The 144,179-nt window shown below is 42.9% G+C and overlaps 2 protein-coding genes across 3 annotated transcripts; one reads left to right on the top strand and one right to left on the bottom strand.

Moving 5' to 3' along the window:
• Positions 1-27,383: 27,383 nt before the first annotated feature.
• Positions 27,384-56,265, bottom strand: gabra4 (gamma-aminobutyric acid type A receptor subunit alpha4). Of its 2 annotated transcripts, none has more exons than XM_036551047.1 (9): positions 55,796-56,265; positions 55,440-55,558; positions 49,853-49,920; positions 48,807-49,027; positions 48,154-48,236; positions 44,795-44,938; positions 44,190-44,342; positions 34,774-35,033; positions 27,384-28,579 (listed from the first exon to the last, which is right to left on the bottom strand). In XM_036551047.1, the coding sequence occupies exons 1-9, from the start codon at positions 55,879-55,881 to the stop codon at positions 28,046-28,048; spliced, it is 1,668 nt and encodes a 555-aa protein (XP_036406940.1). In that variant the 5' UTR covers positions 55,882-56,265; the 3' UTR covers positions 27,384-28,045. The 2 variants fall into 2 exon arrangements, with proteins under 2 accessions (XP_036406940.1, XP_036406941.1); XM_036551048.1 differs by having other exon boundaries at positions 27,384-28,576.
• A 15,587-nt stretch (positions 56,266-71,852) lies between these two features.
• Positions 71,853-123,572, top strand: LOC118793227 (gamma-aminobutyric acid receptor subunit beta-1-like). Its single transcript, XM_036551294.1, has 9 exons — positions 71,853-71,932; positions 72,042-72,133; positions 72,305-72,372; positions 93,801-94,021; positions 108,030-108,112; positions 114,776-114,910; positions 115,757-115,909; positions 119,610-119,860; positions 122,645-123,572. Exons 1-9 carry the CDS (start codon positions 71,853-71,855, stop codon positions 122,993-122,995), a joined length of 1,434 nt encoding a protein of 477 aa, XP_036407187.1. The 3' UTR covers positions 122,996-123,572.
• Positions 123,573-144,179: the final 20,607 nt, after the last annotated feature.

The following is a 144,179-nucleotide window of genomic DNA, read 5'->3' as shown; positions in this document are numbered from 1 at the left end:
CACTCTCAGCAAAGCTTCTTGGATGAATGTTTGCACCGTGGTTGTCTTTTCCGAAGAAAAGTGACACTGAAATATTTCCACACAGCATGTCATTAGTCGTAAAAGGATAGAGCTAAGCAGAGGAGAGCACCTAGGAGGGCAGAGTTAATGCTGCTCTGTGAATGACCTCAGCATTTATAATGGGCACCAGCTTAAAACACTGCTCCTTTCACTCTGTAAATTTGCACAACATGACCAACAGCCTCCCACTGGCAGCAGCACTGACTCTGTTAGGACTGTAGTCGTTAGACAAGGTGAGTGCGGAGTTAATTAGCGGCAGTCATTTGGCACTCCGAATGTTTCTTTAGGAGACCCACCGGCGTCATTCTGAGGCCTTTTTTTGTGTTTAAGGTTTGCGGAGTCTATTCAGTTATGAGTCATTTCAATAACCATATACCGATGCTTTCGGAAGGGCCCCCCAATGTGCCCCCACCTCCTGTTTTTTTTTTTTTTTTCAGCATTGAGATTTAATGCATCCCTTGCACTCAAACCGAGCAAGCTCATTTGACAGGGAGTTGATCACAAAAGCCTGCTGCTGGAAAGCCCAGGGAAAAAAAAGAAAAGAAAATGAGAATAGAGACAGAGAGAGTGCAAATGCAGAGACCCGCTAATGAGGTTGGTCTGAGCGCTGTCTCCTCAGTAGACATTCGATGAATTACCGCGCCTGTAATAAGTCGCTGCGCGGTTTCTTCTGCTGCCTGAGTAAAAGAGAATGCAGCCAAATGGAATGGAATGGCTTTCGTTTTAGTGTGAGAGGTGGAAATTTGCTTTGCCGAGTTCAGACGGTGTGGGACGATGGTTGCCAACCATATTACACTACACAGCACTAATAACCCCCCCAAAAATAACACTGTAAGCAAACGTATGAGTGAACAAAACCCTAAAAATACATTTCGTCCAAATAGGAGCACTACAAATCTTTCCTTTAGCTGCATTTCCTTTTAAGTTGACTGCGCTGGTACAGCACTATATATGAGTGTACTTCAGCAAATACTTTTTTTGTGAACAACTATTTATTGAGTTTTACCATACTCACCCCAACCCCAAATCACATGGAAAGGCCAGATAGTATGATTCCGGTGTATGCTCAGACATAATTCCATACATACCAATTGCATTATGATCGCTGTGATCGCAATGATCTCAAGACATAACCGTTTTGTCTACACACTGATGTAGATGAACAGTTGATCTTTCAAGTAGTGCTATACCTAAGAAATAAGTCTGCCTGACTAAAATATTTACCACTGGCAATGTTAGTGGGTTGATAAAGTTGGTGTTAATTTCTTCATTTTTTGTTATGAAATTAAATCAAATAATCATTACGGGTCCATTTAGTAAATATTATATTTTGTAGAGAAACTGGATGCATGGACTTTCTGATGGTTCCTTCACTTTTTACCTAAGGGTCCTGATCTTAGTCCTGAGAGCCACGTTCAAGGAGAACACATCTACATTCCAGAACTTTGGTTATCACATGATCTGGCCAGATCTTAGGGCACCTGAACTGAAAAAAAAATCACCCCTCCTCTCAGGTTTTAGGGTTCCCCCTCTGAACTAGATCCACCTCCTCTTTGGCACTGAAATGGCCAAAAATTATGCAGTTTTACTAGTCCTCTTAGGTAGTTAGTTGTATTGGAGAAAGCTGGAAAAAACTTTCGACCTGCAGCCCTCCTGGACCAGAATTGCCAACCCCACTCCCCGCCCCCCGGTCCCACACGATTACCTCCGTCACCTCTGTCACAGAAAATGAGGGTACAGAAAATTGATCCTGCTGTTGCTCGCCCTTCCACTGACCCGCTGAACTCCTCACCTCCAGAATGCGGAGGCCCGGTTCGGGGTGGGGGGGTTGTCGGGGGAGTGTCTTTGATAAAGAGGTTCCGAGGGCAACGCCCTGACATTTTCCAGCGACGATTCCGTATCCTTCGGGAGTGTGGGCGCAGAGAACAGCGTTTGGTGTGTGCGCAGCATCAAATAAAATGTCAGACCCTTCACCGGTCCCCTCAGGGAGAAAGGACAAACCACTTATGAGGGAACATGTGGCTTTATTGATACTGATAAATTATACATTGCTCTCATAATTGGAGGGGTGGGAAGGGGGCATATTTCGTGTTCTGTCTGAGTCAGAATGCGTTGCGTTGTGTATTGCCGTATTTGAGGAGTTGCCTGACGTTTTTTTTTTTTACAATACCTTGGGGCAAGTTTAGTTTTCTGAACAGTTGTAATGCATTGCTGTGCCATTCCATTCATTCGTATGAAAATAAATTGGGTACTGCAGAAGCAAGCAAAGAATTGATGGGCAACCTCCCTCAAACACAACATGCATATGTATTCAGGCAATTTTTTCAGACAGTCGTCAAGTAATTATCTCATCCTGATTCGACTGTATTTATTTCCCACAGTGATTCCACCTGCCTTTGCATTCTCGTTCTTTACATTCTCCGTCTCTCTTCAATTTCCTGCTCTGTGAGGTCAGTGGGAGGCAGTAACAAACCAACAGCCAGGGCTGACCGCCTATTATTTTTATGCTACATGAGTCCACAGACCATTTCTTTTGATTTAAACACTTATTCCGCATTCCTGTTGATGTGCCAGCATGACTAACAATGTAGCTATTCCTGCGCCAGGCATCTATCTGTCTCTCTTGTAAAGTTGAAACACATACCATAAATTCAATTCCTCCGTCCAAAAATGATTTCCCACACACCAAAACACAGAAGCGGAGCACGGCTTTCTCAGGGAAGCCACCATGACCCTCCATAAAGTAAAAAGTGAAAAGCCTTAGTAATTTCAAATGCTACATTTTTATTTTTGATTCCACTGGCACTGTGTCTGCTGTCTAAAACAGGGCTCACAAGATCTGAGTCTGAATGATATCTAATATCTACTCAGTAGCAGCAGCAGGCAATGCAAATGCATTCAGTCATGGCAGACTTCTGCCAAGCACTCCACAATAAATGTTCACCACTTGCAACCGTGAAGGCTCCTCTTTTTAACTTTTGAAAACTGCTCCCCAAACTTCAGGTCCTTCAGTTGAAGGAAGACGTGGAGTAGCCTCTGTGTTTGGGGTTTGGAAGCCACAGCAGTACAATGGAATTGTAATGTCATAGGTTAGGGGACAATGCACATTACAAGTGCTAGTCAAAATAATGACATGTAAAAGTATGTTTTTGAAGAAAGGCTCACATAATCTGGCCTTTGCAATTTATGTGCCCATGTATCTAAACATGTATCCATTACTTCTGGCCAATGCAGAAAACATAAGGGACAGTAAATGTGTTTAAAATATATGCTAAGAGGCAGCACCCTGTTGCTTAATTGACATTCACCCACACCTGGGCCTGACTGAGGCTGGTGAGCTGAACTGTAAATGAAGATATGTGAGCTAAATAAGATTTGCCCACAATGATGAATCTGAACTGTTTTAGAGAAACATCTCCCACTTTGCTAGTTATGTAATTAGATGGTTAGTTATATACGCAAGTCAAAGCTTATTTTAGTTTGTTATAATGTTATGTATTTGTAATAGGTCCTCATTTTAAAATATATTTTCCTCAGTGTCTCTGATTTTAATCCTTTTTTGTGAGGAGGACACAGACCAGCTTCTTCAAAGATCATTGCCAAAAAAGTACAGATCACTATTTTAGGTAATATCAGGCTTCTTGGGCATCACGCCCTTCAGACATGCACTACCTGCATGAAGACACAGTGAACAGTGCAGTGACCAGGAAATGCCACCAGGGGGGATTTGATACAGTGAAAAAAGTAGGCCCTGTTCTGTAGAGATGCTTCAATCTCTAGTCAACTCAACCTCTCTGAAAACCAAAAGAACACAGAACAAGGTTGTGTGTTATGTAATGACTCCTACTATTGGTGAAGTCACTGATGATTTAGTATCGTCTCTGCTCTCCACTAAACCTTTTTGTATGCACTTTTTTTTTGCTCTGGATAGGGTTAAGTATACTATAAATGTAAGTTGATATGTGAGATAACCTCTTGTGATTATGTACAAACTTAAGATACCAAATTGTAAGCACAAACACAAAGCAATCATGATTTGTCCAGCATTTACTGCCTGCCCCCCCCCCCCCCCCCCCCCATAATCATTGCAAGCAGCATTACAGCACACATGACCTAGCAGTAAACACAAAAAAAAAAATCACTGATAGGTTCTTTCATAAATGCTTTGAGGTAACTGTCATTAATGACATATAAAAACAGGGCAAATCCAAACAGCACTCCATTAATGTTAATGTTAATTTTCCTCCCTTAAATCTCCCCTGCCTTTTCTCCTCATGGTTCATTTAATTCCATAAATTTATACTGGGAATGTATCTCTCTAATAGCCAGTGATTTGTTCCTCCTGCAATAATTGCTCATCATATTGTTCACTCAAATGTTTAATTATAGATTTTGTTCACTGTGGTATTGTTGTTGCCTGATGCATTTTAAATCGTCCTGAAAAAGGGTATCTTCAAAATTGCACCAGCAGCGTGGGCAGCAATCATCATTATTGGCCCTCATCATCCTCATCATATCAATATTTGCTGCTGCACTCATTTGAGTAATTTGATTGGATCGTGACAGAATTGTCACTCCTAATTAGCAGTCGGGCAGCACATTCTATTTAATTAGCATTTTTGATTTGAATTTTTTTTCCCTATAACTTTGTTTGAACCATTTACAAGAAATATTTTGTCAATTAATGCGTCTGCTTTATTTAAATTTTTCCCTGACAACCCTCAGCTCTTTCCTACTGCATCCAATTAATGGAAAATACAATTAAATCATGATGGTAGACTTCATTTAAATGACTTTTAATGATCTTTTTTTTACTGCCAACAATCAACCTCAATCTTACAATTACAACTTTAAGTAACTTGATTGTGAAATGATTTTTTTCATCATAAAAACACACAAACTGCATTCACGTGGAGTCCAACAGCATTGAAACAATGGCAAATAGTGGGGAAAAAGGCTACTGACAAGGAGCATTGCTGGTGGCCCCACTCACCCATCGCACATGCTCTTCAGTCCCCTCCCATCTGGGAGGAGAATCAGAAGCCTCCAGGCCCGTACCTCAAGGTTGAGGGACAGCTTCATCCACCAGGCTGTTAGGAAGTTGAACTCTCTTCCCTCCCTCAGCCATCTGCTCCAACACAGAACTGAACTTTGACTCCCCCCATACTGAAGTCTGGACTATTCTCCACCCAATCCTACTCCCAACATTAATCACGCACAAACTCACACAGATCTGCACAGTCACTTTACTTATATAACAGTCTACATCAGCTGCTACAATCTGTTGCACTATGAACCACTCTGCACTTTCTTACACCATCCTGTGGAATTTATATTTATATTTTTATATTTCTAAACCTACTATGTGCCTTGATGCCCTTGCTGTAAATATTTGTAGCTTGTCCTGTCACAAATGTCACACATTTTTATTTATGTCTGTGTTGTTGAGCCATTTGTGTTTATTGTATATCTGTGAAAATTCTTGTTATTGTCTGTCAGCGTCACTGTGTTATGTATAACTGTTGTGTTGTTACCGTGTGCCTGAGAGGAATGCAATTTCAATCTCCTCCCTATGTCCTGTGCATATTGGAGAATTGACAATAAAGTTGACTTTGACTTTGACTTTGAGTAGTCCTTGTCTGTATGCTGGATAATACTGGTCAGCGCTCCAAGCTCACACGGAGGACAGCAACTTCCCCCAAACACCACAGAATAAGAGTCAACGAATGAAAATGTGGGCAAAATTGCTGCTGTGTTGGACTTGGCTTTACACACTGGATTTGTGTAAGAGAGCTGGAATACTTGACAATTAATCAGCCTGTACAGCACTGCATTGTGCTGCCTTTTGAAAAGGCATTAAGATGAGGCTAATCCCCCAGGTTCTCCCATAATCTCTGTGAGTGGCACTCCAGTCGAGCTGCTCGCGTAGCCCATTGATCATTTCTCTCTATTGCTCCCTGCCCTCGTCTTGCTGATGTACCTGATATTTTAAATTGCATCAGTGGGAGAGCAGTTGAGAAAGATCACACCCTTTATCTCTCAGGGGTTACTAGGATGTGCACAAATATATTCCAAACACAAATAGACTGCACAGTGCTGTCATAGATTACTAGAGCTCCTGACAAACACTGCCTTGTGTCTTATTTAATGTTTAATATATTGGATCACACAAAAACCTTTGAAAGGCTTCAACATTGTCCTCCTCCCACAGTACCTTACACTGATCTGTCTTTGAATTTGCAGAGTACTCAAAGGAAATGAGGTAGTCTCTCTTCGATATGTCGCCTGGAGGTAAATAGTTCTTTTCCTGTGGTCATTGTGCTTCCCCTGCACGTTGTGGATGGCAAATCTTTTGTGTCAGCTGCTCCTTAAAAAGGTAACATTCACCAAGATGAAACCACTGTCATCTTGCTTTGTACTATCACTGGTTTCCTGCACTGTAATACTCAGAGATAAGAAACAATTTCTGAGAGGATTGAGAAAAATGTATGATTTTACATATGAGTTCCACAAACTCTTACTCAAGTAAGCGTACACAACTATTAAAATATATCATCTGGCTGAGACAATGTCTAAACATAGAATTGAACCTTTTTCCTTTGGATAACTCAAAACAAAAGTCTGATTCTGTCACAATTGTGGCTCTGTTTTTAATTGTTGGTGGTTGAATGTCGCTGCACATTTGACTGATTAACAACTGCTTGCAGATGACTAGCTTTGTAGACAATTTACACTGGAAAAAGTACATGTGACCTTAATTACTAATTAAATTGCTGCAAGCAAACAGGTGTTTCATCTGCCTTGATGCCTTGATTTTTTGAGGGCTTTTTATACCAAAGACCAAAGTGAAGCATATTAAAGAACACAAATGCGATGTTTAAATGGAAGTGTTGAACCCTATTAGATAAGAAGCCTATCACTCATTTTTAAAATTGAATGTGTGTGAATCATGGATAAGAACAAATTTACCAGGCTGTACCTCCATTATACCATGTGGATAAACTTGATAAGAATATACAGTACAGATAACTTGATGATTCTCAAAATATGAACTTGTTCACCTAATTCTGAACTGTACATTACATTACATGTATTAATCAGACACTCTTATCCAGAGCGATTTCCAGCATAATAGAACATAAGTGTATCCATTCAATTTAAATGAGCAGCAGTGTCAGACCAGGCAAACAACACACCGAGACCAGTGAGTGTGAGCATAACACCATTCAAGCCCTACCACAAGCTGAAAAGGTAAGACATACCAGTTTCACTTTTTATGTTGATTTCATCTCATTGGTTTATTTTATGGCAGGGGAGAATGGCTGATTAGGATTGGCTGAAGTGTGCTTTAGGATCACCTCCATTTTTACACGCAGGCTTTTAGCCAGCTGCAAGATGGATGGGGTGTCTAATCCCTCTGTCCTGAGGGGGGCACAAGCATGCCCTGATACCCTGGGCACAGGGGTATACCTGAATTAAAGAAACATTATAAGGCTTATCAGAGCTGCTCAGGCCTGGTCATATTTCCTTCACGCCATTTATTTGATTGCATTACTGTGGTGGATTAACATCTGTATTCCCACTCACAGGAGCACCTTTACTGAATGAACTCTCAGTTTTGGAGGCATATAATCCTTGACATGCTCACAATCAGACCTTAAGGATTGCAGAGCCTACTGTTGTGAAGAATAGGCCCATTGGTTATTTGTTGTATCTGTGCCCGTGATGATGGGATCATCTTACAATACAGTTCACCTGCCCTTGGACGATCGTGCTGCACCGAGTTGAAGGATTGTCAAAAGGTGATTGAATAAGCAAAATCCTTCTATGAGCAATGAAAACCACAGATATGTATTTTTTAAATGCATTGAGGTTTGCAGAGTTTTGTGCAGTATGTCAAAGTCTTATTTCCTATTGTTAGCATTTGTCCTTTGCTTTTTTGCACCCCACTCTGTCTTGAATTGAGCGTGAGAATTTCCTACACTTTGAATGACAATCTGCTGGGATGGGCAGGCACACCATCCAGCCAAGTTATGGGCTGGCGGTGCACTGCCTGCAGCAAATTATAAACCGTAATGGCTAGAGACTATGGGAGCCACCAAAAGGCAACTGTGTGAAAAGCCACCCAGCACACAACTCTAGGCTTTGCCTCCTATACACCTAGCTCACAGTAACTACCTAGCTAGATACCTACCCAGCAAGCTAGCAAAACAGACCCTTGATTCACGTCTTTAATTTTAGTGCTTGGCGTCAACCCCTTTGGTTATCTGGGGTGATCATAGAGAATATGCATTTTACTTGAGCTTATATGATTCAGTAAAAATGTCCAATTGACACCAATTCTCTTACGTTTCAAATAGTTAATTTCACATGATCTGCCTTGTGTTTGTGTTTTGGGTATACTGTGGTACTTGTGTGTATGCGTGTATGTGTGAGTAAACTACATAAAGACATGTCAGCAAAAAACTCCCCACATTGTCTCACATGTATTTCTCAGGGCATAGAAGCTTACTAGGGCTGCCATTGAAATTATTTATATCGCAGTGGTTGCCAGGCTACAACAACCAATTTGTGCTACATCAGCTCATAAAAACAGACACACTGTTCTGCAGCAATGCCACCAAATCTTTTACATTCTGAAACTTGGCCCAGTGTTTTCTTATCCTGCCATCTGGATGCAATGTGACCTCACAAAGCTTGTTGTGTCACATCAAAATGTCAGATTACAAACACTCTTATGGGTTTTGTGTTGGCTTGTTTGTAAGTCATTTATTATCACTTCACAGTAAAATGTTTCAAACCAATAAAAAGTACATTAAGTAAAAAAAAAAAACTTGTACATTACAGGAAAAAACATAATTATATGGGCTGTTTTTATACCCTGTTAACAGTGCTACAAATGCTAAGGCATTTTCACACCCATACCAGGTGCCAAGGAGCAAACATCCAATTAAACTAATAACTATCAGGAAAGGAAAGACCACAGCAGCACAGCTGTTTTTTCATGAGAACAATTATCTGGATAATGCTTATTCCTCTTTTCAGATGCCAGCTTATTATTCTCTGCATCAGTACTTCTATCAACTGACAAGAATAAGTGATGCTTATGGCACTTGCTAGCAGGCCTGTTAAACCCATACCACAGATACAAAATGATCACATCCATGACTGGCACACCAACAAGAATTTAATTCATTTCGTACACCACAAAAAACAAATTTGTCTTTGAGGCGAGATAATTGGGAGGACTGCTATTAGTCATACAGTGAATATATATATAAAATATCTCCTATAACTACAAATATAGATGGATAGTCTTGAACCATCTTTCAAGCATGGCTGAAATCACAGGTGCTTTCAACTAATACCATAGGCCATTTGACACTTTGATGAGTGGCGCAGATCAGACCTGTCAGATCAGTGACGGCTCTAGCTGCCAGCACATCTACCTGTGTTGACAGTGACATTGTATTACTCTTGGCTAGTTCTCCAGGTTCTTTGACCTGATACAGAACTAAAAGGCACAAAAATTCCAAGAGCCTGAAAGTATAAGTAACGGATTAAAAAAAAAAAGAACTGGGAACACTAGGTGACATTGCTGCTGAGAACTGTGAGAATTTCCGCAAGCTATGTCCCAAATAGTTATCTGTAACTTGACAGAATATTTATATCAGATATTTAAATATCAGAGTTTATACACTGAGTTGTACAGTACATATGGTTGTACAGGCATTTTGTCCATTTGATGAATCATGGCATTTCTCTATGTTACAAATACAAAATCAACATTACAATTGTAATCAGCATCAAGTCTATCTCTACATTAATCAATTCCATTTAAGATGTCTTGATCTCTGCATGTGTTTTATGGTAACCTTGATTCAGTACACATACTGTATCTTCAAGGGGTTTAATACTCCCTTGGAATTTTTCTTTGGAAAATAGGATCCTTAATAACTATCACTATTGTTCGAGTTTGTTTTTATAGGTTGTTGTATCAGTATGTTAATGACGTAATGTTACCAGCTACAGCCATATAGGCAGGGTGTGAAATATGGGGGGTCTAAGGGGGTCCCGGGGGGTCTGAGACCCGTTGATTGACACTTGAGACCCCCTGAAAGCCTCAACAGCAAAATTTTGGGGGGTCTCTGGAAAAATCTTTTAAAAATTATTTGTCACTTGCAATTGTCACTAAAAATGTCAACGAAATGTCAAATGAAATGTCAATGAAAGAGCGGAACCGGAGCTTTGTAATGATGCTAGTCACATACTTGTACATACCGAAGTAATAACGTTATGAAGACAGATCAAACTTCTGCAAAGTAATATCTTTACTAATGTCTTCACCCATTTTCACACTCCTGCTTCTCCGTTGAATAAGTCACAAAGTCCCTATCGCCTCACAACATAGTGCATGTCAAAAAACAGAACTTACCATTTCCGATGATACTAGATGTTTCTCTGTGCGACAAAGTGTGGTCGAGTAATCCGGCTTTGAAATCACAGCAAATTTCTGCATTGTCTCCAACACAGGGCTGACATTACATCCCACTTTGTATGAAAAATAAACACAAAATAATGTATTTGCTTTTCATTGCAATGATTCAAAAGTCGGGGTCAAAAGACGTGCGCAGGTGTTCCTCCCAGGAAATTTGTATGACAAACTTTATTATGAATAATCGTCATACACAAATCCATAAGTTTTGTATGTTTGTCTGACGTTACCCAAGTTGCCAGATCGTTTATGAAACACAATCTACAGACACAATCTACACACTACATACAATAATCTATTTAATTATTTATTTGCTATGCCCCCCTGATTGCCACTGGGTGTTTTGTACACTGCATATAGGCTTGAACAGCCTATACAGTTAGACACATTTGTTGCAGGTATTGTTTTCATTATTTTTCTCAGTATGCTTCAGGTTCTTCAGAAGTGAAAAAGGGCTTTTCCACACTATCATTTGAGTTCAGGGTACTCAAGTTTCCCTACTGCCTACGCTCAGAGATAAATGACCAGGGACACCTGAGGGCACGGGCCGATATTAGACACTGCCACTCTGTGATGATTCATTTCCCAGCAGCACCTGCTGCACTCGACCTCTGCATATTAAGATATCTCGCTTTTGCTTTTTTTTGCGGGACGCTGCAAACATCAAGATCCACGAACAAGCACGTCGCATTAGCGGGGGCAGTCGCAAAGAGCCTTCACAGACCTTTGTGGTTACCAGCAGGTGAGCGTGGGATTTAATGACGGTTTCTGTCAATTCGCGGCACGGCTGCGTTGAGCCCCTCAGCAGATTAGTTAGCCATGGAGGAGCCTGGGGGTAAAAAGAATCGCAGCACTCAACGCGAGTCAACGTGTGTATCAGCCTTACATGGAGATCGACAAGTTGTGACAAAGGCCTTGTGAGTAATTAATGCCAAATATAATCAGGCTACGGTTGCTTTGTTTCCATCCATAAGTAGTGGAACTCATTATTCTTTCCCGGACTTAATGAATAAATTGTGTTAATTACAGCCTCACACAGATTTGTAAAAGGTGGCAGTCACTGACAATGATTAGTATAAATGGAGGACTGTTACGCAAAGTGAGTCAAGTGTATGGGATATAATTGATTTCGCTCAGTGAGGTGGGTACATTCAGATGCATATGCTGATTGTGTGCATGGCTGATGTAATCCATTAGTCTCACTTGCACATCACTTGGAAAGCTCCGTGCTGAAATGCATTCTGGGTATTCTTCAGCAAAGGAATTTGAAAAATCAGACATAAATCAATTCATTAAAGGACATATGCAATCAATTGCTAAAAAAATTCTTTGAAAGTTTGCAATAATGTTCAGAGCTCCTAGCAAGCATTTGCTTCACATTGTACAATGTCACATTTGATGCTCTGCTGAAGATAGCTTCCTTCAAAACATTAATAACCATTAATTTAAAATTGAGATCTGTTTTCATGTTTGGAAATGTAATGAACCAAAAACTAAAAGGAATGAGAACAATGGTCTCAAATCTTACACAGCACACAAATCACGTCATTCCATGTGTAAAACCAATAAAAGTGACTAACTGCTTATCTTTTTAATATAATGTGTGCGGAAATTTCAACAATGGAAAATCAAGCAATGTCATACAATGGGGAAAAACATAGGCTTCAATATGTGATGTTATGTGATATCATAAAAAAAACATAATGCCAAGAACACATATTGATGGTGGCAGTTTGTCTGTAGACCATCTTATCCATCATAAGTGAGAATGATTGATGCTCCCGTGGGGCAACAATGCAATGTTCTGTTGCAGCCACTACTCTAACAGCCGCAGAGAGAGGATCTAACTCTATTTTTACGGCTAGAGACTGATGCAGATGAAACAAATATGTTGGTGTGTTGTTATGTCCAGTATTACCCCACCTCCCCCCCCCCCCCCCCAGACAGGAAATCTTTACATGAAATGATGAGGTCACGGGTGGTCAGAGGCATCACACTTTAATGCGGTGTTGTCTCGCCCGGGAGTGCCATTCCGCAAATGAGCCGCAATAAACCCCATGACCGCCCCATCGAGTTCATCAAGCTCATCAACCTCTCATCTTGGCAAACGCTTTTGGGGTTTCTTTTTTTTTTCTGAATGGACAACAGAAACAACCTCTGTGCACCTTCCCGAAATGGCGGAGAGAAAATGAGCCGTCGGGTGCAAGCCTTTCTCCTGGGGGGCGATGGGGCATCTTAATGACTGACACCGTTTTCCTCTCCATTTGACTGTGGGTGTGAAAAACAGCTTTGAAATCGAGACTCTTCTATGTAGAACATTGAGAAGCTAAATACATTTGAAAGCCTTGAGCAGATGAGTATTTGGCTGAAAGGTGTCTTTGAACAGGTCCCACTGCTGTGAAATCTCAAAGCGACTCAGGTTGCTGCTTCCAGTGAATTAATCAGTTTCTCAACATGGAGGAGAAAAGGAAACAGGTAATAGCATAAATACGTCACAATGCCCTGGTGCACAGGATTACATCACCATAGCCAAACCATTCTAATACGCTTGGACTTTGAAAAGCCCTACTAACAAACAACATGGCTAAAGCTTCAGAGATTATACAGCGCACAGATATTGGACCACTGAGGGATTGAATATTGCGCATTTTGTCAATGCGCAGGCATTTGAACATGAAATGCAGGGAACGGCACAAAATGACTGCTTGTTTTTCTTTTCTTGGTTAAAACCCCCAGAGCTCTCTTCTGATAAACCCAATGGAAGATACTTGAGACACTTGAGAAACATTTTCATAATGCATGCTGCTCCTTTCATCAGGTGAGACCAAGGTGAGCATCCTCTCCCCTTGAGCTATACAGCTTACCTCAGGCAAGGCTGAATTCAATCAACGAGAAGCTGATGCACCGTTGCAAGTGGGAAAAACCATATTCTTGCTCCCAATCTGGTTTTCTGATCCAATAACTCTGCGGCGGAATTATGGTATGTATCTAAACTGAGGGACCCACTTCATGACCTTGGCAATGTGGATCTTCTTTTTTTTTTTGCGCAGGAACTCTGAACGCTTTCGATTGCTAATTCACTCGCTGTTGGCCCAGGGTGGTTGCCAAGGAAACAAGCTCAAGTGGGAGTCCTTTCTGCTCATTTCTGCTTTTTTTTGCCTTTTAACTGGGTACCAAATCTGTGAGAGCTAAAAGCACTATTATTTCACTTACTGAACAGCTGTGTACATTAGCCTTTCCCAGAGCGACTTGCATACCCTATGATATTATTCATTGATACAGCTGGGTAGTTACTGAAGCAATTCAGGTTGAACACAGTGTTTAATGGTACAAAAGGAGTAGCTGACTTGGGAACAAAACCTACAACCTTCAGGATACAGGCAAAGCCCTTCATGTAATATACTGCAGTGGTGCTCTCCGTGCATGTCTAACTGACCCTTTCACTGATCTGAAGTCCTTAAGGAACAAGCTCATTAGAATTTGGAAGGAGGATGTGGTCAGCTGGATATTACCAAGTTTATATTGTAAACTTATTGTAAATGGCCCTTCTCAGGCATACTCAGAAATGCTTTATACATTCCATCAAACATTTGCCCTGGGTTTTTCTTTCCCAAGAAACCGTGTGTCTAGAGATATTGTATGCGGGGAAATATAATGCTAAACTTTTGCCATACCATTTGTTACAAGAATTTCACCTAAATAGGTGCATATTCATAGCAAAGTCTGTTTAAATGCCATACTGGATATGTTTGATAACTACATATTAGAAACGTGACAGCACAACATTTAGAAAACTTTTTATATAGTTTAAATGTACGCTGATGTGCTGTGAAAACCTGCCACCTTTGTGATATTATGACTTCCAAATAGCTGAAGTCATATGCACTCTTTTTGCATTGTGTTTTTTATGTGTAAGAAATAGTGTTAGTCTGGAACAGAAATATCTAGACCACAGACTCCTGTATAAAAAGCTTCCAGGACACTATAAAGTAGGCATAACAAGGCATCACAAGGTAATGTTAGATTAGGAGCCTTTGATCTCTACCTTGAAATTCAGCCATGAGGACAAATAAATTTGGTCGCATTGCAGAGAATAATATTGTTTAAAAACAACACTGAAGAATGTTGTTTTTTTAAGCTAACCATACCCTTTGAATATGACCATCTTACAGTGTATGTGCATGAAATGGGTGTGTCAGGTATCAGGTCTCACTTGGCAGTACAGAAATCTGATAGGAGCTGTCCACTAACTAGTTTGCATAAAACTCCTGCATGTCCTCTCCAGGTTGGCATTGATGATAATGGTCGTGTCCGAGAGAGTACTGCGTACACAGACACAAACGGGAGAGACTGTAGCTAGCAGAGTCCATTACGCCAGCTAATTAGAGACAATTTAGAAACAGCCTTTTGGCATTGAAGTGGAAAAATATACCTGTTATTTCGTTGAGGCGGAGAACAATATAATCTAACCTTGGGGCTTTGCCGATTCAGCAAAAGTCTGCAGAGAAAAGGAGAAGCTTGTGCAAGAAATCCGTAGCGAAGGAGATACAAACAAAATGAAAAAGGCTGCAGGTAAGATTTATCTTCAGAGAGACTGAGGCTGCTGAGCTTTCTTTTTTGCCAGCTGATGCCCATCCAGGCTGGCACATGCAATTCACTGAATTTTCTACTCAAAGGTCAGAGATCGATCAATATCCCCTCTTTAAGGATTTGCCAAGACCACTTTTTTGAGACATTTCGATTTTTGTTACATTCCCAAAGGTTTCAGTAAAGCAAAAACATTAATACTGAGACCTGGTTTCTGCTCAGACTGTAGATGTTTTATAGAGATGTTTTACAACATCCTCAGACATGGACAGGAATGTTTGATGACAAAAAAAATAATAATAATCTGGGCTCTGGAGAGTGCATTCCCAGACCAGTGGGTGGCGCTCTTCTTTCACTGTGGCATCAAACTGAAACACAAGTTTTGATAAATGGATGCTTAGTACATGGAGTTGTTTTTGGTTGATTGAAAAATACTGGATTGCCAAATATCAAGCATTCACAGTGACACCTGGCCTAAACTTTGAGAAGAGGCATCAACACTGCATTTGCACCACAGTGAATAAGGTGAGACTTCTAACCCTAGAAATTAAATTTTGACAAATTGAAAAGACGTTGTCCCCAGAATATTATTTACCCTTAATTCAATAGCATAAGCACAAATGATACATGACACTGTAGGCTAATTTGGCTTGAGGCTTTGAAGGAAGGGTGTTAGGATTGGTTGCCGAGGACTTTGAAATCAGCCTTGCGTGGTCAATATACCTGATGAGGTCTAGGCATTGTTCGTCCAACATTTCGCCTATGGTTCACCTTCAAATACTTATTGATTTTTTTTTCTCAGAAGATTAAAATGTCAGAAAAAAAAAAGACAACCGGAAGGTAAACAATTGTAAAGTGTGCATTCACCGGCTGCAAGTGCAACTTCACTTTGTTGTCACAAGTGTCATCATCCTGTGTGTGACGCCCCAAAGCCACTCTGACGCGGCAGCCGGGCTAAAGTAATTACTGCAGAGTCTTTGTGCAAGGAACGTAAGATGTGAGCAAATGAAGCTGGTAGCCACCCACGCTCTTGACTGTCATGCATCCCACGCGATGCCCTCGCCCTCCGCAATCCACAGAGAGAGAGGTGGGTTCACGCCACTAGGTTGCCGGAGCCGTTTGACATCTCCACGCGATGGTTAAAAATAGTCCAGGGCCCAGGGGCAGGGGCTCGCTCCAAAACAGAAGCTGCTCCAACGTGAGGGCGAAAAACTCAGCAGTTATTTATTCATGATCAAGGAGGAAGAGGAGCAAGAGGCGTTACTACCTGAAGGCTGCAGTAATAGCCCCCCAGGCAGTGGATCCCTTTTTTAATGAACGTTAATTATATAACAAGTGAGTAAATAAGGCCTGTGTGGGAAAACAACCACTTTCTTTGTTCTGCTGAGATTCCAAAGGTTTATACGGTTGACTCTTCTGGGTAGGATGACAGGGACTGGCCTTGTGTCTGTGTGTCTCTGTGGTATAGACAGAGTCTGCAAACTAGCACTTGAACCTGGATCAGTTTTTTTTTTTTTCAGCATCATCACTGAGGTTTGGAGGATTAGGGGTGGCTGAATAAGCTGATCCCAGAACAGGAGTTGGGGCCATACACTACCAGGAATGGGTCCATGGAAGCACATCAGTAAACTGACACTGTAGTAAGAGCTAGGCCTAGAGACTAGCTGCACATGGTCCTTCTGCCACTTCCTCTGCAGCAACCTCTCTCTAGACACTTAGGCTTCATCAACAGAGTGGCAGAACCTATGCACGGCCTTTCTATTTAGTCATAACATGACAATAAGAGCATGTGTTTCAATATTGAATACTTGAACACTGGAAACTTTTTCAAGTCAATTCCAAAGCATGCTACGAGATCAGCTATGACAGCCATTCCATGTAACTTACAGATTCCAACTTGAGTGTGGTCTTGCAGAACATAATGCAGTAATCCTAAAGTTAGTCATCAAGTACAGAAGTTGGTATTATGGAGAGTTTTAGGAGAATGGTAAACAAAAAAATACTAAAAATTTAAATTACGTACAATAGGATTCTGTGTGACAAGCACAATATAGTGACCTTTTACTATTCCAACCATAATATGAGTAAATATTAAAGTATTTGTTGATTGATATACCTAACAAATATTTACATCATGGATGCATTTTTTCTGTCATGTTGTCAGTCAAAATACATGAAATCTGAACAGCAAGCAAGTTAAAAAAAAAAAAAAATTACTTGTATACATCATTACCAATTATTTTCAGTTCATTGGATAGTCTTCATAAAAGTGGAGTGTAAGCACCTTGCTGAGAATGTACTCTCCTCTTGAACCGTACTGTCAGAATGATTGCGGTGCCTGCATGATGATGTGTTGATAAATTGGGAAGTTAGATCCAAGTTCATGAAAAAAACCCAGCAAATTAGAGTTACATGGTAATTGTTTCAGCTGTCAGCTGAAATTGCAGCATGCCGCTCCAAAGAAAATAGATTGAGTGTCCAGATTTTCTTCACACCATTTAATGAATGTTAGAGGAACAAAGTAATTCTATTAATAGCAGGAGCTTATATGCATTGTACCCGTCTATTCAATAAAAAGCATTGAATTTTTAAGTCATTATTTCTACGTCCACTGTAAATTACACACTGTATAAACAGAAAGATGAGGCATGAAAACCATTGTTGTTAGAAAACATTTGCTCATACTGTGTGCCAGGGCTGCAAAGACATCTATGTGTTAATTGAAAGTGACAACAAATGGTATACTGGCTGCCCAGGTCCCTTTGCTGCGCAGTCATGGGAAATAACAGATCGCCAGGCCTGCTACAGAGGACCGTTTCTTAATTGCTATTTAACTGCCATGCAAATTTGGCCATCTACAGATTTGAGAAATGAAAACTGCCGTCGCTATAGTCACCGGTCACCAGCGGCATCGAGCTGAAGCTGGGGTTGTCATGGCACCTCCGCCACTGTCATGTGAACTCATGACAGACAGAAGGTCAAACCTCTTATTGAGTTGCTTCAAGTTAAGCCTTTGACTCCACAGCTGGATATGTAGTTTATTATTGGTTTATTGCTCTCATTTGAATGTGTGCCTTTTGTTAATGTTATGATTTTAACTTCTCATCGATAATAAAATCTGTTGTTTGATATCTGATTTTTGAAAATGATATTCGTTGCTAATTTTGTCTTTGCCAGCTGTTGCTGCTGGTGTTTCACCTATGTTTCTCAGAAAACTGGGTCAGTAAAATGTGTGTGTATGAGTAAAATGTGTTGGTAATTGTAATTGCCTGTTCCCAGCTGGATTCTAACCACAGCTGCAGTGTTGATAAAACCACCTCCAAAATGAGACTCACATTGAGGGGATAATTTGCTGACCTTTGCCTCAAAATATATTCCCCTGGAAATCCTGCTATCTCTCCTGCAAAGTCCTCTATCTCCCCTGGAAATCTTGCTTGCCTGCCTGAAAATCCTACTGCTGAATATATCTTTTGGACAGCTGTGTTGTTTGTACCCCTTAACCATTCTACCAAAGGTCAAACCCTTTTTTCACCCTGTCAATAGGCAGAAGATAAAATGTGCCTTGTCATTCAAGATATAACTATTATTTTTAATAAAATGCAGTGTGTGTATGTGTTTGCACGTAGAAGTCTGACATGACTTGTTTAGGTTACATTAGATTACAGTTGTTTAGGAGATGCTTTAATCCAGAGAGCCTTCAATGTCTTGCAGTTTGTGCATGTTATCCGTTCATACAGCCAAATTATTTACTGAAGCAATTTGAGTTGAATGCCCAGTCCAAGGGTACAAAAGGAATTCCCCACTGGTAACCTTTGAGTTACAAGTCCCTCTCTTTACCACTACACCACAGTGCTGGCCCATATGTGAGTCGACACAGTAGTAATATTACAGTATTGAGGGGAGCGCGGAGGAGTCAAACTGACATGCTCTGTAATATAGCTGGCTGTCTTTCTTGTGGTGAAGCTCTACTGTTTTATATCTATTGCCTGCCTAAAAACACCACTGTGTTCCCAGAGGATCAAACTGGAAGAGGGGGGAAAACCTATAGGTTTGGGTTTAGAATATCTGCCCTCTCAGATGGCTGTTCCAGCACACAGCCAACTGAACCATTCAGTACAAGGATTACAATACTATGTCAACACTTTCCATTAAATACTTACCATTACATACAATGGTACCATTAACTATTACTATTAAGTGGTACCATTTACCATTAACCATTAGCATTAAATATGTACAAGCAGCAATGTGGAAAAGTGATAAGTAACTGGGTTTGTAACCGAAAGAGTATGAACAAAACAAATAAATAACCAAAAGCAAAAAAGTAACTTTCAGGTTCAGCAGTGTGTATCCTTATTTATCTTGCTGTTGTTCATTAAGGGGGTTTGATTAAAAAAAAGAAAAAAAGCGATGTAATTTAGAGAGGAGAGAATCAAGAGTCAAGCCGGGGGGAGGTTCGTTAGAAGGCGGTGAGTCATTCCTCACGTACAGCGGCGGTAATCAAGCCAAGCTGCTTGGAGAACAAATGGAGTCCCTTTCTTGCCCCAGGCTAACATGATAAAACACACACACAATAGCTGTTCTTTTGCATACAAGTTTTGGACATTACTTATTTGGCGCACATCAGAAGTAATCACTTCTTCAGATAAATTGAAATGACTAGTTCTTTTTTTATTGCAAGAGGAAACTCATGCAAAAATCATGTTACAGCACTGTACAGTGCCTACAAAACTTTAATAAATCCAAAATTTAGAAGTCTAGAATTAGAAAATACATGCAGAATCTTTTTTCTCTGTTGCATAGTCTTGTCTATACAGTGTTTATGTAAAGAAGTAGCCCAAGTAACACTTGTTTTGTTGTGCCTCATCAATTTAAAATTCTTTTTAGATTTATTTATTATTTTTTCAAGCCTGTAAATTATGTTATTTACACAGTGCAATTTCAGTTTTTAACCACAAGGGGCATTTTTCATCATTGAATCACACTTCAGAACAACTCCTCCTTTCCTTATTAAAGTAAGGATGTATACAAAAGATATGTTGAACATGAAGTTAAGTATACATATATGAAGTTTTTTGCACATTTATTCCACAATTCCTAAATTGTCATTTCTGGACTACATAATCTCATATTAAAAAAATGTATGTCACATTGGAATGTCTGTTTATATAGACATTCCAATCTATACATGGTTATTCCTTTTACAATAAAATGTACTCTACTAGTAATTTCCCTGTCTGTGAAAACATGACTTTGTTGCAGATTCTATGCCTTTTCACTAGGATTATATGTTTTGCTGTTATTACAAGTATTTTTAGTCAGAGGCAATAGTTGGGAAGGGTGGTATTAGCTGTGACATGCCTTTAGACAACATACAAATTTACAGGTCTACTTGTTATTCTGAACCATTGTATGTGGTAGAAATTTTGTAATATGGGAATTATGGGAAATGTAGTGAATATTAAGGTCCACATCATTTGTGAAAACACACACATGCACACACATGAATGAAGAGAGAATTTACTGTTAAAAATCAACGTGGAAGCTACTTATTTAATATTAGTGATACAAAAATGGATACGTGAGACCAGGGTACATTTAACTCTGTTTTTTTATTTGGTTGAGAATGATGCATTTATTCACCATTTATAAAACCAACGGAGGCACCTGCACTATTCCACAACTCTAAGGTGTTTTTTTTTTATCTTGCATAGGGCAATAGTATATATTCTTTTTTAACTACAAAACACAGAACATTGATATTTTGTACAAAGACATTCGGTTATTGAGTATATACAGGAGGTGGTTCAGTGATATCGTAGGCCTGACCTTGAGGGGTAAGTCAGGCCTTTCTACGCTGCCCACATAACATGTTCTGAACAGGAACGCTCCAGTGGCTTCCATACACTTCATCCACCCTCAGTTTTGGAGACTGTCCAAGGAAAGATTGTGGGCCCTTTGTTGGCACAAATGTTCGTGTAGTGAAGCGCTTTGCTTTCCAGTGTTTCTCTTGGTTTAATGTTGGAGAGTCAAATAAATGTAACAGGGCCACCCCTTCTCTTCTGCATTCCACCAACTGCAGTTAGCATTGAGAGGTATCCACAGATGGTGCTGTTCCAAAAACTCAGAAATGGATGTGTCTGGAGGAGACAAGGCTTTGACTTGGTGAAGCTTAATATCGGAGTTTGGGTCAACTCCATGTCAAATTCAATCAATTCAAGGAGTGTCTTGAAATTCAATTCACAAATTAAGAATCACCTGTTGTTTTCTATGAAGATTTTTTCAATTTTTGAATTTCAGTTCATTCCCTGAATTGACTGAATTGAAAAGGAATTGACCCCAGATCTGCTTAACATACATATTTTCAACGAGGAAGTGAATACATACTTAGCCCCCATTGAATCACCTACACAGCTGAACCCCTCAGAACTTTTACAAAACAAACCTTACATATTTGTGGCAAAACAAAACAATATAATGATAAAGCTAACGGAGGCAGGATGGTATTGATTGCACTGAAAAATAAAAATGTGATGTAACACTATTTGAAAGAAATATATATTTTAAGATGGATATGTGCAGTGTATTTTTCCTGGCATAGGGATAAGGAGACACAGGGCACTCTTAATAAGAAAATAGAGGAATGACTCACATATGATGATCAAAAACATCGGTGCAGAATCATTCCCATACTAGTAATTTTTAAATATTCATCTTATAGTAATAATCAAGCTGTTCATTTACAAGGATCATTCCAGGTTCACCCAGAAGAACTGTATAAATATGCTATCCATTCAAATTTTGCTCCATGGCTGAATCATTTATTATTAGGATATTTTATCTATTCATCTGTCATTCAGTTCAAGAAATAAGCACTTATAAGTCAAATTGTCCTTGACAGAAGTGATTTACATATGCAGGGTCCACTGTATGTGAAACAGGTGAAACACTTTTAGAAAATAAAGGCCATGCAAATGTCATCCTTCACCATTCACCAACTGGTGAATGCTTGTCCTTCACAGCTTATTCTTGGATATATTATTAGCATCCTGATAACGATAGATTTTTCATTACGCTGGCTACATTTCCATTGGCATCTTCCTGGAACTGAAAGACGAACACCAAGGCAACACACAAACATGCGCTCAACATCCCCATAACACTGGAGCAGTCCGCGCGCCAATGTGACAGCAATGTTGCGCAACCTTTTGTTGTGATCTGAGCCATGCATTCTCTGGCACGAGCCTGGCTTACTGTTATTGCAAGATTGGAGAGTAGATTAAAGATGACCACGTTCTCAAGCCGCAGATGGTATTTCAGGGAAATACACCTACAGCACAAACACAAGGAAACACGGGGGAGAAAATATTATTTCTAATTTTGGGGCGGGACTTTCTGCAGCGTGACTGGTCGCCGTCGGGCAATGCTACGTTGATGGCTCTGTGGTCTTTAGGTGCGTTTCCCATCGCAATACCGCAACAGAAGCTGCACCACGTGCACTTTATCAAAGATTTGGGCTTAATCTGCACTAAACCCCCATCATGTGGACGCTGGTTGCGGGACCGCGTTTAATCTTTTGCTCCGCTTTCTGTACGATGCAGAGACACTCGTCCTCTTCGTTTCACATGGGAGAGCAGCATGCTGTACGTTCTGTTGTCCTCCAATGCAAAGTTCACATTTGCATTTACGTTCTTAGCATTTAGTCGCTTAAATATTCATAGGCACGTTCTGACGCTCCAGTTCAGTGTGTGCTTCAGATTGTTTTTAGCATTGTTGTAACATTTGTTTTCTATTCTGCCTCAATAATTTATGGCATTGCTTCAGAGTTCTGTTAACAGTAAAGAACAGACCTGTCCGGGGAAGCAGATATACAAAACTTTGTGATTTTCAAGCAATACAGTTTCACAAAGTTATGCTTTAAATCAGACGTATGACAAACACCACCATTCTGTATATTTCCTCTGTGTTTTTAAGGATTTTAATGCTGTCATCAGCACATCATCTGTAATGATTCAGCCCAATAATTAATCCATTTGTGTAAATATGAGGTCAGATGGAATAAAAAAACTTTTCTTGGGCACTCAGAAACCAGACCAGATAATGATCTTGTTTTTGCTAATGGCATCAGGAATTGTTCATTAAATGTTAAATGTCACCTGCACAACAAATATTCATCTTCTTTAAGGTCTGTCTCATTACTTCTGCCGGCTCAATGCATCTCCTAATGAATAAGTAACATATGTCACAATAATAAATGCTAAATTTCCATTCATTTATTTTCAGCACATGCTCCTGTAAAGGGCTAGTGCCAAACCCAGTAGGCATACGATCCTGGACAGGACCAAACGGTGGATGAAAGGACAGGACTCATACACACATACACATACACACACATACACGTACAAAAATACACACACAGACACATATGCATACACAAGCACATACATCGAAGCATACACTCACAGACACACATACATAGATGTGTGCACACACATACGCGCACACACACACACACACACACACAGATATACACACAAAACAGACACATACACAAAAAGATGCACACACAAACATACATCCACATGCACATATACATTCACATGCATACATATGCATACATACATACATACACACACACTCACGCACACACATGCATATACATACCCATGCATATTCACACACACATATACACACATGCACGCAGAAGGACACACAATAGAAGAGAAATCTATTGTGCTTCTATGCCACTCAAACTGTAAAATTATGAAAATATGAGAAGATGAATACATTTTTATCAGCTGCATGTATAATAATGCACATATATACTGCATACATTTCAGAGGACAAAATACATACCGTAAATAGTCTACAATGTATGCAAAATACTGCACATACAACAGTGGCAGTACATTTTTTGTAATATATGCTTTACATACAAATACAATTTAGTATATTAATAAATTATCATTTTGATTGAATCATTTATCATGTATTGACATTATTACTTTTTCAGAAGGACATTAATAACATCCTGCAGAACATGACAGGGAGGAAGCTGACCTTCTCACCCCACCGTAATGTGTGCACTGAGGCCGGAGAGTTTTTAAACAAGCACGTCGTCTAGGGACACCACTGTACATTATTTACTGGAGGTCCAGACCAGAAAAAAACAGCAAAGAAAATGACACAATGCCGGTGTATAACAGGGTCCTTTAGCTGCAGGCAAAACCGAGGACAGAAAAAGCAATTTCACGGATGGGTGCCTTTTTTTTGGGGGGGGGGGGTTATCACAAGCTACACCGGACATCTTGATCTGCCCGTCAAAACCCCCAGTCCCGGCACTGTTTGGGCCATGCCCCATCGATAAACACGATCCTGTTCAGCCAATGGGGAGGAAAGGGGGCGGACCACAGCACAGCACTGGCCTGTTCAATGAATGGTGGCCAGCACAGAAAACAGAACAGCGGGTTAACCTGTGCGCCACACTGACTCTGTTGTGATTCTGACAAAGAGGACTCCTCCAGCTGCGCTTAGGCTGCTGGTGACCTCAGTACAGGTCTGTGTAGGGGTGTCAGAGGAAGGGCAGAAATGACAGGGAGCTGCACACTATCGTGGCCATCTTTGTTGAGTTGCTTGTGGTTAAAAATTTTTAAACCTTCGCTGAGACTGACCATTTCTCTTATTTTGATGATAAAGAAAGTGGACAAAATAATGTATCAATTGATGTGCCAAATGACTGCAGGGTGGTTTCTTGTGTTACAAAACGACAAACTTTGTGGGCATATTTTTTAAAGACTTACGGAGCCATGTTTTTGAGGTTTGTTTTTGTGTATGCTGGCTCATCCAGAGTCAGCAGAAGATTACTCATTACAGCAAACTAAGACTGCGGACCCTGGAGTACACATTTATCCTTTGAAATTCTTCAAACTGGTAAAAAAAAAAAGTCCCAGTCATAATCAGCATGAGAAAGTCCAAGCAGCTGAGTGCATGTATTAATGTTTCTACAGTTTCCATGGTGGCAAAGTGTAACATGTCCACTACCTGCCAGACCAAGATAGTTATCATTATTACTTATCATTGACAGATATTAATATATAATTTGTTTGTTTGGCAAAGCAAGTTTTCAGGCAACATTTACATATCTTATATCTGAAACTACTTATGTGGTAAATATATAGTAAATAGATATTTACTGAAGCAATTTAGGTTATGCTCAAAGGATGGAGCACATAAGAAATGAACTGGCCATCTCTGGATTGCATGTGAAATTCCTTAACCACTTCACTACACCGCCATTTCAGATGTACCACCTGGAATCACTGACACGGGACACTGAGCTTGGCGCAGCCCTCTGAAAAATGTCACACTACAATATGGGCGCACAATGCTAGACAATGGCCATTCCAGCCCAGAAACATGTACCTAGGGAAGCTTCAGAAACACCACGCAATCCCTCTCCAGGGAGAAGATTAAATCTGTGCTCCGTGGGCTAATCACAAATAGGCCTGGCAGTGATGGCTGCATTTCCACTCGTTCTGACAGGTTCATCACAAGAGTGAGCTGGGCCTAGCAGCATGGCTCAGTCCGGGTTTGCAGTTTTGCGTTCGGCTGGGTTCTGGAACTTGGTTTAAGGGTTATGCTACGAGAAAACAGCGGTGGGGGCCAGCCCCTCCCCCAACATTTACTTTTAATGTGTGGGCAGAGAATTTTATCTCCAAAGCATCATGGCTGAAATGCAATTTTGGGGGGGGCTAAAACCATGCCTGAAAATTATGCATTTAGCACACAGATGGCTTGCCTCTTTTTAAGATATCCAAGTTTGACACTTTTGCTGATGCTGTTTCATGAAGTTTTTTTTTTTCTCAGAAAGGCCGTCGTTGCCAGTCAGTGTTCTCACTGACCATGGAGGGATCTGCCATTCATGTGGGTAGAGTCACGGTGACGCCATCCACGTTGTCACAGTCACGGAGCGCTGCCATAAACCGTGCATTGCCATCCTTTGAGAGCAACAGATAAACCTGTGGCAGTGCTGTGATTTGAGTGCCAGAGCTGTGTCTGAAATTTTATCCCCAGGGATTCTGATCCTCAGGAAACGCAGAGGAATGTTTTGTAAGCCGTAGGAATCCTGCCCCTGGATTAATTCTCTGGAGATTTCCCTTTAAAACGGTAAGGCGTGATTAAAAATGTGGCAGTTTTTTTTTTTATTACTATGAATTTTAAACTACAGCATGTTGCTGTGCCTTCTGTCTTCTCCTGACCCTGATGTGTGATTTGTGTGCCAACATGCACACAACCACCAAAGATTCCTTACTCCTTTTTGTTATTTTAGCCACCTAGTCATGGCTGGGCCCTGTACCAAATGAAAATCTCAGCTGCTTTTCAGAAGCCTGGCCTCAACGGGTCAACATCACCATGGCAATGATGGTCCAATCAGGAGGGAAAAAAAAAACAACCCAGCAACTCTGAAAAGCATGTCTTTCATGTTGGGTCACAGCACAAAACTCCAGATTGCTGCTGGAGCTGGTTCTGCTGGACCTCTCTGCCTTTCAGATCAAGGATTTCAGCCAGCGGACCACTATCTGCACTGGAGACACTGTGCTGTAGAAGGTCTCCTGCTTGGAATGAAAAGCTAATCATGCCTTAACTCACTGTGGCCATCTAAAGATCCGACGCCTCTGTCCCTATCCCTGCGGCCTGGCAGAGTTACAGCCTGGTCACTAAATCAGCACCACAGTTTAATCACCTGCATAATGCCTGCCTCCGAAATTATTGGGGAGAGTATGCAAGTTGGCTGGCACATGTTACTCCGCAGGGGGTCCTCGCATTACTAGTCTATGGGGTGAATTCTCCCTTCTCTGCAAAGGGCTCTGAGATGCCTCCTTCTGTAATATAAAATGCCTAAGAAATGACTTCAGGACGGGTGATGTAAGCAACAATCTGTCCAGAAGTGCTTTGCAAAACAAAACATTGCAGTAGACAGAGCCTCTGCACCGGTCTGCGAAGCGAGTCTCGTTTTGACTGAACTCATCCCCAGTTGCCTGTGGAAAAGGTCAGAACGCACATCAGTTTGGCCTGCCCTACGGTTCCACTGCGGTGGGAGCTTCCATTACTTCATTTATTTACTTTTTGTTACATGACCTGCGCAATTTAGCCGAGGTCAGCGTAACCAGTGTCTCCAGCATATTCACACAGCCACTCAAATGGAGCATGTGTGCTGACACAAATACGAGGAGGAGTATGACAGACATCTGTTCATGAGATAAAGGAAAGGTTCAAATCACAGGAGACAGATGGATATAGGTGGATGCTGGCTCCTGGAGTGTTAACTGCATACACATGGAAAAAAGAAACTAAATTAAATACATAAGGAAAATAAAACTATATGGTACCTAATGATACAGAAATTGTTTTAACTTTTTCTATTTAGAAACATACGTCCTCCCCCCAAAAACAGACCAAAGGAAATGCTTTAAGTTTATGTTCTGGATGTTCAACTTAACTGATGTATTTGGACACAAAATTGTCATATCTACTCCCCCAACCAAAAAGTAAATACTATTGCTGGATTACATGTTGTAATTTGCCATAAACATCCAAACACATCCATTGAAAATATACAGCGTACTGTAATTAATACAATTCAAAAAATCTGGAATGTGATTGTGTCTTCACATGCTCAACCCTTTGAACAGTATATGGATGCTGTGGGACTTCTTCTGTCGGACTTAACTACTGAGGTAACCGTTCCATTTGTTTACTTATTAAATGGTGTACTATTCACTTTCTGCTTGAAGAAAATTTCAGACATTTCTTGTAAGCTAATACTGATAAGCCCCTAGAGTTTATACCATTACTTGCATTTTTGTCTTCCATTGAGGGACTGATAGAAAATGAAGGTCGGGGTTAGCCGTCTCTTGGCTCCATGGTGTCCTTTGATAGGTAGACCACCCAGTATACCATGTTGAAAGCCCCAAAGGACACTGGGAAGAGTATGCGAGCATACTTGTCGATTTTACTGGTGCCGTTCGGCCCCGACGATCCCCCGGGGACGGACTGGGCTCCTGGGTCCCCTTTGAGTCCCGTCGCTTGAATGTGCTCCAGCTTTGGCCCCAGGAGGCGCTGCAGAGAGGTGGAGCCCACATAGATATTTGAAGGAAAGCGTTCGCGCCCAGTGACTGTCGGGGTGGAGGGCGGGGCCGGGGGCGTGTTACTAGTGGCTAGGGCGAGCGGGCCCGGGTTCGATTGGCTGAAAGGGTTGGGGCTGGAGTGGGGTTGGGTGGCAGAGGGTGCCGCCGCTGTCGCTGAGGAGGCGGAGTCTGCCGCCAGCTGCCTGGTCCCCCCGTCTGGTCTGCTGCAGGTTCTCTGGGTGCTGTTCGAGTCCGACTGCGACATTAGATTCATCCGCTTGCGAAGGTTACCGTTAGTATCTGGATTCTGCTGTGGAGGGGGGTGAGAAAAAAATCAAGATCACTTTCAACATACAAAGCTCAATTTCATGCCTGAATGTCAGCCTCACTTTTACCCAGAAATGGATGACAGATCGATAGGAGCAAATATGAGCTATACCACGTTGCTGGAGAAAAAGTAGCGAGCTGTTTGATGCACTGTAAAGCTGAACAAAACAGAGGTCTCCAAAGGCAATTCCATGTTTCGTGTCACAGTAGAACATGAAAAACAAGGTGAGTACAGTGTGAGTTTTAATGGAATCAACACATCTGGGGACAGAAGCCAACCTGAAACAGTGTGTATCAAAATTCCAGACCCAATGCTACTGTTGCTAAACATGCATTGTATAAAGTCAGGTCATATACCTCCACATTTTATCATACTTATATTCTACCCGTTTCTGCATCCTAAAGCTGCTCATCATGTCAGTGTGGGCGTGCTCTTTTGGACTTATGATATCCAAAATGCTCTGGGGATTAATTTACAGCTGTTTGCCTCCAGGCACTCCAAATCATTTTTATCGCTCTGTATGACCTTGCGAGGTTAATGATTCAGGTTAAATGATGAAGGAGGGCTATTTTGCTTATCCTGGCCAACAGCCACCTTTGACACGTTGATATAAAGAGAGATATGATGCCATTAATCATCCCAAAACAAATCAATCAGTCCACTTCTGACTCCTCCCTCCGCGACTCCAGAGAATGCCAAAAACACCCAATTTAAAAGCAAATGCACCTTTATCAAAATAATGTTCAAAAGAAATAATGTTGCTTTTGTTTTTGTTTCATACGCTATTCTCTGTTTCTGCTGAGAAATCTCGAATAACACTCGAATAACATTATTGACTTGGCAAGCATAAGGGCAAAAACATAGTGGGGGGGATCGATAGAACAATAATACAATTAAGCGCAAATGCAAAATCCATACTGCATTTAGAAGCATTCGTGAATCTCAGGGACCTTTCAGCAGAGACGAAGCAGGGGCCGTGACCCCAGATGAACCCCCGCAAATATATCTGCGCAGATTTTATGACCTTATTATCATTCTTATGGCCAGTTGTTGCAAGTGTGCGCAAAAACCTCCACCCGTCCGAGGCAAGAGCTGTCTCACTGCCAAGATAATGATAAGTGCTTTCAGAGGGATGTGAAAACACTCACGTCACATCAAGGTTTCATCCTCGGTCGCTGCTAAAACTCTTTATAAAGACAGGCTATTTTTACACCAGTGCTATGAATTTCATTAAATAAATCTTATAGCTCGGTTATGAACATTTACCTTAGGAATGTTAGGCAGTAAAACTGGACAACAATAAACAGCGGTGTGTTTTGAGGACAAAGGGCATCTCCGATCTTATGAAAAAACACTGTTTACCTAAATTTAAAAAAGAATACTGTAGGCTGTATGAGTAAGGCAATATCAGTTTCTATTTTCTCTCAGTGGTACATTTCTGCAGAGATTACATTTTGCCACAAAGTTCAAGCGGCAAGAAATTATGAAGAAATTATTTCATTTTTATCCCCAAAGGGCCCCTCCTACATCACAAATAGAGTTCTATGACGCATTTTGTGGGCATTCCAACTAAAACTGTGATTAAAGTTTAAGCACAGATTATTATCCACCTCTACATTGAGCATAGTGCACTTTTAACTGCCTTTCATTGACTAAAAGTCAATCAAAAGGTTTTAAGGTCGATAGCAGCCACTAGACACACAGTGATCTATTTCAGAGCAGCCAGACTGCAGAGTCTCTGACTGGGGCCTAAACATACGCAGGTAGAGTGCGACACCAGCATCTATCTCTCAGATGAGTGGGGACAGTTAGCTCACGGCTCTGCAACCCTCCACTCCAGGCTGTGGCGGGATCCAGGATGAATGAAACAAGGCAGCAAGCATTGATCCCTGAGCGAACACCATTCATCACGGCAGAATCCTTCTCAGGCGACGTTACAGGTGATCGCTGTCATATTTTACAGCATTATTTACAGCAAACAGCCCAGCGAGCATCGGGGCGGTGATTTATAACGAGCGACCCGAACACGTTTGAGCTGAGTGATGCAAAACGAGCCGAGTCTTTTTTTTTTTTCACCCAATCGCTTCGAGGGAGATTGTTCGCTACGAGTGGATGTCACTGTCATCTACAACAATGTATTTTTGGAAGTCATTTACATTTGAAAGGGAGAAGTGTTCAGCTGTTGCATCTGTCATGACAGAGCAAATATGGGGAACTTAATTTACAACAATGTGTTTTGGGGGTACTCATTACTCCATGGAAATAAGCCATTTGTTGGTAAGACAACGAAAATACATGTTTGGAGGTAGCAGGTGAGGGGATCAGAGGGTAAGTGTTGTAGGTGTAGTGAGTAAAAGATGCTGTAGGGTATAGGGAGACACAGCCCATAGGGGGTGGTGTTAAAAACCCCTGGGAAATCCCTCTGACAAAATAAAGCCATGAGAGATGGGCACCATGTTACCCTGGCCTTCCCTTATCATGACTGTTGCACTGAAAAACATCATGGTACTGTCACGGCCTAAAGGAAGGCTCATTTGGCCATCGTTGCAGCGTTGCAGTAATGTGAAAATTACTCTTGGGTGCGTGGCTGACCCATTATCACAGGGGAAGTTGTGGGATGTTAAAAAAAGCTGGGATGTGGCATGTCACACAAGCAGCAAGGGACATCCTTGCTGTCCCGTGGGGGGAGGGGGAGCACCCCACATTTAATATCATCACACACGGTTATTAACTACCTCCTTTACCCAAAAATCACCCATAGAAGTAGCAAGATGTAGCACTACCAATAAATTAGCTTTATACAGACACGGACCTCCTACAAAGGCTGGAGGAGTAATCCTGAAGTGTTCTGGCTCATAAAGGGACATATGTCTCATTAAGGTTATGAAGGGGTCGTAACTGCACGCCAGCAAGCCAGATGTAGGCTATAACGTTTGTACCTCCAGGACACCAAACTGTTCTCTGTACCCTCGTTATATAGATAAATTGGTGCACATGCTGCCTTTTTCTTTTTGTGACACCTTTCGGTGACTGTGGCTTCAGTTTCAAATCATAAGAAAACTTCTGCGCTTTTCTGTAGCACTTTGTAGTGATCAATTTTGAAAGGTTCAAATTTTGAAAGGTTACTGAATTTAAAACAGATTTAACAGGATGATTTATGAAGCGTTTGATTGCTGAAATGGTTGACTGTTGAATCAGTGGACTGAGTGAAGACCAATACATGCAATTCCTCGCAGTGCCTATGCCTCAGACACACCTCGGGTGTTTCTACACCAGGGTCCATTTTGCCGTGGCGAGGTGTGCATCGCCTTCACTCCCCGTGTCATGCTAATCAGTAGGTGCACCATATGCAGGTGTGAGATCAGGAATCACATTCGCTTGGTGCGCCTCACTCCTGGAGAGGAATCCTCCTGACCGCCGCCGCACCATCGGGCTCAAGACAACCACGACAAAACGTTAAAATGCCAAAAACAGCCACAACGCTGACCGGCGTTCACCCACGAACACCTTGTTCCGGCGTCTGATACGCAACATTGAGGCATCAGCTTCCACTGCGAGCGGGCCGGGCATGCTCACTACAGCCCAAAATCTGCAACCAATCAACGTGCAAGAAAGACGTCCACGGCACATAACAAGAGGACCATTCAGAATATTCTGGACCGCCCCGCACTCTGCTCACAGTTTTGTTTCCAGCTGGGAGCGATTAAAAAAACAAACAAATGTTAGATAAACTGCGTTTCCTCCTCATTAAAGCCAGTAGCAAACTGCAGTCTGAAGGAGAGAACACGCGAACTGTGCGTGCTAACATTTGCTGAACAATAGCCTTGGGAGAGGAGTGCTCTAAAGGTCTGCAGCGATGAGGACATGGTATATTATAAGAATAGAGCTATTAAAGGCTCTATTTTTGGCCCAGTTAAAGTACATTTTTGATGAAATAGGAAATAATGAAAAAACATATGCTTGCATAACATATACACATTAAATATAAAGTAGTGTGCGTTGCTTGAAAGAGGACATCTAGGTAGCATGGGTACCGGCCCGAGAGCTTCTGTGGCGCACGGCAGGACGCTAAAGGATAGGGATATTATTTGATACACAAGCCCCCCCTTCCCCCCACTCCAATGAACACAGCCTGAGCGCAATGTTTACTTTGTAACAGCATTTCATCCTTCGTACTGCCAGTGCTGTGAAATGTCAACATCAGCTCAGAATGGGGGAGAGAGAGAGAGAGAGAGAGAGAGAAAGAGGGAGAGAGGAAAGGAGTAAGAGGAGAAAGAAAGAAGGAGCTGCAGGCCAGCAAAGGAGTGAGAGCGGGAAGACAGAGACAGAGGGGAGGAAGAGAGACAAAGAGATGGAGATAGGGGATACAGAGAGAGAGATACTGAGACAGAATAGGAGATAGAGGGAAAGAGAAATATGGGGGGATGGAGAGAGAGCACAAGAGATTGAGAGAGACAAGGGGGGAGCAACAGAGACAGACGGAGAAGCGGAGAGATAGAGAGAGAGCGGGAGAGGGAGAGAGAGAGAGAGAGAGAGAGAGAGAGAGAGAGAGTAAGAGCTGGCAGTCACCCTGCAGTTGTAATGCCCTTGGTCTGTTTTTTGGCTGAGATCCAGGACAGCGCTCACAGGCAGACGTGCTGTTGCCGTATTACGACCGCTCGGCCATCCGGCCGTCTCTCCAGCCCTCTGAAGATGACGAGCTCTGGGCTGGTTGCAGGAGAGCCACAAACATGTCACTTCGGTCTGTCCAAGAAATGTCACCTCACTGTTCCCACTGCATGCACAAGTAGTTCTGTGTTATGCTGTTCTCACAGCAATGTGACGTCCTCTATTGTGAAGTGGTTGACTTACTAAAGTATGTCCATTGACTGGCTCTATTTCCATACTATTCTGTGACCCTCCCAATGTATCAGACAGGACAAACATTTGATTATCGCGCAAGTCAAGTATTTACATTTACATTTATTTTACATTTATTTATTTAGCAGACGCTTTTATCCAAAGCGACTGAATTGAAGTCTATTCAATTCATTGAAGTCAAGCTCAGAGTGATGATGCTTTCAACCAAGTGTTAACGATGACCTGCCCATTGCAAGCCAGTATAAGAATTTACAAAATGAATTTATCTGTGCAGCTTTGTATTCCTGTACACATACAGAGAAGGGGGTGACACATCAAACACACCCAAACAAATTAGCTCAACAAATCAAAGAATCTGCTTCTTCTGCTCTTAAATATTTATTCCTCCTACAGTGAACAGCTGGCATTTTTTTAATGAAGAGTGAGTAGTACCTCCTTTTGTGAAGGATGGAATAAACTTTCAATTCAGTGCCTGTGATGAGGTTCAACAGGCATCAGCATTTGGATAGTTTACAGAGCAGCTGAAAGCCATGTCAGCAGCTGGTAATCAACTGGATCCAGAGCAACGCTTTGTCCCTGGGTTCGAGCCCATGGCCCAGGAGTGGCGCCCACTTAGACCTGGCAACTGGCCTCCTCCTTCTGTGTGTTTATTCCCTTTTGACAGAGGATTTCACCCAGGGGTAGAAATAGCCCCAGGAGTAATTCAAATGGTTTAAGGGTGTACTCTACTGTAATAAGGAAACAGACAGACATCATAGACGGGTGCTTGGGGTAAAGCATGGGGCTGAAAGGGGTACAGTTGCAGAATGTGGATGACAATCTCTGCTCTAAGATACTGTGTTAGGTGAGGTACATGTGCCAAATAATAATGGCGCTGGTTCCCAAGCTGGGGGGCACGCACAGATGCATGCACACACACACACACACACACACACACTGTGGGGAATCAGTACAGGTCAATCAGACAGATCCTGGTGCATAAGTGATAAAGCTTGGTTTTTAACCTGTTCACAAGGCAAAGAGACACACACACACACACACACACACAAACACACACGCTCACACATCTACCCTGGTGCTTCTCACTTTCTCATTGGTGGAAACAGTTCAGCACAGCACAGCGTCCTCCAAGGTGCTGACAGCAGGGTGATTTGATTGATGGATTGATTGAGTGCTGTGATTGACTGGTTGGTTGATCGGATAATGGATTGGTTCAGATGATGGACTGATTGAGAGATTTGTTAATTCTCTGATTGCTAGGTTGGTTGATGGGTTGATGGATGTATTGACTGAATGGCTTTTGAGTGGAGGCTCACCTGCAGCACCTCCTCACTGTCGCTGGCCTGTTTCACCGGAGTAGCCTTGGGGGCCGGGGGGCATTTGGCCTGCTTCCTCTTGGCCCTCTCCGCCTGCGCGTTGGTGAAGTAGTTGACGGCGGCGAATTCAATGAGGGCGGAGAAGACGAAGGCAAAGCAGACGGCGATGAACCAGTCCATGGCGGTGGCGTAGGAGACCTTAGGCAGCGAATGGCGGGCACTGATGCTTAGCGTGGTCATGGTCAGCACGGTTGTGATCCCTAAAATGGGAGAGGAATCACCACAAGTTCACCACACTGTCATTATTTCACAATAAATGCTTGAACATTACTTGGAAGTTAAAAACAATTCAGTAAACACAAGAAAATGAGTTGCAAGGAAGGTATTTTATTTGTAGCACAATATTGAGTACACAGCACTTAAGTGGCCATTGAAATGGTAATTTATAGATGGTCTGCCTGTCCAACCATAACCTTCCCTGGGTCTCATTCAGAGAATTCCATCTCTGCCTAAGAACTGAGGTACCAGTTAGATCCAATTATTGCTAATGAGTTCACTGAAACTGTATCACTGATGATCTCAGAAATCTATTTCACTGAAGTTGTTAGTTTTTCCATCTCATTGCTTTTGCACTAAGCGTTTACAGTGTTAGAATAACAAATGTTAAAGTCTTTTTCCATTAAATGTGGACCACATTAGTCTAGACCTGTGCAGGAGAGTTCAAAACAGTTTCCATTTTTAATGAGTGTAGTCCAAAGACCCATTGAGACTGGAATATTTGGACAGAATGCTACATCATAGCTTGTTTTTAATTGTTATGTTTCATTTTCTAAAATCAGTCATTACCATTAGCTGCTTGTATCATCATGCAGGTAAATGAACAGTCTTCTATCTGCCTGTCAGCAAAGCATCTGCATACACACACACACACACACACACTCACACACACACACACACTCTCACACACACACACGCACGCACGCACACACACACACACACACACACACACACACACACACACACACACACACACACACACATACTCAAGAAGGACGTTCCCAAGGGGAAATGATAAAATAAGGCTGGGCAGTATGGACAGCCACCAGAGAGATTTTCTCACTTCAGTAATGGAACATGCAACAAGCTCTCCCACGAGAGACCCAAGAAGTGGAGTCACAAAAATCCAGCCCGTCAACATGCTTACATCAAAAGTAGATTCAGCCTTTCAATTTAGTGTGTGAGGCAAATGACCATGTAATGCACAATCACAAGTGTTAGCCATCCAAAAACAAGCTGTTCAATACAATTTCAGAAATTTGTTTCACATATGAGGGTTTCCCCCAATGAATAACACCGGCTGAGAGCAAGACTCAGCTGAAGTCTACTACTGGATATCCAGTTCAGCAATAGCTGGGCATGGACATTTTTTAATTGTTTTTTTTTAATTCTACAAGATGCCAGTGTATATGTACATGAGGTATCTCCCAGCTGTGAGATACCTCATGTACATATAGCTAGCTACCCTTTTTTTCCTCCACAGGAAAATGTGAAAAACGTTTAACTGCTGTCACCTTCCTTCCTCCTTCCTCCCAGAAATAATGAGAAGTCACTTAGATGAAGCAGAGCTGACTACATCTCCAAACCTCCATGAGATATGCGTTCTCATCTCAGTGCGGTATTTGCGAAAGAAAAATTGCGCTCGGCCGTTACTCAAGCGCGTGTTTGCATGCGGTTATTTAAAATCGCATTTTCCAAATCATATTCTCTCATTAAGTCCCTTTAGAAAATGAATAGGTGCCTCTGACCTTTAAGATATTAAATCGACGGCGGTGTGGGGAATTTAATCACTGGGACGCGCGAGTGGAAATGCAAACTGCGCTTTAATGTAATTGGCACCCGCGTTTTGGGGAGGTGACTTCGTGTGGTGCAGTTCCTCCACTAAATTACAGAAAACACTAATCTGCTCATTACCGTTATGGAGCCATTACTATTAACTGCGGTGGACAGTGCGGCGGGCTCATTAGGGTCTGTGTCGTAAAATTTGGCAATAATTACACCTGTGATCCAACACTCCAGTAAACTGCTGCCTCCACAGAACTGCGGAGTCCGTTGTTCCACAACGGCGCAATTTTAATTGGGTTCTGACCAAACAGCGGTGTGGGGAAAACGCAACAAGTGTTTCTGTAAGAGGGATGAAAAGACAGACAGCAGGACAGGAACACAACTTAGGATGTGCACTCTGGTATTTTTTTCCCCTATATTTGTTCAGTGGTAAATTTATTTATTTATTTGACTAAGCCTTGACCACAATGTCCGGCTGACAGTACCTAACTGAGGGTAAATTCCACCGGCCATTCTCAACGATGCCTTCTGTTAGAGGGTCTTGCTGTGACCAGTGTCATGGTAATAGAGCAATTTCAGTCATTACTGAGTTTTAATATCGCTCTTCACCTTAGTTTTGTACCATTTATGTCAAAACTACAAAAAACATCAACAGAAAGGTTTCACATGAAACCTTTTTACTCATTTGACCTGGTAGTTGTTTACTTGTTTGGCTCAGTGTGTTCATAACTCTTTGACAGAAATAACCCTGTCGTGAGCCTGAGAGCAAAGAATTGTTCCGCTGAGAAGACCCAGAAATGTACATTTAAATAGGCTTCATGGCCTGCTGCAGCCTGTGGTGTCATCTGCATGTTAGGACAGATCCCGTCTACATTTTAAGACAAGTCCCGCACACAGCCCACTGGGGGGGGGGGGACGACATGAAGTCAAATAAATGTGGGTCAAGAAATACAATGAAAACGTGATCAGGCTGGAGTGCATCACCACACAATGGACCAGGTAACCAATCAGCCCCCTCCTCCCTCCCTGACCACCAACACACACACACACACACACACACACACACACACACACAAAATACTCCATCCAAAAAAGATGTCAGTTTTGACACACGCCACATTAGCGCCGCAGCCCTGAGACAAAAACAAACAGGCCAGCATCGCGTTTTAAATCAATCACTCTGACGGAAAAATCTTTTGCGTGCGCCGCATTACACCGCATTGTTCTCCGAACGAGATGAACGACTTGCTTGAGCTGTATTGTCCTCTGCTGGAAAGAAAAAAACACTATAAGAAGTCGACTGACACTAAAAAGAAGATACACAACCTCAGGCAAAGTGTCACGTTTTGTTCAGCGGCGCTTTTTCCAGGTATTTTTGCATCTGCGAATTGATTGAAAATGGGTCTTTCTACAGTCTATGGCCACCACAGAGGTGACATTACGGCAGCGTGACCTCAGTTAAACCCTTTTTCCCCTGATGGTGAAACGCTATCCCAGCCTGTGCCTGAACAGCTCTGGGTATGAAGGGCTTTTACCCTGTCAAGAATCTCCAATGCTACAGCCATATAACCTTCAAAGCAAGTTAGGTTAAACTGCGAATTTCAGAAGCGACGGCAGGCCACAGAATTTCAGCTGTGCGTGTCTGTGCCGCAAGTCTCATCCCCCGATGCTCTGATGCAGACATACTGTATGCATTGATACACATGAAACATAAAAATCAAAGAGTGGAGTTATTCGTATAGCTTTAGTGACAGGTATTATCTAGCAGTCTATAATTCTGTGTAGACCACCTTCTATGCCTGTGAGAATATATATATATATATATATATATATATATATATATATATATATAAAAAATGAGTCCCCTTACTACTTGTACTTCAGACACCTTGAAAAACACTGAAGGTAATGATGTACGTAATGATATCTTTGGTTAGAATTAGTTAAGAACCAAAGCCTGGTTTCAGAAAACTTCAAATTTATTTACTACGGTGCTACAGAAAAAAAATAAAACTGTTGTCTGCAATTTCATGAGGGGCACATGTGCAACAACCTGGTGCTCCTCTGAAGTCTTCCTGCTCCTTAATGTAACTGTAGCTGAGAGCGATATTTGTGGTGCCTGTCATGCAATGCTATCTACAAACCTCTTAATCCGGGCCTTGGAAGCAAGGTCTCATCCATTAAAATGTGAAATGCAGTGCTGTCCGTTGATGAGAAGAGGCCTATCTCGAAATGCAGCTCTAGCAAAGGTGGAGAAAGGTAAGATCATGGATCACATTTCCACGGTCGACATCCTGTGGGACCAGGAGTATGCCGCTTACTGGCAACCGTTATGGAGAAGGAAGCAGAGACCTCTATTACATCCTGTTAAATGATGTTGAAGTCCTATCTTTTTTTTCTGAGAGATATTCACTCAGGTGTTTGATTCGCCATAGGTAATACTGGAGTGGAGTGAACTGATGCAGTGACAAAGCTCCTTTGCGCACTGTGATTCCTCTGTTGAGCAGGGCCTCCAGGTGATGGTGGTTGAAGTGAAATTGAAAGCAACCCTTTGCGAAACCTTAGGCTCATAAATGGATACTGGCTAAAAGGATACCCTTATAAGGTCCTTAGCTAAATCAGCTGGTTTTCTTTAATCCTCTGTTCTTGTGTAGAAGTTTGCTAAACAGTGTGCTATGCCAGATAGTACGGCTGAGATGGGAGGCTATTCAGCGAGTGTAGTTTTGATGCAAATTCCTATGCTAATTTCCAAGTTTTCCCCATCGAAAAAGCAGACAGTGTTTCTAAACTAAATATTGAATCGGCTCGCTCAGGAAGTCGAGCGCAATCTTGCATGTCAGAGTGAGAAACGGAAAAACCCAAAAGCAGAAAAAAATGAGTTTTTTACACAAATCTGCCTGCTTTAATTTCACTGAGGCTCAGAGAAAGTAAACAAAACAAAGTCTCCCCGCCCGGTCTGAGCAGAGCTACGCTTGCCAAACAGGAGAGTGAGCACATTTCAATTCTGCATTATACAGCATACAGCAGGAAAACATATCCGCGTATTCTTTGTGCTGTGTGTGACAATGTGACAATGAGCTTCCCCTTCTCATACCACAATATGTGGTGACAATGGCGCGGTCCTCCTCAGCCTGCCAAGGTAGGGGATTACGACATTGCAATCACCGCGAGCTCGGCTCAGAGGTCACTTGTCCAGGCCAATATTAGCAAACAGCAAGACAGCGGTTTGGCGGAAATCCCCTTTACGCTACAGATACGGAATAATCTCCACCATGCAGCTCTGTGTTGAGTCGGTCCGCGTTTTCAGCCCTCGCTCGACTACAACACAATTACCTGTCCATCCGTGACAACAGGCGGCGATAACGCTATGCGGTAGAAAAAGCCCTTTCAGAAACCAATGGTCTTAATTAGCACCATCATGTATTTTTATTCCTCATTTTCTACAGCAAAATCGTGATTTTTTTTTTTTTTTTTTTTTTTATGAGTCGAACAAACCAATGTACTGTAATCTACACAACCATATGGTCTCTGCTCTAGGTGAGAAATAGCAGGGTATTAAAGCCTGCCCTCTCAATGAGAAGTCAATGTCAGTTATTTTCCTTAATGGGGTAAACTGGCAGGGGTAAACAGGTAATGGGAAAGCCACAAGGCCACAGATCCATTAATTGACTGGCAGAAAAGACACGTGATTTCATTCTGACCTCAACCAGTAGAGGTACAAGGTTGATTCAACGGAGCGCAACTGCAGCTCTGTTATAGGCGAATAACCAATGGTGCACAACATTTGATCAGAGTGCCACATCAATCACCATCTTAGCGGCAAAGCAGTAATATTACCCGTTTAGAAGAACAAATATTACGCTCACACAAGCTGAGCATGAATGCAACAATACCACTAGGAGCGATGAACACATATCACATATCCTATCAGTATCCGAGGTCACTTCCCGTGACTGAAGGCAAAGAGTCCCCCTTTCCACCTCATTACTATCACATTTTCTTATTTGCCTCACAGACAGCTACATCAAGGGCAACCTACACAACTTGCATATTATATTACCCACTATTATACATATATGCAGCGGGATATTCAGAGGGATATTTCAGATAGCTCTACGAGTCTAACATATTACATACACACATACATATTCTTTGTCTCTCCCTCTCTCTTTCTCTCCTTCCCCCTCCCTTTTTCAGCTTTTTTTTGATCAAGCTCTTCCACATATAAACCAGGCTCCTATTTTAAAAATGGCCATGTGCATCATTAATCTGTGAATGAGTGTGGCAAAACTCTGAGTGGCAAAAAAGAGCACAACTCAACTCAGTGTTTGAGAATGTAAGGCTATTCCTGTATCTACTGATGGGAGTAGGCACTTCACCCCCTCGTGGCTGGTCATACACAATAAAGAGATCCCTTGTTTGAAGGGAGAATGAGGAGTCTGGCTGTTTCCCCAAGCTAATAATTGTGTGCCCCTGTCCATCTCTGGCTGCAAAATAACGTGGGCATGGCATGAGCAGGCATTTTGCCAGACCTCAGCCATGATATGCGTACCTATGTATGACAGAGCATGAACCTTAGCACTTTTGTTCCTCCTTGGGAGTCACACGTCACTCTTTGTAAACACAGAGACTGATCAAGATGGACATAGGATAATAGGGGGAAATAAATTCAATTTGGCACACATCTGTTTAAATGCTGGATGCACTGGAGTGTTCAGCATTAGGGAATAAACTGGGGGGGTGGTGAGGGGGTGCAATAGAAAAGCAGGCTTGGTTTTGTAAGCCCATAGTAGGCAAAGCACTTCATGAATTCATCAAGTGGGCCAGGACCAGAAGTCAGGGGACGTAATCAGAACTCTAAAAGTGTCAGTCACGTATCATTACAGAAGGGAGGGTGGCAGGGGGCGGAGCACCAGAACCTTCATCCCAATGACCTCATATCCCCTCGACATCACTGTCAGCCCGGGGGTGAAGCAATAACACAGCACATCTCCTTCTACCACCAGAGGGAGCCCTGCATTAAATCTTAATTGTGTCCTACGGAGCTGTAATGAAATTGCCGGGATGTGACTCGCAGGCCACAAAAGCGAGGCATCAGCCCAGGACAAAAGGCAGCCATTCTGTTCAGTCTCCACCCCACAGACACCCCCCCCCCCCCACCCCCACCCACGTGAGGCAGTATTTACAGGCACAGGCGCTGGCAGATATTGGACAGTTTCATTAGTCTGACGGTGATGCCTGGGCCTGCGAGCCGTGAATCAGCCACGGCCATAAAACACGCCACCAGTTTCCCCCCTGCACCTGCCTCATGCTGGCCACGGCGGCCGACGCTAGCTGTGAAGATTCGCCTTTTTTTCGTTTTGTAGCAGTAATTCGGGGAAGGGGCTAATAAATGCAAATGGCTGAAAGCAACATTCAGACATTCTGCTAGGTTTAACCAGAATGAGTGTGTTCCTTACGTTGTCACATGTTAGCCAACTCTTACATGTTGCTATTGTATGACCTATCACGACATATTACTCATTTTAGTGAACGCCAACTTATTACTTTGCATACAGGAGGGGTAAAAGGCCTTTATTTGTTACTTGAAGTTTAGCAAAAAAGCATACTGCAGTTAGATTAAACAGAGATGTGAATTACAGATAGGGAGGGGATCAACATTACATTGTGCATGTGGGTTGAACGACTTGGTCATTATTCTTATATTACATTTATATCACTGCTTGAGTAAATTATGTTAGATTATATTGCTTAGCCGATGCTCTAAACCAGAGCAACAACCTTTACATGTTATCCATTTATACAGCTGGATATAAACAGCAGACCTGTACCAGGGAACTGAAGCAGCAACCTTTGGGTTTTTCTTTACCACTTCATAACACTTTTGCTTCTAATACTAATGTATCTGGCATATGTTTAGAAACATTAGCCACATCCTTACACAGTTGCGCGTTTGAAGGGCTTCCACTAGCACTGGGTGACAGATGCACCCTGCACTGAGAGATGTGGAATAGTCAACCTGGAGTCTTGCATCAAGGAATGCCAGCTCTGCTCTGCTCTGTACTGCACGGTTAGGAGTAAAAATCTCACAGGTCTAACCTGACTCTAGCAGAGGTTGTGAGGTGTGGTCGAGCTGACCGTTTCTGTGTCCCCAATGAGAAATAAGCCACTCAGACATGTGTGTTAAAGTCCACCAGCCAAACTCCAGCACTGACAATGCTAAGTGAGAAACATCAGCCACCCAGATGCAGGTGACCAAGATACTCATACACCACACAGACCAAGAAGCTTACAACACCTGCTGCAGTAAAACTCAATGTTTTTAAATGGGAAACAGAATGGGCACTACATAAAACTGAAGGCACTGTAAGATACTCCAGATGAGGGCATCTGCAATGGAAAAGCACAAGGTAACATAATCTAATGTTGGCTCACAACAGTTTGTAGAGATGTATCTGTGGAATTACACTGAGAAAAACACCTGTTTGGGATTCCTGGGTAACAAAAGCCAAACGACCTTTGAATTAAATGGATCAACAATGCAATTGTGTTGCAAGCCCAGCACAGACCACTCAGCTATTGGCACATAGAAACAACCACACAATGGAACCTGTGACATGCTTCAGGCTGGAAACAAATCTGGCATTCCTGTCAGCTTGCAATAGCAACAAGGGACTGGCAACTAGAATGTCAGATATTCCCAGTGCATAAGAATATTTACTGGATTTGCAGGCATTGCGGTGCTGGGCGTGTTATACAGTTTAACCGCAATCCATTTTACACAGAAAGATATATTCGGAAGTCTGGTTAAATACCTTGCTCAAGGGTACTATGGCAGTGTACCGCATGGGGTTAAAATCTGGGTTTAATTCCTTAACCACTACTTCCTACAAAGGCGCCAAAGGCAATTCAGAACTGAGGCGCATGCTTAAGCAGATGGGCATAAATCCCCAAAAGAGATTTTTTTTTACACTGGTCAGGCATTTATTTGAACGCAAGAATTCAGGAGAACTGAGGCATGTGTTTCTTTTTCCTTATGGCTTTACAGCCCTTGAGAGTCATTTAAAGGTTGTGGAGGCTCTGGTAAGAGGGGACATTGTCTTAGTATCTATTAGGGATTTGAGATACAGTGGTGGCCAGAATCTATTCTCGTCCGCTGTGCTGCAATGGAAAGGGTCGTCGCACTGACTGTGAGAAATCTACCCGGCATATCCACGGCCTGCCTTCACTTCACACCGATGCCTCTACAGTGCCTCTCCGTGCCACACCGCGCCCAAAATATCCTCTGTAAAATAGCAGCTGTGCTTTTAGTTTAAGTCGCACTAAGTTGATAGTCACTCGCACTCAGCTGCAGCAGCCCTCTATGAAAATGACACGGCCTGTGAGGTGACAGTCTGGTGGCAGCACACATAAAAAAAAAAAAAAGAACTTAAACCGGCAAAGAAACAGGTTCCGTTTCGGAGAGATTCTACGCTTGGCATTTGCATGAAAATGGTGACTTCGCCTCCGTTTAAATAAAATAAAATAAAATAAAAAAAACGTATGGGTGGGGGTGTCTCATGAATAATACATACCGAATACGGTTCTGGCGGGCACGGATTCTTTATTTATCCAGAAGGACACTTGGGAGAGGATTACTGTCATGATGCATGGGATATACGTCTGAATCATGAAGTAGCCCATTTTCCGTTTCAAGTGGAAGTACACAGTCATCACCACGTATTCACCTGAAAGGTAAACACACTGCCTGATCAAAGTCGCCAAGACACACAAAGCAGGCGCTGTAAAAAAAATAAAGAAGAGTCCCAACTCAGTTAATCACTTCCAACCATTCCATCCGGTCAACTGAGTCACCAGCGAAAACTGTTCTTGCTCTGTGGTCTCTTAAAATTTCACATGTACTGCACATCAGTTCATATGTCTACATACGCATAATGTCACTTCAGATTTGCTCAGACTACAGCGTGCTTTGCGGTCTTTATGAAAACATTTTGATTGATTCAACAGTGGCAACTGATCCAAGTTGACTAGGCTCCAGTGTATGTAGCAAAAAATAATTCATGGATGCTGTGATATGATGATGTAAATATCCAAGCAAAACATTATAATACTTTGAAAAGCCAGTGTGTAATGGCTATATGTTTTTTTGGTAGGTGAGGAGTGAATTGGCTGGGGTTACCTGTAATTGATTTTACAGTTTCACTGGAGACAGTCTGGCCAATCAGGTCATACTGCACCAGGCTTGATGACTCTGGGGGTACCTCCACTGAATGCTGGGGGCCTTTGGTCCAGGTGTATATCATCTCGGTTTTTGGGTATGCATCTAGGAACAGAACAGACCGAGTGATATTAGATGCTGGTCAAAGATGGCTTCAGGAATGAAGGAGAGCAGCTCTCAACGACAGCGAATTGATAAAACTATGAAGAACTATGAAGAACTAAAACTATTAAGAATGTCGCTTGCTTGCGGTGCAACGGACTGCCGTGTCAGGATGCGCCTTCTGCCTTATCATGCCATCAGTTTGGCTCAGTGGAGTTATTCTCTTCTCGTGCCTCCTGGGCGAACAGTTGGAAAGCATGAAACAGGAGTACTGAGACAGCCGTGCCAGTATGGCACAGCCCTGAGTCAGTCACACGAGCACTGCGCGCCAGCCATACTCTACTCACATTCGCCTTACAGCAAGGCAGTACCACTCCTGTCCTGAGGGGGCACCACTGTGGCCGCTGGGTTCTGTTTGGCCTCGGCTCTTCATTTTCTAGTTGAACTTATTATGAAGACATGTTGGCAAATTGCCATGTGAGAATCGTTTGAAGGAAACCAAACTCTAAAACCCGCCCTATCACAGCGCATCCCTATCTCTCAAGAGTGCTGGACATTTGAACTCCCATTAAAACAACCATCTGTAAGGCCAAGGTTTCATCTGAGCATTTGCATGCAAGAAAGAAAGACTGATATATATCTCTGCTCTACAGGTATGTCCCTTTGATTCTGTGTCCCTTTGCGAAATGGTAATTTGCACATCTAAAGAAAGAAGTGCTTTGGATACAAGAGTGCCAAGTTCCTCTTAACCCAGAATGGCTTTTTTTATAAGCGCGTTCATTCATTTGTATTCGTGGCTCTTCAGATGGCAGAAAGCTAACAAGAGAGCCGTTCTGAAACAGAAAAGAGCAAACATGTTTACCCAAACGATGTGTCCGCTCACCTCCCTCTCTCCCCCTCTCTCTGTGCTACAGCTTCTCCATTATTTATCTGCTTGGCGGGTGCCCTTTGTCAGGGAGAGGCCCAGCTTGTGTTTTCACAGGCCCAGGGTTGTTTGAGGGTGTACAAGGCAGTGCCCCAGCTGGGATTTGAGCCTGGGAACCCCAGCTTCTCAGCCTCTGCACCACACCGCCACCCCCGTTCTTCCTCCCACCAAGGTGCCCCTCAAACAGCGACAGCCAAGCAGGGCAGGAAGGGGCACCGTGGCATAGGGCTCGACATGACTTCGGCAGTGGCCTGTCTTCTGATTTGTGAATTTAAGGAAGCATCAATATTTTTAGGTACTTGCGCATCATCACAAAGTTATTGGGTAGTGACATTAACCAGAAACACTGTGCAAAAAAAGAGGACTGGCTTTAAGTCTTCACTCAAAGTCAAGGCCAGAGTGCCATGGTGCCTGGATTGAATTCCTCTCCCCATTTCTTTTGTGTTTGTGCAATGGAATCAGTCTCAATCTGGGTTTCTGGAGCTGCCTGTATAGGTCTCCTCTAACCCGGGGCAGAGAACAGGATTTTGACCTTTTCCTAGACACAAGCGGAATCTGCTCTCTCAATATGATTTCACCGAATACGTCAACGTTTTCTTAGTAAAGATTAATGGAGGGTGGGGAGGAAGAGAACTCATCTGCCTTCTGCTACATCACGGCTCGAGATAAAACGCAAGAGGTTCCGGTCCACGTCCTACCTTCTCCCTTCCCCTCTCCGGCTGTTATCTCCGCATCACTGCGGCGCTCCGATAAGCGACAGGCGGGGGGGGAGGGGGGGCTGGGGGGGGGGGAGCCACCCGAAACGAACGGCACTCAAAGCGCGTTTCCGTGCTCCCGGTTGGCTCAAAACCAAATCTGCAAAAAGCTGAAGTGAAGTGTAAATATTGTCCCGAATACGCGCGCTTGCTCCCCGCTTAGACAACAGTTGGACAGTCTGTAACATGCAAATGGAGAGAAAGACTCTCGCAGCCTGGAGCCTGCAGTCAAAGGTCAGTGTTCTCAGGGGGTCTGAAGGCTGGCGCTCCCTGAGGTCACAATTCAGACCAAATCATCAGCTGCAATAGGGATCACAGCAATATGGAATATTCCCCTCTTTCCTGTTCCAGAAAAATTTTCCCAATTTTTGATTAAGAGGGAAAACAATAGAGTCAAAACACAATTAAATAAATAAACACATTAAAGTGAGTCAGCAGAAATTGCCAGCACAAATCTTCCCTCCCATTCAGCGAAATTCATTGTTGGCTAAAAAAGGCAAGGCAACTGATAGGAAAATATTTTAGGGCTTGGTCCCTAAGTGGGTGTGGACTACAATGCCTCAGCAGTGTTAGAGCAAAGTGTTAGAGCAATGACATTTCAGTATTGTTTCACCAAATATTCCAGGAAAATTTAAGAAGTATTTGTAATGTAACTTACAATGTACAGTACGCCATGCCAAAATCTGTAGAAGATACCTACCTATGTACAAACATATACATATATTAATTTAATCATGAGTCGCTAAAAGTAAATACAAACTTTACAGGGAAAACTCAATGAACAGCAGGGCTAACCACCCAAACTGTGCAATTGTACTACACGTTGTGATGTGATGGTTTTTCTGCAACCTTTTAAATCAAACTGAACCATGCTCTGTGATACTGTAAGTAAAAAGATGCAGAATGACTCCAAAGCTGTGCTGTTGGCAGTATGGGAAAAGGTATCACTTTCCTGCATCTAAAATAACTCACAATTGGTGAAGCTTTCCAACAGTATACTCTTTTAATAGCCAGAATCAGACACAGAGCCTTACTTGCTGCCAGCACCTTGCAGTGGTACAATTGCACAACTGTAGATGCATATTGTTTGGCAATATGGCCAGAAGGAATGGGTGTGATATTATTTTTGTGTGTTTTCCATCCCAAAATCAAATCAAAATTGGTATTACCATTGTATAACCTGTGAAAGACTTAAAGGAGACTGTTCTCTTAAAATTATCAGTAGTTTACTGTTCAGCGAACATTTAAAATGCATATTTAACTGATGCTTAAGATGGGTTTTAGTGAAAAGTATACCCCGGGGTCAGATGGTCCCTGCATCTGCCAATGAAATGCTGGTTCATGAATGCTTGGCACAGCCAACCAAATAGCTTCCCTGGGGGTTACTCTCTCGCAGAACTGCCCCAGGTGTCCCCGATAATGCACGGATGACCTGACGACACCACCCAGTCCCACCCAGCCCCCCCTACCCCCCCTCCCCCCCCAAAAAAAAGCTCCCCGTCACCCGTGGCATCACCGGCAAGAGCTGTTGAACTCACAGCTTCCGAATTTGAGCGGGCAGGCGTGTCCGTCCATGGGGAAGTCCACAAGCCTCATTGGACACTCAGCGCTGATCGTCAGCCTAGAAGCACAGAGACAGAGCATCAGTCATCACATGCAAATGCCCAGGAGGGCAATCCCATTATTACAAGGGGGTTTGAACCCCCCCAAAAAAAAAAAGTGGTACAGTCTAATGCTAGCAAATGGAAAACTTTAGGCATATGCATATTTGCTCACAATTGTCCATATTTTTCAATGTGCATTTGTTTTCCCAAACCTGGACCTGTTTTCCCAAACCTTTTTAACCACTGCTGTGTGGATTTTGCAAGCACCAAGCACAGCCTGTAGTTTTGACAGGTAATGGGTACACCAATTTGAGCACACATGTCCCTGGCTTAATTCAGCTATTTTTGACAGCACCCTGAAGGTAAGTCTGAAATGTAGTGTAGTGCTTCAATTAATTAAAGCCCTTTCTATGCTTCTATTGCAGGTATGTCTCTGCCAAAGCTAACTTACAAAGACACCAACTCCTTTTTATGCATCCCAGTGAGCCTGAGTTTAAAGTACATGCTACAGTATCTGTCAATAGTCAGATTGTTAAATTAGCCAATTAACCAATAGTTAATTGGTTAATTGGCTAATTGTCCGGTACCTCATGGTGTACAGGATGGTACCATTCTTCATGATGCGGAACAGCTTGTTGGGGGCGGTCATGTTGTGGGCCACCGACTTCTTCCCGTTCCTGAAGAAGGTGTCGGGGGTCCACACCTTGGTGACCATCAGGTTGTTGAGGCGCAGGATCTCAATGGGGCCCTCGTAGCGCAGCCTCCTGTCCACCCACGTCTGGCGGAAGAAGACGTCCATCGTGTACTCCTGAGGCCAGCCACGAAAACAGAAGGAACAGGTAAGTAACACAAGCCCTCTGAGTAAGTAGCGCAAGGATTTAAAAACACAACCACACTGCCATTGCCATAGCCCAGTGCAGCTTGGGTATTCTTTTGTCTGCTTTGGAAATCATAATAGGCTATGACCATGTGAGATGCCTCAGCTGGACCCAGACACAGCATACACATTAACACATAAAAAATAATGGAGGGAGGGACCCTGTATAAATATATACCTAGAGACTTACTCCTCTGCTAACCACACACACACTGCACAAACGTGTACTCACACATGTCCATACACATAGATGCACACTCAAAACAATGAGGATCTGAACATTCTATTGTGCTGAAAGCATGCCTATACATTCAAGCATACCAACATACGACCTACCCTGCAAACCAAGGGAAAGCGGCAAACATGCACATGAAATCATTCAAAATTATTACAGAACATCATTTTCAGAGATGAAATTGGACCCCACATTCCTGGATCCCACTGAGTGATGCTAAAATATGAATAACACAGTCCCCTGTGTTCATGAAAGTGATACTCCTACTGCAAACGGATGCACACATTTGTCTGAATGTGGAATTTAACATTTATGAAATGTTATTATGATGGATGTTCACTTGTTTGGTAGTTTGTTTTCTAGATGAATGAATAAAGGGAAAAAAGCAGCTTTTAAGCTTCCCTAAGCAGACTAACAACGGAAGCACCCTGACTGGAGATACCTCCCCCTTTTCTCGCTTAAACACACCTGTCTGTCACCTCGCAAACTGATTTATTAAGACTCCGCCTTTGAACACTTACCATTTCGACATCGGAAACAGGCCCAAAGCTTGTCACGTAGATGTCGGTTTTCACCTCCGTCACCGGGCCTATTAAAGAAATACGGTTATGAATTTTCAAATTTAACGGCAAACCTCACAAGCAATGCCCAGCAATGAAAAGTGGCATTAAAAGCATCAAAGAAAGATTAAGGACAAAAAAACATGATTGCATCAGCAAACACCTGGATCTCCTGAAGTACTGAACAGATTAAAAATGTCTCACAGTCGGTTTGCTCACACAAACACTCCTTAGAGATACAACAAAGAGTAATAAAAAGAATATATTGGTGCCGTTGTCATTAACAAACTCACATAGACACAGCCACACACTGCAGACCGTCTGGTCTGAAACTGTTGCATAATACAATATTAACCCTGGTGGCTCCTTTTATATCACCTGCCAAGCCCTAAATTTCCATGCCTGCAAATCACACCTGCCTGGAAATAGTTCACTCCTAATTCTGTTTCCTCCGCCATAAAACTGTCAACAAGCTGTCATGGATTTCCCTATCTTGCAACTTCTGGTCTGAAATTCAGAAAGAGCCCAAAACTATTTCCCTTTCATTTCAATGTGATGTAAGTATTAGAGGGAAGCATATATTGGTTAACCCCTTTCAAATGTTAAAGGACCATCAGGTTAAATTTTAACAGTAACATATTAGCATGTTACTTCATTAGTATTTTAATTTCACAGCTGTTTGTCTTCAATAATTAGTTACATTTTCCATATTCTGGTAGAGTCCCCCACTCACTTGCATGGGTTTATTAACAGAGATTGTATACTACTTCAAACGCACCACGGTTTACGCGAAACATAATGCACACTTCATTGTGGCACTGCCAGTTTTCCGGAACAATGGTGACAATGGAGCCGACAGAAAAGGAGCTTTATCTCTCAGCAGCATTTCTACTTCCTTCTCTTATTGCAGTATAAAGGTCCTGTCGACTTGGATCCCGCCATGACTCCCTACAAAAATAACAAGTGAACAGTGCTAATACTTCCCAGATAGCCTCTTCCTCTGAGAATTTCCAAGCTCAACTCACACATATCCCGACTTTAACCCTGTCTACAAAATGCATGCTTCCTTTATATGTCTCACTACTGCCCCACACTCCGCTAAAATTGATTCCCCCGAATGAAAAAGTGGAAGAACCAGCCTCACAAATCAGGTCAGTAAATTTAATTTGATGTAAATAACTAAATATGGTCTCTCACCAGAGGGAGGTTTGGACCCACTGACTGGCACAGTGGTATATTTCTACACAGAGGTGGGCTTGGAACACTGCATGCTATCTAGAGGCAATACTGTTCTTCTGGTGTTAGAGAGAGATATAGCTACAGCATTTGGAAACCTAGTACTCTTACTCTCACAACTGTCTATCTTCTATCTGTGGGGGAAAACAGTGACCCCTAGTGGGGCATCTAAGGAAGTTAGGTTAGTTTTGGGTTGGATTTTTCATGGAACATGCGTAATACACATTAAAATCATAACGCATAACAGAGAAGTCAGACAGCCATTACTGATTACCAGATACCAAATGTCCTAGCACGTATTACAAGCAAAATATTGTATTTTGTTAGCATTTTCTAGGGCTACTTTACTCAGAATTCAAATCCACCCCTTCATTCAATGCGAAAAGTTTTTTCTTCCCTTAAAAGCACCACACAGACCTTTCTCAATATCAGCAAAATTACACCACTGCCCTGCTCAGAGCAGGAAACTATCTCCAGATCCTTGGCTTGGGGTCACCCAAGGACACCTGTTTAAGGGGGGACCAATATGAGTGGAACCTGTCCAAGAGAAAGGATGTAATTCCTTCAGCTTTTATAGTCCCTGTCCCATGTGGACAAGAGGATAATGAGAAAGTAAGGAGGAGAGGGAGTACAGAGGTGGTACAGGTTCATTCATCAATGCTTGCAACCCGTTGCACATATTTATCATTTACTGCAAAACGGCATAGCACATCTGCAACCCATTCAAGATAACATGAGACCGGACCCCATCGTTCATCAGATATTGAATCCAAAAAACAGCCTTCCCCCATAGCACCACCCCCAACACACAATAGAATTCTCACAGAGAACTTGTTCAGATCCAAGATTGGGTTATGAAAAGATTTCACATTGGCAAGATTCTTGCTAGAACTATATTCCTGAATGCCTTAATTTAGTCCATTAAGTTATCGGAAGCCCACAGTCATCATTAATCGGCAGGGTTGTAATTTCAGCACAGAACTTTTTAGTAGATATAACTGGCAGGACATAGGCAATTAGTCATGGATAAACTATTGCTATGGGTCATGAGTATACATACACAAAAAAGGCCTTCAGTCAGGGAAATATTACACACAGGGACAATTCACAAGAGATGTATTGCACCAGCAGTGTGGTTCTTTTGGACAGTGCGTAGATATTTCAGTTAGGGAAAGAACCAAAGCAAAACACGCTGAGACTGCTTTCAAAAATAATAGCGTTGGTTGGTTTGACAAATCTGATTAAATGTTGTTGGGAAACTGTTCTGCGTGAGCATAGAGTAGTCTCCGCTGTCTCTCACTAAGGAAACAAATTGTGCATTTTAGGGTTGGGATTCCCTCGGCTGGGCCATAGATCACATGCTTAATATAGCTCTTCAGGGTAGCTGGCAAACCAGCTTTGTCTTTGCTCAGGTACACTGCAGTGCTCTAAAGGCATTAACACATTTATCCCCACAGGAATTAAGTTTACCTTAAAAACCATGGAGGGAGGGGGGGGGGGGAGTCACTGTGCATGAAAAGAGTGCTGCACCCATTAGTGATATTGCTCACTTCAGTTCACAACATCATCCTTGTCCGGTGCTGCTGTGCCCTGATTTTTTTTGTGCTGCTCACACTGTATGATTATATTTACAATGTTCGAGACCTCGGTCATGGTCATCTCTTTATTTCACAGGTTCTGTGACCCAACCTTATTCGCAGCCCCCAACTCAATCAGCCATTTCATTTCACTAAATTACTTAAAATGACACAGTCCATATGCACATTTTGATTACATCTAGGCTGTGGAACAGGGTGAAACAGTCCCCCAAGGAAAGACAAAGACTAACAGGCAAATGACTCATTCGCATCTTATCGCATTACTGTTGTTGTATATGAAAAGATTATGGTTTCTTAGGCTGGAGTCATTTGCAGTTTTGTGCCGTCAACACCACTGACAGATTATAAACGGCGAATAAATGAGAAATTCACTGCTTCTTGTAAAAAATTACATATTTATTTCCATGGCATCAATCAACGCCGGTGTTGACTGCTGTCCTAATGAGCTTTAAGACTGGCTGATGCTTTTAAGTGATTGACAAATGACAACTAGCCAGTCTTGGTCATCTGTTTACTGTCTTGGCTCTACAAAAGTGGAAACCTCGCACTGATATAATTCTCTTAAGCAGGTCGATGCGCTGAAATCAACACCGAGGGGGTCATTAATAAGCTAAGTGATATTTCATACCATCATTACGTGAAAACTTTCTTTTATTGAACGTCATTATTTCATCAGTGTGTGTGAGCAGAAGCTCCACTGGCTGTGGAAAGGCTTTCTTTTCAACTTTTACACGACACAAGAAATACAGGTGTACACTTACAAATAACTACGCTGGGTGATAATAACACATGCTAATGCCACTAAAATGGAGTCTGGAACTTTACAGAGTCCGTGAGTTCCTCCTCCTTTTTTAAGCTATTTGGAAATGTTCACCGAAGTGCGTCAGTATGTCTCAATTAAACCGACCTCGTTATCCCACATGCCCTTTCTGTCAGTTTTCTTACGAGCGTTTAAGTCGGTTTTAGGGACTGAGTCTCATATCATGAATCGAGGCCATTGTGAAATCTTTCCCTTGCACAATGCTAGGGTGTACGTATGTATTTACTGCCGGAGCAGTCCATTCAAAGTTGCTACCTCAAGCTACCAGCAGTACGCGTTCATGCTTGGGTAAATATATATAATTTGGCAAGCTAATATAAAGGTTTGGATGGACAAACTCGTTTTTGGAGGCATGTGAATACTACAGACCATTTAAGGTTCCCATTTGAAAACCACATGGCCACTTTTTAATTATTTTCAGTGAACACAATAATATTGTAATATTTAATTCGTCGTTGTCGATTTTAACTTAAACGACTTTCAAAAATTAACTACAGTTTCCAAGGCAACCAGTTTTGTGTTTTTATTTCCCAATTTTTCCCCAACAGGATGTGCCAGATAGAAAGAATTACTGACAGATGAAACGTTAATCACCTCACTCATTAGCGGCATTAACGCTCCATGCGCCAGGACTCATCAGCTCCCAGCCCAAACTTTACCCATATAACCATTCTAGACTCGAGGGGGAGTGCTATTTTAGGATATGGAAGGACCTTTACGGTGGACCATTTAAAGCGAGCACATTTACTTGTCTACCAAACTGACAGCCAGCTGTTTGCCTTCCTTCACGTCCTACTGTGCTTCGTAAATTCATGTCTGAGGTGCAAAAGTAAGGATGGTCTCACAAAATAATTAGCCAAGGTAGCTTTGCAGCAGCTGGCGTTTCTGCAGGTAGTCGCTGCCACATTGCAAAGCTTGGCACACATCGAGATGGACACTCTTAACGCTTTACTTAATGCAATAGAGAAATACGTCTAATTATCCAAAATGCACTAACGCTGGAACAATAGCAAGCGTCGCTCGTGCAATTTCGCCACCAGCCCAGTGCTACTGGGCTTTTATATAATGGAATGGGAAAATAGCTAAAAGGGTTTAAAGTATAAAACCTTCCGGGAATTTAAGCCGATCATCTGCTGCGCTATATCGTAGGTTTAGTTTTTGAAATGAGAAACGCCTAAAGGCATAATCGTTTTGGAGGTGGCAGGGCAGTGGGACATTTTATCCAAAGCCTGATCGTAAGGTTAGCTATACCACCGTGGAAATGTGTTTTTTTTTTTCCAGGAATACTGACGTGTCATTTAAAAAACAGGGCTAAATGAGTGCGCAGTGCCTTTAAACAACACATTTCACAACCAGATCTTTTTTGCGTTCTCACCGAGGGGGTTTACATGGGGAAAAGAACATCTGCACTCTTCCTACTTAAACTGTGCATTAAGCGGATTTTTTTCGAGCCCAATTGCATAACTAAAACTCACTTAAACATTTAGAGGAACAAGAGACAGCATACACGTACAGGCGCCGCAGCAATTAAAAATAAGTAGGCTATGTATTCAAATCGTGCACCATTGACCAACAGTTTTGAAAATACACTCCCTTCTTCCAGAGATGAGTGAATTCATGAGACGAAAAACCTCTGTTCACGATTAATGATTTCCCCCCATTTAGTGAATATGTCTGGTAAAACGACTCCCTTGCCTGTTTTTGGAAACATGAGGAGCTTGCAACACAGAGCACGAAACGTAAACCGAATTTCGTTTTAACTTTGCTACAGCAGTCGTTGTGTATGTTTCTCAGTTGTTCTCTCCCCCTCTGGCATGCACGAACAGTGAAGTAATGGACTAACATCTTTCGTCCGACTTTGTCCCACAAACTGTGAAAAGCTTCAGGTACATACCGCCAAATCCGGGTCGTAGCCTGTTGTCATAGCCATCCAGGAGTCTATCCAGAATGCGTGTGAAATTTTCGGGATAAATCCTGTCATCCTTTTTGACCTGTCCTGAAATTCTACATATACTGCAAAATGACACAAAACACAAGCGTGTGATTTAATGTCATTGAACACCCAGTCTGCCACATCATCAGAGTTACCGTCTTGAGCTAATTGGTCCATCGTCATCATTGTCTACTATTATATATAGTTACTATTACCGCTGTTGTTAACAGTATACCCGCTTCTGTTATTAACTGTACGAATGTGTTTGCCTCTTACGAAAATAAAAGGTGAAATTAACCTCTGAATTAGATACTTACCAGGCGACCATGCAGAGAAAGTAGAGGAGAGAGTATATGTAACGGGGGGACATCGCAATCACCATCTCCTTCTTGGCAGAAACCATCTTTGCATGCCATACTTTAAGCCCATTCACATTTCCCCTTTCCAAACGCCTTGTCCCGGAGAAAGATTACAGTCGCGAAGGAATCAACAGAGCTGTGTAAATGGAGCGCCTGCATTTCCCGCAACCTCTTTTGAAAGGGGGAAGTAGCCCGTCTCAGCTGAGCGTCCTGTAGCACTTATCTTGCTTCTCGTCGCCAGACGAGTGAGCCCCTGCCCGCTGCAACTCCGTTGGTGGCGATAACCCTAAAAATAACCATTTTTTCACATCATCGCATTAGTTGAAAGATCAACGGAGCGATGGTGACACGACCGTATGCTTTGCCTTATTTGAAAATTGGGTTTTACATCCGTACAGAGCGATAAATCCAGCAGTTAGACCGTCAGCAGCCAGTGAGAAACGGAAGAGGCGAAATATTCGGCAACAACATGAGCGTGCGTTCCTTCTCCAGGAGAGACAGCGGGTTTATTCAGATCGAATTAGCAGGTGTGCGGCGACATTCGAGTGTGTCTCGCGGCAGTTGTTTACCTGCCATCCAAGGTCAACTGCAGTCATCCGAAGGACCGCGACAATTACACACACTTTCTGCATTTAATGTGAATCTCACCTGTTAATGCCTGTCTGCCTCATCCCTTGCTGCCGGCCTGAGGGGAAAATGTGTTCACTTCGGGGAGTGATTAGTCGTTTTCTCTCCAGAAACTTTCTGCTTGCGCGTTTAAGGTTGTCGGTTAACACCTAACACACGGATAAAATCTGTATGCAGTTATTATAGTTTCATCCCCTTTACTTTGTGCATTCATACGTTTCGCCTGCTTATGTGCGTAAGTGGGTACACTGCATACGCGGTGAGCTGTCCCTGTTATTTGTTGACCATCCGAGTTAAATTAGAGCAGATTAAGAATTGATATGATTACAAATAGCCTTGCCTGAAGTAAATGGAGTTTCTGGGATTCAAATGGGTCATTCTTGTCGCAATACGCAACCATGCACACACACAGACTGACACACACACAGGCACACACGCTCACACACACACACATACACACACATATCCCTTCCCAGTCACACACACACACCTTCACACATTCAGGCACACATACTGTCACTCCACGCATTATTGTGCTCACACACAAAGGTAGATTACTTTCCCTGTAACTCCAGATGAGGTAAGGAGATCAAGCAAGCCTAGGTCTGGGGATTGAACTATATATAAAAAGGTGAGTGTATATGTGTGTGTGTGTATTGCATATTCTGTGTGTGTTAACTTATTTTACAGCAAAACGGGAAAAGCCATGATGTAGCTCTAGCTGACACCCTGTCTCAGCTCATGCCTGGGGTTTGCACCTAACCCCTGAAATTTGGAAAAGCATGCAGAGTCTCCCTCTCTCTCACCCTGGCCTTTTTATTGTGGACACTGAGTGGAGTACTGGCTGGCACATTCTCTCTCAGGAGACTGCCTCTGTTCTGTGACAATGGTACTGAGAAGGGGGGCAGGTGGGTTGCAAGGAGTACTGTGCAAGTGTCTGTGGTCCAGGCGACTTAGCAAACTTTGCTCCAGATCATGAAGGTTACTAGGGTTTTTTTTTTTTTTTTTAATGGAACAACCCCAGTCCACCCTATTTCACAGTTTTCAATTTGCTGGGAGGGCAGGTGGGGGAGGGGAACCAGGCTTTGGGCCTGTCTGTGACACAGCAAGTTCACAGATCTTATAGGTTCAGCAGTACTCGCAAAAGTGAAAAGCATACGAACACCATGCAAAAGTAGTTTTCACACAGGAAGGAGGTTTTTCTTGTAAAACAACTCAAATGGAATAATGTCATGAAAAAGAGGATATATGTGGGCTAGCGAAAGCCGTGCAGATGCACTGGTTTGACACCGGGGGGCGCTGTCTCGGTACCACGCCCGCAGGCTCCCATTTCGCACACGTGCTAGAGCTTGACCGCCTCCTCGACAGAGCCAAGGAGACCGTCAGTTGTCTCCTTTGACACAGGGTGTTTGAATCCTCCTTTGGAAAGCTGGGGTCCTATCCGTGCAAAGAAGGGGACGAGGGGAACATGGCAGGAGAGCTTTGGCGAGGGCCGCCGCCTGTCCCAACCTATCCCAACCTGTCCCTGAGACTCCCATGAACAGGTTCCTAAGCTCCGCTCGGGCTACAATCTGCAGACGGAAAGACCGCCATGATAACCTAGTTTCCCTCCTCTGCGTGTGTGTATGCGCAGCTTCACCGTGCCGGTGGTTAGCCTATATTTTCGCACAGGAGAATGAGGACACATATGTTTCAATGTGAATCCAAGTATATCATATAAGGAATTTCAGTCATAATTTAAGCCGTGAACGTGTGTGTCAGAACAGTAGACGGCTGAAACGCTCCCACTGTTGTGGCCAGCACTCAAATTAATTTAACCTAGAGCAAGGTTAATCCTCTATAGCGGGTCCTTATGGGAGAAAAAGAAGGTTTATCTCTATAGGAACAGGGACATTGTAGGGACAGGTGTAATTTCACCGCGCTATTATAGTGGCATAATTAGTTTTTACATTGTTTCATGCCTTCTTTCATCTGACAGTACAAATGAATGTCCAAGGATTGTTTTAAAAATGCTTGTTTGCCAGTCAGATCGACCTTATTGAGGTGTGTTTACTTAGTGCAGTGCAGGCTATTGTACCCAGAGAAGAAAGCAGTCATTTAAACCATAGCAAGTGGCGAGAAGGATCAGCTTCCAAGCCATTGACAGGAAGCTTCTGAGTGTGTGCTTGAACCGTATGTTGAACCATATTGATAAAACTTGAAAAGAGCAATGAGAAGGTAAGTACAGGTAATGGATTAGTGCTACTGGCTGTACGTTGCTGCCATAACTATTGTGTTAAGGACAGAAGCAGCTGTTGCACATTCAGGGCATGCATCCCAGTGGACACATCAGGCTCACATGTTAGTAGCAGACATTGTAGTAATTGGGGGCAACGTTCCCACAACCTTCTAGAAACATTGTTGCAATGGCTACGTCAGGAGGCGCTGCCAGTGCGCAGGTGGCTTTGACGAAACGGAGTGTTTGCAGCGGGCACACAAAACTAAGCGAATGACTCAGAACCATGAGTCAACCTGTCGAATAATCAAATCCAAGTCGGGGAGCGACATTTTAGAGCAAGGGGGGGAAAGACGGGTGGATGGAGGAGGCGCTATTAGATTTCAATATTAAAGCCGCGCCTCCCGTGGCTGGCGCCCGTGACGCGGTGGAAACTTTTCGAGTGGCCTGGCGACATCCGGCGACCGGTCATCAGTCACGGAGCGCCCCTCCTGCCGCCCCGGTCTTCTCTCGCGCAGCAGGCGGTCCCCGCCAATCAGCGGGCATGTCTGTGCTCGCCCCGGCCCTTTTTGATTAGTGTGATTTCTCAGTCATTTTGAAGATTCAGAAATGATCAAGGCCTGGAGCACTTCCCGGCAGGGCCAGACCAATCACGTAACCCCCCCCCCCCCCCCCCCCCCCCCCCCACCTCCCCCCAAACCCCCACCCCGCATCGTGTGGTGGACGCGTGACCATCCAGTGGGATGTTTGACCAGTTGTCAAAATGGGGCCTGTGAGGGAACTAGGATCTGTGTGGGAACAGTGCAGGAAGGATTGCTTCTCCCTGGTGGTTCTGCCAGTGACATCACAGGCAAAACCTACCACTAAAAGTTCTGTTTTTGTGATGTGAGCTCTTCTTAAAGCAGGGGTCAGAGCTCATTTAGGGCAGCTGATTGGACCTTGCCCTGTTGACCCATTGTGGCTGAACCACATAAGCACAACTGTAACCAACCGTCTTCACCCCTGTTCCTTATACTGCCCAACATATCAATTCATGCACCGTGGCTCACGCGTTTCGCTTTTTTAACCACTGAAAGGGAAGCGTTTGTTGGATCAGTGTCCTGACTCAAGGTCGTTGGTGACGGAGCTTTTTCTCCACGACTCAGCAAAAACACACCGGGAAAAATGTAGCGGCTACATCTGCTGTGGATAGCGGGTGGTGATCTCCGCTGTGGGGATGAGTAAGTATGTAGATCTGATTCCCACTGTGGTCACGTCCCTGTGATGCCTCCAGAGTGTGGGATGGGACCGAAAAAAAACACTGATCAGCAGAGAAAATGAAAGCTTTAGAAGCAGAGAAGATGCTTTCTGAAACAGTGACTGTAACCCATGCGAAAACATCTTAGAAAAACAGGTAAAAACCTGAGGATGTAAGTCCCTTTCTTGCTAGGATTGTGGGTAGTTACATGAGATGTTTTTGCAAGGGGATGTCCAGGAAAAAAAAAGCTCAAAACAGTCTATGATGTTAAAAGCCTTGCATGGGCTACGTCTGTTGAGATGTTTAGAATCTGTGCAAAATGCTTGAAAAGGCATTTCTGTCCTCAGAACGACCTGTGGGTTGGAAAGAGGCTCTCAGTGTCTGGCATTAAGAGCCAGTCATGCTTCACATGATAAGGACCAGCTCTTATTGCTACCAAATGAATCTTTTAAGCAGGGTCATGCTGAAGTGATTTGGTGATGTTTTTTCCATAAACGACGCTGTCCTCTATCATCCCCCTGGGATGGAGAGAAAGAGAATATTCTGATGGAAGTCAGCCTTTTTGTTTTCTCTGAACTCAACCGATTTTTAAAATGTGCATGACGTCACGTTGTGCGTTATTTCCCAACTGAAGACGATTTTGCTCCAGAGCATACTGTGCTAAAATGCCCTGTCTGACGCAAACACGCTGTCTGACATTGCATAGCTGTAAGACTGAGCCAAGATTCAACATCAGGTTCCTAACAACAGGCTCTCTTCTCCTGGAGTGATCTGCATTGAAATATGACAGCCCCCATGCATGTAGAAACAAATCAAGGAACAAAAAGGACAATTTTGGTTCATGTTGGTACATTTTTAGAGAAGGCATGATGCAGTCAGACATCTATCGCTCTGTTTTATACAATCTGAGATAAAGGATGACAAAATCAAATGTCTGCAAAAATGACACTTCATATCGCTGCATTGTGAGAGAAGGCATACCAAAATGAAGTGTCTGCCAAAAATGGCCCTTTTCTTTTAGATAATACACTGTTGATTGGGTGGATGACAAAAATCACATTCTATAATTACATTCGCTAAATGAATTATAAGGGAATCATGTCATGCAGCAGATAACAAAAACAAGAGACATCTGCCTTTGTGCTGATTATTTCCTGCAGAGTGACTATAGCTCTGCAATGAGTCTTAAAAGCATGCTGTGCCACACTCTGGCATGCTAATATAAGCCCTGCATGGCAATACCCACCCATTGTCTATGCAAGTTGCATGATTATTAATGTTGAGTATGTCACAGTAAAAACAGTCATGCTTTTTCTAACATATCCAGACCCCTTTGATTGCAGCTAAAATAAAAAGGGTGACTTTACAGAAGATTTAGAACATCATATTTTGTTCCTTTCCTGCTGGTTTGGTAGGTGTTCATGTTGCAGTTCGAGGAAGCCGTTCCACAGCAGAGACGTGTTCATGCACTGTGAAGCTAGCTGTGTCTCTTCTGCCCATTTCATGCTGCCCATGATCTGCAACAATTGATATAATTTGAGGCAAACGAGCCTGGCACAGGAAGTGCGTGAGACAATCTCTACGGCGTAGCTAAGCACTTGGAATCCGTGCTAAGAACGGTTTTAAACCGCAGCTTGTTTTGCAAACACATAACAACAACGTGACTTGCAAATGGAATTTTCACAGATGAAAGGATTTTGAAACGCAGATTTTGAAAAAAGTTATGTTCCTCGTTACGAAACCCAATAAAGAGGCTTTAGGTTTGGTTATGTTTTATAATGAAGGCCAATTTCAGGGACGTTACCCTTTATAAGATGAAAGAACGCTGTTCATTTGCTCATGTGTCAAGACTCAACTGACTCATTACAGAACAGCTGACACAATAACAGATGTTACTTAGCAACTGATCAGTTGCAATGAGCGTTTTGCAGGCGTTCTGCAGCATATCCGTACATGCCTGGACAAGGCAGTCATGGTTTGAGAAATGGTGCCCTGTTAACACCCTGGTGTTGGGGAGATGATACAGTGGGAGGGGGGTAAAGGGAAAGAGAAAACTGGGCAAAAAATGGAAATTCTCTGGAGCCTTTTTAAAAGAAAAAAAAACAACAACACATGACATCAGTTTTGGGGTTGTATTTTACATTATGTTGGAATTACAGGAGGGATTGATCTTGATCATGTTTATTTCACAACCTCGAGAGAAAGAGTTGCTTTAACCGGCAGTTACTGCATGAATTTATTGAGCTGATGGGTTCTTTTTGTGATGATATATTTGTATTACAGTGTACATGACGTATGTGTTGTACTGTTGATCAAAATGGAAAATATTGTGCACCCGCATGTTTTTCATGACTGAGAGTCAATAAAAACACTTCAAATTTATGGCTCGGCATTTACACCTGAAAAACAGAGCCAAAAATAAAAAAACAGTGTGTTAAATCACCTCAATGGTCAATTTTTTCATGGAGTTACACAACTTCAAAAATCACACTAAAACACACAACCTCAGGTGTTACAATGCTCATTGTTAGATCTGTAAAACAGCGATATATAAAACGCTGATCCTGACATAAAAATAATGACGCAGTGTGGAAAATCTCCTAAGGGGAGAGGATGGATGCATGTTTCAGAATAGAATCAATCAGAAACGGGGCGCGATGAGACACCGCGAACGCCCGCCTCTCACGCCTGCAGCCGGGAGTTACGGCTTCGCTCAAATGTTACCTCAGCAGGAAAGGCGAAGATGACAAATGGGAATGCTACGAGTTAGCAAAACAGAGGAGTCTGCGGGAAGTCGTTGCACATTTCTCACTGTGTGACAGATCTCACTGTCTGAAAGAAACTTAATGATTTTAAGCCGATATCTGACAACTGGGTCGAACCCAACAGAAAGGTTAGAGTATCTCAGCTGGCCTTTCTTGAGTCTTCATTCTGCTGCTACTTGCCATTGGGGTAAGTACCGTACACTGGTCAAGGATGCAACAGCAGTGCCCCGCCCACATACCAAAGCTGTGACCTTGTGACTAAATTAATTCCATTTATTCAGTTCCAATCATTCTGTTGCATTGCTGTGTTGTGGCATTGCTGTTAAAGTTATCAGACTGCCAGCTATGCTAGTGACATAAGTATGCATACTGCACTGCATCTGTCTAAGAAATTTAAATGAGAATATAGATGTCACTGATTAATATAATTCTCCTTCAAACAGTGGGAAGCTGATGAATTTAGCATATGATGCATCCTTCGTAATTCTTTTACTGAATACTTCATTGTAGACTGTGAAAAGAGTTCAGCAACTCTTAAGTGCAAAACTTTTAGTATCATACAGCAAAATGATGATTGTAACGTGTGAAAGTATTAATTATTCCTTTAGAAAGAGTGGGGTGTTTTGGTCGTATTGTCATTTGTAACATCCATAATGGAAAATGCTGCCTAGTTTTGCAATAAATTGACTACAGAGCCCTCTGCAGAGAGTCAACAGGGGGGTGAACCACAAACTAACATAAATATAGGAAAAAAGGATCACCAGATAATAACAAAACAGCTACGTCTGAGCGAAATTCGTTTCTGAAGCACAAGAGGGAGAAGGGTACTGGGGTTTTTTGCTTCATACTGCCTCTAGTGGCGGTGAGTGGTACAGCATATGAATGATGAGCCACCACAAAGAAAAGGGTTGTGTTGTTTTGTGCTTTCTCTTTCTGTGCTATGCAGCTACAACAACGTCATGTGGGAAGCTTGGTTCCACTGCCTCAACCTTGAGAAATTATCGTTCCTGTGTGAATTGTGTATGGATTATTGCAGGTTCCTACCTCCAAGAAAGTGTATCTATTGTCTTAACAGACAATTCTCGTGTTGTTTATTTCAGTGAGAAATCAGCCTGTTATTGCAGTGACATCATTTACTTAAAGTTTAGGATAAATACTGGAGCTCATCTAGGTAAAGTAATAGACTATACATAGGGACATGCCAGTCATATAGGGTGAGGGCTTTTGTTGAGGGGATGAGGGGTTTTAAGTTGATAACATAATCCAAAGCAACATACCGTGCCTGAAATTGACACACATTCTCTAATCATTTTACAGGTGGATTTTTTCATGACACCATAATACCCAGCACAATGACATTCTGGAATGCATAACCGTAACCGCAACACCACATGCAATCACATCAAGCAGTCACATCTTCATTTTGATTGGTGGGTACGTAATGACTCCACTCAATGGTTCACATTCAGCAAAACTCAGATCCTACCACCCAGCCATTTAGTACAAAAAATATGCTGAAACCCAATCCGAGGTCAATGTTTGAAGAGTACCATCTACCTACACCCATCTTGACACTGACAGTCTTTGCACCATATTCTGATTGATGAGCCAACAGAGGGTGCCTTCAGGGCATTTTTGTGGGAGTCAATGCTCATGTTGTTTTGAAAAAATGCTTGGAGAGTTGACGGCAGCTGTATTCCATACTTTTTACCTCATCTGCATGGAAACACCATAACTGTCCATTCTTAAGGGTCACATTCATTGTTTTTAACCTACCATGGTGACAGGTATATTGATCTACCACATGTGACACAATAAGAATAAGAATGAGAATAAGAAATACTTTATTAATCCTGAAGGAAATTTGAGAATGTGAGATGAGATATAGCTACATATTTCTGCAAAGTGCATGCATGTTTTATTTTGGATGGATTTTCTTGCAACTGAAGCACTGCATGATCACCCATGAAAAATATTATCATAGCCACAGTAGATGTTCAAATTTGTTCCTGCAAGTAAGAATGAGAACTGTCCCTTTCTCTGGCAATTTTTGTTATTTTTTTGACCGGCATTTTTGTCTTTTAAAGAATTTCTTCTGCAGTATTTCCTTTTCTAGGTGAATAAATTCTCATTGACATGTTTGTTTAATGCAATTACATTGCGTTCAAATGAACTCATAACACCTGATATCTTACAGGTCATTAAGAGCCCCGTGGAATTTTTCATTTTCAACTTAATGGAAGTATTCATTGTCACTTCATTTATTGCCATTTTTAAAGAGGGAAAAATGTGTCTCTGTTTATGGGTTTTAATAAAATGCAGTTTGTCAGTGGCAGCTGCCCCTGAATATTGCATTTGCTTGGCAGTCCTAAATCACGCAATATATCCATATATTTTATGCATGCCCAACTGAAAAAAGTTCACCCTGAAATAAAATACCATAGAACAATACTCAAACAATACCTGGGGGAATATGTGTGCATGCGAGGTTTTTGTTAGCCTACCACGCATTTATCTATGCCAGGCAGCGGTATTTGATTCATCCATTACTGTGCGCACCCACGGGACTGTGTGGTTGTAAGATCTTACCCCATCTGCCACTGTGTACTGTGGGCGACTGTAATATCTCAGCATGTGGCATTTGAAGCGGAAAGGTTTGTTTTGTCAGTTGATACTTAAATGTACATGTAAGACAGAGGGGCTTGGATGTTAATTGGGCTCGCTGGGGGTGAGGCTAGCCCGGGACGCAGCCAGAGAGCGCCCGGCCTAATCAGGCAGTGTGGCTGAGCCGCTCCCCGCTGGCTCTCTGCTGTGCCACCGCTCGTACGGGGAGAGTGACAGCTCTAGCGGAGCAGCGGGAGGAGGGGAAAGCGGCCCCCCCTCCTGGGCAGGAAGTGAGGGAGGGAGGAAGAGGGGCTGCTGGGAAGGGAGGAGAAGGAGGCAGCCGGTGCCAGGGAGCTCCAGGGGAGCCCGGAGTGGGGAGTTTGGAAGGAAGCGAGTTGTTCTGCCTTCCATTCGGCTTCACCGGTGCAACTGTCATGTGCACTGAGCCCTATGAGGCACAGTCTGGCTTTTTAATGTTTTTTTCATAGGTTTTTTTTAAGGATGAAGGGTTTATATGTGTGGTATGCCTACACACACACACACACACACGCACACACACAGTCTAAGATCATTTGAAGCTAATGCTATAGGCTGATTAAGCAGGTAACATACACTATATGGACAAAAGTATTTGGCCACACCTGTTTTTCAGGGTTTGGGCTAGGCCCCTTATCTCCAGTGAAGGGCAGTCTTAATGTTTCAGCATACCAAGACATTTTGGACAATGCTATGCTTCCAACTTTGTGGCAACAGTTTGGGGAAGGCCCTTTTCTATTCCAACATGACTGTGCCCCAGTGCACAAAGCAAGGACTATAAAGACATGGTTTGATGAGTTCGGTGTGGAAGAACTTGACTGGCCCACACAGAGCCCTGACCTCAACCCCATCGAGCACCTTTGGGATGAACTGGAACGGGGATTGCGAGCCAGGCCTTCTCGTCCAACATCAGTGCCTGACCTCATAAATGCTCTACAGAATGAATGGGCACAAATTCCCACAGAAACACTCCAAAATCTTGTGGAAAGCCTTCCAAGAAGAGTGGAAGCTGTTATAGCTGCAAAAGGGGGACCAACTCCATATTAAAGTATATGTATCTGAATACAATGTCATTACAATGTAACGGTCAGGCGTCCGAATACTTTTGTCCATATAGTGCATGTATATTGGGGTGGGTCTTGGTTGTAGGAAGAAGCAAGCAATCGTGAGGTGTCTGTCATTCACATTATCTGTATCTGTGGGTCAACATTTTATTCACACACTCCAGACATTCTGTTCACTGGAACAATCCTGATCATAAGTGGTTAAAGACCTGCGGAGGTCTAGGAAGGCTGCCTGCTGGGAGAACCGCATTCCCTTCGCTTGGCGGGCACGCTTACCTCACAGCGGGGTCTTCCTGGTATTCCAGCCCCACTGCACACAGACCCCTACTGCTATGGAGAAAACCATCCAGCAAACCGTGGGGTGTCCAGACATATAAGGCAGTAGGGAGCGTTGGGACCATAGGGAATCTCGCAGCTGCAGAGGCACATACACCTGCCTCATTATCAGAGCCCCCGACCTCCCTCTCACTAGCTGGAGGTTTCAGTTGTCCCATTCAGACACAGAGACCCATCCTGTCAGCTCTCTAAATTGAATCTCACCCACATCTTCTCTGAATGATAATTTCAGCATCTTGTATTTGTACAGCACCCTCCATCAGCAGCTCTCGAAACGCTTTTACGAGGTGGGCGGGGGGGGAGTGACTCACCCCCTCCGCTTATGTGATCCAACAAGCGCAAGGGCCATTTTGGGATGGCGACGTGCTGCGATTCTATATCCATCAGTGGAATGCAATGAAGCTGCCCTCCCTGGAGGAGTAAGTGAATCTTTGCCAATGCATATGACTGGGGGGCAAGGTTAATTCCCTCCCAAGTGAAGTGTGTGTGTGTGTATTTCGGCTAATGTGTTAGACATTTCAGATGGCCTTGGGCCAAGGAGGAAATAAGGATGATGAGAGGTTTGCGAGCCAGCATAGTCTTTACCAATGTGGCATCATTAGACCCGCTAAACCCTACATCTGATATGAATAAATGATCAGCTTTTCTTCAGGGCTTACTATTGCACATTAGATGCTAAACACATCAAATCTCAGGCCCTTCATATTGAAGCTGATCTTTAAATGCAACCCATTGACCTCCTTGGAGAGGGAAAGCAATAGAGTGGTGTATTAATTAACCGTGCTCCGAAGTTGAGGGGAATTACACCCAGCACGCATGTCAAAGGGAAACTCCCGCTGAATACTCCCTCAGCCACGCTGTTGCAAAGATCGATGGACATCCGCGCCATAAAGCATGCATTTTATGTGGCATCGGAGTAATGTATTCATTGCAGAAGAAGGCAAATATGCTCAGACCATTAGCTCCGGGCAAATGTTTCCCTTCTGCCATTAACGCCTCCCTTACATCTCCTACCCACGTGAACCCCTGGAAGGGCGCATACGAAATCATCCACCAAAGTGCCCTATAAAAGCTGGATCGTCTCATTTCTGCCCTTGTTGGGGAAGTAAATAACCACCACCTCCAGAACACTACAATAATTTATGTTAAATACAAATTCCCATTAAAATACTGTACTGTGTATTATTAATTAATGGGCTGCTTGGATTGTTCTGTGTGAAATCAGAGTCCCACTGGACTTGCATTTACATATGTTTGTTAGGTCCAACAAAACAGTTTTCCCGGGTTTTATGTTATTTATTTGGATTGCTTTTTCACTTTCCCCAAATATACCCCTAGCTCTTGAAGGGGTAAACGACTGGTGTTTTGTCAGCGAATGGTTCTCAGTAACCATTAAACAGGTATTCCTTATTGACGTCGCACAGACTGCACTGGAATTGCCGATGATTAGATGTCGTTTTGCACATTTCCTTTATTACTTTTAACCAGCAGAACAAGTGAACAGCCTGTCAACGTCAGCAGGAAGCAGCAGCAACCGTAAGCAGTTGGTTTGGATTACGGAACGCAGCTGGAAAATGTCATAAAGGAAGGGCTCCATCTCTTGGCTATTTGCGTTTTTGTTTTATGGCGTCCAATTTCATGCGCATGAAATGCAAGCCGTTGGCAGAGGAGGGCTGCATGTTTCATGTACGGGGTCACTGGTGTGACACAGAATATGCTGTAGTCCAGGTCTCCTTGTCCCAGCTTGGACTTGCATGCATCAGTTGTGGGTGTCATGCTAAAAGCAGCCTTTCCACCTCATTGCCCTGGCTGTCTCACATTTTACATTACTTTGCAGTATTTATTTGCTTAGCATATTCCCTTATCTAGGGAGACTTACAGAGCTTACATTTGACATTATCCATTTATATAGCTGCATATTTATTGAAGCAGTTAAGACAAGTCATTTGTTCATGGGTGCAACAGCAGCACCACATTCAATATTTGAACATGCACACTATAGTTATAAACTCAGTTCCCTAGCTAATATTCCACACCTCAGATTTTTTTCACCACATTTAACTATGTTGTACCTCCAAGGTGTACTGTATATATTTTTCACTATAACTTTCTCTATTTCCCCCTCTGAGGCCACTTAGAGGGGGAAAGTGTTTTATCATGTTGTATAACAAATAATAATGCCATCAGGACGCTATAGAACACCCAGGCTTCGGAAGACATTTCTTACAATGCCTTTTGCAGATTGAACAAGAAAGCCCCAAAGTATGTAATAAGATGGGCCAAAAGTGCCCTATAGTATAGTAATAGTTTGGAGTGTGGATTCATTGCCATTTTTTTCAGGTGGGGGGGCAGCACTTTCATTGTGTCCAAACAACGGATGCATTTTATCAGCGTAATCAATGGAGTACATCAAGTGCAATTATTTTGGCAATTTGCCTTAAAACAGAGAAGATGAGTGTCTGTAATGTTGTCATTGTTTGCCATGACAACCTTTTCTCACTTGAGGCTTGATAATTAGTGAGCCCATTTTGTCTTGTTTTCAGATGTAACCCTAGTGGTCACCCTGTGTTATTTGGAAAGATAACAAATTTAATTTCCGAATAGGGGACACAGAGTTATGGCATTCTGGGCTATTGAACGTCAATTCAATTATTCTTCAGCAAGGAGTGACTGAAACTGTGACATCGGCTCCACTCCCAGGATATGGAACATCCTCTTAGCGAGCGTATAATAGCCTCCTAATGTGGCAGGCACATTGTGGAAACGTTGCCTCAGTGTTACAAGAATGTTAAGGACATCTTCAGGACTCTGATCTTTATTTACAATAATGGAAAGTTATTATGAGTTCAACACAGGCCCTGCTTAGCTGGCAGTCACTATTGTCATGGGATAAAGATATGCAAAAAATGTAATTAATAACAAAGGAAGATGATCTCAAAGCTGTGATGAAATATTACATTTTACTTATCGAGTAATGTTTAATATGGTATATTATTAATTAGGTATTAATAAAGAATAGTGTGTTGCTTATTTTTGTTTTTCTCACGTTTTCTAAACGTTTTCCTTCATTTTAAAAAAAATCTGTGTGGAAAAAATAAAATATATAAGAATGCACATAGGTTCACCTCAATAAGTACACAGTTGAACGCGTCGCCTCCGTTTCTAAACTATAAAGGCGTCACAGCGTGACTATTCCTAAATCTGAATGAACTCGTTGCAAGCTAATTCGTGGTGCAACAGGACGTCGTTCAGCACTCGCGCCTGGAATGATGGCGTGGCACGGGACCTGACACCTTGTTATCTTCAGAGATTCGGGCAGGCCGATCCGAGTTATTCTCTACAAAAACTGAATGATGGTGATGATGATGATGATGATGAAGAAGATATTATTATTATTATTATTAGTAGTAGTAGTAGTAGTAGTAGTAGTAGCAGTAGTATTAACATTACATTATTAAGACACACCCCTGGACGCAAGCACCGCCCTGTTTTATTCGTAATCAATTAGGTATTAAGACGTATCTGTCAGTATCTTAAAAACAAGTCCAGTATTGTCTCATGAATTGCTAGACCGCATTGTTTACTCTCTACGCTGCCCATGTTCTGTCCGTCACAAAAGCGGGATGATGCACTAGCGTTTTTTTAGCTATTTCTTCCCATTTGCGAATAATCACTTGATAGGCTTAATAGCATGAAAATAATAATAGTATTGCAGGTCTGTGTATTGGCCAAATAGGCCCTATAGTCGCGATAAGTAGTCTTACATTTTATAATAATCCCACTTTTGCTCTAGAGGGTATTAGTGAGGAAGGGTTGTACACCTATTTTGAAAACAATAAGAGCAACGTTGCTACGGACGCATAAAGCTCGTTGCGCAGGCCAGTTAGTATAGAGCTGGAATGTATAATGTGCTGGAATGTATGAATAAAGAAACATCTCATTTGGACTAACTTGAGAACGCCTAGCATTGGTAACATGTGTTTGTGATTGTATAATAATCGCCAGGTTTATGAGCACTAGCATTATTGTTTCCAAAGATATTCAAGATTTACAAGATGCAATGAAGCTATGACTTCTAAATCAAGATGTTTCGGCTTTGGTGGTCCCCTGTTATATAGCAACTGAGTGGACATTAAACTGGTTTATTGACCGGCTATTGTTGAGAGGGTCACAAGTAAAAGCCATTCGCAGGAAGCCGCTATTAGACAAATAAGCTTCTCGGCCCACGTTCCCTTCCCGCGATAAGTTGCCACTTGTCATTTGCTGTAACAAATCCCCACGCTTGTGATGCATGCTACCCTCCTCGGCGATAATGGTAAATGCAGTTAACTGTCGCAATCGTGATAGATATGTGCCTCACAACAGTGTGGGAGTTTAAACAAGCGAGCTGTACACACCGGTTTCGTTCAGCGACGCTGGATTGACAGCGCAAACTCATGATTATTTTGTTTACCCCCTCTCTCCCGAGCGCTCTGTATCGTCGTGCACTGCGCGAGTGGAGTTCGGCTGACTTGCTGCTAGGGTTTCTATTTTCCGTTCGTTTTTACGCATTGCTGTTTTTTTTTTAAACGTAGACTATTTCCTTTGGATTCGACACTTTACCAAGTACCTAACTTGATTACAGGAAGCGCAGTTTTTGCGAGACAGGGATTCACATCTCCCAGATAAGTCTGCGAAGCGCCCAGCTCCAAAGCGTGTTCGTGCTCTACCATGTCCTATGGAGTAAAACTGGACTAGAAGCAGATGTGAATGGTACTGTTGCCTAAGGTCGCTTGTGTTACCACTCATGGGGACAGACTTGATGTTAACCTGACTCGGACACATGTCCCTACCGAAATTCTCAAATTTGCCGGAAGGGACATGATCGGAGCTGCATATTGACTTAATCTGAAAATCTCCGCCACCTGTAATCAATAACGGTGAAATAATGTGAAACGTCATGTGAATCGAAGGATATTTTTTTTTCCTCTTCAACGTCTCTGCTAGTAGAAAAAGTGTCTTTCAGCAATCAATGTTTTGCTGCTGATTAAGCCACGCGCATGCGTTGCTATCATAGGAATTATTGCGCTACCCAGGACTAAGTTGCGTTCCCGAATCCTCACTCCAGCCAATTCTTTCATTAAAGTTAGGAATGTGGACAGTTCAGGAACAAGGACGTGCCGGGATTTTGTGTCTTCCTTTGATGGTCGCCGCTGTCTGCTGTGCACAAAGGTGAGATTTTTTTTTTTTTTACATCGAAGATATTTTCATCCCATCCACCCCGCCGCGCAGTTGTCAGTTTGGCGAGATTCTGAGTGAAATCCATATTTCTTCCTTGTAGTGCGAACGAACCCAGCAACATGTCATATGTGAAAGAAACCGTGGACAAACTGCTTAAGGGATATGACATTCGTTTAAGGCCTGATTTTGGAGGTAATGTGTTTCTTATAATTGACAGAATATTCGTTAGTTAGAATTACTTATTTCATTGGCAATTTGCTGTCAATATTCAGTGCACATTGCATGCACGCTGATTTGGTAGTCGTGGCATTCTCTGAAGTTTATCATACATACAGAAATGTCTCTTTTGTTTCCGAATAAAAGGTGCCCCTGTCGATGTCGGGATGAGCATAGACATCGCCAGCATCGACATGGTATCTGAAGTGAATATGGTGAGTGTTTTTTTGGATTAGCAAGACGCCTGTGGAGACATTATGACAAAATGTCTCACGTTGTGCCTCAGCTCATCTCCTCTCCTTCTCGTGCCGCTCAAGTCAGATTCGATCGCTGACGCGCACGGCGGCTCTGTCTCCTGCCCTCGGTTTTTTGAAGTAGTTGCTCTAAAATTAAAATTCCTTTTATTACTTTTAGCGTTAGGCGTCCGCTGAGAATGAAGCCCCCTTTGAAGTACAGTAGTTCGTCGAGTCGTTAGATTTGATCAGTGCGCATAATGCCGCCATCTGCCGATTACTACTAGTCACTACATTCAGCACCACGGAGAGTTCCGCACTGTTGAGGCGTGAACTTCCCATTCGTGTTCGTGCCCGTTAACATTGTTGCGAGCTGGGAAAGAGCTCAGCTGCACGTTGCTACTGTGCATGGCATGTGTCTACCATAGGCACTCGGATACCTGCTTTCACGTTTTAGGGATATATCTCTGCAAACCGAAAAAAAGAATGTAAAATCTAGAAAACACAATGAAAATTCAGGCTGCCTGCCGCAAATTTACACAGAAGAATGTCAGGGGTCCCTTAACATATAGGAGCAAGACAGCTGGTCTAAGCTATTTACAGTACACATACATGACTATGCATGGCAAGCTCTGTAGAGCATCCAAAGTGCAGGTTTCCACAAACCACCCTCTTGTACACATGGACTGCTCTTTCTGTGCGTGCCTGATTGCGACAAAATGACCTGCTAATTTTGGTGCAGTCTCCACCCTGGGCGGTTTATTGTGTAACACCATCAACAGACGCGAGCGTTGACCAAGCAGGTGCTGGCGCAGTGTATACAGCCCTGCAACGCACTCCCACTCACTGCTGATGCAACGCGACCCATATTGGCAGAGAGGAGCGGCTCCAGAGTTGCCAGTAGGCAGTTGGTTTGAGTCATCTGACCCAGCGGTATGTTCTTTTCATCGTGGGAAAACGGGAGCGCTTTCTCAAGCACAGCTCACCATTGGTCTTCGCTCTCTTGACTCTGCTTTCAGAATGTGGTTGCGTGGTTGTCTTTCAGGTTGTGCTGCAGTTTGCTTCCTGTCGGAAGTGCCGCCACCTTGTTTAGTTTAGCTTGTGTCAAATGTTTCAAGTGTTTCACCACCATCAGCATTTATTCTGGGGGACACAACGTGTTGTTGGGCTGGTCAAAGCTCCTGGTATGCTAGGTATCGTTCTTATAGACTCTTGCCTTAGCTGTGCTTGTGACAGACAACGTGTATGCAGACAATTATCTAAGCCAGAAGCTCCCTAAACCTGGGCTACTTAACTCCACTCCTGAGGGCCTCCAATTTAGCAGGTTTTCCAGCTCTCTCAATTGCTTCAATCAAGACAGTGATTAGCTGAATCAAGTGGTTAAGTGCCTGACATTGCGAGCCTCCAGGGCAAGGGTCGAGTAGCCCTGATTGGAGCCCCGGCACTCAGTAAAAGGCCATTAAATAAAGCACATCTGTTTCTGCCATTCTGGCCCAAGTGCTTTTTAAACGTGCACATCGCTTTTGCTAATTACAGTCTGCAGGCATCCAGAGTGCTGTCCAGTGGAATGGCTGGTGACATTTCACTGTTGTAGGGTCAATACTAAGTCTAGCAGCTGTGTCTGAGACACACAAATGGATTGAGATGAACACAGATGTAGCTGTGTGTGATGGCAGCCACATCATGTGTGGTCGGCAGTCAAGGGCTAAGCAAAGTAGAAGCATCCACTAGAGGAATTAGTGAATGCTGTGAGAAGTTTTACATGTACTAAATATGCATGTCACAGACATATTGGGCTGGGTTTATGATCAAGGGCAACAACAAAGTACTTTTTGTGCAGGTACACACTGAGCAATGAATGTGCTAAATTAGGTCAGACAATGACATGAGAAGGTATGCAAAATGTCAGGAACCCAGAGCTATGGCATTGAGTGGGCACAGATCAGAGATGCTGACGGTTTGTGAGATGATTGTATTAATGCTGTCAAAAGTTAATAATGAGTGTGGCAAGAAAAAATGAACACAATGGGCAAGAATAATGACCTAGGTCAGGGGAAAGAATTAAAGATTAGGATGGTAGGGAGGCCTTTCACCAACTTATGGTTTTGCAGGGCACACTCTGCACCTATGTGGTACCAGGAGTTGGTCATTTTTGGGGTTTCCTACAGAAAAAGCCACAATGACCCTGAGGTCTCACTGATTGCAAGCATTTTATTTCTGTTGCATCTAAGCTCATTTAATGGCACTTAGCAAGCTAACTAATTCTATTTTCAATCAGTGGGCTCACTAGGTAACACATTGGCTAAGTGGATAATTCATCATACACCACCGGCTATTTAATTTTATTTTCAACCATTTTCCCATTAGCTGGCTTGCACCAGCTCATTAAAGCTAACTAGACAACTAAGCTGTAAGTGTGACCCCCACCTACTACTTACTTATGTACTTAAAAATGGAAACCCTATTTTTGGGATTGCTTCTACTGTCTTAGAATACATACTTAGTGCATGTGAGTAACTTGATACTACAAGCATCTTGAGTATTGATACACTATAGATGATCAACAACAAATGTTCTCAGAAATAATAGAGGGAAATCATGTGATGCACTAAAAAGAAAAGCAGGAAGAAAGTGAAATAAGAAAAGAATTAAATTTGACCAAAGCAAGGCCTGGAAGAGTCAATCGCGAGCTCACCATGGTGTGATGGTGGAGCACTTTGCCAGCTTTGAAATCCTAAGCACTGATAACTGTCACCATGTCAACACACCTGGCCTCCCTGGCAATGCTGCAGATGTGACATTAGCCAGCGCTCATCACAGGTGGCGCGTTAATCACCTCCGCGGGCAAAATGAGATTGATTCCCGAAGCCGTCACGGCCTCGTCTCGACCTCCAGCTAATGACATTTATGATACAGTATGTCATTGTCCTCCTGCTGCCTCAACACGGCGGGCATCTGCTGCTCGGAGCCTGCCTCCAGAATCAATCAAAATGCTAATTATCGGACCGGAATATGATGGACCGATTGCAAATAGACATAACAGTTTTTAGCAGGGCGTTAGCTGTGGGTCAGCTTGCCAATGAGCACAATTAATAGACTGTGCTAATGTCAAAGGGCACAAGGTGGGGCGGTGATCTGTGAAGAGATTAAACCCAGGGAACGTTACCAAGCGTCCATCAATCAGCCTTGGAAAGGGGGAATCTGCTTTGGTTTTGCATGGAGAGTCCAATCAACCCATTTCCTCGGGTTTCGCTGTGAAGTCATTTTAATACTGTGTAGAACTGCGTTCTTAAGTGTTTGTGGTGAGACAATAGATCAATGGCGTGTGTCCCAATACCGCCAAACATACCCTTGAGGGTAGACTAGGCCACCACAGGCATAAAGCTGTGAGCCTGTCCCTATTTAGACATACGGTGTATGAGTCAAAGCATCAGATATTTCCCTAGATGTGATCTGTTAGAATGCCACAGGCTAAGTTTGCTCTGACAAGGAATTGCAGACCCTAAACAAAAAAATGTAATAACAGACCGTGCTTAGACTCTGGAGTCACTGGAGGGCTGAATATTTGCATTGTTGTGAACGGTGTTAGATACTGGTGGGGCTCATTGTGCACTTCCATGGTAACCCTGAGTTATGAATTTTTATGATGGCTTTACCGTAACCAGAGGAGATATCGATGTTGATTTAATTTTGAGGTATAACGTGTGCCACCCACATAGATGGCATGAATCATTGCCCACACCACTTTTAAGCCCCTAGGAGTGCAGCATTTAAGTGGTGTCCATGTCCATGTCTGCGAGGTGTTTTGGTGCCACCATTGTTTAGGTATTGAGTATTTTGGGGGCTTAGAGGCCCAATTCAATCCAGGCCTGTTGCATTGTGGGACTTTGTCTATTGCTCTATCTCCACTTAAAGGATCCATTTAATTTCAGCTCTGTGAACAGTCCCGGAGTTCTCAGTGTGCTTTTTCATCATTCTGTTCTTGCTTTATTTAAAAGTAATGATCCATCTGCCTAGCTTTCACCGTGGGGCTGTTTATATCACTGATGCTGCATTAAGGGGGACCAGGTGTCTGTCAGTGCAAGAGTGCCACAGTCTTTTTCTTCCTCTCTAAACAGGCTCCTCTCCCAGACTCTGTAAACCAGCTTCTCATAACTGGCTCCGAGTCGTTCTTTCCAGTGAAATCACTGATATCAGACATGTCCAGCTCAATTCCTGGAGGACTGATGCATATGCTTTTTTTTATCTTATCCCTCTGTTTTCGTCTTTGTTTTCCTAATTACCCCCATCATTTACTGCATTTAGTATTTTTTGATGAGACAATACATCACAGCTGAAGACTGCATATGTGCCATGTGTTAATCGCTAATTGCCGATTGGACCAGATACACCAGGGCAACTGGCTGGAAACAGTACATGCACTCGTCATCTGTGAATAAACTTTGACACCTCTGACTCATCAGGATACAACAAGGACACTATACCTTTCATGTCATATTTGGCACACTCAGGGTGGAATTTACTGGGAGAGGCATAAGGAGCCACATATTGCAATCATTTTGCCTCCGCTCAGTTTAGAGAAGTATTTGCTAAAAGTGATTACATTAATTAAGAAGGCCACAAACAATCTGTTACCAGTTTATCAGTTCATAAATTGCTAGCAGCTGCTAACCATATCTTGTGGTAAGGAAGGATTCTGAAAGTGCGTCAGAAGGCTGAGGAATGTGGGGTAGGTTAGCAGCGCGTTCCGAACCAAATTCATGAATGCGCTTACTTCACAGCGACTTGTCAAGCAGCCACAACAATGCCCTGTCTCCCAAAACCTTCTTCCCCCAGGTGTGAAAAAGCAGTCGCGGTGACACTGTCCCGCAATACCAGCTTAGGTAAATCGCATTCAGAATTAGACCTCCATTGGCACCCATTAAGCAAGTTCTCCTCCCTGTATTTTTCCCATTGCACGTGGAAGCTGCCAACACTGCGTATGCATCGAGGTTAACCTGCAAAAGGTGTCAGGCCCCACGCATATCACGTTTAATATGCCACTCGTCCAGGTGCACCAGCTCAGTAAAAGCACTCAGGTGCATTTTTACATGAGTTGACAGCTTTGCTTGGCCTTAAACCCCAGTAAACCTTCACTTTATCTCACCCATGGGCACAAATGTTTTAAAATGGTAGGGACAGCTCTGTTGCCGTGCTTAGTATTAAAAGTATGTTAATTCATATCTGCAGCTCTCTGTGGCAGCTCTGGCAGTTTTATATTATGCTACTGGTTCCACTGCACTTGCCTATCCATTTGAATGCTGCCCTTGTTTATTGTAGTGCTCTAATTCTAATGCCTGCAGAGGACTGAGTGTGCCGACCTAATGAAGGAATAACAGTGATTATTATTATACCGTAGGGTGACATTTTAGCATGCTCAGAGGCTGATAGCAAGCTGATGTCCCAGCTGAAACGAAATCTGCAATTTCAAAGAAAGCCGACGTGCTGCGTAATGAACTGGTTCTTTTTTAACAGAAATCACAGAGGCCGCCAGGAGAATGCCACAGGTCAGCTCTTGATTGTGTTCAAGACTTCAATTAAGTAATGACTTCGACCCGGTGGCTGATCAATGGAGACAAGACCCTTACGATCAGCGGGTTTTGTTTCGTGAAAGACCCAGTTTCTCTCCAGCAAGTGAACAAAATCCTTATCGTTGTCACGTCTGCAGTCTTACAGTGACAAAGTCCCCACTTCAGCTATAGACTAGTGTATTTGCCAGTGGTCCTTTTCCTTGTCAGATGGTAATTGTCATTGCCCCCCTCACGAGCTATTAAACCTCCAGTTTTGTAATCTGCCCGCGTTCACCACAGTGAATCACGTAATATGCTGTGATCTTAAATTTGGAACGACACTGATGGCACACAGGCACTGATGACGAAACTCTGACCCACTTGCTAATTCACGCGTGACCTACCTAGGCAGTTTTGTGACACGTTACCGATTTTAGCCAAAAGGGAGGCTGCCAGCAGCATAGAGGTGACTGAGTTCATTACGTGTGGCAAGCAAGGAGGTCACACACTTATCTCCCCTCGATCATCTGAAGGTCAAATGGGTCTGCAAGCTTAGCGATTGGCTGTGTCCTGTGTGGGAGGAGGGGAATACTTGAAAATGAGATGTCGTCAGTTTGGCAAACGATTCAGCAAGTAACAGCTTGGATCTGCTACTGCACCTTAGGAGATCTTACAGCCAGTTTGAGAATACTTCATTGTGTGGTTGTTTCCTCTGAACTGCAGCATTCACAGCACGGATGAAGCACTTTGAACTGTTGATTTTTCAGGGCCATCCCATGATCATTCCATTGGTCACTCAAGAAAACATTGGATTACATGTTAAAATGTAATACTGAAACTATACTGGTGTTCAGGAGGGCAGAGAGGGTATTTTACCCCCCCCCAAAAAAAAAAAAATCTGGGCTGAGTGGCTACCTTGTGACATCATCTTTCTGAGAGGGGGGGGCATGGGAGTGGGGGGGCTGCTTTCTGGGTTTGTATTCTCTTTCACCTTGAGACTACTTAAGACATGGGGAGCTGGGGGGGAGGCTGTTTGCTTCATTGCTATTGCAGATGTATTTTAATGTCCTGTATTCAGCATGTATATGTATTGAGAATGAAGACGTCCTGTATTAAGACACTGTAGCAAAAGAGGAAAACATCTCAAACTGTAACAGCCGGCAAGCTGAGGCCAAAAATAACTCAAACTTTCCTGGGGTGGGAGGGAGGACCTGAAAATAACTCCACCATACCCCAATTTGTGGCCTGCTTTTTCTCACGATCCGGCTTTGTAGCTCCTCTGTATCGAGGTGAGCGGCATATATTTAGGCAGACTGGAAATAGCCGTGCTGTCTCTGAGGGGCTCCCCAGAGAAACCATCGCGGCAGCAGAATGCTGCAGTTACCCGTCCCCGATCAAAAAGTGATCTGAGATTACAGTTAAAACACGCTGGATCCGTGATTTATGGGGACACCATTAAAACGCACTGGATTCATGGTTTTATGGGGACTGTTAAACACACAGTGTTCATGGTTGAAGGGGATGACTGTTAAAATACATTGGGTTTATGATGAGGGGGGTAACCACTAACAGTCTTTACTCATGCTCAAGAAATGACAGAAACATACATGATTCAGGGTTAATAAGGCAAGCCTGTGACATGGTCACAAATACAATGTGTAATCTATCAGTGGGAATTCATATTTTCATATTTTCAAGATGCGCACACACATTCAATCACATACATACTGTACACACACACATATGCTCAGAAAAGAACACATTCTTGATACACTCTTTACCATTGCAACATACTTTGCACACATATGCAATATGCACACTGATATTCACTCACAGAGTATGTACACATGAAGATCCACACACATGCGTGCACATGCACAAATCATAGCTCAGGGTTTGTGTTCATCCGTCCATTTTGTACTGTTAATGATTTAATTGGGTTCATTAGCCAACGGATCGGACACGTCAGGCCATTGCCTTTTCTCTCGACAAGCGGATTGATCGGAGACCCGTGAAACCTCCCGGACCCTGGAGCTGGTTCGATCCCTCAGAGCACCGCCACATCTCAGACGTGATAATCAATCCCTTTCCACGTTCACCAGCACTGTGGCCTGATGCAATCTCCTGTCGCCCTCAGGGCAGGCTATTAGCATGGCTGCTAACAGTGATTGGCGTGAGGGCATTGCAGATCTCACAGCTCAAAACCCGTGACCATCGAGGAAGTGGAGGCTAATGCTTGGGGTCGGCTGCTGCCAATCACTATGGCGGCATCACGTCGTGGTCACCATGCGGTCAGGTTACGGTCACAGGTTCCTCAGCCAGTGACAGGGTCAAATCCTCGACCACCAAGCCGCGGGCGTGTAGACTGCGGCATTCTCAAAAGCAAACAGCTCTTGCCACAGCCAGCGCTGCCAGAGAGGAATCAATCTCCCCCAAGGGCAATTTTTTTAAAACTCCCCGCTCCCCGCAGGTTCGATCGATTTCTGATTAATTATTCATCCCTTATTTCTAATTTATGGCGCCTTTATTAATACGGCTGTCAAAGAGCACCTGGTTTTCGTATGAAAACGCAGCCGCTGTGGCATTTGAGAGGGAAGGAAGGAGAATGTTCCCGGCGCGTGTGAAGTTGTGAGGGCCGCTTTGCTGGCTCATAAATAGACCAGCCGCCCACACTTCACTGGAAAGGTTCTGGCTTCGTGCTGCATGTAAACCACACAGCGAGTGGGCTGCACTGCCACACTTGCTCACAAAGGATTCAATATGTGTGCTAGCCCTCCTGGTTCTTGGACCCCCAGGCCTTTACCCTGTGGTTTCATAGAGAACACAGAGAGACAGTCCTCTCTCTTTATCTGATCAAATTTAATCTGGTCTGATGAATTACACTTATTGCACTTTAAGTACTTCGGAAGTAAAACCCGGGGCAAACAGGGCATTTTGTGATGTTGTTGGTACTGCCTGTGTCTGATGTTCGATTTTAAACTTGAATTCCTTCGGGACATGTTTCCTCCCACATTGAGGTAGTTTGTTCCATGATTTCTGGAAATCCCTGAGCTATGCAAAGTACCGATGGGGTTATTTTTGTTGTCCAGCAATTATGCTTGAAGGACCTGCAGTAAATTGCCACAGTGGCACAGTAGTGAGGAATGGGGCTCATAAGATGGGCTGCAAATGTTATACCTTTGAACAAGGCCCTTAGCCAGAATTGCTGCCGCAAAAATATGCAGTTGTTTAGATGGTGGCTATGGGAGTTATGTACTGTAAGTCGCTCTGGAGAAGAGCGTCTCCTCAGCCGATAAAGGGACGAAGAGTATTTTGTGCCTCTCCCTTCCTTGCGATAGCCTGTGAATTGAACCTCAATACCTGCTGCGGCCGAAGCGAGCCAATTCATCTCTGAGACACATGCAGCCGAGGACAATCGGGCTGCTGCTCTCAGCCATGACCCCAGAAAGCAATCCCAGTTTCGGAGCCCTGTTTCCAAGGGTTCGGACGGCTCGCAGTAAGAATGCAAGGTGACACGTGATGTTTTCTCCTCACTGGCCAAGGAGCTGCAGTACAACTCTTGTCTTTTGTGTTCCTTCCCCATTAGGGGCTGGAAATCGAGGCGCTGGTGATCGCGTGGAGCCTGATTTGTGCAGGGGCGAAGGGGGGAACGGGGGGAATTGTGCTTACAGCACTGTGATATGAATTTCATTTGTCTCATTTGTGGTTTTTTCCAACCCCTTTCCTTAATGTTTCACTAGTTGTCTGAGGCACAGACAAATGTTTCTCTGTATGTTTTGTCTAGACAATTAGGGCATGCAAATGTAGAAGTTACTTGCACATTTATCTGCTCCTGATTTAATTAAAATCTTATCAGGCCATTGGTTGAATCAGTGCATTGCAGAGAGGCATGTCAAAACCCTGTTTATTCAGAAAAATGTGTTTTTTTTCCACGTTCTGGCAAATCTGCTGCATTTCAATTTTTAGCAGTGCATCAGCATTTTGATGAGAATTGAGGATTTTGATGATTGATTGTGTCCTACACAGTGAGGCATCTTCTACACAGCTGAGCTTGTTCCTGTATGCTGAAACAAGAAGCCCTGTTATTTTTTTTGTGTGCGGGTCTCATGCTTTAACTAAAGTCAGAAGGTTGTGGGTTCTGGCCCCAGGAGTGATAGACCAAAGACATGACAAAGGGGACTCTCTCTTTGGATCTTAGCATTTCAGATAGTTTGTGATCATCATCCCGCAATGGACTGAGTCTCTGTGATTCCTCTATGTAACACAAACCAACACAAGTGTGTGAGCTGTGCAATTTACCCTTCAGAAGTTAGAATAAAGTGTGCCATGTATATATGAGAGGAATCAGTATGACACATATGAATGGGTAGATGAAGGATTTGAATGAGGACCTCCCGGGCCGTCCAGCACACTGCCTGTCTCCTCAGTGGCTCTCACTACACTCTGCGCTCCTCTCAGCGGATTTCAGCATGCCCCTTTGTGATGATGTAACGGGATGCAATCCAAGAAGGAACGCGCCACATCCATGGGTGACTGAGGCCTCGTGGGTGGCGCTGAGGTATAGCATGGGAATTTTCAGCAGCTATCACTGGCAACTACCATAACAATGTATATATTGTTGAGTCATGAATATATGCACCGCTTAATGTAACCTTCTCTGGTCCTTTACTAAGCTGACCGCACTGAAACGTAGCAGTCTTCAGATTAACATGTGCTGGTTCAGACAAGAGGCCTATCAGCAGTTCAGACCTCCGTCAATTCCATAGTCCACCACACTCTCTCACCTGTAACCACTGGTATTAATGGAAGAACACACCTAGCTCTGGTTCTGCATGGTATTTGTCTCTGGTGTAAAAAAGGTACATACTGTACAAGAAGTGGAAACAATAAAGTACTGGCTTGCAGTGAGCTGCAGTGCACTTATTGCAGATTTGTGACCACATCTGTGAGGTGTTTTTATTGTACGCTGGTGACCAAACCTGCAACATGCAGTGCTCTTGTAGTGGATGAGGGGCCAAATCTGTGAGGTGCTGTGATATCATTGCATAGCAGTGCTCTGCAGTTCCCATTGTATCGTTCACTGTCCTGTACTTATTAAATAGAATTCATATTCAGACAACAAGAATAGTATTGAATGGTATAGTGCAGTATGGTGGAGCAAATCATTATTTAATAAAGAATGGTCAATACAGTCCACTATAGCATGTTGTAAACCGGTGTGGTGTGCAGTTCTGTGTTATGGTGTAACATAGTATAATTATGAGAACTCATATCTGGACTGTAGGCCTACACCATATATTTAGGCAATCCAGTTAAGCCTATAAAAACTCAGCCTTCTCCAGTGCTTTCCACTTTACCCAGAAATCTGATATTGATCCGGGTTAGGTCTAGACGCATGACCCCAAGTGACAGTAACAAAGTCGCACCATATGGCCAGTCTAAGTCACGGCGATGAAGAAGGAAGGACAGACTCATGGCCTTCTCATAACAATTCAATTCAGCTAACAAATGGAAACCTTCATGGGGAAACATCACCTGGCTCCATTTGGGGTTTGTATCGAACCAGCAGGGGTTTCTGAACCCAGGAAAATGAAAGCTAATGGAGAACCAAACGATTAAAGGTCCCGAAGAATTCCTCTTAAGGATCATCACAGCAAAGTTGAAATTGTGTTAGGAAAGACTTGAAAGAGAAGTCGTTGTAGTGCGCAGTTGTCGATCCAGAGATTAAAGAGTCTAGCCACTTGGGTTGCCAGATAATACTTTGATTTAATCAGCTAGGCTGAGTTGGGGGGTAGGGTAAGGGAGGGGGGGGTTTGACAGTGAATGTCAGGTGTGATTCACTCTGTGGGAGTACACTCCAACGCGGGGCTACTCAACCCCCGGCCCGCAGAAGGCTGCAGTGTCTGCAGGCTTAATTTCCAGTCAGGGGCTCTCGACTGCCTGATTCAAATAATCACTGTCTTGATTGAACCAATTTAGCATCCCTCCCCAGTTAGTGGTTCAGAGAGGTGAGAAAAAACTGCTGCACTCTAATGATCGGTAGGGTTTCAGGCTTGGTGAGTCAGTGCACTCAAAGTGCCTGTGGAGGACTGTGTGGAGCCTCTTCCTCCTACATAAGTAGATACCGCGTTGGTTTGCATACTGCGGCAACGAGTCTTCAGCGGAGAGAGGAGCCAGACAAGCCATGGGCTCTTGCACCGTAGCCACAGGCAAGGAGAGAGTACACACCGGTCTCCACACCAGAGGTGAGGGGTCACTGGTTAAGACTTTCCAGCAGTGACTATGGGCGGGTGACATGACCTTAACTGTAAGCCCAGTTAATCACCAGCAAGATTTGAGAGGCAGCAGATTCCCTTGCTTATAGGTGAGCGCATGCCAGTCAGGATGATAGTGATAATTAAAGACTATAGTATTAAAGTGATACCAGAGGACTGCTAAAAGTTCTTCTGTCTGATATTAGGAGTGCCCAGTTGCTCTTTGAAGTCATCAATCCTCTGAACTGAAATTACCCTAGCTGGTTCTAATGAGATTACGGTTTGTACATGTGGTGAATTAGTTCTCATTTGAAACCTGCAGCCTTCTTGGACCAGTATTGAAGGGTGGCGTTAAATTTCAGTACATTGTCCTTAATTATGCAATAAGAAAGTTCTTGGGACATCATCTGTCAGTTGCACTCAGCCTATCAGAATGAAGGTGGTATATGATTGAATAGTTGATGTTCTCTGGGTTTCACAGTCATGTCAATGCATCTCTCTCTCTCTCTCTCTCTCTCTCTCTCTCTCTCTCTCTCTCTCTCTCTCTTCTTCATTCACAGTATAGCTAATGAAGGTAGGGCCAGGGTCAAACAGCTGCTTCTCACTGGAGTTTAACGTCCACATCCATTATGCTTGATTGTGCTTGGAGTAATGCAGCATGATGAAGCCACATTGGTGCCACATCACACCATATTTTCATGTGCCATACTCACAACCCGAGAAAAGAAAAAAAGATCTTTGGAGGAAGTGTCATTTGTACTCTTTCACTGTCACTGTGAGGAGCACAGTTCAGTACACAAAGAAGAACATCGCGTCAGCCATGTGCCTCCTCAGGCAAGGTTTGGGGAATGTGAATATTATATATTCATGGTTTGTTTTTGACCACTCATCCAATCAGGTTGAGAGAGAGAAAGCCACAATGGGTTTAGCTGAGGGACGTGAGTGCAACGTGAGGGAAGCATTAGCAACGATGCCGGGGAAGAGCTGTGTTTGGAAACCTGTTTCCCGGGATGACAGCGGGACCCGTTCTGCTCTGAAGGCCCTCGACCCCTTTCCAAGAGAGGCACCGCTCCGACACAGCTGTGTTGGGCCACACTGCACCCGATATTTCCTTCGACGGTAACAAGGCTTTTGAGGGCAGAGTGGCAAGGGGGAGGAGGCCGTCCGTACCATATGTCGTGGAAGGACAATCGGCCGGCTTGAGGCACGGGCGGGGGGTGAGAGTGTTCCTCGGCATGGGATTTTTATGCTCACAGCAATATGGCAGCTGCAGAGGAAGCTACTCATCCAGTGCATTCAGATGCGGAGGATTATGGGAGCGGCAGCTGGCCCCGATCAAAATGGATTGCTTCGTAAATCAAACTAGTCACGCTCTCAGTTGTACTCCTTTTAGTTACAATGTGCTTGTAATGTAATTACTGTATTTAACCGCATCTGCGCCACAGTTACAGCGCCTGGCCTCCTAATAGCTGTTGGCAAGGCACTTTGTGGAATTATGCACAGAGCCACTCCTCACAACGGACCCTCAACATCGCTTGGTTCCCCTCTGAATGCTCTCTGAGCCATCCAAACAGAAGGCGGAAGGCGGGTGCAAATGCAATCTCTTGTTGCATGCCGCATTCTTGAGCACTGAGGCATTGCGACATCATGGCTCCATCCTTCTGCAACCAACCTGCAGCCCCCCCCCCCCCCCCCCCCCCGTCTCTGCAGCTAATCAGCTCGTCTCTGAGGCCGTCCTCTCTCTGATTCAGGCTCGGTCCCTCCCCGCGCTTTAAAAGCAAAAAAGATTGCGGGTTAATCTCGGCCGCCGAACTCCCTCGCTGACGCCCACGCGGGTGCCACAGCGGCGGTTTGTGGCGGATACGCGGGCGGACACATAGGTGAGCGCAGTGCCGGTGGACTGGCGGTGGGCAGACGCTGCCTCCTTTGTTCGGCTGCGAGAGGTTTTTTCGTCCTCGAAGCGCCGAAGCTTCCAGATTCCGACGGCCTCAGACATGATGTAACGATAACGAAGGCAGCAGCTCGAATTTTACCTCACAGCGGCCCGCGCCGGGGGGATGCTCGCTCCATCTTTAGAAATGACCAGACAAAAGTGCATCAAGAAAGGAGTGCAAACAAAGGATGGAGCAATCAAAGCTGAACACTGAGAGAAAAGGACGAGAAAGACGGAGCCACTGTTTGCTTTGGGACATGCAGTGTGGATAAATTGAAATCATAATTAATCAAATATTGGTGTCATCAAGTCATGCTGATGAATAATAGAAATGTTAGTTACTGGCATAATTGTGTATGTCACTGTGTATCATTTGGCGATCTTGCCATCTTTTGATGGTCTGCAGGGCTTGCCTCATGAGCAGGCAAGGAAGGACACCTCAAGTAAAATGTCCTGTTGGTTACCAGGCACACCAGCCAGTTGTATAACAGCTCTCTCAGTGTCACAGCTTATCCTTTGATATCATTCACTGCTGATTACAGCATTTCACTCATTCTAAACAACAGGCTATATGTGGAATCGGTATTTTAAATAACAGACATATATACAGATCAGTGTCAACAGAGAAAAGGAGTTTTCAGACAAACTGTCTCTAGCGAATGGATTTAGTTTTCAAACATAGCTTTCCTTTTTTGGAAACACATTTATTCATAATCAAACAATTTCTATTCATAGTAATCCATCAGTACCCTGTTTTTTTCAAGGATAACTTTTAAATTAGGTTGCCTGATACAAAAATAAACCATTTGAAGCATGTACCACTGGTTGCTGTGGGCAACGAGACAGCTGTTAATGTCAAAGCTTGTATTAACATATGTTTCCAGCTTTGGTGAATAGCATATGCTTCGCAACTTCTCATATAAAAGTTTGATTTAGTTTAAATGTTTAATGGACAGAAACGGAAAGTTTCATTTCAAACAAAATGGAGGTTTGTCAGTTCTGTCTGCTCAACTTCAAGGCAACCTACCCTTTATATGAAAAATTGCAGATGGACAGACATTGTAAAGCTTGCAGTGACCTGCCTAAACCTTCCCCCCTCAGAATAAACAAGATGTTTATTTTTCATTAGCTCTCTCTGTATCTTTCCATCAGTGTGCCATGTTTAGAGTAAGCTGTCATCAATCGCTGATGCAGAGTGTCAGAATGAATCTCTTTGACTGTGCTTCTTGTCTGCACCTTGTAAGAACACAGGGTTTGATTGCACCTGCTGGAAAATGTAGAAGTTAATGCCATGAAGTTTGTACGATACAAATGCGAAGGGTCTTTCCCCCAACCGTCTCTGTGCTGGACAAGAATTATACCTCTCCAGTGGTGTTGGTTTCACATTACATACATAGCTATCACAGGCTTGCTCTAAATTATTATTGATCATGTGCCAGGTGGTCCTGTCTTAATCTTGACTTAGCTCACTGAAATGTCAAAACCAGCCGCGGGCTGCTGTCAGCATTAGCCTCTCACTTGGGGACTGAGGGCACGAGTTGAAGGCGGTGGCAAAATCTCAAAGCTCTCCACGCGAAATAAACCATCAGGTGAAATATTCCTTCTTTGTACGCTTTTTTTCCCCCCCGTCTCTCTCCCCGGAGATCCGAGTCCAGCGACGTGCCATTGTGTCGAGCTCATGCGGGAAGCAGAGATGAAAAGAGCAACACCAGGAGGGGAAGTTTGAAACAGTGCCATGAAGCAGGCTGAGTTTCTCTAATGCTCCCTAATTGTGATTTAAGCCAGTTCTCCCCGCATAACTCATACCTTTCTATAATTATGGAGTAAGTGAACACTAACAGTATAAAGAAAGGGCAGGAAGGTAGAATGCAAAGTGCTCTTCACTGGAGGTGGGGTGATATTAGCATTGCCTTGTGGGTAAGTATGATGGTGCCAGCCGATGCACTGCGCATAAAATGATCTGAAGATGAAAATGTACAAAATCAAATAACTTACTTTAAAAACCAGGCACACAACACATGAACCAGGATTGCTACAGCCACAGCAAACTGCTCAGCTCCCTAGGAGGCCCAGCACACCTGTTGTAAGTGTTGCTGATTAAAGCAGGTGTGGCTCGTTAACCAAGAGCTAGCTGGCCAGACTGTTACAGTCACAGGCAAAGACAAGCTGTTTGCAATGAAGGTGCAATGAATGGAAAAAGATCTACTATTGTTAATGTAGAACAAGGTGCTGGACAACAAAGGATCCTTACCATAAATTTACACAAACATTTAACAGTTAACAACACAATTAAACACTAACAGACAATTCTCTCAGTTTTTGGGGGCCACATGAAGGCTCTCTTTCACAGTAAGTCAAGGGTTATTAACTTTAATTTTCTAGTTATGTCTCCTCTCCACTCTGCCCAGTGCTGAGACTCAAGGCACTCAAAGTAAAAACAACGGTTCATCACATAATTTTTAAAGACAGAGATCTGGATTCAATCAATATCTGTCCATAACTTTCACTCCAGAGTAAATTTAAATTATTTTATTTCTTCAAATGTTAATACAGTTTAGAAGGTATGGCCAAATTTAATGAAGACAATTGTGTGTATTGAAATCACTTTCCTTGTCTTGTCGGTCAAATTTATGGATGCTGATTGAATCTGGGCCAAAGTGTCACTAAGTTCTCATGTCAGTCTTTGGACACTAAATTCTTGGTCACTAAGTTTGTCACTAAATTCTTATTTCATTGTGTTTTTCTTGACTTAAAATTGAAAATAAAATATCAGAGCAGCTTGTCCGGAAACATTCATTCATTGAAGAAAATAATTTATGATAAAGCAACTCAAAAGAAAACAAATCTTGCACTGGGAGATTTTTTTTTTATGTTTGCACTGTAGTCACTAGTATTGGTAGTTTATAAAACAGCAGTGATTGACTTGGCTCAGATCTTGGCCCCGTGTGATTCGAGCAGTCTGACGTTCAGGCTGTGAGATAATAGAATAGCATCACTTCTCATTTTATTGGCGAGAGAGCTGTCAGGTTCACTCTGCAAAGGTTTGTAAAGAGATGGTGCTCGACGTGTTGCGGCGTGCCTTGGGGAATGAGCCCACCTCGTGATGGATGATACAAACGGTGTGCATTCATTTTTAATCCTCTGTTTTTGTTTGTTTCCGTCTCAGCCGTGGCAAAAGGAAATAGATCAAACCTAATCGCGGTACCTCCAACAGCGAGAGGATACCTTCCTGCTCTCCCCCGAGGAAAACCAAAATGGACAGTCGGAGACAGAATAGTGTAATGAACAGCATGGCAAAAAATAATTAACATTCTCACTTAACATAAGATTTAACAGGGGGAGTGGAGTGTGGGAGAAGGAGGAGTAGGAGAGAGGGAGGAGGGGGTATCCTCAAAGGAGAGAGTAGAGGAGGAAGGAGGTGGAACAAGGGGGGAGGAGAGTTGGCACCCCTGAGGAGAAGACAGGGGAGGAGTAGGGTAAAAGAGGAGGAGGAGAGAGGGAGGAGAGGGGCATGGAAAAAGCAGTGGAGTTCAACCCACATCTCAATCACTAATCCAGGCCGCTGAGTCTCCTCGCCTCCTGGTGTCAGGCTTCAGCGGATAAACCAACTGCAGCCACGTGACTGACAGCCAGCGACCAGCCAATCAAACCTCAGATCTCGAAGCTGAGCGCTTGCCGCTGTCTGGGACGAGCCGGGCCTCGGAGCCTGTCCTTGTGCCGTGACCGTTACGTGTTACAGTGAGGTCATGGTAGAGGCCAGAAAAACAGTGGAAAAACAGCCAGGTGATTTATACCTGCTGAAAGATGGCCTCACTGTCACCCAGCAGCACGGCAGCCAGCGGGACCAGACGAGCGCAGATAATTAACGCAGACTGTTTGGGCAGACAGCCCCTTTGAGGAGGGCGGGGTGGGGGTGTGGAGAGGCGGGGGGTTGGGTGGGGTGTGCTGTGTAGTAGGTGTGGAACAGGCCAGGTGTCTGGCTGACTCCTCTCTGTTGATAACCCAGGTAGGGGGGATTCTTAGCGTGGGAAGGGCGCAAAAGCACCTGAACGCATTTTGGGTGACCACTGGCTGTGAACGGCTGTCCATCTGGCATCTCGCCCTACTGCGTCAGATTGCCCTGCTATTCTGTATGCTTTTACCTGTAAATATGTGCATTCGTGCAGTTACTACACCCTCATTTTCACATACCCGTGCAGCTTATTCAGTGTTTGCGCCAACTGCGCCTCCCTCATTAACTCCTAATGCCATTAGGTACACCTTATGTGATGCAAGATGGAAAGCTGGAGCCAGATCCACAGGAAGCTCAGATGCCAGGGATGTTATTAAAAGCACACTGAGGAACAGAGCTTTTTTCGCCAGGCACAACGGCTGAGAATCTGGCTGTCATATATCCTCTCTTGCAAAGATAGCAAGCCACTGTTTCACACTGTTGTGTGAGAATGAAAGGGTCAATATTTAGCTTTGTTACGACCATTCTCACTTCACCCCCATCCCTCGGGGTACATGCCCAGGCCCTGATCCACAACACCATTAATGAGTGCACTAATGAGTGCAATCAGACTCTGTAAACCCCTCTCAGACAGTCAGACACAATGAGCTAAACCTAATACCCTCAGGCTAAGGGGTAGTATTATGTCCCCCTTCCATCATTTGCAAATGGTTGAAATTCCCATGGTTCACTCCTCTCCTTCCGTCTCCAGGACTACACCATCACCATGTACTTCCAGCAGCGTCTTCAATGACATCTGTAACAGCAAGGATGAAACTGAAACTGAGAACAGAGAGGGAGTGAAATCAGTGGGGGGGAGGAATCGCTCTTTCAGCATTGTCCTTTTGAGATGGATGACAAAAGCGCGCTTGCTGTTTCGCCTCAAGACAGAGACAACAGGGTGGAGCTGGGGTCGGAGTGGGGGGTTGGTGGTTTGTTGCCCAGCAGTCGTCCTTCAGTTAGAGGATGTTAGACAAACTGTGGAAGAAAGCCAACTGAAATGTACACAATGTAGTGAGCTCTATGTCTCAGGGGGATTCTCTGTGTCCAACAATATAACAATATACAATATAAGTGCAGCATTCTAACCTGTCGATGGTAATAGCAGATAGGATGCTGAGCAGATATTGAGATATCAAATATTGTTCAGGTATTTGTTAAATATAACAAAGGGATCTCGCTGCTGTTTTTGGCAGCCATGTTACGTTTTTTTTTTTTAATTGAGCTGCTGTTTTGTAAGCTGTCCATAGCGCTGTGCTGCAAGTGTTTGTCTCGTACCACCATCATTAGCCTGTGGCTTTTCAGGACGCCTTCATCTCCGGATCCTTCCTCTTCCTCTCTCCTCAGTCATCCACTTGTTGAGGAGGTCGCCCCGAGAACTGGGAAACATGGGAAGATTTGATAGCCTCCTCCGGCTGGTCATTTCCCATTCTCATGGTGATGGAGACCATTCTGCCCTCTGCTCTGAAGTCTAACATGACATTGGGAGGGTTTAGGTTTTAAACTTTACAGTTTGGCTTGAGAACAGACTAATTGGAATGTTCATTCCCTTGTATGTGAGGTGAGGTTCACAACAGATAGAATGCCTTCATTTGTCTTATGAATGAATGGAGTTTGACTGTGAGATGGAGAAGATATATGACTACCCTCTAAAGTGGCGCAAAGGAGTTTTTAATAAATTTAATGTAAAAATGATCTATGTAAGTGTGAAATAACATGAGTTAGCTTATCATCTTTATAACATCAGACAGACATCATAAAAACCTCTTGGTCTTTTCATTACACAACACTGCTCTGATTAATTCTTTTGTTTGCTGGTTTGTTGTGGGGATTAGGGGGTTAAAACTTTGTCGCCTGCCAAAAAAAAGTCACTCAAAATTCAGCACGCGCTTCGCCAATACCGGTCATCTGAAAATTAATAAGCAGTCATCCCAGAGATGATCAAACACTCACTGCCTCTGCAGCACTGTGCCGCATTGAGTTCTACTTAATGAAGTCCCCGAAGCTTTGCTGCCCTCTGAGACTTCGAGCAAGGCAGGCTTTAAACCCCCCCATTACATTCATAAATAATGATTTCCCCCATGCCGGGAAGCCACGACCAGATCCTTGCCTTTATCGGCGAGAGCGTCGCTGTCGGTGGACTTCGTCGAGTCGCTCGGCCACCTTGTGCCTTGTTTCTCAGCTGTCATTTTGCACAGTGCGCCCAGCTCCGGGTCGTCTATCTCCGCCTGAGCTATCAGGAAACTGCAAAAAAGGAGGGAATGAAAATGTTGACTTGTTAAGTGTGTCAGCCTTAAATGTCGTAAGCTTCCACAGAGATTCAAAAAGTGTGCATTCAAGCTGGTGGCAAAAAAAAAGCCTATCAGTATTCTTTCACATCAGTAAAACGATATGTTGCTCTGTTTCCTGTGTTGTAGAAGAGAAAAATCTATCTGAACCGGGCAAATGAATAAACAAAGAAGTGGAAATGGGCTCTGTGTGACATTTCATAAGTTTCTGTTCTTTGCCTTCAGGAGACAGGAGAATTCCTCCAAGTTATTTGTTTTTCAACTTCCTTCAATGTCACTGTATATAGAGATGCCAACTTGGGGGAAAAACAAAAGTTCTGTAGCTTACAGTTTTTCATTTACTTGACATTTGGCCACTAATGAATCAGTTTGACAAAGCTGAAAATAGAAGGAAAGAGCTTCAAATACAATATTTGGTGGATCCATCTGTCTTACACATTATTACTGAGAGCCAGTAATCCTAATATCACAGCCTAAAAATAATAATCAAAATGGCATTGCTGGAAAGCATCAAAGAATTTCTATGCGCACACTTAGGAACCCCGCTATTGTCTGTGGTTTTGCTTTGTAAGGGGAGTAAAATAGGGGAAGAAATGGCCTGTTACCTGAGAGTGATGGATGATGCTATCTCAACATAAAAAAAAAAACCCTTAATGGACTAATCAAAGATCCCTTATACGGTGGTGATCAGGGTCCCATGTGGTACATGGACAATTAAACTCAGTGTCTTCCCTGGGCCTTCACTCCCTCCGCCTCACATGGGGAGAGAGGCTGAAAGCATGGCCTGACATGGTGGCCACCGGGTCTTTCACCAGCGGTGGGCTCCTCGCCACTCACGTTCCCAGCATGGATGGATGAGGGGAGTACTAAATTGGTGATGTATGCACCAATTTAGTACCTGCTTTGAGAAATCCTCCATTGGAGATACGCCCATTTGGAGGCACGACCCCGTTGGCAATCCTTTTCCATGAAGTTTCCATAAATGACAGCGCACATTGACTTCCATTATCCGTGCCAATAAAATTAATTCAAAAAGTACTTTACTTTTTTATTTATGGAGTCATTCCAAAGCATCCTACATAGCTTACATTTTTACACATTATCTATTAATTTATGCTAAAGCAATTTAGGGAAAGTGCCTCATATAAGTTACCGCCAGTGACCCACCTGGGAACTGAATTTGCATCCCTCGGGGTACATGCCCAGGCCCTGATCCACAACACCATTAATGAGTGCACTAATGAGTGCAATCAGACTCTGTAAACCCCTCTCAGACAGTCAGACACAATGAGCTAAACCTAATACCCTCAGGCTAAGGGGTAGTATTATGTCCCCCTTCCATCATTTGCAAATGGTTGAAATTCCCATGGTTCACTCCTCTCCTTCCGTCTCCAGGACTACACCATCACCATGTACTTCCAGCAGTCATGGAGGGACAAGCGACTCTCCTACACGGGCATCCCGCTCAACCTCACCCTGGACAACCGGGTGGCCGACCAGCTCTGGGTCCCCGACACCTACTTCATCAACGACAAGAAGTCCTTTGTGCACGGCGTGACGGTCAAGAACCGCATGATCCGGCTGCACCCGGACGGCACCGTGCTGTACGGACTCAGGTGAGATTACCCCCCTCCTTGTTTCCTTCATTCCCTCCCTCCCTCCCTCCCTCCCTCCCTCCATCAGTCAAGATGCCTCTTCTCTGCCTCTCTGAAGTGAAACGAAGATTACTTGGCCAATGCCTCAATCACTCTTGCGAACTGAAATGTCATCCGTGATGTGAACTAGTCATGACAATAATCTGATGTTTTCAATGTCCTTTCCAGCCCAGTTGGAATGGCTTCCGTGACACCAAGAACTTTTAAATATGTGCCAAAATGGGATGCTTGACTTAAGTTTAACTTCAAAATCTCATTAGGAATTTTCTCCTTTTTGACTGTCACCAATCTTGACATTTTTTAACATTCACCAGCCCTAGCAGGTGAAATCACCAAATCACTTCTCTCAAATCTCTCTCTAATGAGGTTATGTAGTGCTAGTGTAACAGTCAAATTAACTGGACCACATTTAGTCCTTCATGAATGATCACAGTGCTCAAACTGACATCAGAAACATTGAATCGATATTCAGGATATATATTCAAAATACCAACAGTGACAATCATTGATATACTTTATGAGATACAAATTTCTGTATGTTTTGACATTACAATACGTAAACCTTGTGTTTTGCATTTCATATTTTGAGGGACATCATGGAGATTTTGGAAATATGTTTCTACAGCATCTCAGCTGGTGGTCCACTGTCCATCTTTTCAACAGCAAGTATGCTGCGTTTCCCGGGAAACATGTATTAGCAACAAGCCAGTTGATCCACAGTAATCACTGTTATCAGAGTCCATGACAGCATGGGTCCATGGGTGGACCTAGGGGCCGGAGCAAAGCTCAAAACAGGTGAGAGGAACACATCGGTGAGAGGAATCGCATTCTGTTTCCCCATGTAGCTGGGTTTACACACGGCTGTCCCACAGCAGGGGATTCTCTGTCAAGGAGAGGTGGATCTGAACAAAATGAGGCCCTGGTAGACCTGCCCGCACAAAATGCATGGCGCTCTCCCTAAAGAGGGATGCGTTTCAGTGTGTCACGGGGCTGCTTGTGAACAGCAGGTTAAATCAAGCGCCCATGTATAACATTAACCCACTTAATTGCTCACCAGGGACCGCGGCAATCAAGCCGCCTCCAGTGGACCTCTGTTTAGGCGCGGTGGACGGCCCTTGGTACGTGGGGGGGCTTGTCAAACCGTTAAACGGGCTTCCTCCACCGCCCAACAGGAAAGCATGGGGCCAAATTAAGCTCCCGCCTCTGGAATTTCCTTTCTATCTCCACCAAGGAGGGTAGGTCTGTTCGTGTTTTCGATGAGACCGCGCCGGTTCCCACGGCACTGAGGGTGAAGCCGAACAGCCGAATCAGATCGGGAAGCCTGCACAGGGATTCAACATTGCATCCTACTCTTCTCGTACTGTCAAACCCGCTCATGCAGCATTCAGATGCTACAACTATTGTACACGCTCCTTCCACTCCAGAGTTGCTGTACTAAGGCACTGTGGGTGTCAAACTCAATTACCATAGGGGCCTACGTATTCCAGTTCATATTACAACCAACTGATCCAACTTAATCAGTCATCAGTCCAAATTAGTCGATGGACAGCATATGAGCACACCTATGCATTTCCCATAAGGCAGCTGAAGTAAAATGTTTTCTCGCCTGATTTCTAGTTATCAAGGCTTTTTATAAAACCTCCTATTTGTTTCAAGAGCACTGTGCCAGACCTCTGCTGATTTTGTGCTGCTAAAGAAAAACTGCCAAGACCCCCCAGACACCAAATAAAATAAACTGTTTCAGCTTTACATACCATACAAAGCTCCCATGCTCATAATGAATATACCTACCCCTAATGAGTAATACTAAGTAATACTAATTTTCCTCAAGTAAATGGTAGATATTATAGAGAAGACAGGCTTGTGATAATATCACAATTTTTTTTTTTTAACGTTGTGATATAAAACGTAACATTTAATCCTTGACAAAATCATTGACAGTCCTAGTAATTTGAACATGTAGACAAAATTGGTGGTTTTGCATCAACTGATTTTTTTGCTGATAAGAGTGGTAAGCGATTATTTTTCACCAGAATGATCAGCAGTGATATGTAGGTCATATCCCTAGCAGTGAGGAACACCTGTAACGATTCCAGCAGTGAAGCACCAAGCAATCTGTACCAGTAGTGGCAGCAGATGCGATGAAACTGTTACCTGATTGTCAGACTGATTTTTTTTATGGCCCAGAATGCATTGCAACAGAGTTTCAAAATGACCTCCTCATCCCGGATGGATTGAGCATACCTTATTTGGGTTTTTGACATTGGCTTGAAGGGCATCGTTCCGATTGCTACCTCTCAAAGACGCTCCAAGGGCTTCCACAGCCTCCAGTGGTGACCCTTTCAGAAGATTGCAAGCACTTGTTACTCTAATACATTTACTATCATTTCTCCAATGTCCAATTCACTCTTGTGCTATTTGAGATAATTGCAGCCAGAAGGGCAACACAGGGAAATTCCCTTTGTTTAATGTACCTTCTGATTTTTTATTGTTCAGTTCAGTTGACATTCTTGATTTTCTTTATTATTTTGCTTTTGATTATTGACTTAAATAAATTTGCTTAAATGAAGCAATGGTAATGTGCATTATCATTCCCAGGAATTCAGCAGTGTGTAGGACAGCCAGCCACAACCAATGAGGGAAGTGGTGGCTGTTGAAGGCAGATGCGTGCGTTTGCGTCTTTGGAAGTAATGATGTTAAAATCTGCCTATCAATTAACTCCAGTCTGACTCCATTTTACGCCAACCTACATTTTAGTTCCCCAATTCCCAATTCTACTTCTGCATCCCAGGAATTCTTAGTTCGCTTTGGCTTGTAGGTGATCAGGCTACATAATCCACAACGTAGGATACCGTACCAGCACATTTAATATAACTCGCTGCCATGTTATGCTCTAAATCATAGAATATACGTTAGGCGGCCCACCTAGGGACTGCAAACTCGTCAGAATAGTGCAATACTTAAGACTGACTATGAGCGTAAGTATCAATGGGTTTCGAGCGGTACAGCTAGAACATACGGAAAAACCTCGCGTCCTGCTACGTGCTTCGTTAGAAATGGCTAACTGAAAAATCACAAACAAAGGTTAAGGCTAATATCTTTATTAATCCAAATTGTCCCAATTAAAAGTATCCCAATCAGTTAAAGTTTAAGATTACAACAGGTCGTATGGTAGAGTGCAAATGATGGCAAATATACACAGCCTACCTATGCAGAGTCACGTGGCTATACGCTTGGTGTGCAGGAGTCCGTGCTAACGGTGCTCCCTATACGGAGTCACATGGCTATATGCTTGGTGCGCAGGAGTCCGTGCTGACGGAGCTCCCTGAGTGCAGAAATCTATCCCTTTATATACCCGAACCTCAAGGAGTTGGTCAGCACATGAGGTGGGGTCATGGACAGAGCCCCAATAGGTTTTGTCCTTATCTGGCTATTGATTGGTGCCAGTGTTTATTCTTGTCCCATTATTTGTTCATTCTTTTAGCTTGCTGAGCAAATTTTCAGACTAAGGGATAGGAGACCCTCTACTGTTATAGAACTATCACCCCTTTGCTACTCGCATTGTATGGATCAAAATGAGACCAAGCAAGACATGTTTACCTTGAAACAAGCAGAATGTACAGACATAATAGTTGATAGTTGCAGGTTGGGATTTCACCACTGGTCAGGAGGAAGAGTCCCTGAGGGATTTGGGATCATCAAGATCCCGTGCCCTCTGACTCTCCCTACCCCCCTGGTGACCCATGCTGTCATATAGTTCCTTGGTGTGGAGGAGCGGGGACACATTCCTCAGCCAGGTGGTTTGTCATTTATGGCCCAAGAATGCTTACTTGAGCAACAGTCCCTTATTTGGTGTGCCACAGTCCGTATGTTGTCAGGCATCTCCCATTCCCTCCTTACAAGTGCAATTAGGAAACCCTAGCTAACATACATCACCCTTACCACAGTCGAATGAAGCCAGATTGTTCCGCCACTGTGGTCTGTAGGTGGATGACATGGCTCAAGTTAAATCGGGCCATAAGGCTGAGCCTGCATTCAAAACCACTGGGACGAATCCCTCTTTTTTGCTTCCTAATTGAAATGTGTTGCAGTTCAAATTGACCAATTTGCAGATATTATGGAATTAATACTCCAGACTTGTCTACTATGTCATAGAATATAATTGCTTAATCCATTTTAATCACCAGCCTTTTAGTATGAGTCATTATTAATTCTAAGACATCTTTACCCTTGAGGGTTTGCGTATGTGTAAGGTCAAAGGTTAATATTTTGTACATAGAGGATCTTGACACAGTACCCCCTCTCCTGGCATCCTTGTCCTCAGATGAATTTCCATCCATCGTGCACTTTCGCTTTAGCTGCTGTGTACAGTATGATAACCACTTCAAATGAGGCCAAGGTTTTCAGTTTCCATTAATCCACTTAGGCCTAGTCTGTAGCTGCAGTGTGGCGGTGGCCTCTGAATCACACTGTTCATATGAGGTTTATTTTATATTATTTTTAATGCACGGTAACACACGACGAACGAGAGGAACTCATACAAAGGTGTGGATTATGGCAGTGCTCGTTTGTGACACCGAACGGCTCATCGTTCTATTAGCGCCTGCTTCCTGTTTGCGAACCTGACGGTGTGAACGCATTAACTTCCATCGCTCCCACTATCCCTGCAAAGGCAGTGCTCTCTGAAGCCATAACATGCTGTCAATGCCCGTCAGGGGCGGTGCTTTCCAGATTTCGCCCGCAGGCAGGGAAATTAGCTTGCAGGATGGATGTGGCACTGTCTAACGCAGCCGGTGATCGACACTGTAGACTGCAATGCCCCCCCATGTCAACATGGAAAGGCTCACAATGAAATCAGTTAATTTCTCTGTCCAATGTCCATTTCCGCGTCTCGAAGGCTATCATTGTGATGCTAAACAGCAGCGATGCTCACAGTGTGTCCGCGCCTTCCGAGCACCTGCGCTGTTAGCGCCCGCCACTTCCAGGTAAATTCAATTATTTTTCCCTCAGTTCACGCCTCTGCCCCATTTCATGTTGCATCAATCAGGCATCGCACTATTTTGAAATATAAAAGGGGTGACTTACTCCGGTGACGGCTTAGCGCGGCGTCGGCGAGGGAGAGGTGAGTTCGGGGCTTGCCGTAACAAATAGAAGAACAAATGAATTCCACATGAATGTGGAACTGAAACAAAAGACCAGAGCAGTAAGTGTGGGATTGTTGCTGGGCTGGGACAATAGAATATGCATGCGGTGGAGGAAAACAAAGCACATCTATTATTTTACATGATGGGGGACAAGACAGTAGCATTGTGTTTAGTGAAGCTCCCCTCTCTTAGATTTAAGTAAGAAGTGTCCATCATTCCATTATAAGAGTAACTTTCACGTCTTCCATTTACTCAGCTTGATAGCTACTGATGCCAAGAGGGTTAAAGATTGGTCTTGCAGCTACTAGACTACAAGCACTGTTCCTTACCACAACTCCACACACCATGCCACACTGCTGCTACCTGTCAGCAAAGCTATGGAGAGACCACAAACATTCCAGGCAGCACTTAACAGCCTCTTCAGAACAGCATCCAACTACATTGAAATGCAGAATCCATCTCACTTCCTTCTTGACTGACATCTGGATAATTGTTGCTTGCAGACTGTTACATATTCTGCCTGGAAAAACAGTTTAATCAATCAGTCATGGTCAATGTTCAGTGTTCTCTTGTCTTTCTTGACGTATGGAATTTTGTATATGTTGTTGTGTATAAAATGTGTGTGTGTGTGTGTGTGTGTGAGAGAGAGAGAGAGAGAGAGAGAGAGAGAGAGAGAGAGAGTATGTGCATTCAAAGTAGCATAAGTGTGTGGGCATTTATAAGGTCTACACTGTAAGTGCAGGAATATTGGCAGTTTGCTGTTTCATTGCAGTTATGCCATAATAAGAACAACCCACATACATAGTCCTGGATTCCCACCCACTGGAAGTATACTTCTTCAAGATCCTTCACCCAGCATAATGTCCACTTGGAGCCTGGAGCCTGCCATGCTGTGTTAATATACACAAGAAGAAAAGGATATCTGAGGAATAAAGCACCTCTTTAACCCAGTGGACAGGCCATTTCTCTGTGGCTCATCTCAGGTTTCTCAGTGTCAGTTTGAAAGTCGGGGGCTGTGGGGCTCGGTGAACGCTCCAGTTTCAGGTGGAGGTGGAAACGGGGTGTCGGAGCTCTTTCTGCTCCCCGCTATGAAAAGGGCCATTCACGGTACTCTTAACAATCAGCCTTGGAGGCAATTAATAATCCAACGGCAGCATACTTGCCATCTCCTTCTTGAATCTCTCCTTCAGTACTTTGCGTTCCGTCCCGCAACACGGACAGCTGGGGCTTGTGTGTGGGTGAGATTTCACAAGGAGTTACCATGGGGATGTGTGAGCTGGATAGCGAGAAGAGCTGTTCCCTCAGTTCACACCTGCAGGGAAGAACTGGATGTGCAGAGCTGGATTCGAAAGTTGTTTCGATTTCTTTAAGCATGGAAAACAATCACTAAACACGTGAAAAAAATGTAACAGATCGAAAAAAGCTAAGACCTTTGAGACACCATCGGCAACAGAAAAGTCTCCAGGCAAAATATTGTGTGGGTCGTGCTTGTTCATGAGAGCAACTGCCAAGTCTCCCAGCTACTTCAAAGTTATCATTTCCAAGTTTAGGTGTGCACAGAAATGCATGCTGGTGACTTGCTGTCCAAGATGGAGGGCAGTGGCTGCGATTCAGTGATCATTACTTGTAATTGTAATTGTACTTATAATTGTTTTAATAGGAAGGTGGATGGCATGTCAATTGGACCTCTTGCCCATAAATTATTCATAGTTTGCATACAGAAAGAAAAAAGGAGAGTTAAGTTCATTCAATACGCATACAATTTATGTTTTGAAAACTGTAACTCAACATTTGAGAAATATTTGACATGTTTGGTAAAATCTAACTTTCTCACCCTTGTTCAAGTGTCTGATCATATGCTGCCTAGCAACAAGATTATCAAGCGACATGTTGCCAGGACACAATTTTGGTTTGGTTGGAATTGAAGAAAAAGGGATGCTGATGGCAGCCTCATTTGAGCATCCTTTTGGAAAATATGTGTGGCTTCATAGCTGTCAAAGGACTATGGTCCAGCATGGCTCTCCAGTCTCTGCCAGGGCCTCGCATCTCTGTAATCCATAATTGAGGAGTTTCTCGCTGTGTCCCGTTATTGATTACCCTGTCTTTCAGGACGACATGCTTTAGCCTTCAAAAATTGGCAGGTAGTGTGATACTTTAGCACGTGTGCTGCCTGCAGGAATTGACAAGTACCCTCGAATTACCTTTGGTTGCCAGGCGCGCTGTTTTCGGCCACTGCTGTGAAAATAAGAAGGTTTCTCCCACTAAATGCCTGGCCATAGCAATTGGGTGGATCCCTGTCAAATCCACATGAGAGAAATAATCGGCATCCATATTATTTGATGAATGAAGCCTTCCTTTTCCTCGTGCTTTTTAACTTGTGTGTGTGTGTGTGTGTGTGTGTGTGTGTGTGTGTGTACAGGTATGTGAGAGAGAATGAGAGAGAGATGCAATAATAATAATCATGCACTGGGACAAATCATAGCAACTTTTAGATCCTGCAAACCATTTGTACACCTGTTGCAATGTTTAAAACACATCAGTGGTGTTCCTTGAGACCTAAGATTTACAATAATATCAGAACACCAGAGATCGGCTTAGCCAGCAGCCGTACCGCAGAACACATCTGCAGGCAGGCACCACAAGTGAACCAACCTCGCCAGGCACCTGTCTGCATCTCCCTCATCCGTGGAGCGCAAGGAAACCTCACAGTCGCACTGTTCTTCGGAGTGGCTGAGCTCGACCCGGGAGGCCACGGAAGAAGCGCACCACCTTATTTCATTTCAACACGCGTCCCCCCTCGGCTTCGGGGGTGACAAAATCAATAGCCAACGCTGCATGAGAATCTGGAAGACATGACGCTTAAATTAGTTTCTCAAACTTAAGGACAAAGCAGCACCAAGATTAGATTGAATGACCCCCCCCCCCCCCCCGGCCCCCAACCGCCACCCTGGTTTGCGCTCAGATCACACCTGTAACCCACTGTAAGTCAGTGCAGAGCTATAAAAAAGGTAAGCTGATTAAAATTCCTCCCCCATCCCCGTGAGAGGGACCGAAATAACCGTCGTTTGACGCTGACATTTTCGGGAGTTTTAATCTCTTTTTCTCGCTCGCTTTGCGCTGCCTTGCGCTGAGATTGAGTCTTTATACTTGGCTCAGTACTCGTTCGCCTCTGATTGAAGCTTCAGTGCCCCCAGTATTTATTTATACCCTTGATTAAATAGGAACAAAAACATGAATGAATGTACTGGATCTTTTTTTCTGTTTTAAGAAATTTAAAAATGCCATACTTTAATCTTAATAGGATTGCAAAGGGAAATGGTTCCCAAATAATTAATTTCATTCCATAAAAACACAAAACCTATAAATATGGAGAGCACTGTATAATAATTTATGCAAACCACACAGATATGTTTGGCTATACCTGTACTTAGGCAAGCTGAAAGTAGTTTCCAAATGTAAAGTTCCCTAATTGGGAAGTGAAATTTCTCTCGCTGTGATACTGAGCTGGTCGTGCAGTGGTGAAATAAATCACACTTGAAACCGTGAAACATCTGCACACCTCTCAGGGAGAGAAATTCAAAACCATTACAGGGAAAACGTTTCTAATTTTAGTTTTAATTTTATGCATACACCATCCATGTTCATCTTGACCTCAGGTGTACAGAGGGGAATGACATTAATTAAGGCATACAGACATGTCCTTCTGTTTTCACCAGTTCTGTTCTTTTTGTCTTATCTATTATTCATCATCTTTGCTCTCCATTTCTCCCTTCCCTCCCAGATGCACTCCATGTTTCTAAAAACACCTACTACCGCCGTGGGAACTGCCGAGAGGAGGCTGATTAATATTCATGAAAGTGATTAATATTCATGAGGGTGTTTTTTTCCCCCCTCCTCTTCTTCCACTCCCCATTCAGGGGACAGCCACGCCCCCCCGGAGGACATCCGAGATCACACGGACGGGCTAAATTAACGAGCGCGGCCTTCCTGAGCCCCAGCGACGCGTTGATAAGGGAGACAGTTGCACTGGTTAATTGGAGTAATTAAGACCCTGATGTTGCGAGTCCTAATTTGGTTCCTCAGATGGAGAGTCCGGCAACCCCGTTTGCTCAGCCGAGACGGCTCAGGCTGCTTCCCTGGAAACTGAGCAGGCACAAACTGAGGGGGAAAAAAAAACCTGCGGAAACGCATTTATGATATGATAAACAGATATTTATGAGTTCGGCACATTACTGCGGTGGGGCGTTGAATGATTCGGTGACTTTTAGTCTTCTGGCAGCCATTGGGAGGTATATTTTTGGTAGCGCTTGATATTCTGGCAGAAGGTAGAGTCACTTTGTTGTCCCTTTGGGCGCCCATGCGCTTAATTTTGGGGTGAAAAATGAACACCATTAGGACAGTCTGTGGGTACAGGCTGTTTGTGTGTGTCAGTGTGTGTCTGCGGTTGTGTGTCTATGAATATGTGCTTGAGCACAGCACATGTGTGTATGTACATTCCTGAATTCGTTTTTGGTTGATAAATCTTAATTTTTTCAAGTTTGCAGAAAATTTGATTTAGCAGCAATGAGCCTTGAGAAACAAACCTAAATTCTTATGAAATATGTATCAAGGTTAACCATAACCATTTTAATCTGAAAAAAATATGTTGACTGGCATTATAGTACAAAAACAACACAACTGTAACGTCATACAGGAGTGTATAGGTGGAGCACCACAATGATGTTAACATGCTTTCACTGGGTACTAGTACAGTGGGGCAGGGTGTTAATGAAGCTCGCTAATAGCAGCAGATGCTACTTTCTGCCTTCAACCTGACAAGATGAACCATTATGAATGGACAAGCTACCCCTGCTGCTACAAACTCTCCCCCTCACAGAACTATGACGATCAACCTCAGCACGAGCCGATCCATTTGGCTACCTTTAGTATGACAGATGAAACTGCCCTGTAGCTACTATAACTCCTACTATAACTTACACATGGTGGCATATAGAGCTATAAATACATTTTGCAGTCTGATAGAGTCTTTGTGGTGAATTTTACATTTGAATTCGTAAAAACCATTCTTTACGTTTTCATTTTTAAGCTCGTGTAGCCCTAATTCTTGGGAATATCGTGGGCTTTTACTATGCTTGACCCTTCGGAGGACAGGGTTACAAACAAGGAGGGTTACAAGAGGAAGTAAAGCTCCTTCTGTGCTCTTTATTTCTCCACAGCACGGCAGGTACAGAAGCATACATTCGCTCACAATCTCCCTCTAATCAGGCTCTAAAAAAACCCTCACACTGCTAGTCCTCTAACCAACTAGATCTGTCCCCTATATGGGTCCATAAGGAAATGAGTCTTATATTATTAACAACACAAGTCACTATGAAATAACAAATTACATGAAATTTTTGGCTACACTCGCAATGCTGTAGCTGGGACCTGGATGAACTTGGTTTTAACCATAGCATTGCTCCTGATGCTGGGTACACAGGTGTTTCACATGGCACAGAGAGTGGGCACAAGATAGACACATGATTTGCCAGTGACAGGACAATCAGCATGCAGAGCAGGATCAACGTACAGTACAGCTGAATATTTACTGAGACACTTAAGGATTAAGTACTTCGCCAAAGGGTACAGTAGCTATGGGGATTGAACCAGCAACCTCTTGGTTATGAGCCTTGGTCCTTACCACTATGCTACACTGCCAAGAAAAGTCCCTACAAGTTTGTGTGAGTGTATGCGTGAGCATGAATTTGTGTACATGCGCATTCATCTTTTCCATTTTTTTCAATATTTATACAGAATTATTCTTTGTTTGAAGGGGCGGGAAAAGGTATTCTTTAGATAACATAGGGAAAGTAGCATAAAGCAAAACATACACAAGCTGATCACAGGCGGAGCACTCAGAACATGCAAAATGAGCAGGAGAATGTTACATATTCAGTGTAGAGAAAGAAAGTCTAGTGTTCTAAGTTTTGTGGCTAAATGTATTCATTATCAGTTGGTTTATGGTGTCCTCTGTCTCGGGTTTGTGATGCTGTGTGAAAACTTGTCCATACAAAGACACGCTTCTCTCAGAATCAACAGTGGTAACAGCTAACAGCTGAGTATCATTTAACCTTCCATGACAGACTAACAAAAATTTTTCAGATTCGTCCGAGAATTCTTACAAAGACATTATCATTTTAATCTGTGGATTTTGTCGACTGTTCATATTTAGAGATCTCATCAAAACCAGGAATAAAACTTATCAGGAGGGTTTCTCTATCAAAACCGCAAATTTGTTTCTGGTCAGAAATCCCGATAGCCCTACGATGTTGGTGAGCTAGTTGATTGGTGGGCTGGTCTTCATTTTCATTTGATCAGGGTTCTAATATGCCCCGAGCATTTCTGCAAACTGTATTGAATGTTTGAACAGATGGGCGGTTTATTATTCTCTCAGCAGCGCATCTACATTGCCAGTGTTCGATATTCATTTCTCGACTCCTCGCATATTGTAGGTTTCATTGATCTGTTTTATTGCATTCTTGTTTCAAAATGCACGTCATTTTCAATGACGCACTTTTTCAAGGGGAATATCTGTGCAGGCGAACACATCTGTCTAATGATAAATGACATCCTGCCACTGCTCTAGGCTTTTGTTTCACAGAAAATTCCCCCTCACTTGTTATGCTTTAGCCATTGTTATCTTCTGTGTGTTTTTTAATGATGTGTTGCAAGTTGTGCAAATTAAATTACACGCCTCTGTATATGGTGTGCTAGATCGGTAGTGGTGCATTGTCTCACTCATGTTACTTGATAGCGCTTACGCACGAGACAATGTTTACCCCTCCCTTATATGTAACTGCTTCAAATTAATGTTTTGCACATTATTAGTTTTATCCATCTATTGTATAATTAATCACGTGCCTGTGTTCATTGCTCCAAGGTTGCTAGGAACTGAATGTCTGTGGGGATGCCTGGAGTATAATGAATGAAACACGTGTCCCCACAGGTCACATGGTGGGGAAAAACTCCAGAGTTCATTACTGATCTGAACAGTGGATCAGAGATCATAGCTGCCTGGGAAGGAGCCAGTGGGTGTTTTGTGTATGTGTGTAGGAGTGTGTGAGGTGGAGAGAGAAAGAAATGCGATCGCTCTTAACCAACTTATCTCACACAGACATACGTGTATACATACAAACTCAATCTGTCTCTTATATACACACCTGCTGCCTCCCTCCCTCTCTTTCTGTCTCTCTCATTCTCCCTTTCTAGGCCTGTCTCATTTTCTTGATCTCTCTGTCTCCCTTTCTCGCATTCTGACACATACAGTATGCACACATGCACACATTTCCTAGTGTTGAGAAAATTCACACCCCTGCCAGGAAAGACTGCTCTGGCAATCCCATAAGAACAGGCGTGATCAGAAATACAGAGGTGGAGGTATTGGAGATATTTATATAACTCATAACTATATATATAATAATAGATGTGTGAAAATGTACATATAAACTTTACATAACATATCTATGTAAGTATTTTATGTGTTGTTTATTATTAATTACATGAAAAATTCATTCAAACATTTTTTAAAAAAATATCAGAAGTATTGTTTTCTTTGAACTATTTTTTTCCAATGCAGGCACTGTACACAGTAACATCAAGACTCCAGGACAGAGCTGAATTTGACTCACTCTCCTTGCCTTGCATGATCCCTTTTGTACAAATAAACAATTGCTGTTATTCCTTAATTAAAATTGATGATTTAAATAGGGGATGATTCTAAATGTGCAGTTGTAAAGTATGCAAAAACTGTATAATTGTCATAGCTATATAATGCACAAAAGTGAAGCTCTCCATTCCATTGTTGCTTAGCAACTTGGGACCAGTACTCTTGCTTTCCATAGTTCTAAGATTGAGACTGAAAAGTGGGTTTGATTTTTTTCTGCACAGACTGCAGTCTGAATAGGTATGGAGACTAAAAAGGTTGGATTGCAAAGTCTGCTTCTCAGTCTTTGACCCTACCTTTCCTCTCTCAGACATATACTTTCATATGCATGTTTCTTCCTAACTCTCTCTCTTTTTCTGTCTCTCTCTGTCCTTCACATGTACACACACACACACACACACACACACACAAGCATATTTCATTTTTCTGTCTGTCTTCCCTCTCCTACTTCTCTCTTCCTTAGGTCTATCTCCTATCCCTTTGTCCTCTCTTTATCACTGCCCCCCCCCCCCCCCCCCCCCCCCCAACCCTTCTCTCTCTCTCTCGATCTCACACATTAGTTCAGAGGTGGGTGGGGCTTTGGGGTTGTGGCAGAGTTGAGCCTTCTGGGTAAAAGGCACCTGCTCTGCAGTTAGCTGATAATGGGCCTCAGGAGAGCCGGGTGCACCCTGCTTGGCACCACAGAGGCGGACTGACCGTCTGTGCCCTGAGCTCTCCCTCTGCCAGGTACCCTCGGTCAGTGGCCAAACACCTGCGCTGTCACAGCCGAAGCCAGCTGTTGGCACCAGGCCCCCTGCTGTTAGTGTCTGGCATTGCAGGATTTCAGGAGCACGCAGGGGAGGGGAGAGAAGCCCTGAAAATTCACATGCTTTGCATTGTCTCTGTTTATCATTGCTTCTGTGTGTCAGTGGGGGCGTTCTATCTGAATGGCAGCCAGTCCCTCCACAGCCACTAGAATGCCATGGAGAATAAACGCCTTCAGCATGTTTTCTTTATGTCCAGTTGATGTCTGGCATTTTGGTGCCTGTAATGATTGGTACCTTTGATCTGAATTTCTCTCTGTGTGAAGAAGCTCCCTATCTCCATCTCTCTCGCTCTTTCTCTCTCTCTCTCTCTCTTCCAGGATCACCACCACGGCTGCCTGCATGATGGACCTGCGCAGATACCCCCTGGATGAGCAGAACTGCACCTTGGAGATTGAGAGCTGTGAGTCTCCACAAAGTGTGCATGTTGATGACATCATACCACTACCTTGGCACTCCTGTGGCTTCACTGATGAACCCATATGCTCAGGCATCTCAGGCACAGACATGCCTTTTGCCTGTGAATGTCCATGCCCTGTTTTATTTTGTACACACAATAATGATCTCACTATGGTCCTGTCAGTATTCTCCTGTAATACACACTCAGTAATGTTGCCACTGCATAGTCCCTGACCATCAAGCATTTTTAATGCTATACCTGGTCATTTTAACAATGGTATTTGCACAGTATTGGTTTTTTGTTCTTTTATATGCTCATTGAACACCTTTCCCTTTATATAAGATTCCACTTTTCAGCTGAGCCCAGAGAGTGACAGGGCCTTTCTAGGACCACAGAAGCACTGCTGTAGGCATTAGTGATTAGAGAATATCAGTGTGAAAATATTGATATTAATCTGCACTACTTATTGAGTTCGTGTCATACCTCAGTTTGACACAACGAAAAGAGTAACGCTGTTTCCATGTTTCTGTCAGAAGACTACGTGCCGTATCTGACATGGCTGATTACTTTGCCTCTGCAACATTATCTTTAAGGCATATTTCATTTTGCATTACTGTTAGTTCTGTTGAATAACTGAGAATTAATTATTGAAATGATAATGATTAATAATAAATGGCATATTACAAAATGAAAAGGAAATAGTAGCCAGTCTGGATTCCAGATAACCTGTGTCCTTTCACCCATACCAAGTGCCCCCTGAAATAGGCCCAGGGCAATTAAAATCACATTACAAATCCAGTGTTTGATGTCATTTTAGTAGCCGCCTGGCCTGTTTCCAGCCTTGAGACCACACGCATGTCGAGTTTGACCAAGATTTTTTTCCACTAGGCAGTGCAGCAGCCAAATCAGCAAAGATTGTCCTGGAAGCATATGCCAAGCTGCATGGAAAGAGTACATCCCACTTTGTCTGACATCATAAGTCCTCGCTGTTTAACCCTTTCGTACGTGACTTGTTTTATGCCATGTAGCGCATGTGTTACGTTGCATGGTTTGTTATGTTTTCATTAGCGTTATTAAGCTTCTCATAGTTTTCACTGCCGCATCACTATTTCCTCAAAGCTAACTTTAGCTAGAATTTTTTTCAATCTAGTGTTCTAATCACAATGGTTTGACCGTACGCACAAAAGGGTTAATGGCCGACTCCCTCCGTTCCTAGAAAATGGAATGAGGGCAGTTAGGGCGGACATGCCATACGAATGTGTTGGAACACTTAACGGGGCTGTCAGAGGCACAGATGTGCCTTCCAGTGCTATTTCTGTTACACCTGGTCCCACCCGCCACTCAGTCCATCTCAGGAGAGTGAGCGAATTATGCACGCCTGCAAATTCAGGAGCCGTGCCACGGAGAACGCTAAATGTCATTAAAATGTTTCTATTGGGTAGAAGAGAATCTGGTTCCCTCTAAGGAGGATGGACCGGGTCCCACAGCTCCTTTTGTTCCGGGCGGCGCTTCCGCCGACACAAAAACCAGCTTGACGTGCGTCGTTGTAAAAAAGCCTCCTCGGGGAGTGTCTGTAATGTGTTATCGCAGGGGAAATTCACACGGCAATCAGTCATACTCTCCTTAACCAAACCCTCCATACTGTGAAGCACGATGGTGGGGTGTTTACCTTTTGTTGAAGACTGTGTTTTATAGTCAACATTAGAAGGAGAGATAGGACTAGAGCAATCTCCAACTTAGATATCTTTTGTGGGCTTGATGCAGAAACAGCTGATCACTCTGAAGGGGCCTCTTTAATCCAAAATGCTTTCTACTTGACATTTATCAGCAATTGTTATTTTCCCAGCGTTAGTGTGGGGACATGCTTTTATCCATATTTGTCTATTTACCTCACTTTAAACCAATGTCCCCAGTAAAGAGCTTTCCTGGATTTGCTGTTGTCTTGATACTTAATTTGGCCTGAATATTCGAAATGCTAATTGATATTGTCCTGGGGATTAAAAATGCCATGGTAAGGCATTGGAATACAACATGTTTAATCATGTTTCTCCGTGTTAACATGTGACTTGCTTATTTTTTCCTGGCACCTCATGCCAGGAAACCCTGCATCTGGAGGATAACATGGCTGATGTTATATGGATGATAATATGAATTCATGTATTCATGAGTGTTGTGAGACACAACTGAGTGGAACAAACTGAAGAATCATTAGCTCTTTCATTCAGAGGCTGCCAGTAAAATGCAAATTCTTGTAAAACAGAGCTTGCTCAGTAATGCCACTATTAATAACCACTGTTAGCACCGCCCACTTTCATACTGTTAGGGTCCCACCGTGACTGTAATTAGAGCCAAAATGAATTCTGCCCAGGGTCTATTCTCTCCATATGCATAAGTCACTGGGGAGGGTAAGCAGTATATTACATTGAAAACAGGAGACAACATATTACATGGCACTGCAATGCATTGCAATCACACCAAGGTAAGGCAGGTAGCAACATCAGCCGTATGATAATGCGATAACAAGGGTCATTCAAACAGCTCAATGCCTAGAGTCCCAGCTTCTCCGTGGCACTTAACGTAGTAGGAGCCAGCAGAGTCAGCGAGAGCATGCTAAGCCCTCTGAATCTGTGTGTAAATTATGTTACGGATTACATAATTTCACAGATGAGTTGAGCCGCAGACGAGTGCTGGGCAGACAGTATTACTTGCGGAACAGAGATAGCTCCCAAATGCATTCAGCATCATCCGGCATACGGATTCACTCCGTTATGAATGAGCATGTGTAGGCGGAGGCCACTTAAGGATATTCACTGATTTTAACTGATTTAATTGGTAACTTTTTTTCATGCTTAGGAGATGGCATCTGGTAATATCTGTATAAAATGAAAACCAACAAAGCAAGTGGAAGAAAAGGGGCAGATAAAAGCCGAGAAAGATGGAAATAATAATGACAATAATGAAAAGAGCACCACTGTCCCTTGCAAAACCCATTTTCTGAATAGGACTTCCAGTGCTTTTAGGCTTTACCCTCTTTGATAAGTGGTATGGTAGTGTATGCGAGTTCACCTTGGACAGTGTGTCTGAGGCAGCAAACAACATTTGTTAATGATAATTCAAACCTGCACCTGCCTGACTACCGATTTCACAAGGAGAAGAATCCAGAGAGATATACATCAGGTCTTCAGAATATTTCGAATTTACCTCTGGGTAGCGTTACCAGTAAACACAGGACAGACATGGCTGTCTGCTTTTAGTTCTTTTCGTCAAGTTAGTTCACTATTTCAGTTAAGAACAACACCAGATGTGTGTTGGTCATGGCTGACCTTTCGTGCAGAGGAGGCAGAGGTGTAGACGACTGGTGCCTTCAAAACAGAAAACAGGCAATCAGATGGGGGACACAGTCTGTGATTTTTGGGATACGGCATCAATTAAAAAGCAGTCACAACTGGTTAGAGTTCAAGTGTTCCACTGGATTTTTTCTCAGCTTTCACAGAGCATGTAAAGTGTCTGTAATGTCTCTTTCTGCCAAGAAACATTGCCTGTATGCTTCCATTTTTACTGCTGAGGCAGATAGGAGTGTCCGTGCCACCTCCAGGCTATTAGATTTAAGGGGTCATTTCCAAATCAATACAGAGATTACAGCATTTCCAAAAACAGCACCAATAAAGTCCTATCAAGAGTCACAGAACTGGTTCTCACTTAAATGCAGGATACGTTTCAAAATCCTTCAAGCATTTACACTGGATGGGATCTTGATATCTCTGTGACTGTCATTGTCTCCGTAGGCCTGGTAATAACAGGCTTTCAGCTGTCTGCAGGACAAAGCCGCACACAGTGGGTGATCTTACCCTACTGGTCCTGCGTCTCCGTGATAATTTCAATCCTCAGGGGCCCCTGGCCACTCATGAAATCCTTCTTAATCTATTTCCACTGCATGGTTTTTAAATGACCTGCTTTATGCTTCTATTCCTGTGACTGGTGGGGCATTATTATTTACCTTTTTTTTTTATTCTGCGATCAAGACCTAAGCCTCAGTAATTTGAATTTAAACAATGGTTTCACGTAATCTAGCGTTGTTAAATTCTGGTAATGCACTCTCAATTGGTTCAAAATGTGCTATTTTGTGCCGTTAAACAATCTTACATAAATCACTTTGGTTTGCATTGGAAAGTGGGCACTTATGGTCCTTATAAAGTGTGCATTTGGGCCGCTTGTAGACCACATGTGATTTGTCAATCTGTAATTATGGACATCATGTTAACTGGCATGGGCAATTTTACCAGTCAGGTCTTGTGGACCTCCATATGCATTGAAAAGAAAAGGCAGACACAATTTAGTATGTTATTATGGGTAAGGGCCTTTTCATTTTAATGCATGTGGAGGTTCACCAGATTAATACAAACCGGTCAAATCTGGTTTTGTTTTTCTTTTTTTTTTAGATTTTTTAGATTTCTTTAGATTATTTAGATTCAATTTAATGGTACTTGTTCTACTATCTTCCAGAAGTTCTTGCTTATCTAATTCATCACAAAATATTAGTCTAATGTAGACTAATTAATCTAGACTGTAACACATAGATCTTTGTGAGGTACCATTATATAAGAGGATCCATATTAGGTTACATTACACTGCAGTTGCCTGGCCGATGCTCTTATCCAGAGCAACCTACATTACTTGATAACCATTTGTACAACTGGAGGCAATTCAGGTTAAATATATTAGGTTAGGTTAAGTACCTTGCCCAAGGGTACAGCAGCAGTGTAGTAGTGCATATATTGTCAATACTCCTGAAACTACATGGAAACAACTAATTCTACCCCCCACCTCCCCACCCGACCCATTCTTAGGGCTATTTAAGTGCCAAAGAGCCCTTGCATTCCCCGGCACAAGGCTGGAACATTCGCAGGTACGGGTGTGTTCACAAAAATGACATCATGCGTCATGCAGAGAGGGCGCCTTGCCATGTCCTTTTCTGTCTAATCGGCATGATGGCGCGGGCCCCGCAGGGCCATCAGAGAAAGCCGAGCCCCGCCTGCCGTCTCCGAGTGGGCCGGGGCCCTGGCTCACAGCTTTATTGATGGCCCCCACTGCCAGGTTGCTGCTGCGATAATCTGGCGTCGGGGCGTGCCAGGCGTCCGGCAGAGCGTCCCCACCAGTGCGTTACCGCGGCAAGCGCGAGCTAAACATGCAGCCCGCCTCTGTAAATGTCCTACTGAACTCTGTGAGGTGGGCAGTGTAGCGTAGCGTTAAGGAGCAGGACTTGTAACCAAAAGGTTGCCAGTTCGATTCCCTGCTGGGGCACTGCTGCTGTGCCCTTGGGCAAAGTACTTAACCTAGAACTGCCTCAGTAAAATTTCCAGCTGTATAAATGGATAACGTGAAAATTGTAACGTCTGTCAGTCACTTTGCATAAGGGCGTCTGCTAAATGCCGATAATGTAATGTAAATGTAATGATGTCAGTTGTATGGCAAAATGTGAGCCACAGGAAAAGAACACAAGCCCACAAACAGGAAGATGAGGCTACCATGCCTCGTCAATCTATTTCCCCAGCCAAGCCATGACCATTACAGGCAACACGCAAGGAGAAACCCGAGCCGAATTTGTTGCTCACAGTTAAGAACAAAGCACAGAGTAGTCAGATTTAATAGTAGCCAAAGTCTGGTGCAGATTCTTGTTTTTTTATTGAATAGTATGGAATGTGTGTCTCCAAGAAAATGGATGAGCGTCGCCAGCAACAATTACATTACAACTTGTTGGTGTAAATGGGCGCTTTTTATTCGATGTGTCCTTTCCAGAGCTAGTATTTGAGCCACTTTGCAGTTTGCCACAAGAAGATGAGGAAAAAAATCAATAGCATGTAATGGGTTTGCAATAATAAAGTCACATATTTTTATTGGAACATTGTAGAAACCAAATAATAAAAGCCGGTTGGGATACTTGACCTCGAGAGAAGCGAACGCCCACACTAACCAACTTCAGTGACAGATCTCTGAGGTTTGGCATATGGGAACCTTTGCCCATTTATAATAACAATATAATCAAGAGGTACAAAAGTGAGTGGGTAATGCTGTAATGAACTCACTGCTGCTATGTTTGTTGCAAACAAAGGCATCGGAGGCACACTGCTACGGCTGCCACCCGCTAATGGGCTGCAAATGAGATGTATCCTTTTATATAACCCTGGGGACAAAGGACTAAAACTGAGTCATTCTTTCCACAGTGACAGACAAAATCTCCCACAGACCTGACGTTGTAACTCTGGCAGGGCTTTGATCCATGAGCATTGGATCATCGCTCATCTGAGAGCTGGGAGGGGGGCTGAGCAAGGGCGCATGGGTTGTGGGGAGTGTCAGTGGGGAACCGTGCGCTTGGATGTGACGTGATGGGCACTATTGTGACTCGGATTAAAGAGCAAGAGTCCCGCAGACGCGCGTGCAGAGAACGTACCCATGCTGGGTTCTGAAACCAGTCAGGGAACAATTTACCGTTTGTCAACGGGAAATGATCTGAGATTTTCTGTGCAGGTGTAGAACAGTACACTCTATTCAGGAGAGCGAGCACGGTGTTGTTGCCCGTGCTGGAAATACGTGTGCCTTCCGTAATGGTCCTGTTGCCAAGGGCGGTCCGGTTGAAATCTGACGTTTCTCTGCTATTTTCTGTTCCAGATGGCTACACCACGGATGATATCGAGTTCTACTGGCAGGCTGGGAGCGCAGTCACAGGGGTAGACAACATTGAGCTTCCCCAGTTCTCCATCATAGATTACAAAACCCTGTCAAAGAAAGCTGTGTTTACTACAGGTATGCATCTGGAACCAAGAGGAACAGATTTGTTTACTCATATGAAGGGTAGAGAGGCTGTGTTGTCATTTCACACACACACACACACACACACACACACACACACTCACACATACACACACACACATTTAAAAATATGTAAACACACAAACACAGAGACATACAGTATACATACATTATAGTTCATAGCTTTGAGATTAGTGTTATGGTCAGGAATACAAGGGACTTCAAAATTATGATCACTGACCTGACATTGCGTAGTTGGTCATTTTCTATTCACAAAATGCATGGAAATTGATCACTGTGCATGCAAGTTCAAGTTAACCTTTTTATATTATATCACTGTGTCTGCTGTCTCAATACTGTGCTTCACCTGAGTGCGCTAATTTGAGGATTACCCAGTGGAATTCAAGAGCATCTTGCACTGTATCATTATGGTTCTTATTTTGTCTCTGTTTTAAATGAACTGATCCATCCTCATGATTCACCGTGATATTGGTATTAATTAATTAATTTCACAGCTAAGTGTTGTCTGGTTGCCTGCCAGTTGCCTGCCAGTTAAAAGAACAATAAGCCTGCAATAAACCTTTGTTTCCTGTGACATGGGAGTAGTCTTGTGTGTCTGAGACATAACTGAACTTTGTCTCGCCTACAGCATCGTTACCCTCTCTGGCAGTGTTCTGTCAGAAACATGATGACATAATTTGCGTCATTCCACTTGTCACTCTCCCACTCCATCACAGTTAGCTTGGGGCGATCTGCATTATCCCCTTTGATCTTCAAGGTGTTCTTGTTTATCTGTGCAATCTCATTCATTTATGTCTGTGTTCCAACGTGCTCCCCCAGGTTCCTACCCTAGACTGTCGCTGAGCTTCAAACTGAAGAGGAACATCGGCTACTTCATCCTGCAAACCTACATGCCCTCCACCCTGATCACCATCCTGTCCTGGGTATCCTTCTGGATAAACTACGACGCATCTGCTGCAAGGGTGGCCCTGGGTGTGTGTTCCTGAACCCATCATTGTTCCTGCAGGGCTGAGCGTATATGAGATTAGCAGGATTATGCTAATTGGTCAGGTTACTGTTCGGTTTAGCTACATGTTATTGACTTCGAATTGAATTGTATATCATGGATACGTAACTGAAACCTGAATCTGAAGTTTAGACTTTAAACACTCCTAAACCACATATCATTATTGTTCCTCCTGTTTTTTGAACTGCATGAATGCAGATGGAGCACACAGAAAAGACTGACTCTTACCAACCCACAACATTCGTTGTGTACAAAACGCAAGCGGGTCTCTCGGACTCGTTCTCCCTCTGAGCAGGGATGTTCCACCTCCTCAGAGGATTAGCGTGTGAGTGGTGCAGGACCAAGGGAGCAACAGCAGCCTCCACAAAATTGCTCCATTTTTTATTACTATTGTATGCCGAACCCTTGTGGGAGCATCAGTAAACACCCTCGCCCTCCTGCTTTGAATCTGGTTAGGAGATGGCAGATCCCCATAGGCGGTGGGGCCTTGCAATGTAAAACACAGAAACATGTGCTCAAACTGAGAGTGAAGAGACAGCACCTTATCTTAAGCCACACCGGCTTCAGAAAGGAAAAGCTCATTGCAGTCAAGCACTCTATGGTGGTTATCTGAACGTTTGTGTCATAAACAAGGGAAACCTTGAGAGTGGTATAGTACATCAACACAAAAACGCATTTAGTGTACACAGTTTACTACCCGATAATAAGTACTTTCCCTCTACAGGAAAGTATAAAATAAGTTTTTGTTTTTTTAAATTGCTAATAAAATTGACATCAAAATGAAGCCAAGTTACACAATTTGGGCGACATCACCTAGCACAAACTGACCAAGCACTGACAAATGAATCCTGGATACATTTGCTTAAGCCGATCCTGTTTTTCATCTAACCATCTGAGGGGAATGTTTGACATCCAGGTTTCGAATGCTAAGAAGCATCAGAGTGTGAGATATCATCTTAATTAATGTAATGTACTGCAGTTGAAACAGACATGAAATGACATATTTGTTTGTTCATAAGTTTTAGTTTTATGTAATATAGCACAATTTAAAAAAATGCACTTCTGAAAAGATACTGTATATTTGTTTATAAGTTGTTTTACATTTATTATTACCTTTACAAGAACAACAGTATCACATACAATAAAGACCATCAGTTGACCAATACTAATAAATTCACTACAGTAACACTATAAATTAGGGACAAATTTCTATATTCTGTCTGAAGTAAACCTATTCTCCTCACCTAATACAGCACGCAGACATTAGCAGATGTATTTTTGTATTTATGGAATTCAATTTACAGGCCTCAAACAAATATAGGCTTTGAGAGCTGTTTGCTACAGTGAGTACCCTGGCATACTTGTCAAACTGACAATTTTCTCAGCACCTCTATGTCGGACAAGGGAAGCATTTCTTTTTTTTCCCCCCGGGTCCCTTGTCAATGCAACCACAGAATGTTGGAATAACATCTCCACAAATCGTTTCCTTTTTTCCAAGCATTTATTTATGAGATGAAATGTATCCCTAATCCCTCCTCCACGATCCCAGATGAAAACGTCTAAAAACCCAGCGTCTGGCCGTTGTGGGAACTGATTTTTGAAAACTCCATTGTCTAAAAACCTTTTAATGTCCAGTCAGTAAAAGCGTCTCCCTCTCTCTCTCTCCATGAGCCGAGCCAAGCTATCCTTATCGCTTTCCTTCAGGAAGTCAGATACGGCTGACTGCTCTTGGTGCGAGGCGTGGCCAGGGATATCTGTGCCGACAGAATGGGCATTCTCTCTCTCTCCCTCTCTCCCTCTCTCCCTCTCTCTCTCCCTCTCTCTCTCTGATGGTAAGAGGCTCTCAGGGACCAGGATTTGGCAGATTGAGATTGCTTTTGGGGGCCCAGTTTCTATTATAATTTTCCATGAATGAGAGTGCAGGAGAGCAGAAGAGCCCCATTACTGAAGCATAGCGCTTTCAGGCTGAAGATGAGCGATGGCAGGGATGAACCTGTAACTGAAACGGCCATCTGGGTCACAGGCGCTTTAAACTGGTTTTAATGACGTATGTGTTGTTAATTTGTGGCTTGTTGAGAACATCCTGTTAGGTGGAATTGCACATGAAATAGCACATTTTAAGGATTCTGTTTTGTCAATGCTGCACAGTTTGTGCAGTTTTGTAAAGCTATAGTTTTGGGAGACTAGGGGTATGTTGGGTTAGGTTTCGGGTTTTGATTAGGGTTAACAAAAGCAGTGTTTATACTGGCCAAGCACAGCAGAACTCAGGTCTTTCTCTGAAGCAGTATCACAGACTGACGTGAAAAAGCAGTTAGCATAACGGATATCATCACCAGGACGCCTCGGCATATGGCAAATGGTTTGCTTTTAAAAGTCACTTTCCGTATGCATTTTGTTTACAACATACCAAATAAATCTTAGTGTAAATATTGGGCAATGCTTTACATCAACTGCACCCTCACAATGCACACAGAATACAAAGCAGAGGTACTGCATAAGAGTGGCATAACACCCACCTGAAGTGTTCTTCCTGTGTTGTAAAATTGTTCATAGAGCTTGATGATGATTGGTCAAGTTCAACTTATTTAAGCAACACACAATGTGGAGTGGTTGTTCACCAGATTAAACGTGCTGCTACCTTTAATATACCCCCTGAAATACTGTAGGATATAGCAGTAAATCCACCGCACATTGTTGAGTTGCTGAAATCATTTTAAGCTTACCAATGATCATTTATGATATGCTATGTTGAGCATATAATATTGTGTGGAGAGTACTTCATTTTGGCCAGTGTGTCATTTCTATGTGGTACATAATGTTTCAATGTAGTGTATACAGGTGAATATAAAGCACTTCCAAATATTCATTCTGATGAAGTAGATGACAAATCTCCCCAGAGGTTAGGTGAAATGCCACTAAAGGGCACTTCAAAAATCCCTCCACTCCCTCCAAAATTCAAAAAATAATTAACTGGGTTAGGTTTATGTCTGAGATAAAACATTAATTAAGATTAACGGCATTCTTTATTCCTACTTAATTGTGTTATGATGTGAGCTGATACAGTAATTACACAGTTATAGAGCAATTGATGTCTACTTAATTTGTGCTAACAGACCTAGTCCCAAATCTACCCAAGGATCTTAGCTATTGTTCCATATTTTATATTAATTCCCATTTGGAAAAAAGCATATTAAAGTGTTACTAATAATGTATACATGTAGATGTAGTGGTAGTCGAGACACTGAGGTATTTGGATGTGCATTTGGCTGCTCTTTAGAGACCCATTCCAAACTCCAGCAGAATGTTCCCCCATTACCGATTTGATGTTAGCCAGTTGTACATGGCAGCATTGCTGACAATGTCACAGGGATATCAGGTGAATGTCATGATGGATAACCTCAGGTTTCTGCCTGTTTGATGTCGGTGGGATTTCCTGCTGGGCTCAGTCAGGTTTAACAAATCTTTCTCGGTGCCAGCATCCCCTTCGTGAAGAATGAGTCAATCCCACAATCCCCTCTGCTCTGGCCCGCTGGCGCACAGAGTGTGTCGCTTGTTTTTTGGAAGGTCACCAGGTTTGCAGCAGATGCCTGGGAGTATATCAGCTGCGCGTGCTGATGAGTTTTCCCAACCACTTCCTTTTTTTGTGTCCCCACCACTCCCAATCAGGTATCACAACTGTCCTCACCATGACAACCATCAGCACCCACCTACGAGAGACCCTGCCCAAGATCCCGTATGTGAAGGCCATTGACATCTACCTGATGGGCTGCTTCTTCTTTGTCTTCCTGGCGCTTCTTGAGTACGCCTTCGTCAACTACATCTTCTTTGGGCGGGGCCCCCAGCTGCAGAAGAAAGAGGCGGACAAAGCCGCCAAAACCAACAATGAGAAGAGCAGGGTGGAGACCAACAGGGTGCAGGTAGGGCTCATTTCTTTACCCAGAGTGCACTTCGCACTTCATCCTCCTCTGACTTTGAGGTGTTGCCGGGGTGACCAAGGTAGTTTTCTTGGATGGTCTCAACCTTGCATTGGTGGGATTCTGGAACTATCATGGGGGGGGGGGGGGGGGCCCATCAGAAATAGCCATATCTGTATATCTGTGTGAAGATTGTGAGTTCAGGTGTTATGAGTGTGGTGAAATAGGTTGCAAAGCAAATGTTAGTATTCATATATACATATATATATATATATATATATATATATATATATATATATATATATATATATATATATATATACACATATATATATATATATATATATATATATATATATATATATATATATATATAGACTTATCTCCATGTTGACATTAAAAAAGTTTTCAGATATTATGAGCCACAGAGATGTCTAGACTTCTAAAACTTTTATGAGTCAGTGTAGCTAAGATATCTAGCTGCAACATCAAACAGTGTAGTGTTGATATTCTGCATCAGGTCTCAGATGAATTCTAGCAAAGCTTAAGCCAGCACTTATTATTAAATGACTTGACTTTAATGGTATAGCATTACTGTGAAACCTATGTCATTATCTTAACGCTACACTAAGCTAAGTAGAGTCAGCTGCACAGCCAGTCAGTGGAAAATATCCTTATTGTAATGTGCCCCGCTATCAACCCTCCCATTAAACAAGGAAACAACCTAGAACACAGGGGGGCTATTTACAAAATACAAAAGTAATCATCCTCTACTCTACACTCTAGAATTTCCGTTCATCACTTTCCAAGGTTTGTGGTGTCAGACACTCTCTCTCTGACCACTGCTTCACTCAGAATATCCCTTAGACAGTATAGTGCACCTCACTCTTCCCTTAGTACATACCACTGGGGTCCAAAATTATTGGGACACTCACTTTTTTTTCTGAAAACCCACAATATTTTTGCTGCATATTCCATCAGACATTGGGAAAGTCATATTTATGTCAATGTCAATTTCAGCTTCATCTTCTGTGACCATGTTCCAACCTTGTTAGGGTTATATAGGCTTCAGTATGAATGTTCAATTAGGGGGCAGGGCAATGTTCAATCAGGCCTAATTGGAGTGATGGTCATTTTTGTTCACTTGTCTGCATTCAATAAGTATGTAGGCACCTTTTAAAATGAAGTTAGTGTCATGGAATTTTCAGTTTGTTTGGCAGAATTAATGTCATACATATTATTAAAATGTTGGAAATAAGGGTAGTCATCAGGCAATCGTGTGCCAACCACATAAAGAGATGTTCTGAAAATGTTAAGAGTTGCCAAAACATGTAACTGTTTTCGCCACACCATAAATTAGGTTCGAGTGATAAAACTAATAGCTACATGGACACATCCACTCTTAACCATAAAATGCCCAGGTGTCCCAATAATTCTGGACCCTAGTGTATATACATTAGACCACTACAGTGCACCTTACCCATCAACCGACACATAACGTACATGCAAGCCCTCTATAGTCCATCAGCTCAGAAACTAAGCTGGCAATAGACCCTCTCAGAAAGAGTATGATAGCTGGCTTCAAAAAGACAGCAAGAGGTGAGGTTTTCACTGCAGTGTGAATGGTGTCCTTTAAAAGTTATGACTGAAATTGTTTCCAGAAGTGACTGGCATCAGGAGACATACAATTCAAGCAATACAATTCGTACAGTTTTTACATGATTTACTGCTGGCATAGGTTGTCATAGGCTAGTACAGCACCTGCCTCTTACCATAACATTGCTTGTAAGTGCTTTCAGAACATGGGGTAAAGATTATGCGCAACCCAGTATTGTTACTGGAAGGCGAAATGAGGGAGCGCTTAAAGAGACCAGTAGTGTAGCATTCAGCTCGTTTTTGTCTGTCAAAGGCAAATAAATGAGGCAGGGGACACTGGCGGCACAGCTTCTGTAGGAATCGTCCATATGTATGCTGTTCAAAGCTGTGCATTTAGCACTTTTAGGACAGAAGGGAGTCTATTCACAATACCTTCTGAATTCAATAATGCACACAAAAAGCAGTTACTCCAAATGGTCCTTGGCAGTATAAAACTCACAGGGTACAATGCCTTCAACAGACATAACAAAAGCTATGTTTTTGTTCTATTCATGTAGTTTTATTTTGTCAGGGAAGGTCTAGGCTAATCATCGTTCCACACTGTGGTGACTGATTCAATAAAATGGGTTTGTTGTTGCTTTGCGTCATACGGCATACACTCTTATAAACAATATGAGTAACGCCATATGGACAAAGCATTTATGACAGCTGAATGGGAAATGGAAATTGTGCATGCTTACATCTCTCTGATTGAGCAGAAGATTTATGCCAAATACTTAAAGAAGAAGATACATTGGCCATATGGAGGTCTAATTTTAGGCTGAAATACTGACACCTAATCCAGCTTTACAAGCTTTTTTCTTGAATTGATATCTCTTCAACCTTTTTGGATTCAGATCATTTCTTTTTGGAATGTCTGTTAGATTTTGACACAAGTACTATTGAGAGAATTATATACAGAAACATCCATGCATTGATGGATATATAAAGTTGCAGACACTGTTACATACAAGGTATGGCGTGATTGACAGTGTCGACAGATGCGTTTTCATTGGCTTTTCTCTCAGAAGTGTTGGGATAGGTGGTTCTATGGCAATGTAAAACATGGCATTAAGGACAGATGAGTTTCCATTAGCCTAATGTTGTGTGACTGATCACCGCTTTGGCTTTTCCCCCACCCAACGTTCACAGGTCGATACCCACGGCAACATCCTCCTCACTAACCTGGAGATCCGGAACGAGGTGGGCGGCGCCGAGGTTCTGACAGGCCTGGGCGACCCGCGGACGACCATGTTCTCCTACGACAGCGCCAGCATCCAGTATCGCCGGCCCATGACGAGCCGGGGTGACCCGTACGCACGCCCTCCCCTGGACAGGAGCGCGGACCACCCGAAAGGCCGTCTGCGAAGGCGAGCCACTCAGCTCAAGGTCAAGATCCCTGACCTGACCGATGTGAACGCAGTTGACAAGTGGTCACGCATCATCTTCCCCATTGCCTTCACCTTCTTCAACCTGGTCTACTGGCTCTACTACATCCACTAATCCTCCACTATCCATTTATTCACCTATATTGTTTCCTCTTTAGGATCTCTGGAGGGCCACAGTGCTGTAAAATATAGTACAAACAACAATGGATGGGAAAGCATAGAGTCTGCTGTGGTTGCAAACGAGACAGCAGAGATGAAACTTAGCATGTGGAATTCATTTTTCAATGTGACATTGACGCGTCTGTGAGAAAGTAAAAACCAGAAATGTTATGAAACAAGTCCTCTTCCTCATCCAGCATCCTGCAGTATGATATACTTTGGAGTAAAACATCACAGATTCCAAAAACACAGGGAATGTGGAGTTAAAATCCTACTTTCTGCCATATCAATCTAACGTACAATCACACAGATTAGTGTATAAGGCTGTTTTGTGCCGCAGCCTCACTATGGCTTCTTGCATTTTGCATGCAACAAACACATCACTTTTTTGATTCATAAAAAAGGGCAGAACAAATGACACTGATGAATGTTTTGACACTGCCAGGTCCAGTTGACATTTGGACTCCAGCCTTATTAAAATGAGAATATATCAATGCATCAAAAAGTATGATATCCAGATAGATATATGAAATAAAGACCAAATATACTGCATATATTAAGAAATGTATACATTACATTTACTTTCATGGTTGCAAAGTTATGTATGAATTGTAAAATATACATTTGCAATATTTGTAATTTTACAATATATTCCCCAATCTGCTCACTTATGTAAGTGGATATAATGTATATATGTTCTGATATGCACAGGATATTTTGTCTATTTAAAGATATTTATTTGATTTTCTGGGGTTATGTGCTAAACAAATATTTCTGTTTGAGGGCACCCAGTCCAATGCAGGGCCGCTTTGCATGTTTATATTTCATAAGTTACGTGTTAAGCTGTAGGCGCTTGTCAGTGTCCATAATGGATTCATGTGGGCACAAATGTACATTCTCTATTGAAGTTCCAAAACTTGAAATTTTATGTAATGTATGGTGAATATTATTTAATACAATTATCTTTTAATATGTGCATCTAATTGGGGATTAAAACAAATGCAATGTTCCGGCAGGAAAGTGGATAAGTACTTGGAAATACTCCACAGGAAAAGTATGAATCTGGATTCCAAGATAATGATCCTTAAAAGTGACTGCTGTGTGGTGAAGTACTTGGACATGATGGTTATATGTACAATTCCCGAAACAATTAACCTGAAATTTGTTAGTAAATACCCTTTCAAAATAAAAATAATGGAAAAATAATATGGATATTGGTAAATAATACAGAAATAGCAGTAATACTTGATAACTGCTTAATATATCCAACCAAACAGTTTCCTTGGGCTTTATTTTCTCATAGAGTAACCCTAGGTGCCTTCAGAAATTGATCTCCATCGCAAAGTAAAATTAGCAAGGTTCATTGCTGGGTGGTTTGAGTAACAATTCTCTGCTCTCCAGCTCATATAGAATACAGACAATATGATAGTGTTAGCAGGCTAATAGTCTCAAAAACACAGTGTCAAATGTATATGAATCACAGTGCCTCCATGCATATGTAAATTTCTTTATGCATATCAGGCAGGAGATGGCTTATGACTTCACTGTTCTTTCAGAACCGTAATATATACAGAAACCCTTTTAGCTTATGCTGTACGCCTCAGAAATGGATCCTTTCCGCAGAGCACGCGATAAAAGCCTTCAGAGGGAATGGGAAATGAAGTGAATGAGCTCTAACATCACTTCAGGCAAATGCTCAACGAGCAAGAGCAGCTTTTTGCCCTCCGCTAAAGCGATAGAAACGCTTGGCGGTAAAGCCTCAGCTCTTTGCTGTGACCATATTTATGACCATGGCAGGATTGCCTCCGGTGGAAATTTCCTCCAGATCTTCTCTCTGTCTGATAACTCAGACTGAACAGGCAGTGACTGAGACGGGACTTAAACATAGATCATCCACCGCATTTACGCACTCTACAATCGTTTAAACATGTCTTATTCCCCTTTGCTCTGATTGAGGGGCAGTCAGTGAGCGGAGTGCGCACAGACAATTTCATAGCACGAAATAGAATGGCTCCAGGAAGAGAGTGGAGCTTAGTTCCATGTCGCCAATACAATTGACAATGCTGTAATTGCTCTCTTAAAAGGAACTTCACTCTTTATGCCCTGGAGAGCTGTTAAGGATCTCAGTTTCAGAGGAGCCATTTATCACTTTAACATGTTTCAGAGATCAACACACAATTATTCTCAGGTCACACCTTACACAAAGTATGTATTCCTAAATAAATATTTATGCGTACAAATTTATAAAGGGTTCTGGTAACTAAGGCCTTATGCATGCTTCATGCAGGCTTTTGGGATACATACTAGACTGATTCTCAAATATAAGCATCCCTGCAATTTTTTTTTCTCCCATTTATTTTTTACCATACATCTTTCATATTAAAAGAATGGAAAATGTTAATATTGGAGACAGCTAAGGATTCCAAAATGGGGTTTCCATTTTTTGTTTTGCTTTTTTCCCAGTATATAGCAAATACACAGCGAGGGTAGTGTGTTAATTTGTGTTTGATAGTGGAGGCACTTCCCTTTTCTTATGTATCCTGACCTCAGAACATCCTTGGAGCCATTTAAATTTGAGCTTTAAAGATATGTTGTGTATAACAAACAAGCATGCAGGACACAGGAACACCAGTGTCAGAAACCAGAGTTATGTTTCACGTTGAACACCAGACATCATTCAAAGAAAGAGGAACATGGAACAGAAGAAAGTAAACAGTGGATAGCTTGTTCTTGGATTTAGAGCTTTTCACGCAACTTCTTCTAATGACTTGTACATGAAGCTGGCATACTCGCGCGTCAAACAAGTCACAGGTGGCACACAAAATGGAAGCAGGAATCCGATTCAAAGAGACAGACATTAAACAAAAGGCCGCGGGACAGAGGGGCATTGCGCCTGTTTGAAATCTTCAAAGAAGGCCAATCCAAGCCAAGGAACCGTGGCAACAGAAGGAGTCCAGAGTCTCTGGATCGAGAGAAATTTAACTTGACCTAAGGGAATGCGAGACTCTTCCACTCTGCCACTATTTCTCTCTGTCTTTTTTAAAGATGCTGTACTTTCTCTGCAACTTTATAAAACACTGCCAAAAGTAAATCTCTACATGTTATCTGATGAAGCAGAACACATTTACTCTGAGCAGGGACCAAACAGTCAGAGTTTTCTCTGCTTAGGTTGTTCAGCCGAAGCCTCAGAGATTATAATCCTGGGTTTGAACGTTTTGGAATTACATTGGTTTTCATTATTATATTTCTTCAATGATAACAAACAATAGTCGGATATGCTTGAGGAAGATAAGATGTGAAACACGAGATATTTCCTTTAGTCCCCCGAGCTATCCAAGCTGAATGAGCTTGGGTTCAATCAAAGGAATGTACTCTTTTCTTGAGACTGAGGCTTGCATATGTTGCACCAGAATTTACCATAAAAGCAGACATGCTCTCGCCGGGCATGGAAACAGACATGTTTCCAGGAGCTCTTTCTTCTCATGGCCTGAACGTGTGCCTTCAGACGATTTCTCAGTGGGTTAAGCTTACTACCAGAGAGTGGAATTTGATTGTGATTAACGAAAACATATAAATATAAGAGATAACATAGATTATCAATGCCATTTTTGTGCTTATTTCAAACACTATTCGTCAGACATTCCAGCATTATCAAGACAATCTGTAAATAGGGTGATACAGACCTCTTTGGCAAGGTTTTTTCTGCTGTTTTTGTGCTCATTGTGGATAGCTGATAGACCTAATCAGACTTTTCTCAGTGCAAGGCCTGTTGAACTGGACAAAATGATAGACTTTCTCCACATCCTCTCCTTTTTTCTGTGTAATCAAAGTTTCAGAAGAAAAAAGATTGGTCTCAAAGCTTCAAAATGGCCCACAAGCAATTCCTCTGACTGTATAAATTGTGTTGACTTGCTGTAAAGTCACTGGCTTATGCTTTCTCTTTGTGACTGCATGCATGAGCACGTGACTGACTGCGCTCTGAATGTTTGTGCCTATGCAGGGCTCCCGTCTGAAAGGGTGGGGTGGCTGTTCATAAGGTTGCAGTGAACCACCCCTCTCCCGAACATATCAAAGATGTTGATGAACTTAGCTTCAGCAAGTGAATGAATGTAACGTTGGCCTCTTGTCTAACCCCGGATCTAAAACCCAAAGCTTGTTTTAGCCTTAAATTTGAGACACACTTTTAAAAAGAGTGTGCTTTTTCATTTCATACAGGTTTTAAATCATTTTAACTGACGTCTGATCTCATGGTGTTGTCGAAGAGTAGACAAAAACCAAAACTTGATTAAATTCTGCACTCAGAGAATTTAAATATTTCACTGGGTTCAACAACAGCGGCACTGCAGAATATGCCTATAAATAGTCATCAGAGACCTCTGAATATTGGTAACAGGATTTCACAGAAAAGCAGCCATCCAGTTTCCCTGATATGCTGTATACTGTAGCAACAACCTTAGTACTCATAATAATTCATATAGAGAAGGGTGACATTTCTGCTTTTGAAAGGAAACCCCTTTGAAAAATGTATGACACTACCATCCGATACCTGTTTTTAATCGCATTGCATTCTTGCAGAGGGGACACAGAAGTTCCGTTCAGTAAGGAATGAAATGTCCTTTGGCTTTGCCCCGGAGGCCGTGGTCCCTGCAGTCTGTGACTCCAGCCAGGGTCTTAACCTCCTCATCCCATCATCCTCTTGATTGCAAAAGGCCAGCTTACATCCCCATCTCTGAGTGGGTGGGTAGTCCTTCAGAGCAGGAGCCCAGAGGCCCAGCTCTATACCACCTTACCCCCAAGACAATTCCCTATACAAGCTCCATAATGCTTTCAATATTTCTCACATACTTATTGAGCGTGTAGATCGTGTTCCTTCCTCCTCAGCTTATGGATGAATAACGACAGACATAACATAAAGCAATATACAGATAGAATATCTCACACTGCAGGTGACCCTATAGAGCAGACTGTGAAGAGTCAGTGTGTATGCTGGTTTTAGTTCTTCTCCTCCTCTCTGCTCCTCTCTTACCTCAGTTAATCCATTTTTTACATTTGGATTGAAAAATTCAACACCACAAAAGATTGCATGAACTCTTTATCTTCACAAATAGAGAGTTCCCCCCAGTTTATTTTGCCAAATGCATCAGGGTAATGATGACTATATTTCACTAACTGGACCATTTAAAAATGAGTAATTTGTTAGAACAAAAACCAGTGCACACTCTGGCCCTCTTGGTACAGAGTTTGGCACCTCTCCTTCTTTAGGTCTCTGCAGCAATAAAAACAACGTGATCTTCTGAAATTTCATCCCCACCTCTCTGATGTGTAGGTAACATTATTTCACTGATTTCCCTAAATGTAGGCCAAATTAGTCCACTGGAACAAAATTGTTCTCTAGTCATACATACATTTTTTGTTTTATGAAGAAACGTGATAGAAAATGTTTTTCATAGTAAGAAACTGTAAAATGAGCCTCTGTTAACCCTCATTCAAAGACAAAAAGAAGGAAACTTAGTTACACTTTATTTTAACAGCTTACACTGTCAGAAAACAGCTAATAAATATATTAATGTTAATCATTTATATTACACAGGTTTGTAATAAAATAAACTCCATTATCAAAATGATATTGCACTTTCAGTTGTTTGTACACCACTTCAGAACAAAGACACTGAACTGTACTGTAAATGTTAATGTAACCTTTAGTATTAATAAAAATAAGGAATTTTTGAATAAAAGAAAAGACATTTCTTTAAAATAGTAACTTATGAATAGTCAGACATATTTGCTACACTTTTGTTTAACTACTAACTACTAGCCATACTTAATTCCTAGATGGCAGCTTATTTCTTAACTGTTTTCTAAGTTTAAACAGGTCCTTAAAATAAAGTGTGACTTTCATTTCTTTGTTGAGAACTATTCCTTGCAGTGCAAGTCTTAACCAAGTCTTGATCCAATGTTTTTGACTTCAGCAGCAGTACATAATTTTCCTAATGATCAAAACCCAGACTTAAGATTGCAAACCTGCATTTTCTTGATGCTGTTCTATAAATTCTTGTAAACGCTTTGTGTAAATATTGTACTCAGAAAAAGACTTTTGTGTTACAGCATAAATGTTTGCTCCATTACTATACATTTTGTATTTGGTCTGTAAATAAACAATTCTAAGGAAAATTGATTGTTTGACTACTCATTGTGACTCAAAAACCATCGTGCAGGTGTCTCTGGAGACCATAAATACTACTTTGTAAAGAACAATCTTCATGTTTGTCTGAACTGTAATGCCACTTGTTAAGGCACGTGAGTGAACAGAATTTTTGACCATTGCATCAATTCAATTCCTGATTATTATCTTTTTTTCCTTCTCTCACATTTTAGGAGCCTCACATGAAGCCCTACATGTCAATATGAAGCCCTTTCAAGGGCATTCAAGCATATTTGCAACTAAGGGAGCTTAACATCTCAAATACCACCCTTGTGTCATGGCCATTGAGTCAGGAACATCTCATCTGAAATATGCCTCCTACGGCTAAGTCTCCCCGTCACCATTACAGGCGAGCCTAAAAATACCCACTTTGGCAAGCCCAGGTGAGCAGCAAACAAAGCAAAAACAGGATGTGCCTGGCGGAGGCGACCAATGGTCTTGTTGCCATTGACCGATTCAAAATCAGTAATAATACCGGTGCTGGTCACTCACTCTCTACAGAGCAAGAGCAGCAAGCAGGTAGTCACAGACAACAGAAGCACTGTTTGGACAGTGACATCTCACTTTCAACAGTTAGGGGCATGACTCCAGATTTAACTGATTGGTTTTACATCAGTTCTGGATCCGTCAGGCTTCACCGATAACGGGGCATACAGTCACCTTCCCTCCATTTATACTCAATTTTTGCGATTTTGTCAGGACTGCGGCTCCTTAGCCGGGTTTGTTTTTGTTTTTGTTTTCCCTGCCCATGTGCTTTTGTTTTTCCCTGTGTTCCAGCCCTGCCCTGCTCTCCGCCCTGTCTCCGCCCACCTGGTCACCTGACTGGCTCCACCCGCCTACCCGCACACCTGAACCCCATCTTGTCATCTGCCTTGCCCTATATATTCCCCGTTTGTTTCGTGTCTCGTTGCTAGCTTGCCTCAGTTCATCTGTTGCGCTACAAGCTGTTTGGCCTGCCTGCCTGCCTGCCTGCCTGCCTGCCTGCCTGCCTGCCTGCCTTCTTGACTTGACTTTGGATCTGTTTTTTGGTTTTGTTTGCTGTGCTCTTCTGGATTGTGACTTCGCCTGTTTTTGACCCTGATTCCTGGACTGTGTTTTTGGCTTGATTAAACTACCTTGTGCATCCTGCCTCCCTGTTTGCGCCTGAGTCCCTGCCTGAGCCCTGACAGATTTACCCTGCTAACGCAGCTGACATAAATATGGCGGATACTGGCATGGAGAAAAAGCAGGGGAATGATTGCTCCACTACGCAGAAAGAACCATTCACAAAGTCTTTCACAACCCATGGCCAAACTCCTCAAACTGCACAGCAATGATTAAAAGGACATTTAAACATACAGTATTTGTCAGCACAGTTTCATCAAACATATCAGTTACGAAGAGAAATCTGTTTTTAAATATGTCAAGGCTTCACACTGATGCTGCATTTTTTGTTTTCGCTAACATATACTTGTTTTTCATTTTCATCGGGCACATGTGCTTTCTAATCTGTGTGATTATGAATCGTGTGTGTCCTAAACACTGCAAAGTTGTTAATACAGATGTTAATTCAGGCATTAAAGCTGTCCTTTTGAATGGCTCAAGTTTATTTCGCTTCACCAAGTCATTAGCCAGACCAATTATTCACAGTCTTTAAGCACCTCAGGACAGGAGATCCCTTCTTTTGGATGGGACAGGTGAAAGGATGGACCACCACTTAAGACTGAGCTTTCTTTAATTCAACACATTAGCAGAATCAACAAAAAAAGCCATTCATGAACCTGCACTGGCATGCTTTTTAAAAAGGCAAGTAATGATCACTTCTTTTCTTATTACACCATTAATGAATGGTTTTTTTAAAAGTCTGGAAGCTTTGAAGAGAATTTTGTTAATTTGGTTTAGTATTTTAGTGTTGTCATTCCCTAAAAGCACCCCAGGCTGTTTGACATCTATTTCTTGCTGAAGCTTGAAATTATATTTCAATTTTTCTAATAATGGAAAATAAGTACTTGAAAATAAACCAGAGGGAAAATGACAGACACCATAACAATGATTTTATACAAATGATTGGAGGGGCCAACCGTACATTCTCACCAGATTTATTTTCACTATGAATAACCCAGTTAGCATGACCACGAAAATGTGATACAAATGCAAGACTGTCATAATTTTTGTCCTTTCTTTCATTATAATTTGGTGGAATTCATATAATGAAAATGTGTCTGTTAGAGAACATTGTGGTTGCTGTTGATGTAGACATGTAGATGCTGATCTGTAACTTGGGGTCCAATGAAGGGATCACACCTGGCCATGGTCCAAGGTTGTCAACCACCGCCTCCCCACCCCCATTTGGACATCATAAACAGGAGAAAACGGGGGAGATTGGGTGGAGGAGGGATGCCATGAACAGCTGATGCAGAAAGAAAGTGGCAAGTAAACTTTTTATACCCACAGATGGGTCCAGTTTATCTTTGTATGGTTTATTGTGACGGTGTTGCCTGAAAATTATTCTCCAAAATCTTCATTTGAAACCTTGCTTAATTTAAAGCTTCATAATGAGATAAATTGTGAAAATTATCATCCATAAAAATGTATCATTGCACCACAGTGCATATACTGTATCTTTGGAGCATCACTGTTTCCAAATTCCTTAATGCAGTTTTGATATTGCTGCCCTGACAATATGGGACCAATAAGTCAGGTGGTTTTCACTATTTTTACACTCTTTCCCTCCCCCTGCTGCATTCACTGCAAGTCAGCTGGAAAGACCTCCTGGATAGATCATCCAAGCAGAATGTTTCACCACAGTAGTTATTGCAGGCTGTCTGCAGAAGGTGACACAGTAAGGCAGTAGATAAACTCACAGCCAAGATGGGCTCACTAACATACCAGCCAAGCCCACCATTCACCTGTCTCAAGGTCAGGCTCCAATTGTCAATCCTCACTGCTATTAACAACTATACTATCATTAGTACTAGTACTAGTACTACTACTAATAGTAATAATAATAAAAATAATCATCATCATCATCATCATCATTTTAATAAGTCAGCAGTTAGTAGGGAACAATAAACTCTGTGTTATGCTTTCCGTTTGCTGTTAAAAATTGACACATCAATGGGTCATTAGGATGATAATGATGGGACGCTAAGGTTGCTGACTTTCCAAAACCTTTCCCTCAACCCTTCCTCCTGCTACTTCTCTGCTATACCCACGTCAAAGCCACCCTGCAGTGAGGGAAAGCACTTCTGGTGTGTCAGGTAAACTGATTGGCATTCTGTACCAGCCGAGCAGGATGTGCCAAAAGAGGGAGGCAATGTGGAAGCGGAGGGATTTGGATGTCAAGGTAAAAGACGTTCTGATCTGGGTTTGCAGAACAGGAACGTGATAAGGAAGCTATGAAAGAGTTTGATTGGTTGTAGTTTTTTTTTCTCACAAAGAATTGGGAGCTCTTTGTTTCCATGTCATGATTTCTATTTTGGAATAGACGTGATGAGAGATGCACAGTCAGTTATGACGCCAGCTGTTTCCCATTTTTTTTTTTTTTGTTGTTTTGTCTCTCGTTTTTGATGACAATCATTGTGTATCAAAGAATAATCACCATTGGGCTGATTCACATATACCCCATTGCAACAAGTTGTTTTCAAAGAGACTGGGGAGGAAGGGGCCATCTGGAGATGGAGGGGCCTGTTTCAGGTACTGTGACCAGTAATTGGATACAAATTTTATGAATTGGGGAAAAAAAAACTCTTTGTTGTTTGGGGGTCAAAACAGCATACATTCACTCTTACTGCCTCTCCCTCTCTCTGTCTTCCCTTTCTTTCTCTCTCTCTCTCAACTACTGTTTGTCTTTTGTGTGTTCTTTCAGAACTGTGGAGCCACTACAAAAGCAACACGTCTGCCCGTCTCCAAGTGGGGATTATTGCAATAAATAACACGGTGCCTCAGCAGGGCCCGTGTAAATATACGTTATCTGTTCTCCTGCTGCAGCTGACGACGGTCAGCCCCCTCTGGAAACTGCGACCGCGACTCGAAAATGCGAAGCGGTGGAGTCCCGCATTGTACGGCTCGTACAGCCGTAGCGTTTTTTTTTTTTTTCCTGCGCTTTCGAGCTGCGGATTGCCAGCGACGGGTGCTTCATCAGATATCTCACTCGCTCTGCCGTCTGCTTCCCGTCTCCTCTGTGCAGTATCCGAGGGGATGCTGAAAGCGTGGCTGTCACATTGCGCACTGAAGGGTCTTAATTCAGCAGTCTGTGGAGATTAGACAATCATGACAGACAGGCACATCCTCCTTTCAACAACCTTAAGAAAGGAAAATATGTATTATAACATATAAATCATTTACACTTGTATATAGTATATAGTATATACAGTAGTATACAGTATAGTATATAGTATAGTAACATACATATTGTATGTAATTTCTGTCATTATCTGTATATATTCTGTCATTATTTTATGTACCTTGAATATTTTCATTCAAAGAGTGTCTTGGTATTGATCACAGAATTATCTCTCGATGACTGGTATTTGTATTATGTTTGTAGCATAGCAATTAAGAGACTCATCAGAGGCCACAAACTACTGTGTGAGTGATTTTTTTTTAACTTTAACACATCCCTGAGTGTTCTGCATTTAGCAGCACATTTATAATTATGAAAATGAAAATTGTTGCAAGCTATCACTTTGGATGTCATTAACCTATCACGTTGACAGCTATCACATTAACAGTATGGGTATCATTAACATGTATTAACTAATCCTTTTGCTATGCTGCCAAGGTATGAATCAGTTTCAGGGTCCTTGAGTATAAAGAATAAGCACAGTTAGCAAAATTAACATCATAAAAAATGGAAAATATTAACTATGGTTGCTCTCAAAGTGGCAACAGTGTCTAGGTTTAAAACCAAAACATACATAGCCTATAGTCCAACCCCACAGTGCAACAAAATCTGTTTCTAAACACAAGAAGGCCATGTACAGATCGTGGGCTGTTCACCACAGCGTTTTCCATGACTCTTCTGATCTCACACTCAACCCACACATTCACAAAGTGAGTGTTCATTTGGCTCCCATACATATGCTTATTGACTTAGTAACTGGGACTTGGGATGTAATCACTTGCACTGGAAAGTCCATGTTCAGGAAGTGCACTGAACAGCAGTTAGCTAAATGTTAAATTCAACACAATAAACAAGGCAAATCCAGGGAAAGTCAAACAAAGAAAACAAGGAAAATCCAGCCTGCAAGATTCCAACCAGTCGCAGCAAGTTAGCACCTGATTTTCCCAGATGGGAAATTGCACTCGCAATAACTTCTCTCCCAGTAGCCATTAGGCTAGAATTAGGCAAATCGCTTTAGGCATTTATAATGCATTCGTTAGCAAGTATTCTCCTCCCAGTTATTTTGGATCCCCAATCAGAACTTACAAATACACATACACATTAACGTTTACCTGCATAAATCATCAGTCCCCACTTTTATGATATTTACAAACTAGTTTTGCAGCAGTTAAGGAAAAAATGCTCAGGCACTTTTTTAAGAGGACGTTGAGAGTGGTTTAGAGAATATAAACCCACCCCCACCAAGCACAGGCTTTTTTCTAAATTGGTCAGTAAATGTCATCGTGGAAAATTCGTCGTATATGACGCATGTTCAGAACATCATATTTCACTCCTTGAGAATCACAGGGACTTCCTATGCTCTGAACATCCAAACAGGCAGCAGGATGTATTGCAAAAGATGTTGAGTAAATCCGGTTACCAGAGCTTCTTTGTATCCAGTAATCAGACAAAAATTGGACACACGTTGGCCATGTTATTGCACAGCGCTTCGGAGGCAGAACGTGTTCACATTTGCAGCAATGAAAACATTTACGTCAATGGCTCTAAATTAGTTCCATTCCCTGCCAAGAGCCAAATGCAACCCTAGATGCAATAATTTCCCTGTTCCCTGGGAGGAAAGGCTTTTAATATTTTATTTTTACTCATTCATCTGTTCGTCAGGGACCATGCACAATATGCAATGTAAATATTTTCATTTGATGCATGGGGCCAGATTTAGCTGAAGCTCATTTTTGTCCGTAAATCCTGGCAGGCAGGTCACAGTTAAAACAATACACGTGAAATTCTCCGAAATGTCATCGCCACCACCATACTGCGACTCTGGCAAATGAGGACGATCACGAATCAGACAAATGGTCGTAAACCAGGGTGTAAGTGATTGGAAAATGGGACTGAGAGCACTCGAAACCACAAGTGAATTTATGTCAGAGCTTCTGTGCGATTGAGCTCATGCTCACTGACCTTTAGCACTGTGAGAGCAGCCCCCTCCGGTCCAATCTGCACAGGTGTGCAGAAGGTGTGTCCGTGACTGAGTGATGAAAATCACCTAGGAGCACTCTATATACCCCTGGATTGAATTAATGTCAGAATTTTTTTTTTTTTTTTTTATGAAAATGGTGCATGTTTCTGAGTTCACAGATGGATTAGGATCGACCCCACTGGGAAAGGCATCTGTATTCAAGGTCTCAAATTTTAAACACATTGTGTCTGCATAATACTACATAATACATATTTTAGCATATATCACTTTTCATGAGGGGAGTCTATATTTTTCAGATCAATTTAGAGAAGAAAAAGGCTTCTAATAGGAGTCGTCTTTATGCAAGTAGTGCTGGGTCTAAGCTCTGTAGAAATGTCGATGCTGTTTTTTTTTTTTGTTACTGTTGGCTGTTTAAAATAATGTGACCTAAATTTCCTCAGAAGAAGAGCAAAAGAAAAACATTTTGCAGCACAAGAGACACTGCTCACTGTACCTTTGTGAATGTCACAGAAAGGTCACCAGACTTCAATACCCCAATTTAGCCATCAATCAATCTGCAGTCACAAAATGGCAGAGCGCAAAAAAGAAGACACAACGTGCCACCCACTGTGCCCATGGAGTTTAACCCAGAGAGAAGCCACATCAGTCAGTGAAGAGGTTTTCCTTACTCCTTGAATCTTAGTTATTAAATTAAGTTTATAATTATACAGGATCTCATACTGCGGATGAAACAGCAGTTCGTACTACCTATCCATTCATGATACCGGACAAGCCGCGCAGTCTCACACATAGCCAAGTCTGCCCAGTCAGAGTCAGTTGCCATGGTTACAAACTCTTTTCAGACTTTCTGCCACGGTGTTATGTAAAACCACGGTAATACACAAATACGCTGATTAGAACAGTAGTGTCAGTTCTGTCAGGACACCCTTGTATAACACTCATTGATCTGATGGCACAAAGCTGGCCGTTGTTTTCCATCCCCTTCATTTGACTCCATCCACCTTCGAAGTGGACATTCATAATGAGTAGCCATGAAAATGCTGACAGAAGGGATGGAGCCGGCTGTAACCACACCCAACATTATGTGTAGCTATTAAGATCATTGAGATAGAGGAGAGGCCAGCTGTAGCCACACCCCCACCACAAAAGCCATGAACTGGTGAAGGCGGGGGGGCTGACCAGAATTATTTTTTGGCTCTAGATTTACCAAACAGCTTCCGGGGAGCAATACCACCTCACAGATTAACATTGCTTGTTTATGTATTTTAGAAAAACTCTTGAATTACACTGAATTAGCAAAGCATATATTTTTGATATCATCCATTTATACAGCTGGATATTTATTCAACCAATCTGGGTTAAGTGCCTTGCTCCAGGGCCCAACGACAGTACCCCACCTGCGTCCCAAATCAGCTACCTGTTGGGTTACAAGCCCTGCTCCTCACTGCTGTGCCATACCACTGCTCATCAAATTTTGCTGCGCCCCATTTCATCATAGAACATTAGCCACCCTGACGACTCGTTATTAAAAAACATTGTAGTACTCTTTCAAGACCTTGGAAGAGATACTGCGCACACTTCACCTCCTGCATCAGGAGTTTTCACAAGCCCCACTGACTTAATCCATGTAAAGCCCATTGTTTTTCCTTGGCATTGACTTCTCATCTCTCGCCTCTGAGCATTCAGAGCCATTATTGGTGTCCTCTCCCCGAAGCCCTGTGGTAGAGTATCACTGAGAGATTTAGCCGGCCTTATTTCCCCAGACGCGACCTCTTGCAATCAGACTCAGTTGGGAGCGTGAGATTTTCACCAGACAATAATTTCGCAGGCTGGTCCTCCGGAGCAGACCCTGACTGGGAACAGCTGCAATTGTCTGGCCTGAGCCTCGCCGAGGAGGAAAGGAGGCAGGGCATTGCCGGCCGGGCGGAGGATTGATTGCTGTCACGGTGACACAGGCGCCGTCGAAGGCAAGTGTCCCCTCTCTGGCACATCACAGCTGGTAAAAGTAAGAACAGCTGCTCACCTCAGTTGGGCGAGGAACCAACTGCAGGTGTGTCTACTCATTTCAAAGAGGAAGGAGAAAGTTTTGGCTTTGATGTGAGCAATGAGCCGGTCAGAATCCTTCAAAACTTCACATTTAATGTGCCGGTTATTGTCGGACACTTTAATATGTAGGAAACACAATGAATGGGAAACACCCTTATGAAAGCAAAACTCAAATACAGTTGAGGACAAGTAAAATTACACAATGCTTACTTACACAATGAATAGTTCTCAATTCACCATGATTCCCACTCCATATACCCAAAGTGTTAAGACCACATTAATAAAGGCATTTAGGTTGGTTCTATGGGGATATGGGGAAAGAAAATGCAGAGGAAGGACTTGGATGGACATGGTAAGCATTTAAATCTGAATCTGACCTTTTCAAGGATTATTAACTCATATTTTGCTTAGTAATCCAACTTGAACACTTTCTCCAGGGGGTCTGTGTCACATATTTACTCACGATTCTTTAAAAAAAGTCAGGTTCTTGTTGGATACACACTGTAAATGTTACTTTGAGAGTTAAATACATTTACAGAGATGAGTACCAGGTGCTCGGCAAACATGCTATAGCAAATCCCTTCAGCCTTTGGTCAGTTGAACAGCCCCCTTCCCCCGATAAGCAGCTTGTTCCTCAGCATGTCGGAGAGGATTTGTAGGCCCCGGCATGGGGGACCGCTCGCCCCGTATCGACCGGCGCTCGGACGGGGGGGCGTGTGAGACAGCAGGACTCTGCATCTGTAATCCTGTGGCCTCGCATTCGCCACTAGCGGGATGGGAAAAGCACCAGCAGGCATGGCCACGCCCCCCCACCCCCCACCCCTCGTCCAGCCACCAATAGGATGGCACCACCCCTGCACAGTTGCCAGTATGTTTTTCCATTCCGTGACAATACCTTATGACAAACCTTTCCTGTCACTTGGTTTCATCTTACGGATTACTGTGTGCTGTGACCTGGTCTTACCTCTCTGATATGGATTGATTCTGTTTGCATGTGGCTGCAGAACATGATACTATTGTATATGCATGTGTTCATGTTTGAATGTGGTTTTGTCCCTAATACACTTCTAATAACACATTTTTTGTGCATATAAAGGTACTGTATGCTCACAGTTACTGGAATGTATTTCACAGCAAAAATATCTTATACACACACACACACACACACGTATTTTGAAGTCTAATTCTCTGCTGGACTGGTATCAGTGTCCTTTGTGTAGGTGATTTTCTTAGACAGGTATTAGTGTCCATTGATTAGGCAATTTTCTTAGACAATTATAAATTTCCACTCCTTAGATCAATTTCTACAATTAGACGTGCATTTGTGTCCACTCCCTAGGTCATTTCCTACAGTTAGACAGGTATTAATATTCACTCTTGAGGTCTTTCTCTTCAGTTAGATAGACATCTGTGCCCACTCCATAGGTCATTCTCTTTGCTTCACCTGTGCCAAGTATATTTGTGTCTCCCGATGATGACATCACTCACCCACCTCCTCTATCCACAGTGCGAGAGGTAGGCAGTTATTTATTCTGTTGGGGTTGTCATGGAGATCCTGCTCTCTTTTCAGCTGGAGGACGACCCGTCTGCATATAAGAGTGTGCAGTGAGAGAGGAGATAAGAGGCCAAGGCAGGACATTAATGATACAGCAAATGGGCAGGAGTTAAATTACATAACTTTATGTGGGTTAGTTTAAATGGATTTCAGGTGAGCTGTTAAAGTGTTCATTTTTGGTTCTGCGCTGTCCTACAGGAAAGAGGCAAAGACAGAAAACGAAGCCAAATGCACCAGACAGTGCCTGGCCGCGCTCGCTGCTGTCTTCCATAGGGTAAGACTGGCAGGCAGTACACGCATCTGCTTCTTGTTCATACGGCGTGAAACTTCCCTGCTCTTGTCAGATGTTCCTGGCAGCGCAGCTCAATGAAGGGCCATTACTATCAGGATAACAGCACCCCCTAGTGCCTCTTTGTCATCATCCTCCTACATTCACATGAACAATGTTTTTCCTTTGCTTAACTGGCTGGACGTCATGCTTGCATCTGTTGTGTCTGGTTACATCTTGAGACCAGGGCTGCACCCTAGTTAGTTTATCAGGCTCCCTCCTTAGAGCTGCTGAAAGACAGAATGCTGTTGTTGGCAATGACTAGAAGTTTTTTTAGCATTGAAATCGACAGGGTAGAGGCATAGCAGACTAGTTGTGTTGTACCATCAGTGATTGTGTAATTCTGTATCGCAGTGAATGTGGGGATGTAGCACAGCCTCTCACTTCCCAGGGCATATTGTGATACTGGAGCAGCAGGGGCTGCTGGGAATGTGTGGTGTGAGGGATGAAATGGAGAAGGGTGAAAAGTGAGAGAGATGGAGGTGGGGTTGTCTCAGGGGTGGGGTTCCAGAAGTACTGGTCTAGCATCCAAATCTTTGTTGAAATGTTCATGTGTAAAGAGGCGATCCATTTTCAAGGGTAATTCTTGGCTTGGTTAATCTTTGTCAGAATCTGCAGGCAAACACCCCCCCCCCCCCCCCCCACACACACACACACACACACACACAAAGAGAGAGAGAAAGAAAACCCTGCACTACTGCAATTCGTAAAGTCAAAAATTTATTCAGGGATAACTGCATTTTTCATTGCAAGATGGAAATTAGCACCAAATTAATTTGTTTTCTCAATATTTAAACAGCCAGACATATCTGAGCTGGAAAGAATCTCAATGAGAATCACGGCTGTAAATTTAACATAAAAGGATGATCAAAGAAAATTGTTCATTTTCGCAAGATCTCAACATTTTAACAAGATAATGCAAGACGAAGGCAATATTCAGGTCAACAGTATTGGCTGAGTGACATAATTATGAAAACATGATGAAACTGGTGAAATTTATGAAAATTAAAATGTACCCTAAAATATAAATATTGATTTTATCTGACCAAAAGACACCTTGAATCCAGACAAGTGTCTGTAAGGTTATACCCAGAAATGTAATGCTTGTAATGACTGCAGTACTCTTTATTTAGTCTTTGTTTAATTAATTTCACTAAAGAGAGGCAACAGTTTACTCCATTTGGAATTCACGTCATGCTAGCTGCCACCTCACACATACAGTGTTAGTTGTGTTTGACTCATTTTACACATCTGTCTCTGGAATGAGAAAGCTCTCTTAATTGCGTGTCCAATTATATACACCAGTTGAAGTTAAGAGTTTGGTGGCTTGATGGCTCTGATTACAGAGATTACTTGCTGTGCTGTGAATGACATGTAACAATACACCCACTCATTTATACAAATAGCGGCTGTCTAAAAATTTCAGAGCAAAAGATGATAATAAAGTAGCTTCATGGGAATATGTCGGTGTCATTCCTGTGCAAGGTGAGGGGAACTCGGTTAATATTTTAGTGTGTTTGGCTGCACCTCCCATTTCCATTGCATTCTCCTTTGGCTGATGGCCATACCCACATCAGGGGTGTTCCTCCACAACAGGCTCTGAGCACAACACACTGGTCCTTGTAACCTGCAAAATTCATCGGTATGATTCAAAGTTGGAAGACTGCTGCCATACTGTTGGCCAATGCTGCACAGCTTCAGAAAATACACAGCTCTGTGAATGGAAGTTATGCAGACTATGTAAATCTCTCTGGATTTGAGTCTGTTAAGTAAATGAATGTAATGATTTCAGCACAGCAACGCATGGCTGAAATCATTGGTCATTGACTCACTTGATGGCCAAGTGAGTTTCTGTTCCCATGAAATGTCCTCCGCTGCACATGTAATTACAAAACAGGGGCTGACGTTTTAATATAAAGTTGGGAGAGCAAGGCTTAGAAATATTTAGTGAGTCCTGAGGCCACACTTTCATCCCTCAGAAATTCAGTTTTTCAAACTGCCTGGAGTACAGACAGCAGTTATGCCAATGGCACCAAGAATACAATTTTTGTCCTGATAAATGATGCCTCTGGTTTTCAAATTATATACATTACAAATTAAAAGTGTTGGAAGTAACTGCACAAAGATGAGATGTCATGAGATAACAACCTCTGTCTCAAGCTGTAATATGAGTTCACGTCACGTCACCACTTAGCTACACGGATGATAATGAATAACTCTAGCTCGCTAGCTCCCTATGTCTTTCAGTCAGCCGATTCCATCATGAATCAAGTAGCTGACTAGCTTGATTATTAATGTTTTCCCAAATGCATTTGCTAAGCAGCTAATGTTACATATCACATGATAATGACCACTTTTATATACATACAACATCTCTCCCTCACACCCCTCTGTTTAATCTCTTTATGCCTGAATGTTATCTCTCATAGAGAGACCATTTGTTGAGCGGTTAACAGGCCATGGACCTCAGTCATTGAAGACATCTGCCATGAATTCAGTGACTTCAGTGCTGACAGAGCAACAGCTCACAGCAGGAGTTTATGTACAGCTGGAGTGCTGCCCAGCCTTATCTATCCAGCCATGGATAGCTATCTGTGTGACTGAAGGCTGTGAAAGAGAAACAGCAGAGCCCCTCTGTTTCTGTTGCCTCCAAACTCCACTCTGACGCTTGAGGGGTCCAGCCCATTTGTCCAGGCAGACAAGCTCGAAGACATAACCAGGCACCCCGTCTGACAAAAAGGCCTTCTGTGCTTCAGACTAGAAAGCAAACCAAGATACTGACTCACCGAGGTCACTAGAGATCCAATAGTTCTATGTTTCCTGGTGGCTGAGCCCAAAGTGTGTCCCAAATTGGCTTTCTCAGTCCAGTCATCCCCTAGATTAAATAGCTGATAAAATCCATCTTTTCCATCTCTGCTGAAAGTTTTTCTTGAGGATTCAGGCACAAAATGGCTGCTGTGCATCACTCAGGTAGATGTGCTATTATTGGTAGTTGACATGTGACCCTCCCTGTGCTGCAGAGCACTTTATGGTCCATCAAATATATATGGGCCATTATCTAAATGCAATCCATTATTAAGTATCAATATTATTCTCATTATACAGAGAATTTACACATCTTCCTGCTGTCCAGCCCTTCAAGGAATCAGGTTGTCAGTATTCACAATATCTCTCATCAGCTCACGCCTAGGAGATTCCTATGTTTAACTGATTCAAAGACACAAAGGCTTAACAGCGTTCCCCGCTATGAGCTGGGCTTTAGTCTCCAGGTGAGGTAATGAAATGAGTCAAAGCTTAAACCTCATTCTCCAGGAAATATAATAAAATGAATCAGAGTTAGGCCTCATTCTCCAGCAGAGGCAATGAAATGAGTAAATGCTGAACTTTCATCTCCAGGAGATGTAATCAAATGAGTCAGAGCTAAGACTCAGTCTCCAGGAGACATAATAAAACAAATAAAAGTTAAACATTGTTCTCCAGTAAAGATAAGAAATTAGTCAAAGCTAAACTTCATTCTTCAGTAAGGACAATGAAATGAGTCAAAGTCACACCTCTCCTGGGGAGGAAATGGAGGGAAAGGAGTGAAATCTGAGCCTCGGCCTTCAGGAATGATCCTGAAACCAGGCTATATGTAGCACTGTTAAAGTGACTTTGCAGACTGCTGCCAAAGTGACACAGCCCTGCAGTGGGACAAGGTCCAGACAGCATCCATCAGCACAGACATGCGTGCTTTGTAAGACTCCACCAAAAAGTACCCACAGGAACAATTAAGAATAAAACAAGTCACAGGTCAACTAATTTCCAGACTTCACATATCATTTGTCACAAGAACATTTAAGGATAAAACAAGCAGCAACTGACTTCTAAAATTCACACATCATTTGCCTCATGCCAGTTAGTCACAAATCAAGCTATACTCATACCTAAGCCACAGTGGCATAATTATTGAATATTAATTTTTAGCCAACTTGAAATTGTATATACCATACATCGATTTGCTTTAATTACATGCAGAGAAAACAAACCCATTTCATATTGCCAGACATCCCAAACAAATAATTAGTTCTTGTTCAATGTTGAATGCAGAAATAGAAATGATGTGAACTCATCATAAGAGCGATATTACCAGCATCAGTTAAAATACCACCATGTTTAAATTAAGCAAAAATGAACAGCAATTGAATATCACCAAAAACATCCATCCAGTGCGCTGCCATTACCGCAAATTTAAGTTGATTATTCATGTAGTCGTGTATTTAGCATGCGCTCTACTTTTAAAGAAAATGTTTTGATAGAAAGGTCCGATGTTCTGAAACCCTATGGGTGGGCTAAAACAGTGTTATATGGTGTCAGACATGATTGTTTTTCAAATCCTTTTGAAAGTTCAAATACCAGTTCTGGTGTATATATTTTAGGTTTCCACTGCCAGAAATTCATAGCTGAAAAATATGAATGTGTCCCAGGATGTATTGGCAGTGCACAATTGTCCTGTTGTTAAACTGAATTTTTTTAATCTTTTTCACTAACAAATTGAACAAAGTTAATATTTTTGCATTGGTCCCTGTTTTACATGCATTCTGCTCTGTCAGGGTGAAAATTCATGGTAATATAAAATGCAATGGCAATCAAAACACAGTTTTTGGGCATTTAAACTAAATTTGCCTTTCCCATAGTTTGGGGTGGTTGCAGTTTCCATATCGTCCA

The sequence above is a fragment of the Megalops cyprinoides genome, chromosome 18 (genome assembly GCF_013368585.1).
Source record: "Megalops cyprinoides isolate fMegCyp1 chromosome 18, fMegCyp1.pri, whole genome shotgun sequence".
In the NCBI taxonomy this organism is placed as follows: domain Eukaryota; kingdom Metazoa; phylum Chordata; class Actinopteri; order Elopiformes; family Megalopidae; genus Megalops; species Megalops cyprinoides.
This window is presented reverse-complemented; position numbering and strand designations above follow the sequence as displayed.

Coding starts and splice junctions, on each gene's coding strand:
- gabra4 (XM_036551047.1), bottom strand. CDS start 55,881: ATGGTTTCTGCCAAGAAGGAGATGGTGATTGCGATGTCCCCCCGTTAC. Junction 49,028..49,852: donor CTGTTTCCGATGTCGAAATG/GTAAGTGTTCAA, acceptor GGCTGGCCTCAG/GAGTACACGATGGACGTCTT. Junction 48,237..48,806: donor ACCATCCTGTACACCATGAG/GTACCGGACAAT, acceptor CTGTGCTTCTAG/GCTGACGATCAGCGCTGAGT.
- LOC118793227 (XM_036551294.1), top strand. CDS start 71,853: ATGTGGACAGTTCAGGAACAAGGACGTGCCGGGATTTTGTGTCTTCCT. Junction 71,933..72,041: donor GCTGTCTGCTGTGCACAAAG/GTGAGATTTTTT, acceptor TCTTCCTTGTAG/TGCGAACGAACCCAGCAACA. Junction 72,134..72,304: donor TTTAAGGCCTGATTTTGGAG/GTAATGTGTTTC, acceptor TCCGAATAAAAG/GTGCCCCTGTCGATGTCGGG.